Raw genomic sequence first — 125,965 nt, 5'->3', positions numbered from 1 at the left:
ATAGAAATCGACGCATGCAATTTGGAGAGATAGCGGGCATGGGGTAAGATACTCAACTATTAATAAACACTACGATTTAGCAGTAAGTGTTTATCCATCACGTTTACATAGTAAGTAATGCCAGTATGTGAATATAGTGTCATTCGAGACTCGCTCTTCAAGAAAGTGGTATCAGTAAAAATGTAACATAAGACCAGTTTGTACAAGGACGTGGGTGTCACATGTTTAATTGTATTAATTGAAAAAGTCTGTATTTTCGTTAGCATTTCACGAAATGCATCATGTTATTTTAACGGAGCTGTTTAATGTCAATTGTGACGTAGCTGTAGCATGTACAGTACAGAGGGTTATGCTGTGAGTGATACTATCCCGGTATAGTCTTTTAAAGTGTACTTTCATATAACTGAGACCCGCCTACGTCATCATTCACAAATAACAAGAGAAACTCACCAAACTACACATTTCTCCTCTGTCAAACGCACCAAAAAACGAGAACATTACGAAAAGCTAAGTACAACACACGTTTTTGCTAAAAAGACCTACCTCAGGGAGCAATTAGCATGTTTGTGAAATTATTTCTGATACATTTTTCGGCAATTGACGTTTTACTGAACAATAATTCAAGTATTCACCAGATTTGGTTATTCTGAATTAATGATCAATCTGTAAAACACTTCAACTATTGTTGATCACACTCATGCTGCTTACCATTATCATACCAACCCAATTGAGGTAGGCTCGGAAAAGTCAATCATTTCCATTCTCCTTCTCATACACGTACTGAAGCTTGCTTTATTTTAATGAGGCTCTTTCTGTATCCCATGAATATATTCTATGAACCATTAACGGTAGCCATTTAAATACAAGTCCATTATTCCGGAGGTTGAGAATTATGAGATTATGAAAACGTGCTGGAAAACATGATGCAATCATTTTATTCTAAACATAGTTGCCGCATTCATCTTACTCCAATTATTTCACAAATCACAGCCGACAGGCAGATAATTAACAGCGGTAAGTAATATTACGTTGATAATTATCATCAATCGTTCACAGCGCCATGTCGGTGAATTGGTTGCAAAATTAAAACCACTCGATGTATGGGAATCATGGCTACTTGAGCACGTACAATGGATTGTACAATGGATCGTCATTTCCACCAACCCCAATATTAACATGTGTGTGTGCACAAATGTCACGATATTGAAGCTGTATCAAACAAAGCAAACAAGTTGTAGCCTTCAAATATCTACTAATATTAATATCATTTAGTTGTACACCAATAGAGGGCGATGTAAACAATATTAGCTCCGCGCTTCACTTCACTTCCGGTGTGAAAATATGTATATTATTAGGCATTTTGGAAATTTTAAAAGTATCCGAACCGAATTGAAGATGCGTTTATGCAAATAATTTTTGAATGTTATTATAAAAAATGCGTATCTGGAATTAGCGTCTCAGAAAAAAAACATGAAAATGTTCAACATCGTGACAAGAAGACAGTTAAATTCTACGGAAGAGCGGAGATTTTCTGTTCGCTGACTTAAGATAGAACTTAAGATAGCGAAACATAAATAATGTCAAACTGAATTGTTGCATACTCAAATGTAGCGTTAGTATTTTTAATACAAAGTGACAAACACTGACAGGGTTGCAGAAAAACACGTTATCACTTGATTTGGCGTTATGCTCTGACCCCAGGTTAAAAAATATTACCGGGGTCAAAATAGATAGTTTTGTGATGAATCGAATATTGCGGAATAGATCATTACCGTCTTCTGTCAAATGAAGGAGTACGTAATATCAGTTCTTATATAATCGTATTCCATCTTAAATGGCACAGAAATGCAATGATTGTTTGATAACAACTTCCAGTTGGGAAGTCCGATGCTTGTATTATTCCGAAGATTACTAAACCAGCGCCGTTGAATTTGTATTTGGTCTAACACGTCTTTCAAATAACATAATTTAAAATGACCATATATTTGTAATGCATAACAGATTTATAGCATTTATTTCAGAATCAATTAAAATTGAAATAAAGTAATACTAGTATATAATTACTTGTTTCTCTATTTTAGGGAGATTTTTTTTCATAAGCTTACAATAAGAAACATTGACAATTTTGGACCCACCCTGTTAATCTAACGTCGCATTAAGCATTGTGCCTGTCACTTGAAGGTCATGAAAGGTAGTGAATACAAATGCATAGTTGTTAATTTGTTCGTTTTATCTTTATACAAAGAGTGGAATGATTTACTATGTGACATTAAATGATTATGAATCGCGTTTCAATGAGCATTTACGTTCTGTAATGTCGAGATTCGCGAAGAGTAACAATTTCTCTCTCAGTACTCGACAGTTTGAATGAATTCGTTAAGCGTTTAATACTACTATTGAATACGTGAATACTCCTTGGTATGATGAATGGTGGAAACATGACTTTTAGCCAAGATTTATCAGTGTTTTTCCCCCGAATATTATCAGATTATTCATGAATTTAATATCCCCATTAAAAATTGTCTCACCGATAAATTGCATTGAGCTTCACAAATAGTGTTTTTTGTTGTTGTTTTTTTAATCTTTCGCTAAAAATGGAATACTTATTAGTGTCACACGAATACTCTAGCAAATCCGATAGTGCTGCTTGATGACAAAGGAATATCGGGACTATGTGATAGAAGCCTTGAAGAAAATATACAAAAAAGTTGATTATTTGTACACAGGTACAGTATTTATTCTGTGAAAAACAAACGGATGAGAGGAACTGCTGCTCTTTAGAGCGCGATATCGAAGCGTGAATAATGAGCGAGACGCAGCCCATCCTATTATTTAAGCGAACATCCCCGTCCGAGTCCCGTTCTTTATTATAATACACCGAAATGAAGACAAATATATGCAATACAAGACAGTACGCTTGAAAAGAAATATATCGACTGTGTGGTTGGCGAGTCGGGATTCGCCGACGCGCGCAAGCAAATGGCTCATTTTTGCACAATCATGGTAATAATCATGATTTTATTAATGTAAACGGATCATTATGCGTTTGTTGTTTAATTTATCTCAAAACTTTCCAACGCATGTTGCGTGTCACTATACAAAGAGTTTATTAAACAAAAACGGCTAAATACGTAACTTGGCAATGAATAATAGTGAATATATTTCTTTGATTTCTATTAATTAGGATGTATTTCTGAGTCACTATATTGACACGGTTCAGATAATTCTTATTGTTGATTATAATTGATATTCTTGTGAAATAATGTCCATGAACCTAGGTGGGAAGCTGACCTAATTTATTTACGAGAAACTTTTTTGGGTGTTTTTAGTACGCATTTTGATGTAGAAACTGGAATACATGTGTCTTACGTACGACACGCCCATCACAATACGTTGCTTTGCTTTGACTTTCCAAATCACTTTTCGTGTAAACAAGTATCACATCATGACTGTACAGGGAAGTGATACTTCATATCACATGAAACATGAACGCTATTTTTCCAGATCAAGTCCAACTGACCTACTGGCTATTACATTGTGAATATTTGACTATTTATGTGCCACTATGTACACCATGTGTTACAGATTTGTAGTAGGGAAACGAATTCTGGGTATAATTATAGTGTACTCATTTTAGTGGAAAGATTGAATTCATAATGGCCGATGGATACCACTGCTAAACTATGAAACATGGACATTGTATTGAATAAATGGTGCGCCGTTTGGCTGTTCAGTCATCTTCCTGCAATAATTATACATACAGAGTGACTCGCAGTACGACCGATGTTAGCAACAACATATTCAAATCGCCACTGTCACAAATAATATATAGTGGATTGAGAAGATTATAATCAGCTACTTTAGCTTGTTTTATCACCATTGGTAACAAGATTGATATGAGATAAAAATAGAAGTAACTTAAATTTAAAGAAGCATTATAGGGGACATTTCACTTCGGGGCAATCATACATTTGTGACATTATCAAAACATGTTCATTTCTACTTATACTACTCGTCAACTACAATAATAGTTGGACAGTAATTCAGCGCATTCAAGAGAGGAATTAGCATGTTTTATAAATAACCGCACTTGAAACAACGTCACAAAATGCCGGGGGTATTTAATTTAATACGTATTAGCTACTTCAAGGCTGAACATCAATGTGCAACGTCAAACGTAGTGAAACCAATACTGAAGTTGAAACACTCACCGACCAACTGCTTCTGTTAGAAGATATCGTACTTGGTCATAAACTGTTATTCGCCAAATTGAATCCAATCGACCAAATACCAACTCATGTTACAGATTCGTCGAAACTAAAGAACTAACTTGTTTTTTGTTCCTTACAGTAGAACCACGTGTCTAGTTGAAGTCGGGTTTACGTGTACAATTATGACAGTCTAGAATTATGAGCCAATGACCAATTCTCATTATTTGCGTTTGGTGTACATGGATATCAATATTAGTAAAATATGAATGTGATAATAAGCTATAATATATGCACCGAGTATATCCACGAATCAAATGCAAGGAAACAAATAATACACTAATAAACAAATCGTTGCTTAAGACAATATTTCGACCATCAATACTCAAATATATGGACAATGGGTTATAAACTTAAACACCATAGTCAAAAGCAATATTAGAAATAAAACGTGGTGAATAGAAGTTAATAACAGAATGTTGATTAGTTATTATATGAAAAAAATATATATATATATATAACACACGTAATTGTCAATAATATGTTTTTCGTTGAAATAGCTATTATTGGAGCAGCATTTACTATTACACTTCACACGCGTCACTCGTGTACTGCGCATGTCAAAATGTCATTTTAGTTTGATATTGTTCTTAAAGAGACACGAACTGCGTGTGTTGTCAGTTATATATTATTTTTAATCAACGTAATTCTTAGCCAAGTCAACTTTTGGGTATGTGTTGTTTTTTAAGTCGCTTGTACATTCATCGGATCGCAATTAGTTTCATGACTACAAACGTCAGGATATTTTTGTCATTTGTAGCTTTGCTCTTCTCACTCCAGAAAAAAAACCCATCCCGGACACGCTGTATTTTGAGATGATGTTCAAACCCAAAATAAGCAATCAAACGAGGCTATGTAATATGGCATTGAATTATAGTATAACATATAACTCGGCAAATTATCGACTCAATTTGAAATAGCTCGCAGATTCAGACTGATTGTTTTATATGTACCATGTAGCGTGTGAAATAACCCTTGAATGACTTGCCGGGATGTGTTCGGTCTTAAACAATTTGATACACAAAACATATGTCATCATTGAATGAACTCGTTCATCCATATATCTGGGCTATAGCGATTAATGACATATTCAAGAAATGGGAAGGGGTTAGACACACATACTTGCCAATGGTAAGCTATATATGGCTGAAATGAAACGACGGCGTATTGCGTTTTCTGCGTTTCACTCGTGGAACCTTCACAATGATGGAATGTCGAGTGATAAAAACTCCAATGTCTAAAATATCATTTCATCAATTCTACGTTTATTATATCTTGCCATTTACACATAATGATATGAATAATAACTGTATAAATTTAGAATATTACGACCGCGAACAATGTACAATCCAAAGGAATTAAACGCATTTATTATTTAAATATTTATGTGGTCACGTGAAAACGCCTTATAAAACACCAAACTAGTAATTTATAAACATTTTTATTAATTGTGTTTCTTGGAGCAATCGGTATTTAAATACATCGGCAGTATTAGCTGTAGACAATGGTTGGACATTCACAATACGTTGCGATTACATCTGGCTGTTCACGTGACTTGTTACAATTTGCGACAATTTAAGTTTAATGCATAGGGTATACACGATCGGTGAATGAGATATGTTCCTGATAATCTATTCCAGTGATTGTAATAAAGGTCACTATACCCCTTTCTATTGAGAAATATTTATGAATACCATTTGCATCCTTATGTGCTATATACTTGTACATTTCATGGCTGTCCTTGGCATATGTTTATTCACTAACATTGATTCACGCGTGGTTTTAGTTGAGTTAAGTGAAATTGACAGGTTTATCGGCGCGTTTACTAGTGGCTTGTGTGAAGGGGTTCTCACGGTCATTGCCATAATATTGGAAGCCATTCGGGTATACAGTAAGCAGTAAAACCATGAACTTCATACATAAATGAGCGGTGTAACACGTCAGCTGGTGTCAGTTTGTAGTCATTCAGGCGTTGAGTGGGCGCGAGATACTTAAATCAGTATCTTGTAGACCCGGCTTTCATTCACGGCACAGGCGCTTACCTACTCGTGCATACCATCGTTTATGTCATTATATTTAATATAGAAGACTATTTCAGTCAACGTAATAACTCGACTAACTATGATATTGGTGTTAATGATGTAAGCGGACAAGTAACTCATTGAAACAAAATTCTAGCAATGTTTTATCTGCTTGTCGTCTCAACGCCTAGTGTATCAAAGTGATGAGTTGATGAACAATTGAATTGTTTGTCATACTTTGACCAGAGATCTCAAATATGCAAATGTCACGTGATTGCGTAAGCTAGCCAAGTGGGATGTATGTATGATGCGTGAGCAGTCGATTGTGTGAATCTCACCCACACTCACACTGCTACGGGACGAACAAACTAATCATTAGGCAATACAACAGGCATACGGGTGATTTGAACACACCCTGATCCACAGTTTTGGCAGCCTCCATATATCGAGTTACAATCGTCCAGTCTCTGTGAACATCTGACGCTGAACATCAATTTTCAATTGTGTCCCGTGTGACATATTGTTTTTTAGTCACGTTCAAATGATTTATCTCGATTGTAGTCGACATTGCATTTATAATTTATAAACACGTATATGAAGAAACGATAAATTGCGAATATCTTTATCACAGTATCATAATTTAGAATACGTCACCGTTATTAGACACATTTTGTAAATACGCATTTCAGAATATTTTCAACAAGCACTTTTAACCAAGGTATTATCAAACAAGGAAGTTATGTATGTATGTATGTATGCATGTAAAAAAGCTCATACTGAGTCGCCTTTATCCCTTATTTTTCTAGTATTACTGCACTGTCATATATATTAATAATTACTGTATGAAAAATATAATCCTCACATAATCTTTTGATTATCAATTTTTGATTAACAACATTCGGTAATCAATGGTGCATTTTGATTATTAAAACAACGGCAAATGACTGATGACTGACTGATGGGCTGGTAAGGTTTTATTTTAATTTAATCGATTATAGTTTTGTAATACACTTCAAAATTCTTGGAAGAGTATATATATATAGTGTCACATGTAATGATAACATCCAAAGCTTATTATATTCTTCGCGAATGTTGTTTTAATTTCCTCTGGAGCGAGAGTTCATATATGACATTATTGACATTAATCATTTTTCAGCTGTCTTATTCATCAAGACTATCATACACACTCTCTATTCTTTCCTTCTGTGCCTTGACAACACAATTAACTTGCAACTAGCTCGACTCTACAGTCGCAGATAGATTAAAGTGGGCTATGGGAACCTCTCCTTTATGATCCCCTGCAGGTGTTTCTAATTTACGAAAGACATACTTTTTCACTTTGAGTTGGGAGTCACCGAGGTTTATCATTAGACCAGCACATAATGGAATATATACACGTATATTGAATGAAATGAATGATAACACGCGGCAACAGGGCGCAGTTTGTATCTATACGACTCAGTGTTGGATGTCCATTCAGCATTCAATATTTTTTGTGACTGGACTATACCTACGTACTTATATTAATTGTGTAATGTTCACCAACACTAAAACACGATGACATTAAACAATGAGTGTCAGTGTGATGACATTAAATTCAGTCCAGTCAAAAAAATATTCCGGGTCTGCAAAACAACTTTTTTCATTATAAATATCTATTGTTGTTTCAGTAGACTACTGGAGTAGAGCGTCAGTCAAATCGTATTCTTCTTGCGGGGATTCAGGTAGCGTTTTAATGAACATTTTAAGTATTGTTAAACAGCGTCTTATCAATTGCAGCGATCGCTACATCAATCTGTGAGGCCTCTGGCAACAGACAATTAGGAAAAAACGTTATTTTTATACGTTTCGATTTCAAATTCGAGTAAAAGTCTGCTAATTGCGTATTCATAAAATATAGTTATTGATTTATTCAGTTTCTGTTCACTCGCGCAACTTACAGTTTAGAGCATGCAATGAGCGTTCTTTCTTCATTCACACAACCAACAAATCTGTCAACAGATAACAATTTAAACATACAAAAAAATGACGTTGAAAAATTAAAAATATGTTATGTTCACTTGCTGGCTTGCATAAATGTAATATAAATAAGATAAAATGCCATATACAAAATAAAAACTATTGTCAAACTTTATAATATTTACATTTGACCTTCAAAAGTGAGATTCGAAATAATTGGCTTGACATAAAATCAATAAGTTCATCGTGGTTATATAGTGATTGTGACCACTGCAATATAATGAAAAATAAATATTAAGAATACTAATAACTTTATTGGCATAATTCATTTGAATAGAACTTTGTCAAATTATATTCTGAAAAAATAAAAAAATATAATGATTTACAAACTTTGCATTATTGTCAAACAAACTGAACCGTGAATCTAAAGTTTGTTTTGTTCTAAATAACCTCATTGACTATTTTCTAATCTTGTATGCCGGCCTTGGTGTATCTTTGTCATCTTTTGCATATATATTGCATGCATTGTTTTATATAATTTGCTTCTATTGAATCAATTTTGTATATACGTACTAGTATCTTCTTTCTCATACCAATTAAACATCTATTTCATGCTCTATAATTATTTTTGCATTAATTTTTCTCATTGTGACTGGCTAGTAAAATTACAAGAAACAGCCTCATTTACAAGTTCGTTTTCACTTTTTCTACATTTGTCTTTCCATTATCTGACTATCATCTAATTAATAATTACTGATATTAGATGTCTTCTTAATTCTCCATGAACTGCTAAGTAAGAATACCTGGCAGAAATAGAAATAACATACTCAATCTTAGAACACTACACTACATAGTCAAATCAGTAAGAGAACTATATATGAACTCCCAGGAATAAATAAAGTTATGTCACATGTTTTGCAAAGCATATCTGAATGTTTTTTGTTTGAAATCAGACATCAGACAAGACATGTGACATTGATAACAACTGAGATCATCTTTGTAACGGTGTTACTGGATTTAACAACAACCTCATTATATCTGCAAAAACATTTTTTGAATATTGAAACTAGTCGTTCTCCACAAAACCCTTAATTTAATAGTTTGAACGAAACAGTTCACATATGTACTACAGGCCAGGCTATCGGAATGAGCTGGGGGTGGGGGGTGGGGGGGATATTGTTGTGAATATAAAATTAAAATCATCTGTTTTGTCACACAATGGCTAATGATTCGTTAAAGGTTCGTTTAAATTATGTTAAACTGCATAGACATCATACAATTTACTTAGTCCATTAAAAAGACTTAACTACATCAAAAACATTCATCTAATTTCGTGTTGTTGTGGATTTCCCAAATAAAGACTGCGCAGCTGCTGTTGACGCTAATGGATACAGTTAAGACAAGATCGGCATGTGTTATCAGTCTCTTGTATGATAGAGTAATTAAGATAATATTAATATAGCTTTGTTATTACTGATATCAGCATACATACTTGAGTAGAAAATAGGAGCTGTAAAAAGAATTTTAGATTAATACCTTACACGCTTTTTGAAGTCATTCCAAAATATTGTTTTTAATTATATTATATTATTATTATTATGCTATCAATATGAAACATTGGCAAATTCGAAATGACAGTGTATGCACGTCGTTGGCACCCTTCCACCCAGGGTTGTCGGATATGTACTGAAAAGATAAGTCCTTAAATAGTATTGAATTGAATAGTACACAAGCCAGAACGACATGCAGTAACCGATAATATTGATATTTTACATGGGGAATACAAAATCTCAAAAGTTCGATGAAACTAAATACAACTGTACTCCACACATCAAATTACATCAAATACCATATGAACAGACTTGAACGTATATGGTTCGAATACATAGTACGAAAAAATACAGTTTCAATTGTTCATTATTTTCCCGAATACAAACATTATGAAAACATTGAAAGAATACATTCCGATTGCATTCCAGTAACTTTGATCAAAATATAAACACAAAAAATAACATACTAGCAATCGGTCAATGTCGATATACACTTTTTATTTACATTTGACTGAACAATAAGATAGTAGATGGCATATCAAATAATATGTCATTCCCAGACTTAACAGCATTTTTGAAATGTTCATTCTTCAAAAGAGTCAACGAGTTCGATTACACTTCACTGAAAAGTAAGAGAGTAAAAAACATATCAATGAAATGTCATTCCCAGACTTAACAAAATCGTTGAGTTGAGACCAACATACTATGTGAAAACATGGGCTATAGCTCTCCTTGTGTCGGTCTGTTAGTCTTTGTGGTGGTATTTTGGTCATTTCTGATACATTTGGTGTCGTAAGATTTGTTGTTTTTAGATATTAGAATTGTAGCGACACAGAGTATAACTATGGTTCCCTCCATAGACTTGCACAACGTGAACAAATGCCATCGTAAGTAAACGTTGATATAAGTAGAATACGTCTCGCATCCCTCGATTGAAAATATCACCAATCGATATTATGTTTTATTAGCTTGCGTTATTATGTTAAACCGGCCGCCAAAGCGGAATTCGCGACAGAAACGATTAGTTTGATGTTCTTTTTCCCGGGGATTTAGTGCATTGGATCCCACGTAACTCCGGTGGCAGCCATTTAAGCTCGAACGAAGACAATATGACGTCGGAGTAAGTATTTCGGATGGACTTTTTAGATACACTTAAGTGAACATGTCGTCTGCAGTGCCCACATTCTTTCTAAAAAAAATGTTTAAGTAAACGTTTTTATATTCATGTAGGATGTAGGGAAATATACAACAACAGTAAATGGCAAAAGGTTCTTGGCAAATATAGTAGCAGACGACATTTCCTGGCGTTTTAGATGTTCCACTTTCAGAAGGACGTCATTTTACCAAGTAATTTTGTTTTGTTTTTTGATCTCAAGAAAAACACAACATTTTTGTCGCTGTGTTCGCGCTAGTGCGTGTTTAATAAACATACTATATTGACTGGTGATAGTTTCGATTGTGTGAGATTAGGCAATAGTGTACTTTTTCGAATTTTATTTGCGATGTCCTTTGGCGTCGCACGTTTGTGCGACGCTAGTCTGTGGCAAGAGCAGTAGCTCTTCTGTGTCGATCAAATTTCAATATCCAAAAATAACAGGTGGTGGGAAAGCGACTTTACGAGAAAAACATTTATAAAGCATGACAAGGAATAAACCTAATTTCCCCAAAAATACGAATGCCATAATTATTTAAATCACGATTGTTGAAATGAAACGTTTCGATGTTCTCAAATTGTCAAGTGTCTCAAGTGTCGTATGTATGCATACGGGATACAGGCGTATTTGCTGTGGTCGTGAGTTTGAATTGTTGTAACGTGCTTGTATTTGATATCAGTACAAACCACTACCAAATCAGAGTGATTGAGTGACTAGTGATTTTTTTATATATCTTCTTTTACGAAGGATATCCGTTATTCTTAAATTAATAAAATGTACCACCTGCACGCTGTTAGTAGTAGTTTAATTAGTCTTGAGTAGACAGTGGCTGTAGTTTGCCAGCGATATCGCTTCTTCAATAAATGAGCTTATTAATTCCAGTAATTTAACAGGCCTGATGTATTTTTATTTCCCAGTTATAAAAACAATGCATATTATTTGAAACAAGAATTGTTCGTCGTTACTTTAATTGATAGCCCGCACTCCAAAGCGTAACATGACCGTGAATCAGTTAAGCGATCAGAACATTGATACATAGTGGGGTTATCGTTGTACGTGTTCCCATGTTGTCATTTACATATTGTATTATCAAAATGATGCAATCTGCTAGTTAATTTCGAATCTTTAAAGAGAAATACCATCACTAAATAATTATTTGTTCTCACTCCATTCATTTGATAACATACTAACCCACACTTGAATATCTGTTTTAAAAAACACTTTATGTAAATTGAAATATATTTAAATGTAAATTTATTTATGTAAATTGACAAATAGGTCAATTGGTGAATACTATTTGAAATGTATTTGCTAGTTAAAGTTTAAGCAAAAGGTCATAAGTATGTATATGCAGGAAACCCGCGAGCGAATCCCGATTGGAATTATACAAATACTAGTATTATACTGTCATTTGCATTGTAAAACAATTGCAATATACGAAGGCAGACTACATGATCACGTGGTTGCTAGGTTTCTACCCAGCTTATAATCCATCTTTTTTCTGATGACATAAACATATGCTGTCTGTGATTAAGGCTATTCTCCCGTCTAGCTGATATTGGACATTTTCGTTTTGAACACATATCCAACACGTCTACAAATTTATTTTGCAATTCACGTATTAGAATACAAAGAACACGGACACCTTTGAAACATTATATAACCCATGCGTCACTCATCAATGCTGACAGTGGCGAGCAAATGTCAAGGGCTTTGCTCTTTTTGCAGTCAGGAAATCGGTAAATCATTTTCGATTGCATAATAGATTAGCGAAAATACAGAAAAAAAGAAATTTTAAATGCTACCCGGTGACATCTTCCTGTACATGCTCACATAAACACACATGCTCACAATCAACCTAAACTGAGCCCTTTTTCTATTTTTTTTAGAATAAAGCAAAACGAAAAGGTTCAGCTCTAACAATTGATGTTTTATGATAACAATTAATATTATAATCCAAGTAATATAATACCGACAATAAGCTGAGAGCAAACATTTATCAGAAAAATACTGACTACACTGATTTTTTTTAAATAATGTTTCTTTTGAAGATTTTCTTTTATATATTAACAATTCAACTATGTTATTTGCCGTGCATTATTCTTATAGTATTATGCATTTGATTTTCAAGTTCAATTTAAAATAACAAGTACAACCTAAAATCGTATTGCCACTCAAAGTGAATGCGTTATTGAGTTATTTGGGAGAAAATGTAGCTTAAATTGAGCTGGAGTGAAAATATACTAGAGATATACTTGAACACTTTCTAACGTGCATATAAATGCATCTTAATTTCGATCACAAGACAATTATTTGCTTATTGGTAGAAGTTCAAATGGATCTTTAAAGGCCATACATAGAATGCTATTCCATGAATTCATTGTGTTGCTCTATCATAGTAAGTTGCTTGTATTTTACTCGCCTCAATTCATCTTGGAATAAGATATAAGATTTCTGCTCTTTTGTTTGTCTTTCTTTTTTATTCTTCATTTATTTTCCCCAACTTCAATAAGAATTATTTTGTATCCCACTGTTAGCTAGTGAGATTTTCTACTTTATATGGTCAAATATTAGTGGAGATTTTCGCTATAAAAATATACATGATAATGATAATACCCCTTTATTATGGTAAACAGATGAATATATCTCCCTCGTGATTCGTTGTGGATCAATACCTCTACTTGTGTCTTGTATTTTTAATAGTATTTCAGTCATTTCTGATATAGCTGTCAATAAACCAGCATTTATAGAAATAATATTAATAAACAAACGTAGTAATACAATTTAAAAACATGTATACAATGTACACAATATGTTATTAATTCATTTCATTCGAAACGATTAGTTTCAGTTAGAACGAAGTTCGCAACAGGGACTTATAATTCGGTCTCTGTCTGTCCGTATTTTTGAACGTTATGGACACAATCCGTTAATTTTGTGCATGTCCCTAGTACTGTGTGTGGAACACATGTACATGCAGTGGTTTAGTTATTCGATTCATTTTGAAAGCATATTTTTATAGCTTTAGTGTCCCTCCAAACTGCAGCTCGTTTGATAACATGTTTTAAGATAATATTTTACATTTACTGTACATGACATTGCGATTGGTAACCTGGTACCTGGTAAAGCAGGTGGTTTGGGTTGCTAAACATAAAGAACACTTTATATACTGTATTACCCTTATAAGAAGGAGGTCGTAAAATCAGATATAAATAATTATCAAGGAATAACAATACTTCCTGTTATTGAGAAAAAATCGTGTATATCCTGGCTGAGCGAATTCGGCTACATATCAACTTGCGTAGTATTCTTTACTCATTACAAGCAAGATACCAACCTTCTCAAAGTAATATTACAACTTCGTTTGTTTTAGTATTACCTCAAGAATCTTAGTAAAGTAACTATACATGTGCTTGCTTTGAGGGGTTATCTCAATATATTTATTCGTTCTGTATATGGAAGATCAACAAACTTGAGCAGATGAATTTAGGGGCGCTCTATTTGAGTGTATACTGTATGCTGGATGCCCAAGTATGGCAGACGACACAACACTAATTACTACTACTGTGCGACAACTCTAGAAAATACTTGCTGTTGTCTAGAAATCATGTTTCAAATGGAGAATGAAGATATCTGCTCTAAAAGCAAGATTGTGGTTTTTGAAAAATCGAAACGTGAAAAACGTTCTTTAAATGGAAGAAGATCATTCCGTGAAAGAATTGGAAGTTGACAATTGTTTTCATTTGGGTATTTTAAATTATTAGACTCTAGTATGGATAGTTTCAATCGGACGTCAGAAGATTGCCAGGAGGGACAAAGACTGGACAATTCAAGTCTATTGGCTTTTGTCTAGTGCAACTAAATCCAAATATGAGCATGTCATAGAGAGAGTTCAACGGGAGTACCCGCAATAACCCATCGCGATGTCGCTTTTGGTTATTATTGGGCTGGATTCCATTGATGGGCCATACCAACATTCCGTAAGTTTAAATTTTGGGAGTGGACTTTTGCGTATGGATCAGTAGTATTCAGGCAATTTTCTTTCAAGTGGACTTTTGCGTATGGATCAGTAGTATTCAGGCAATTTTCTTTCAAGTAGGTTATTCCAATTCCAATCATCGTATGGTTCTCTTTCAGATTGAAATTTAACATCCATATTTAACACGTTTCTCTTCTAAACTGGTATGGAAATTTAAAAATTATAAAGTTAAAAGTTATCCGCAATTATCACGAAACCCGTTGGAAGTAGCCGCCTTCATTACACTACAGAAACATTGCAGCTATTGATACTTCACTACTTTATTTAATTTTTGTATAACCCTCTGCATGTGTGAATACAAGAAGGCCGACTGGCAGCCATTTAGTTTTTTGTAATGCCGTCTTGATTTTTGAAAATGTAGTACTGTTGAATCAGAGCAAAATTGACACCTGGCAGCCATCTTGTATGTTTTTTTTAAAATGTGGAATCTTAGACATTCTTATAAATATACATAAATTATATATGTTGAGATACATGACCGACTAGCAGGCATCTTGTTTTCTGAAAATTAATCATTTGTCTTCAAGTTAGTTTCGCAATCTGACTGGCAACCATTTCATTTTTGTTGGCCATACTACTATCTCTATGTAATACCTATATACCAGTTACATTGACAGTGGCACATGTTATAAAGAAATACATGTCCATGTCATTTCATTTTGTGATATGATTAAAGATGGCTTGTTGGGTGGTAGGTATACATGTGAATGATTTCTTTTATGATCGCGTCAAAGATGGTCCATGCATATCCTCTGAGATGTACAGTTTCGTACGTTTGTCGCATGCATCATAATACATGCCTATGTCTATTTCGAGGAATATTTTCCAAAAGTTAATAATAACAACGTACAAACATTTCTTATCTCATTTAGGGTAACATGAGTTCGTCTGGTTAGAAGTCATTTAATAAATCAGATTTGTGTTGACAGGATGCGTACTTTTTAATTCGATATGCCTGTTATGTTATAGGATGTACGTCAGTTCAATCCAAATTATATTTACTTTCACCTGATTTCCAAATTTAGCAAACCTGAACAATAAGCGAGAATATACGAATATAACTCAATATTCAAGTATTGTCGTGATTCAGCATCCTGTTCGTACGTTTACCCTGTGAAAAGCAAAAAAGAGATTATCTCACTAACGATTGAAATGAAATCCGAGAAAGTGATTTTGTAGATGTCAACAAATCCCGCGATGTTGTTGAATTAATGTCATATTCAGCGATTGGAATATCATATTCCTTCATTAAGTTTCTACAGAATATCCATATAAAAAGAAACGATTGTGAAAGAGCTTCGTCATTGCTATTCATGGCAGTAACTGTATGGCTAGGTCGAACAGCTTACAGTTGCATGGTGGAAATACGGCATTAAGCTGTTGAGAATGAACGATGGTTACTAATGACCACACTCCATGCTTAGTATTAGAACGAGTGATGAGAATTATTGTACTTGATGGTGCGGAAATGCTTCGGCGCTTCAACTTCTTTATCGTGCATCACGAACATCAGTTTAACCTTATGAACAGGGCATGTGCGCTATTTAAATGCCTAAATGAAGCTATTTATATATAATTTCATCTTTCCTAAAACTGCAGACGCAATCAAGGCTGATAAATCTAAACTGTGCCTATTCTATGAAACGGATGGTGTATTTTTATAATGGATTATGCTATACACACATCAATTTCAAATTAATTACTGGACTGAAATATCCGAATAACGTCTTCAAAATATGACTGTCATGGAACATACATGTAGTATGAACAACAACACATCAGAAACGACAGCATTTCATAGGAGTCAAATCTGCGTTGATAAAAATTATAATACAAATAGAGGTTCATTTTTTTCTATAAAAACCTGCACCCTAATAACCAACACACGACATCTGAATATGCAGAATTTCATATAAATTCCCTTTACACTTGGTACAACATACACATGCCCACGCCTGTTCATTTATTTTATGTCGTTTTTGGAGCATGATATACAACTTAGAGAGATGAGTCACTCAATTAAAGATAAGTAACCAGATAAAAAAAAATATATATTACTGGTAAGAGACGATGACATACAGATTCAACGTCTGTCTTGTTTCCCGTCTGCATGTCAGGCAAGCAACGTTGTACATAGTTGTCCAGGTTTTTTGCATCATTTGAACATCGTGACAAACACTCTAAGTGGGTGTGGAGTAAGTGTCTTTGTACATCAAGGCCAAGATACAGAGATGAGTCAATGATGGGGTACATGCGGCATACAATTTCTTTGGCTTTGAAAATCAAATTGCATGAAAAATTAATATCCAATTAAAGCTAGCACTCCAAGTTCCAGTAGTACAATTGTGACTAGATGTTTGTATTGAAGCCCAGGAATGCTGTTTATCGCATGGTGAGAGACGAGCAAATATGCTGCATGACACTTTAATAGTGTAGCCAAGAAATTCATATGCAAAAGGTAATTTGACATAATACTATGCTGTTAATACGCTGAAGAATAGAAAGAAATATATGATTAGCCAGCACTCAATCTGAACAACAAAATGACGTCCAGGTGCCATAATATCAAATGTATAATGTATATATGAAGTTGGAACATGATTAGTCAATTCAGTTACGAAAACACAATTCAATAGGTAGTATTGGTATTCAATATGTTCCACTTGTGGAAGAACTCTGAAGTAAAAATAATTTTATATAAGAAGAAAAAAAAAATTAGGGCTCCGAGTGGCCAGAAATCAGAAACTACATTTGTTATACTTGATAGTAGTATCAAGATAGTAATGTTCTCAATATATATATTCACCAAGAATATATGTATTGATCCATTATGATGTGAACAGATAGTATCTGATAGACCTGAACCAAGAAGATAACAAAACATGTTTTAATTGGTTATTTTTTTTATTCAAATCATTACACATACATGTATTGTAACTACTAATTAATCAGACCATATTAACATATGATAATTTGAGGTACATTATCGATAAGTGATAAAGCAAAAACAAAAACAAAAAGGACTTAAAATCACAATGATGAAATAAAACAGGGAAAATAAATAGAATAGATAATCTGGATAAACTTTGAAAATGAAGAGTTCAAAAAGAGCAACAAGACGATAAAAATCAGATGAAGAAATGATAAAGTTGCATTACAACTGTCCTGAAAAACCTGACACTGGTCAAAATATTGAATTATGTAACTATGTTCACACTATTTAAATAACAATTACCAACATTTCAACAATTAATTATACTGATATATATATATTTTTGATATATCTACACATATATACTATTATAATTTGACCAATCTATTGGGATCAGACATTTAAATATACATTTCTGCGTTATATTAAGTTATATAGATAAAGCATGTGCTGAATCCAGCAAAAATAGATGAATTTTTCCATACACACTATCAAGTTTTAAACACATACTGCATTTGCGGAAAAACAATAAGGTTATTAGGACACTAAAAAATATTAACCAGAGAATATGAATACCATATGAATATGTATTCAAGATTATATTACAAAATAATATAACATCAATTGTATAAAAGTACAGCAATATATCTAAGCAAAATAAAAAAAATTAACAGATTTGGCAGGTATAGTACACTGCTCTTGAATTTGGATGAGATCTCAAATGGGTTAATATAATATCCGAGTTTGAATTTGAAAAACTTTACAAGTTATTGTAAGAAAACAACAACAAAGATAACAATGAGGACAAAGATTTTCCTTTTATCTACGATAATACAGACAAGGTAAATATAAATTACAAATTAGAAATAACTGGAATATTGAGAACAGAATCACTTTCTGAGTAATCCAGCAATAGTATGTCTCACGGATTATGCAAATATTTCTCATATGATAATAATTATCATAAGCCAGGATACAACAATACATGTTGGGAGATAGGAGAACTAACACTTGTATTTGGCAGTGTCTGGCATTGGAGTACCATAATGTAGATTTTTTTTCTTGATTTCATTACAAATCAGTGTAAATTAAAATATTACTTCAGTAACATGAATATAATAATACTATGCAATTTAAAGATATGTGTTGACTTGTATTAAAATGTACAAAAAGTATAATATTAAATAATTTATGTCAAAGGGACTAAAACTGATGAACAATAGTTTGACTTTTTAAATAAAAAAAGGTCTGTTGATAAATATCGAATGAAAGAGCACTGTGTTCAATTTCATGTTGCATGTGAATTATTTTAAATGAATCTGCAACAATTTGTATTGAGTATTACAATTCAGTTTCAACTTTGAAGCAATAAAAACAATACCCACACACTGACCGATATCAAAACAATTGCCTACATAAAGATCTTGTATAAACAAAATCCAGTGCAGATTTTATAAGGTGTGTGGAATTTGAAAATGTTAAGACGAATTTATTTGTCAAGCATTTCCATATAGATTATGATACCAAACCCTGACTTCCCTATATGTCAAAATTATACCACAGAACCAGATCACTTACATTTAATGGTCGGTATTAATGTGTAAAGCTCCAAAAAAAAAAAAAAAAAAAATATTTAAATACTTGTATCACATTAAATCTACATACTAAATGTATTAAACATCTTCTATGCCAAAATTTTGCTATTGAAAAACAGGTTGTGTTGACAGCATTCTGACAAATCTAACCAATCAGAAATAGATTATTAAGGCTGTTAGAAGTACACCACTTGAAATATGAAAGAAAATGAGTTCAAATAAAAAACACATCTTCATATTTTGTGTGCACCAAACACACATTAACAATGTTGGGTAGATATCTGAGAGAAAATCTACAGAATGTATATCACGGAATTGAGCTTTAAAAACTGCTGACAAAACAATTCCATGTCACAATATTGTAGCTGAAAATAAAACTGGAAAATAAAATGCATAATCACTATGAATATATCTGGATAAAAGGCATTTATATTTAATTGCATAAAAATAAAAGCAATTTAAAAAAAAAAAAAGATTTGTTCAAAAAACATTTCTCAGAAAAATTAATACGGATAAAAAAGATGAAACTTTGTGATATGCCATTTGAGAATAAACAGAAGACTAGCTCTCTATAAAGTCAAGAAGGTGAGAGTCTGTAAAGCGAATCTCTGCTGACTTCAAAACACTTCAGGAAGAATACATTATTTTCACATACCTACATCGATATAATTGGCATGCTGGAAAGAAGATTAACACTTAACATGCATGCTACTGATTAGTACGTGTATATGAAAGGTATTCAGAATTTTTTTCCCTTGAATTTTCCCATCAATCATTCCAATCCGGCCAAATATTGATACTTCATTGACTACGAGATTAGGAGATCTAATTATATCATTTCAATACTCCAATACATGTTTTCAGTCGCAATGCAAAATGAAATATTGGAAACAATTTACCAATTAGAGGAAAATGAGATTTCATGCTAGAAGGAACTTACTCATTGTTTGGTTTGGATATGTCCAATTACATGTTACTGAATTCAAATGAAATAGTCACAAAGTAATATATGCAGTTACTTAAGGTGAGTAATTATTCCATTTGATGGACAACTTTGATGATGAAAATGATCAAATCATATTTTTTTGAAAAAAGTGTAATTCTAGAACCAATTTATTATTTAATATGATTGCAAAACAAAATGTCAATTGCTAAAACAATACATGCATTAATAACGTATCTATAAACAAAATGGCCACCAGTCAGTCATACTTCAGAAAGATTTTGAAAATAATGACCACAATCATGTATATGCTCCAAGTTGTCTGTGCAATATTTTAATCAGTCATGGATGTACATAACTGTACACTGATTGTAAAAAACCACATCACCAATCAGCCATTTTTTGTTGGATAAAAAATTATATTATATGTATATAAACTACTTTTTGATGGTTTTATAACTTCTAATCAATAAACATTTTATTTAAAAGCATTAAACCCTGATAAATAAAAAAATAAAACTATTTATTGATAACCCTATAAGCATGATTTTTGGCCAATAGATTTGTATTTTGAATTACTCACCAAACCCAGTAATACTATCACACATTTCAATTATTAACACTAAATATGCATTGTAGAAGTACCCTATAGACTTGTCAAATAGCCAAGGCTAAAAACCACTGACAATTATAATTTTGATTTTGCCGATTTTTTGTGCAAACAAACTTTTCAAAGGCAATGGGTAATTTTAGATAATAAAAGCGTAGTGATTTTATCTAAGCGAAGGTTTTATCACATAAAATCATGATGTACATCATCTTTTCTCAATATACCATTAAATAAATACTTTACTCTGTGAAGAAATAAAAACATCTTAAAGCAACACTGTCGTTAGAACTAGACAAAGAGTGAGTTCAACTGCTGTTTGGTCTTTACCCACATCAGACATGTGTGCTATAGACATTTAAAACAAACACTGCTCATGATCAGAACTATAATACTTTATCATATTACAACATCTTAAATAAGACTAATCATGACACGTAATTTTGACAATTGTTTGCACAACTGACTTTTAACAGGACATCTCTAAAACTGGTTGTTATCAATACATAAACATACATTTTCATTCGAGCCCCATATTCACATGTGCATTTTTATCGGCTGTGTTGCTTTAATTCTAAAATTTGATCTGATGTTCAAGTATCTTACATCTTGAGACCAACAGTAGTAAAATGATTATTGCACAATATAGTCCACATCATTAGTTAGTTAGACATCTTTGGTGTCCACTTTCAGGTAAGGCCAAAATCCAAGGTATGTCTGTGAGAAATAGAGAAGGGGAAAAAATGTTGTCAGACACATGCTGTTTTTTTACACAATGTCCCCATTACCAGCTCTCATTTCTACTACTGAGATTAGATATAACAGACACAAAGAGGGATATTCTTTATAAAATGAATGTATACAAGTCATGTAATATGCAATGAAGATTTTACGAGAATCACCCGGGATCACACATATTTGCGAAAAACGTGCATTTTATGAAAGCACAAATGCAAATGAGTGAGTCTGTGAAAAAACGTGTTTGTGTTCATCTCGGGGTTGTTTTGCTAGTGTTCTTGCATATATTGTGAATTACGAATGTAATATGGAGATAGTCTCTTATGCAAATTTTCAAGCGTCCACTGCAATCTGGGATCTAATTGGTTAGAAATGTGCTTGATTGACATGTATAGAGTTTAGGACATCTTTATGGCATATCCACATATGAAAGTGACATGCCCTTATAACATAAATTGCGAATATATGTAGCACTACTAAACAATACCTTCTCTCTATTCAAGCAATAGTAGCATGAATTTATTATATACAAGTTAATTATTTGTTTAATTTCAGCAGTTTTAAAAAACTAGGCGACAAAGATGAAGGAGAGATCGAGTGACAAAAGACACTGTAACTGATGTTAAAAGATAATGTAATACTACCAGAATAGATCATAAAAATAGATAATTAAAAGTAAATTTTAGGGCTTAATGTTTTTTATGGTTCAAAGGTCCACTAAACAAATTCACAGGGCTATGTTGGTATTAGCCTTACAAGTTTAGAGAATAGAGAACTATTCCCTGGGATGCTACTGAGTAGCAGAAAAATATTCATTAGGTTCCCTGGAAAGTCACAGCCATGTTATCCAAATTTTATCCCCAATAATTTGTTTTGGGTATCATTACCGTAGTATACTGTCCCATTTGCAGAAAATAAAAACAAAATTCAACACAGAGCCAATTGGTTAGAAGTTTGGTCTCCTTACTGCCTCACCAGCAGGGTAATAATAGTTGTCAATTTCAATATGAGAAGAGATGCTCACCTGGGCTGATCAAAAGATTACCACTTTCAAACACCCCAAAAATGAGGGCGCACTACATTTGAAAATTGGGCTCTTAAAACTTTAACATTTCAACCCAGTAATGCTACAAAGGAAACTTTTAAGTTAGTAATATCACTGCTTATATTGGTACACATCAAAATATACATTAGTGATTAATTCACAAAGTATGTAGGAATTACATTGGTCCCATTCTTACAAATATGGGTGATACATTGTATCAAGCTTTTTAGAAACCCACTCATAAATGAAAAATCCAGAAATTATTCATTTTCCCATAAAATATTGTAATCTTGGTTAATATAAAGATATTCAAAAAATTATGATAATAAACTGAATAGGTGACATTTTTTACCAATGGTTTCTATGGCGAACACATTATGCCTTATTTCTTATTATTCTTTAACATTATGTTCAATGGAATGGTTCTAAAAATAGAATGCTGTTTCAGGTTTCCTTGGAGCAAGAAATAAATATGCAGGATACCAAATACTAAACCATGCCATGGTATTTATGACCAACTTTCACAAAAATTATAAGTAGGCTAACTTCAACATTAAATCATGAAATTTTACGGCTGCAAAAATTTTAAGGTTTAACAGCATATCTGTAATGTCACTTATGGTCAAAGATTAAATAGTATAACTCTATATTTTCAAATCATTATTAAATAATTATAAATAATTTATTTCCATTATAACTGCACAGTTAAACTTGTGTCAACATGCCAAAGGAAAACAGCTATGAAGCTTACAATGGGGGCAAAAATTGAAGGCGAATGCATGGATACGAGCTATTCAGAAACTTATGAGAAACACTCTGACAACCCTTATAACAATCTAAAAATAAAAAAATTCTAATAATAGAACTGTATATTTAGATAAACACAGAAAGAATGTGTTGTAGACTGTTAGCAAAACCAAAGTTTAATAAGTGGAAAAAAAAGAGCCTGAGGTGATGGAAAGGAACACCATAGAACAACATGCTGATACTCAGCTTTACAAAAACCTGTGTGAGTGTACTCGGCCGACTAACTCTCAACATGATTGAAACAGTTTTAATTAATTTGTCAAAATAATCAGGAATACTTTCATAATAACTTTATTAATGTTAAATAATATTCAATTTATTAAATGCATAATAAAATAATATCTCAGAACATTACATAGAACAAGAGTGTCACATTACTGCAATACAGCTCTATAAAATCAATGTCTGGATAATTTAACTTTCACCACCAGACATTCTCGCTCAAATTTTTCTGCACCCTTTTTCTTATTATCTTCAATATTTTTAGTAACGAATCCTAAATTTGGAGCCAACAGATAAAATTTAGGTCAATCTTCAGTTTTTCCTCCAAAAATTTGGCTATTTGTGCTCCAATTTCCTGAAGGAAAGTGCAGACTATAAATGGGTCTATTTTGTGAATTTGTGCTGAAAGAGGGAACTGGTGGTGAATAGGTTAGGGGTTCAAAATTTCAAGGTAAACAGTTGAGCAAAATATTTATTCATGGAGAAAGAGAACACTACACTTTCTAATGTGCACTGAACATTTTTAACAATATATAAACAAATTATAAGCTCCCTCAACAGGCAATATTTACACACACATGTAGAAATGCGTCAAAAGGGTCAACACACTTTACTTGTGAACGACCATAAACTGAATACTAAACTTTAACTGAACATACCTGAATACTGCTTTTATATTTCAGGAAGGTACACCGAATATCAATCCTGTAGAGACAAAAGAAAATAAATTCAGCAAAACTTGTATGGTCTTAGATAAGTAAATTGTTGCCATCTTGTTTTTATATTCCATCAATGTAAGATCAACAACCATTAATGTAGAAATAATCCAACCGTAAATCAAAAAGGAAAAATCGTAGTGAGAACAAAATACTGGATAATGAACACAAAATAACTGCAACTAAAATATTATACAATATATATTATGAAATATGGTCAACTCAGCTATTGAATGAATGGTACATGCACCCTAAGGCACACAACCACAGACGATGTCAAGTGTTTAAAAAAAAAAATAAAGTATATCCTTCTCCACATGTGGCACCAGCAGTATATCATAATTGATTGGTTTTTGTAATAAACATGAGGTCTACATCAGAAAAGAGACATTTAATAAGACGTCTAATAAAATATCAGTGAATACACTGTACCTATATAAATTGTAGTCTCCATACATTTACAATAACTATTGATAAGGCCCTATTGTTTTATTCTAAATTTCTGTTGAATTTTAATCAAGATCTGAATCAAAGTATAAATTAATACTAATTAATAAATTAATTTTGTGTTGAATATTTTGGTATGAATATGTAAATTGTACATTTATAATTGTACGAGTAACCATGCTTTTTCAACTGCCACACTTAGAGTTGGCATCTTGTGAATGTCACAAGGCTGACAGTGCAAGGTGTGATTAAAGATTTATACTACCACGTTCTAACAAAAACACTAAATAAATGCATGGACTGCTTTGCCCCATTTCTGTCAGTGGGTTGATACATTTAGATAAAGACAGTGCACTGTCAAGCATATCACGTGACAACAAATGTATTCATCAAACATTTACATTTGTATAGCAAACCCAACTAAATCTTTCATAGAGTAAGGGTTATACATGTAGGTACTGACTACTAATAGGAAAGTCATGGTTCAAAACCAGCTTGGCCAACTTGTTCAATAGTTTCAATTCACTTTCATTCACGTCCAAAATTCCAAACCTGGCACACTCAAAGTTCAGAAAGGGTTGATACTAACACAATGTGTAAATTATCAATCTATATATGCACAAACTAAAACTGTGGTTATTACTGATATACATACGAAACAAACAAAAGTGATTATTAATCTGCAAAACATGTGGCTGATTAAAAATGTACATTGACCAAAAACCGAGTGAGGAGTTAGGGAAATATATAAACACATATATAAATTGGTATAAATTTATGGAAAATCCTCAAGACCCCCCCCCTCCCGAATGTGATTGTATATACCCCTCCAAATATAAGGAAGGGGAATTGGAGGGGCAGGGTTGGGCTTAAAATTATGGGGGAAGGGGACCTCCTAGGAAACTTGCCAAATTTCAGTACCTGAATCAAATAACAAAATCTGTTTTGATCCTCTAGTGCAAATACATACCAGTGACAAGAAATAAGTTTTATGAGAACTAAGACATTCCTCAGGAAGTTCACTGTTTATCACCAGTAACTTTATAGTTCAGTCGAGTTCAGGTCAAATTCACCCAAATTAAAAATCACATATTAAATTGATGTGGTTTGGTACTTAACCTCACAGGAGGTAAACCTATTTATCTTTTGACCTGATAGTATATAATGATAAGCATTAATTGCTACACAAGTGTCAGAAAAAAAAAAAACAATTTGATAGCTTTGATGCTTATTGATCTGAACAGATGGGAGAAAACACAACATTGCCTGCTGATACTGATTTTTTCCCATTCATTTAGGCTATCCTAGACTTTCAAACAATTTTAATAATAATGTAAAGGTGATAAAACATGACATGCATGGCTTGGACAGTCATAAATAAGATATGTAACCTCTTGGCTACCATAAAAAACCTATGTGTAATGGTATATATTGGGCAATAAGGAGTAATTCCTTGCAAGACCAGCTGTAGTAAACTTAAACTTTTAGAACGTTGCAGGGATATATATACGACTATGAATACCTCAGCCATGATCCCTCAGTCATGACAATAAATAGTGTAATGTTCAGAGTTTGACAAAGAAAGGACATATTGCACTTAACAGGCATCATGGTAATCATGATTAATTAACCCTGTCACATGACAATGATGCACAAAATCTCAGGTTTTATCTTGACAAACATTTAGACAGTTCCTAATGCAAAACTGATTATTGCATAGTGGATTCCTGAATGCCAGCCCTGTCTGCAAATTTGAAATGTCATTGAATAGAAATGTCATTGAAAGCGAAAAAAAAAAAAAAAAAAAAAATGTTTCTTTTTCAGTAAGTTGAATCAATTAAGGATACTAAAAATATCAAAAGAATCATTGAATGGCTGATTCAAATTTTAATTGTATTATGTTTTTTCCGACAGCGCACTAAGTACAGTATAGGTGCTAAATAGTATTTCTAAATAGATGTCTGAATACCTGTTCCTTCTTATTTCTGTTTTGACAGTCTGCATTGATTTGCTGTATCACTTCAGTCCTTGCATTCTTATGATCAAGGTAACAGTCGATAAGATCATGTATTTCATCAACTTCTTTGTAAAATGTATATAGTTTCTTTTTAACTGGCAATTCAGGTTTTTACATAGCAACAGGTTTCCATTTATTAATAGTTTCTGATTTTGAAAGTACTGTACATAATTTTGTATTTTCATAGTTTCAAATGGTGCATGTTGTTGATGGGTGGTGTGTAGCATTGAAAGTGTTATGTTTTAGCTTTGTCAGCCGTGAAACAGCGCGCATACATGTATCTGTTATTCATCATGTCTTGTAATGCACTGTGTGCCAAGCTGCCTTCTTCAAGTTCTTCAAGATGGTTGTTTTATTTAGCTGTGCAGTTAGTTTTATTTATTACTTTTTCTTGTTTCATTCGACAGGCAACTTTGCTTGATTCATTGTTTTATCCCATGTGGTTTGATTTCACTTGAATTGTGTAGAATACCTTCAGTAGTTTGGAAATAAGGTTACAAATCGTGTTAAGTGCTTTTTACATCACTGTGGTGTTCCAATTGAATATCAGCGGTGAGGAATAAAGTACATTATGAATTAATGCAGTTTACAATGCCAGTAAAAGTGACCGGAACAACTAAAAACATAGTTCCTGTTAGTATTATAGACGTAAGAGCATCCGGGCATGTATGAGATATATCTCAGTGGAACTGCATTCATTTAAACAAGATGACCGTTAGTCAGTCATTTTTAGACTTGATGGCAACAAAAATGTGCATTTGTCTGATATGATGTCCAATGTATGTGTGAAGTCTGATCAACCCAAGCATGTAAAATATATGGATCAGGAATTGCATTCTTTGAAACAAAATGGCCACCTGTCGGTCATTTTGAATCTTAACTGAAAAATAAAATGGACTGCTTTAAGGTCCATTATGTTCTACATATGTAGAAAGTTTGAACAGACTCTGTCCATGCATAACAGAGAGGTCGGTTTCTAGAATGGAGAAAAAGTGTTTTTTTGGAACATTATTGGCCTTAAAATGTCTGCAAATTGGCCATCCAATATAATGTCTGATGTATGTGTAAAATTTGAATTTTATTGGCCCAAGCATGTGTGAGATATGACTGAAACAGATGACAGACAGACAGACAGACAGACAGACAGACAGACAGACAGACAGACAGACAGACAGACAGACAGACACATGCACGTTTTAGCCAAATGGGGACTATATAAGCTAGCAGAGTACAGAAAATGTATAGTTGCAACTATAACGGGGTCTATAATAGTCACACATTATGTAGGGAGTTTGTATCAGTTGTTCATTTCAAAAATATATGCACTCCCGCACAGTTAGGATCAATTTGCACCAGTCAGTCATACTTCTCAGAGAGTTTTGTTACCTTAAAACTATCAACTCACCAACACTCTCTGCTTATATTACCACACAGATGGATATAATTTCAAATTTGCCACCCATTTATGTGTTATTCTAATAAAATTGGTTTATTTTTATCGATATTTGAGCCCACTCACATTGATAAAGTTGACATATTAGCTTCCAATCAACTATACGCAATGAATCATGGGAAAGACACAAAGAACACCCACTGATTTGTGCATTTACATCTATTGCACCAATCAGTGAGTGATCAGAGGAATTGTTTTGTCAATAAAACAGTATTCTTACTACGTTTTGCACAAACAATTGATCAACCGTCAATGAAAATAGTAACTTTTGAACATGTTACCATTGTTTTAATGCCCCCAAAACAATGTACTTGTACATGAAAAGATTCTTAGGTGTGTTTTAAAAATGTTTGCGAATACTAATAGGTACAAAAATATGAATATTTCATCTATATCAAATTAGATTGTGAAAACAATACTTTACACATAGAATCAACAATGCATGAATTATAAAGTTCCCACTTAGTTTAAGCGAAATCTGATAACATGCATGTTATATAACTTTCAGACATGAACAAGAAATGGGGAATTGGAAATAATAAATGGCCGACCATCAGTCATTTTTAGATCAATTCAGAAAACAAATAAATTAAAACATCAACTTCTGGTAATTTAGTGGTTATATTAAAACAAAAAGATGAAAATGACAGATACAAATCAAATCCTCACTTGGTGACTTCATCCAAAATGGGACTTCAAGATTAGAAAACACAGCAAGATATCCATTAAAAGTTTACACTGCCATGCCTAGGTTAATTGAGAAAGTCCCCCTATTCTTCACATCCTTGCAGCTCAGCATTTTAACAGTAGTGACCCATATCATGCAAACACTGAAAATCAAAATATTGAATGTGTCCAGCTGAGCAATTGAACTTAGACGAATACATGCTTTTCATCCTCTGAATAGTTGCCACATACATATAGACCATGAGATTTTTTTGTAATCAGAACCCAGCAGGCACTGAACATGCCGATTATTAAAAATAACAATCCAGAAATTCATTGAAGCTGATGCAGTAAGCATTGTGGATGGCAGTTTAAGTTGTAGCTGGCTGGGGTGACTGAGTCACAGATAGGCTAGACATTAATCAAACTGCCGTGGAGATTTGATTAAACCTCAAAATGTGATCATGTAGCATGCAGTCCTGTTGTGTTCATAGCTACACTGCATGATGATATACTGTAAATAACTTTAATTTCATAAGGGACAAGTTTTTGTGCATTTCACGAGTCATGAAGTGAAAATCATGAAGTTTTTTTTTTTTAGCAATACGGTAATGAAAATTTCACTGGAGTTCTACAACAGCAAATTTGTCTTCATAAATTCCATAAGATTTTCAAACTGGGAATAATTCTAGCAGTGAAAATTAACCTTTTCACCACCAGTTCCCTCTTTTCATCACAAAATAGTCCAAATAGTTTATAGTCTGCCCTTTCCCCAAGAAGTTTGGGACAAAAATAGGCAAATTTTTTTGAGAAAAAAAATAAATATTGACTCAAAAATGAAAAATTTGGTCAAAAAAGTCTGGTGGTGAAAAGGTTAAACATTTTTTACAGGATTGAATATTAGAAATAAAATTGAAAATCAAATTAATTTCTTTGTATTTACTTAAAGCTCCAGTTGACATGCATCATTGTATGTACCAAAGTATTAAAATAAGTTCAAACATTTGTAGAAAAAAAAACTTTTCAATAGATACTTAATATTGCCGAGCTATCATAGTTTATAGTCTGCCCTTTCCTTCAGAAGTTTCGGACAAAAATAGGCAAATTTTTGAGTAAAAACTAAAAAATAACAAAAATTTCATCTACTGTTTTGTATCAAAAATTAGGGTTCATTAACAGAAATATTGAAGAATTATAAGAAAAACGTACAGAAAAATTCAGTTGAGAAAGTCTGGTGGTGATTTTTACAGGGTTGAATATTGGAAATTAAATTGAAAATCAAATTAATTTCTTTATATTTACTTAAAGCTCCACGACATGCTTCATTCTGTTTGATGTGGGTGCCATATGAAGTATAATACCGCATAAAAATACATTGAGTGAAGTCATTTTAATTAAGCTCCAATAACTTAAATAAATTAAAATAAATTCAAACATTTGTAGAAAAAAAACTAGACACTTAGTATTGCTGAGCTATTATGAAAAGACGTAAAATACATGTTTTTCTTTATACATCTGTAATGTAAATTTAACTAAAGTTAGAGGGCACTGACACCTGTAGGACTAATCGACAGATTGACATGTTTCGAGCAAAGTACTTTCATGGGAGTCTTTCACGTAGTACAATCATAATTGTGTAACAAAAACCTGTGAGAGTTTGAAAAGCATTAAATAAAATTATTTCATGTGTCTTTGTCCATTTTAAACTTATTAAAAGTCTCTGAAATAGAATACTGACAGACTTTTCCTCAGATACCTCCGAGCAGCTGGAATAAACAGTAAAGAGGCATTGGGAAATTTCATATCCGCTATTCACATAATATGACACAGATGTGTACACAATACGCCTGAAGGATTAAGAACAAATGATATTTGATATTAAAAAAATGAACATCCTTGAGAAATTATGCAGCTGTTGATATTACCTAATTTAAAGTGCTTTTTATTAGCTCTTATAAATCAACCCTGCTTGGGGAGGGGAGGGGAGGGGGAGGGGGGGGGGGATTTGCAAGTACATTGTAATCATCCAAAAGTGTTTTTTATTTGCTAGCCTATTACACATCCAAAATCAAGACAGGATTAAGATAATAATTAAATCATTCTTAGCAATTTTAATAGCATAGCTGTTTTAATCACTCATGTGTGTGCGTGTTCAGGAAACTGTTTTTAGCTCACCAGCAATTTTCAAAGGACAAATCCTGTGTTGACAAGGTTATCCATATAAAGGAACACTGTGTGAGTTTTCTTTTCTTGTACAAGAAAGAAAGACCACTAATAGACAGTCATAATATCCTTCAAATCAAATCAGAAAAGGCTTCATTTCAATCAAGTCTTTGTCAATGACATAGTCCCTGTTTGTATTATAGCTGTAAGATGTATATAATTATATGATTTAATGCGTGGTATGAGATATGGCTCCCTGGAACTGTATTCATTTAAACAAGTTGATCGTCGGTCATTGAGAATGTTTTTGTCCAATATGTCTGATGCATGTGTTAAGTTTGAAGTTGATTGGTCCAGGCATGTCAAATATATGGATCTGGAACTGGAACTGCACTCTTTGAAACAAAATGTCAACCATTATGAACACAATCCGAAAAAATAAAATGAAGTGCATCAAGATGCTATTATATTCAACAGATGTACCAAGTTTCAACAGGATATGTCCAGCTTCAAAATAGTGAAAATGTGTGATTTTGGTCTTAAAATTATGAACTTGATCTGAAAAATAAAATGACTTGAATGTATAAAGTTTAAAACAAAGTCAGTCCATACATGACAAAGATCCTGTTCTGGAAAATGTGTGATTTTTATGCAGTTTTGGCATTAAAATTGCAGCCAATCGGTCATCTTGAATCAGATCATGGAAGAAATGCATGTGCACATAACCGTCTGTAAGACCATTAACAATTCAAATCAGTGTGGTCCTTCGCAATTCTAATCAGTAAGATTTTACCCAATTCAAATAAGTGTGGTCACCCATAATTGAAATCAGTGAAAAAATTACAATTCAAATAAATAAAAGCTTTCACAATTCAAATCTGTAAGACCATTAACAATACAAATTAGTACAGCCCTCTTTCAATTCAAATCATTAAGAATTTCAAAACTGTAAGACCCTTAACAATTCAAATCAGTAAAGCTCTTCCAATTCAAATCCAAATCATTAAAGTACATTAAATTCTAATCAGTGATGTGTCATGTTTGATGATGCGATTTTGTTTATTCTATCACTCAAACATATAAATATTATGTGACAAAAAGGAGAGGATTATAATGACGTTGTGGTGGATTAAACACAGTATCAACCACAGTAGCCTTGTATTAATTTTAAGACTGCATAGTACTGGTCAAATGATGGATGGTTTGGAAATTGCATGCATAATTTATGAGCAATGCAGAGTTTAACTGCGCCCTACATACATTAAAGCTATACACACTTTGGTAGGATACCCCCCCCCCCCCCCCGACAGGAGATACAGCAATAAGACATTGTCTGAATTTCACATTAACACATGTGTCTTATGTTTATCATATCACACTAGGACAAAATTAAGTATGAGAAGAAAGTATAGAACCGAATGACATTGATCAATCAAAGCAGCATGGATTATTTTGATACTCCAATTTAAGGAATCATTTTGTTTTAAATGTTAATTTTACCTACATTAAAAGGGCACTAGACTGCAAATCCTCATAAGGTTCTTTTATTGAACATTGACCAAAATGAAAGCTTTTCACTGATTTCACCCAGCCAATCATGTTAATCGTTAAATATTACTTCAATCACTTCAAAACCACTTCGGATTTTACGATTGCACTGATGAAAAGAGTCGCGAACATTCCACATTAGAGACACCGCGAATTGTCTCCCTTCGACCATACACTGATACAGGCCTCTTACAGCCGACAACAATAACCTGACAGCATGTTTACTTCCGGTGAACAAACAAGATTTGTATTCTTACCCCCCTTCCCCTAAAATTTTCTCCTCGGATTTAGATGTTTCAGAAAATAAATCCCTTGGGCTTAGAAATCCGCAGAACTCCGCGGATCCGCGGAAAATTCTCATCCCTGAACATTGTATTTGCACACAATAACTGCATTTTTTGGATTACGTGTGCTTCTACATGTATTACAGATGCACTCCTAACAGATTGAGGTTCAGGCAGCGTCAAGACACAAATACTGTTACAGTATTATAACTATTTCTTCATGACTCTGGTGTGCATGGTGCCATTTGTGCCATTTGTCAACTGCCTGTTGACAGCTCTACAGTCGTACCAAAATCAAAATGGGAAAAAAAAAGTCTCCAGACAATGTGTTAAGTGTGGTGGTTATGGTGAAACCGCATGTTTGAATTTTGTATAAATAAACAATGTAATTTCACGAGTCGTATACCTATCTAATACAACATGTTGAAAGAGCCGAATGATTCTGAAACACAAGAACTAAAGCACAAACTATCATGCCCAACAAGTCATTTATGATCAGTAAAACACCAGACGAAAACAACCTGCATAAAATACAGAATAAATTACATCAAATTGTGGACTAAACCCTATTATAGCGTTTAACCGGTATGTACAAAATAAACCAGCAACTGACATTTACAGCATGTTAATTCTAAAATAGTCTTAAAGATTGACCTAGGGGTCTGATAAACCATATGAAACAACACAATGTCATCAAGTGTCTGCGTAGGCAGGGAACTGTTTACAATAACATGTGTCAACATAAATATCATACTCCAGTTCTACATTGTGTGTAATGTATTTACGGTAGTGTGCATAATAAATTACAGAAGAAAATGATACGCCTCTTCAATATGCACAACTCAAAATGAGATCATCACTCTATTCTTAGGGGTGGAACTACGTCATGGAACGTTTTACGTTGCTAAGACGTGCACCACTGTACAATGTATCGGCTCTGTGCAAGCTGCTGTGGAACGCCTGGTCAAAGAGCTGGTGAAAACAGCTAAAGTCAAAGAAACAGCACAAACTCAACTTAGAATTAATCCTGAGCAACCAAATTTCTATATGTTGCACACGTAGGGAGAATCTTACTACACTGTTCAGGGGAGTACAATTTTTGGACTTTGTTTTCGCCGTGATGGTTGCCAGGCGGTGAAAATTCATGAATGTCCGTCCCTCCCCGAGAATACATGCATTACATGCAGTAAAAGTTCTAAAACAAATGTTTTCAATCCTTGGTATTTTACTGCCACACAAAAAAGGCAGCTTTATTATCAGGGGCACCATACACAACCTGTGTATCAACATAACGTAAAGTTTGCACATTGGGTACCAGTCCCTCTAGAGACCAGTCTGGAAACACCAATTGTTTGTTAAATCCTTAATATACTATATAGATGTATAGACATTGCATTGCTCTTCACTTCTGTGTGTAGACACATGTTCTGAATAGGAGAAAATGGCCATCATTCAACCATTTTGAATCGGATGGTCAAACCAATAAATTTCTATATCTATCACATGATGTATAATGAATATAAAATTTGAACATAATCAGTCAAAGCATTGCACTGGAACCGCATTGATTAAAACATATGGCCACCAGTCGGCCATTTTTAATACAATCTGAAAAACAAAATGACATGCATCAGGTCCCAAAGTGTATATACCAAGTTTGAACAAAATCTGTAAACCTCCTGTAATACTTGATTTCAGTACAAAAATGGCCACCATTCGGCCATCTTGAAACAAGATCATGAAACAAATTGATGTGCATATGTATAATGTATATGTATGATGTATGTGTGAAGTTTGAATATAATCGGTACTGGCATGTCTAAGATATAGATTCAGACACACAGATGCACAGACAGACGCATGGATGCACGCACAGAAGTCAATCCATAAGTCTTTGTTTTCAGACGTCTGAACGGAATGGAACTAAAATGACGACCAGTCTGACACTTTTAATCAGATTATCGAACAAATTATTGTGCCTATGTGTGATATAATAAATTCAACGAGTTTGAACATATTTGGTCAACAAATCTCAGAGATATGTTTGAAGTTTCTACAGCATTCATTCAAATACAAAAAGATAGTCAGCCATTTTAAATCTGCTCTGAAAAACAAATTAATGTGCATCAAGCTCCCATAATGTCCAATGTATGTACCAAGTCTAAATGAAATCCTTCCATACATGACTGAGATCTGGTTTCATTCAGCAACCAAACTGACGTGTACATGTCTCAAGATGTATGATATATATATGAAATCAGCCATGGCATGTCAGAGAAATACTGTAAGTGTAGAAGTACAAACACACACATGCTCAGTGTCTGTAAGTCCCCACTTTCGGTCAATGAAATTGTAGATATTGTCACAAATCTGATTGAAGTCTTCTGAAACACTTACACACCAAATATCAAAAAGCAATTTGAATGAATCAAGCAGGCGAAAATATTAATAAAATTATAATTTACGTAATAACATATGTGTCAATGTAATTAATTATAACTAAATGTTATCTAAGGGCAGACAGGTTTTGCTTCAGTATTTCTATTTTTGGCAGTAATACTTGAGTGAGAAAATAGAAAAAAGTTAGCCTAACATTTCTACACAATCCTGACGGTTCTATACAAACTGCGGAGCTCTGCACATTGTGAATGCCCATTCAACTACACCACCAGGAGGGCCCAAGGTAGAATCTGAACGTTATACAATGTTTTTAATATATTTTCAATACAAGGATCTTCCTTTAGTGAATAACATGATGAAACACAAAAGGTCTTAGCTTCAATGTACTTAAGGCTACTTTACAAGGTAAAATTTTAACACAGCGTGTACAGCATATATGACAAAGGATTACTGTTTCCAATCTTTTATTTTTCAACACATCACAACAATAAAGTAATCAACATATCAGAGGGAAGCAGGAATATTCATCTGCATTGAATAAGTCATCTTTTCAGAACTGTATTCAGTTTCCGGGTTTGAACTTCGGTATTTCAGCAGCAACAAAATATGTAGACTACTATTTCTGACTTAAGATTCTAGAAAGTGATCATGTGAATGTACTATTTAAGCCATGACATTTCTCATCCTGCCTCTCAGATTGATTCTAAACTAATAATGTACTATGTTACATTTCATTTGGGAAAACTGCTGGTGCTGGAAAACAAACATGCTGAAAATAGTTAATTAGTATACAAATTAATTATATATGCATAAACTATTATTAGACATTAATTCCAGAAAAACCCATAGACAAGCTGTACATGTACAGTTAATAATACACAAATCAGCTAATCAACATGCAGATTAATTAGGTACTACATTGTATTATGAAACATCAATCTAAGCAAACAGCAAGTAAGTGCCAAGTATCAATGTACAAACATGTAAACAAGTGGCTAATTGTTAGCTAATAACGAGCACAAATTTTCACCAAAACAATTAGGTATCTGTGAAATGCATTCCAAACCAGTCGATAATTCTCGAGATACGAGAATGGCTAAAATAACATGAAGCTATTTCGAAGTATTATCAAAGCTTTTGTTAATCCTTAAGTGATTGGCAGTCCATTTTGTCTAACATATATTACATTCTTAGCACAATTGTATGTGTCTGAAATAGACACTACTTAGCTGTGATCAGCTTTCATTGACCAAGCTACAATTTCATGGTTCTGTAAGAATATTAGAAACACGTTAAACCTAAACCGCCTTTTAAGAACATTAACTCCTCCACAATTATCTCTCATTTCCTGTTCCTGGGGACAATTTTCTCACTCAGAATATGCCTACTCTGTAAAACAATCATCAAATCCAAAATTCATTTTGTCTATAAACCCATATCAGATTCTCAGCACAACCGTGTGCATGTTGAAATAAAAACTACCTAGCAGTGATCGGCTTTCATAGACAATAAACTGAATCCACCCTTTTGGAATATTATCAACAGTACAATTATCTCTGTATTTTCTGTGCCTAGGTACAATTGTCTCACCCAAGATGTGCCAACACCGCAAAACAAAATCACTTTTTCTCTATTTTTTTATTTGTCATCACCATGCATGACATCAACAGACTGAAGTGACAGCATCTCAGATGCACAAATGAAGATTGAGAATGCAGTAAAAGACAATGACAGATTGTACCAAACATACATCAATTACTGTGAGTGTGATCATGTTGTCAAGAATCAAATAACCATTCTGTTATCATCTGAATATCCAGTAATGAGTAGTTTTGTTTTGTTTTGTTTTTTTTGTTGATAGAGGCAGACTTTTCATTTCAAAAATCTTTAAGTTTGTAACAAACTAGACTGTTAATTAAAATAGAAGCCTACTACTGTAAAATACTTTATTTTCACCTGGAATTAATTTTTCTTATTTTCACTGAAAGAATGATTCAGTGAAAATAAAATCCATTGAATATACCTTTTTTTCTATATTCCACTTGTCAAAAATCAGTGAAAATAAAAATTACTCAAAATGTCTTTTCAGCAAAAATTCCAACTAAAAGAAAGTGTTTTACCAATTTTTGAGATATTGGGTCATAAATCGCATGACAATTTTCATTGGTTTATTATGTAAAATCATGTAGCTACTGTCCCATGGTACCACGAAATAGAATTATGTTTGTTTGTTACAGTGATGTATTTTGCAGTACTTGACCTCATTTTTTTAAAAAAACATTATTTTTAGAACAATTCCATGAAACACGATGGTAAAGAAAAATTGCATTTTTTGACACTTTCTAAAACCCTGATTTATGAAATAATTGAGTACAAAAAAAAGTACCCCATCATTTATAATATATGATTTTTCAAGCCTACAATTTGAGATATGTCATAGCAAAAGTAAAAGCGTTTATACCGATAATCTAACAAAATGGCCACTATCCACTAAAACTGAACCATTACTTTCTTGAACATTAGGCAGGTGACCTCCAACCTTCTAAAGGCATTATCTTCCTATTGCCGGGGAGTACAATTTATGGCAAAATGAATAAATTCTGGGTATTTGAATTAATGAGTAAGCTTCTACCTGTAACTCCAGTAAGTGATCTATATATGATGTACCTGGATTTGGTTCCTAGTTGACATGAGATTGAAATTGAGGTGAAGTACAATTCAAAGAGATACATTACAAATTGCCATTTGACAGAGAGATGGCCACACGGCCCTGTCATGTAGTCCCAAACAGGAAATGACTTCTATGGCAAAATGCACTAGGTGTCGTCACTAACACTTGCAATTTGCACAGTCAGGAGAGACAACAGTGACACTGAATGTCCGGAACTGTCGCCTGGCACAAAAAATATTAAAAAAAAAAAAAAAAAAAAAATACATTTGTCAGTCCACAATAAGATTTGACCTAGATGTGATGTTAGAATGTTTGCCCTTTAAAACAAAATAAGCTAATTATAGCACACAGATTGATTCCAAACAATTATCAGTCATGTAATTAAAAAAAACAGTATGTATGTAATTTCAGCAAAATGTTGTAAACAGCCAAAATCAGTTAAATTGTATGCAAATTAGCTCATTAATATGCATAGAATAGTAAGAAACCATTATCAGACATCTATCTACATAAACAGCAAGAATGTATCAAGTTTCATTGTACTTGTGCAAATAGTTGTGAACATACTGTGGAATATTTTATTTTCGCTGGATTTAATTTTCGCTGAAAAGGCTTTTTGGGCGTTTTGTATGGAATTTATTTTCACTGATTTTTGATGAGTTTAATGTGAAATATAGGAAAAAAAGTATATTTGCTGGATTTTATTTTCACGGATTCATCCCTTCAGCGAAAATAGCGAAAATTAATTCCAAGCGAAAATAAAGTATTCTACAGTACACAAAAACATGCTAAAACTGGTTAATCATTATGCAAATTAGCTAAACTGATGCTACAAAAAATATGTTATTCTGATATGTTACTGCAAGATGGCAGTTCCCGATGTCGCGCAACCATAACTAGGTACATGACAGCTTAGTTTACACCAACAAGTGGGAACAGCCACATTCATTAGCGAATGAAACTCTACCTGTCCAGTGTTTTGTTCTCTCTAATAACATTCATACAAAGTATGGGTGGCTCCTAGTTTAGTATTTAATTTGTAACAGGGATTTGAATAGGTTGAAATATAAACTACACCAGTGCTTTAAGCTCCATATATAGTATCATAAGGTCTTGATAATCTTGAAAGAAAATATCAGGCTAAAGCTTTTGCCAAAATAAGGATATTAATCGATGGTTCACAGCTACTGAATAGAAATTCCCCTTATTAAAACTGGACATGCCAACTGACAAGTGCTACTGACGGTAAGACAAAATGAAACACTTGAAATGAAAATGTTTGAATATGCAAGTAATATTTTTATGAAATCAAAAAAAATACACAAAGTGAAGTGAAGACTTTACAAGGTTACTTTAGAAATGGAGTGGCATGAAATCTATAACTCCAAAATTATTGAATGTTTGATTGCAGAAAATGTAACTATATAACATAATACAGTAATTGTCTCCCAATGAATCTAGACTGATCATGAAGTTCAATCTTGTGCAACACTCACACTAACTGTACTATGTATTGTAGTGCAAACATTCAAACAAATATTCCCTGTTGGCCTCCAGAGGGAGCACTTCAGATATCAACGTGTGCTAAAATAAATGTAGAGCACTTACGAATACATCAACTGCATCATGGTCCCTAGGCCTGCTAACACATGCCACCACGCATGAATTTGAGTAATAGGCTTGAAAGGAGTTATCGCTTGATGACGCATTTTTCTGAAATAATACATTGGTATTATCAGCTCAGTCGTAATTAAATACAAGTCTATACAATCAACAAATATGATTAGAATTGCAGGAATGGAAATATTACTTCCAGGATAATGAACAATTCTAGAACATAGTGAAACTCATAAGACCTTGCACATATATCAAAAATTGTACACCTATTTTCACCGTAGACACACCTCTGTCATTTACGTAAGAGCATGCACTACTAATAAAGCAAATACAGTATTCAAGCAAAAAATTGAATGCTAACAATTGCATGATAGTACTTCAACTTATATCAAGATGCCACTAATTCAAGCATGGAGTCAGTATATTGCTAAATCTGATTAAAATTCAATGCAAGTACAAGGATCTTGTCAATTTTGAAATACAGTCGCAGGTTTCATTGCGCAACTTTTTTTGACAAACTACTATGCAAGAAGTTTACAGGAATATAAACTAATCAGTACTCTTGTTACATGCTATTGCACTCTCTAATTGGTTAACAAATCTTGTCGGAAGGGAGATGCCAAAATGCAATATGCATAGGCATTTGGTCAAATATAGCAGGAGGTGATAGTGTCTGAGACCACTGTACTGTATAAATTGTAATTTTTTATTTGCATATAAATAGACAGGTCTGTGCAAACAATTTTCTCATATTCTTCAGTGCTGTATTTAGCAGTGTTTGTTTTCTTACCTGATATGATCACAAAAATGATTATCAACATTCCAGAGTATAAATCCCAATAGATAGCAACACGTTCCAGCTACGAGTAAAGTTTTAGAACCCTCTGCATATCTACAAATACCAAGCGGTACAAAATATGAATTAGAAATGAAGAAAATAAAAATATGCCATGAATAGGAGTTTCAGTTGCGCAAACAGCTCCATAAAAAATGAAATTTGGTTTTTGTTTGTTGCTAATGGAATCCCTGTAATGTGCACCAAACACTTTATTTTTTTTTTTACCACAACACTATCCAGCTTGTAATTTTGTGAATTTGAATGTGGTATAGATGAACTATAAAGGTTTCACACCTGAAAATAAGGTGTACTCATACATGTGGATAGGCAACTCAAATATACTGCGCCCTCATTTTTAGGGTGTTTCAGATTGGGAGTGTTTATTTTTCTACAGCTGGGATAAAGTTATGTTCTGACATTGAAATTGTAAATTTTGACTACCGTTCTGTTGAGGTGATAAGGCATCGAGTCTTTGATAAATTCAGATGTATATATTTCCACATTTACTTTTAGCATTTCGCAGACATAAGTATTTATTGATTTCAACACTAGAGGGCACTATACTGTTTGATTTTACTGTGTATTGCAAAGGTACCGGTAACATTAATTTACTATGCATAAGTACTAAGAAACTCATTCCTGAGTATAAAAGAGAAATAACTGGAAAACGAGCATTATTTTGAATTTAGAGTACGCAGTTTAAAAAAGTGTTGATGTTAAGAACAACTTTTACCTGAGGCAAAATATATTTTTTAAGAAAAAATGCAAAAAAAAAGTTTTGAGAAAATATTCATAGGAAACAATTTTTCTTAAAAAAAAATTGTATTATTCAGAAATTCACAATAATGAATTTTTCACCACATATAACCTACTGAATATTGAGATATGATGAAACCATGGAAACCAATTGGTAAATGGCTGAAAACTCACTATTTTCATTTGGTGTAGTAGTGGTCGTGTCAGTCAACAACAGTTTTTAGACAGACTGACTGAAACAAAAATTGCATAAGCTTTAGCAGATACTAGCTACTTCATCAGAATCCTGTAGGGGGGAATTTCCATGGGTGTTTAACCTGGGTTTTGTGTGAAAAGTAGATCGGAGATCATATATCTAGGTTTTGTGAACAATAGCATGAAATAAAACACTACTGTAAATGAAAGCAAATCTTAGTTTCTGGTAACCAAGCAACTACCTTTAAGATATGCAATTTGTCAATTTTCCATGACTCACAAAATTTGTTCAGTATTCACCCTCTCAGTATTTGTTTACAATAAATTTGCTAAATTGGGTCATATGATTGGATCACAAAATACTCAAATATTTGGAGAGAGAGGTAATCAAGCATTTATGAAGTGTTTCAACAAGAGATAAAATGATTGTATTTTGACAAAAGTAAAATGTTAAAATCTTCCATCACGACCACCTACACACCCAGGGGGGCTACTTCCACATTAAGTGGGTAAGGGTATGCAGCCCAACTCGTGTAAACCATACTCACTTCTAAACCATTTTTTCTATTTATATACCCACTTCTAAACACAAGTGTTTTCAGCAAAAAACAAAAACACCCAGCTCAAAACTTTCACAACCAGTGAGCGCATCCGGGAACTAACAAAATACAACTACATGTATAGAGGGCGATTTTCAGAAAGTCAAGCTTCCATTTTTTTGCCTATTCGCATGAGCAAAATTATTAAGAAATAGGTCAGTGCCCGCATTTTTATTGTTAAGATTGTTTTCATTATTTTGAGTTTAAACAAGCAGCCTATCGGCTGAGATAGCTCCGCTGTTAGCAATGCACATTTCAATTAAAGAACTGAAGACATCATTAGAAAATGAACAATATGAATAGTATCAAAGCAATCGGACTTACAGTTTTTAACAAGAAGTCGAAAATATCACTTTTTACCAAAAATTACAAAAATATTCACCAAAATAAATTAATTAGAGAATTGAAGACATCATCACAAAACGAACAAATCTGAGAGAGGTCCACATGTAGTACCTATATATGTAATATCAAAGCAATCGGACTTACAGTTTTCAACAAGAAGTCGAAAATATCACTTTTTACCAAAAATGACAAAAATATTCACCAAAATTAGAGAATTGAAGATATCATCACAAAATGAACAAATCTGAGAGAGGTCCACATGTAGTACCTATATATGTAATATCAAAGCAATCGGACTTGCGGTTTTTAACAAGAAGTCAAAAATATCACTTTTTACCAAAAATGACAAAAATATTCACCAAAATTAGAGAATTGAAGATATCATCACGAAATAAACAAATCTGAGAGAGGTCCACATGTAGTACCTATATATGTAGTATCAAAGCAATTGGACTTGCGGTTTTTAACAAGAAGTCGAAAATATCACTTTTCACCAAAAAATGACAAAAATATTCACCAAAAATAGAGAATTAAAGATATCATTACAAAATGAACAAATCTGAGAGAGGTCCACATGTAGTACCTATATATGTAATATCAAAGCATTTGCACTTGCGGTTTTTTACAAGAAGTCGAAAATATCAGTTTTTACCAAAAATTACAAAAATATTCACCAAAATTAGAGAATTAAAGATATCATTACAAAATGAACAAATCTGAGAGAGGTCCACATGTAGTACCTATATATGTAATATCAAAGCAATTGCACTTGTGGTTTTTAACAAGAAGTCGAAAATATCAGTTTTTACCAAAAATGACAAAAATATTCACCAAAATTAGAGAATTAAAGATATCATTACAAAATGAACAAATCTGAGAGAGGTCCACATGTAGTACCTATATATGTAATATCAAAGCAATTGCACTTGCGGTTTTTAACAAGAAGTCGAAAATATCAGTTTTTACCAAAAATGACAAAAATATTCACCAAAATTAGAGAATTGAAGATATCATCACGAAATGAACAAATCTGAGAGAGGTCCACATGTAGTACCTATATATGTAATATCAAAGCAATTGCACTTGCGGTTTTTAACAAGAAGTCGAAAATATCAGTTTTTACCAAAAATGACAAAAATATTCACCAAAATTAGAGAATTAAAGATATCAACATGAAATAAACAAACCTAAGAGAGGTCTACCCAAGGTACATATACACCAAGTATCAAAGCATTTAGGCTTGTAGTTTTCAAGAAGAAGTCTAAAAAGTAAAACATTGACACGGACGACGGAGACGGACGACGGACGACGACGACGGACAATCACTCATATGATAAGCTCCGCTCGACAAAGTCGACAGCGGAGCTAAAAAGGGGGGCGTCAAACTTTTTCTTCATAGTCCTATTCATCAACTTAGAATTGCATACAGTCTCTTGTTTATTTTTTTGTTTGTTTTTTCAGTAAAATAAAATATTATGGGAGTGTATAAATGGCGAAAGCCGTGTTACCGCAAAATAAACAAGACATATGACTTTTGTAGACCCCCCTCTTGTAACACAGGTGATGACTGTCACGGGTCTGGATTCAGGGCGTGATGCAATGACTGAAAGTTAATTAATATTCTACCAATCAGCGTCAAAGTCAAGATTGAAGTTAAATTTTCATAAACAAACATTCATCTCAATTAGAACATGCCAAAAATGAAATATCACACACTTGCATTTTACAATATTCTTTGGGATTTTTTGTTATGATGGCGTTGCAAGACAGTAACGAAGGTGCACTAAAGATACTAGGCTATACATCGTTTTAAGAATAGAAGTCATCAGTGCATACATTTCAGGGTGCAATGTTTTGTGAGTGTCACCAACTGTACACTCAATTTCTTGACAGGCAAGGGTCTTCTGGCCAGTCTTCTACAATTAACCGATCTTTCTATATTCAACCCCCATACAATGCAAATGCATTTTTGAGTCCTTGGTGACACAACAGTTGTGATGCTTACTTTAGGTGGGAATGCTAACAATCGTTTGCCCGCCATTTACGGCCATCTTGAAATAATGTAAACTTATATCACTGTTCATACTGCTTATATGTATACATGTTCCACCCATCAAATCCTGTGATATGCCGATTCGAAATACTCATTAATATTAATAGCAAGTGTACCCTTGAAGAAGTTTATAAACTTAGTATACATAATATTTTATTTTATTAAAAAAACACCAAAAAAGACACAAAAAAGACTGTATGCAAGTCTAATGTTAACCCTGGCATTAGCATAAAGCAATCTATTCATATAATATTACAAATTTCCAAAAACTGTCTTTAACAGTAATAATCAATTAACTTGAAAAATCAAGGATTTTTCTTCTCAAAAAATGAGACATCTAGTAAGCACCATAAATACTCACATTAATAAGTAAAGGCCTCTACCAGCTAACAATACAACCAGCATTCCATAACAAGCCTGCAGAGAAAAAAATATTCTGACTAATTAGCATATTATATAATTAACATAGCACACATAATATCAGCTACAGATCAAAAAATTCAAAACACCCCAACTCCAGAGAAGGAAATACCATATGATCAATTTATACAAACGAGTGTGGCCGTTGAATATGTTGGTATTGTAGATACAATAAGCATTGAAGTAAAGTAAAAAAAAGAAAGGCAATTCATCTTATAAAAGCTGACTGTTGAGGGCACTCACCTGAAAAAAAACTGGACTTTTAACCTCTAAATAAACCAATGTAACAAGCATGCTATAGAGAACTAAAGCAGACCCTAGTTTATAATTATGACTTTTTGGTGGGCTGTAAGCTTCAATTCTAAGGAAGGAAGAAAAAACGAATGAATGAATGAATGAATGAATGAATGAATGAATGAATGAATGAAATGAAATGAAATGAAATGAAATGAATAAATAAATAAATAAATTAATTAATTAATTAATAAATAAATTAATTAATAGCAATAGTTGTTGAATATTTCTATTTTCATACATCAAACTATCACATATTATAATTCAAAATATATTTATTCATTCAATTATGACAGTGAATGAATTGTAGATGATGGACTGTGCTAGTTTTTTCACTACTGGGCTTAACGGGCACCACAACTATCAACATAATTTTTCACTACTTTTGAGTTAATTTCTGCGATGCATTGACGTTTGTGTGGTTGTGAAGTCATTCCATAGAAGTGGTCACTAGTATTTTTGCTACTGCTACACAACACATTCCTCTCACACATTCAAGACACAGAAACACATACGGAATGATATTGATTATAAAAGTGAACTTTACCTTGGGCCAAATAAAAATACCTTATTATAGACAGCTGTATAAGTGTGTAAAATAAGTTTATCCACACATAAACATAATATATTTTAAGAACAGAGGTGGTAAACAATTAAAGTAAGTCAATTACAATGGAAATTGTCCTCTTTGCAATCTGCAATTTTTTCAGAGACTCGGCAGACATATAAACTATGACTTTGTGATCCGATACTGACTTTGTGATCCGATACATACAGGCTACATTGGCTGCAAGATTGTTGACAATCCTTATCAGGTGGTGTAATTTAAAAAGGGCTTATCTCCATAAAAAGACGCACAATAAAAGCTAAATGATTTTGGTACTACTTCGGCAAACTGCGATAAGATACAGCAAAATGTTAGCAAAGTGCACTATATGTTAAGGTCACAATACAAATTTTTTTTCTAGGTTGGTGTCAGCCCATAATTGAGTAACTCAACTCAACTATGAATCAACATCATTAGTTGTCATCCCTTCTTTCAGTGGCTGATTTATTTGTTATCAGGACAACATGATACAGTTTCTAATCCTGCTTTAAAACAAACTCAACACAGACAAGCCTAGAAAGTACAAAATGGTCCATGTTCAAAATTTGCTTGGATGTAGTGGCAACAAATGGCATTTAAAATTAGAGTCTTAAACTGAACAAGTAATGGAAAGTGGCTGCTCATCGCAAATATCTTATGGGCAATGCATTACATCAATTTGATTTATTAAGTCACATTTTAATAATGCAACATATAATAATCAAATGCAATTTCTGCCTTATGTGCACTATATAGCACATACTGTACAAAATATATTATTTTAATCATATCACTATAGTCATAGCCATGGATAGTAAAACATTGTCCTAATTTTATTGATCTATTTTTAGTTGTCACACATTTTATTTCACTAAACTAAAAGAAGAATATTATATTTATAAGAGTGTAATAAATTTATTATTCAGGGTCTTGCCAACCAAACAGACTCACTTAGAAGCAAAACTGCAGAATTTATATAGCTTTTCAAATCACCTACAGAAGGACCATATATGCTCATTCAAAAGTGCATCCCTTTGAATAGAAGAGTAGACCGGTATATGAACCGAAAACTGTCTTTTGATGTATTGAGAGGTGTATATACCTAGTTGTACAAAGGCACAACCACTCAGGGAAACTGGTCATCCACATGAAAAGATAGTTGACCAATTAATCTTTTGTGACTCACCCTTTGAATGCCAAGGTTACCGTAATTTTTGTCAGCTAAAAAACTGTATTTTTTCAGCAACAATACAGATACTATGATACTACTACATTGACTATATAATACTGTGATTTCTGTATACCAACCAGTTTTCATGAAAAAACTGATCGTACTGGACAAATGCACAATTGTCAATTTGATCAATCCCTAAGTGACTGAAAAACATTCAGCATACATTTACTTTTCCACTCAAAGCTTGGGGTTCATTGACTCCCTAGGTGCTCAATAAAAAACAACCATACTCTGATAGACAAAATCACAGACAACATAATGATCACAAATTAGAAGCCCTATCAGTAAACAAATGTAAATGTGGCAGTAAAACTAACTACATGTACTAGCCATCATGATAATAATAATCTTTATGTCATATACACATACCAACTCACACACAGGGATTCCACATGACAACACATTATACTCTCAGGTTCCGTAGTTGGGATATGATGATCAGAACATACACAAGCAACCTTTCAATGTCAATACCAACTTTTCATCTTTCAAATAACTTGCATAATTTTATTTTTAATTTTCCTTAAATTGATTATCTCAGTTTGGTCCAAAAATAAATAAAAAATAAAAAAAACAATGAAAAATCTGCCAAATTGTTGATAGGGAATATCGTAGCATATAAAGAATCAAGAATTTCAAAGTAGTTTGAAGTTTTACATTTTGACACCAAAATTAAGAAACAGCAAAGCAACATGGCTTATCTTATTTTAAGTATAAAATTCAGTTTTATACTGGAAAGAAACAAACTAAGGTAAAAAAGTGTTTACTTACAGACAATATAAAAATATGCATGATCCCCAGATCATTGGAAGCTCGTCAAATAACTATAATGAGAAACAAATCAAATATCAAGAAAACACACAATAACTTTATAAACATTGCCTAACTATACATTTATAGGGAATGATAAGATACACTATCAGCTGGATACATTGCCTAACTACGCATTTACCATACTTCCCCCGAGTATAAGCCAAGGGGCCTGAAGATGTAAAATCGGGAAAATTAGGGGATGGGCTAATACTCGAGGACCACCTCAGAAAAGATAATTTTTTGGTGGGTTTAAGATTGTAACTTTCTTCCCAACCTCGAAAAATTATCCAAATTACATTTTGCGTTCACAGCGCCGGTCTTTATGAGGAAAAAATGCCAAACAAGTCGTCATTGATCATTACCTTCGTTGTGGAATGTTTCTGATCGTACGCAAACTCTTGATACAAAGCTATTTCCGCCATGGTGTATTTCATCGTGATTTGACCTGAACAACTTTCTTTGACCTAACACGTCTTTCGTTAACCAATGAAAATGCTGTGTCGTACAGACGAAGTTTCCCTATTATTGGTGAAGTTATTTTTTCAACGCAATGCAGAGTCATGTCAAGTCATGTCGAAGAATAGTTTGCTCGTTCACATCCCATTCACGATAGACTCAATGAACGCGATTATTCGAAAAAGTAAAACGGTGTTCAATGACCAGGTTTCATGACTTGACGATCACATTTTTGCCATTTGGAAAACTACTACTCAAAAGCAACATGGATTATTTCAGTATTGCAACTTTGGGGTTCATCCTGAGTAAATAACAGAATAGAAAAGGTGCAAACTATGTTCCGTACGTGCACTCGCCATGCACTCTGACATTAATGCGAGTTTTCTCGTAAAAGCTGGAACCAAACTATCGTACCAATCATGAATTTTATGCAATGAAATACTCTTTTTACATGCATATTTTAATAAAAACACCCTGGGCCTATACTCGGGGATGCCCTCAACTCGTTAAATGTCTAAAAACAGAGGGGTGGGCTTATACTCTGGGAGGGGCTTATACTCAGAGAAGTACGGTTTAGTCAACTATAAGATATCTAACTATACTTTTATAGGCAACGATATCCAAATGGCTAACTATACTTCTAAAAGGATATCAAATTGACAAGACAATATTGCCTAACTATACCTTATATACAGATAGATCAATTATCGCCTAACTATGTGTATTCCTTGATAGGATAATGCCTAACTATATGAGACACTTCATCAATGGCTTCTCTAGATGTCATCACTGTACTGAACCTAAAGATCATGAAATAACATTACTAGAACAAGCCTGATCCTCACTTACCTGCATTTCATACAGCAATGTCATATGGAAGAACCAGGACCCAATGCCCACAGCTGCAAATAAGTAAAAAGAAACATAATAGAACAAAGGAAAACATGTTTTTTTTATATTATATTGAGAAGGAAATATGTTGAACAATAACAAGTGTGAGCCCTCACAATATTTTTCCAGCAACACACATACTTTAATTTAATATTGATTTTAATTATTTATAAAACACTTTTTATATTATTTGTTTTATATATTACTGTATATTTGATCTCTATTTGCACAAGTAAATATCAGTTTTCACTTGATACTATGATGTTATCATCTGATATCTTGGCATAAGATTCAAGTTTGCAGCTGATATTCACAATCATGGTTCTCATTCTGTAAACGAATCTAATCTATATGTACCTAATTATAACACCAACCTAGGTCAACGCACTTTTCATAACAGAAGTCCCCATTTTTGAGAACTATTAAAAGTGAATATTTAAAATGAAATTGAAGAAACATTAATTATGACTGTGTTTTTGTTGCTTCTCTAAATGAAATGTTTGTTTTATTCTTTCATTTTCATTTAATGCTAATAGATGGAACATGCCTCGTACATGCACACATACATGATTACAATTATAATGAGAAAAAGTGATATGTGATATATCAAATTGGTTCTACCTTCAAGACTTACCCTTGTCTGGGATTACACATAAGCATAGTAATGAGGGTCACCCCCTCCCCAATAACAAAAGATAAAAAGAAAACTTACCAGTAGATTGTTACAGTGTTGTGAACTTTTAATCTCTAATCTTGAATAATTATCTGTATTGAAATTGCTACAACAGACTATGCTATCAGACAACAAACATATCTATTTCATACAGGGTTCAAAAATCAATCCTTTATCTGACATTACATCACATGCCTATTTCAATAAAAATAATTATGCGAAATTATTAACCACAACAATCGTCTCTCTCAAATATGATGGAAATTATGCCGGATTTGACTGAAATATTACAGTTTTTGTTCTCTCAAAAGCATGGCAGTCTTTATTAAATCAAAAATTGCATTTATTGTATTACTGGATTATTAAAATTCATTATTGATAGAGCGAATTCAGTATTATGCCATTCACAAATACCAAGCAAGAAACACTAAAAGAATGTACTGCCTGTTAAACCCAGTATTAATCCCTAAGTCAATTTTGTCGAGAATTTCAATTAAATGTTGCATGTTATTCCCCAATTGTATTTTCAATTGAACCAAATTAATATTAATTGTTTGTAGTATCATTTCTTCATGCATCCATCGATACCAAATTGTGGCATCCATGATATATGATCTAAAACCACCAATGTCTGGTTTTGTCCCAACAATTTTACATTTAAATATATAATAACGTGTCAATAATAACATAGTATTATGTAATGGTCTAGCATTGTATACATCCCCCAAAATACATGTTACTGCCCTTAACGTCAAAGTATCACCTGTAATGAAAGAAAACCATTCATTGACTGATGTCCAAAATAATAAAATACATATCTACAGTCCCAAAATAAATGAAAGTAGTCTTCCTCAACTTCTCCACAAAAAGAACACAGGGGGGAATCAATTAAGCCCCACAAGCACAACAACCTGTTTGAAGGCAATATTTTCATATTAATTTTATATTGAAAATAGCGTAATTTGGCATCGGTAGTAATAGAAAAGGGAGCAAGATAAATATTTTTCCAAGGTAAAGGGGTGTTCAAAATGTCCAGCCAATACTGCTGTATAACTGAGGGGGTTAAATCAGGAAATTCCTCATGGCAATACCAAAGGTAAATATTTTTATTAACCTTAGTTCCTGACAGCCAGATATTGTTATGCATGTTTGGCATACAGACCATAACATGTTTTGACATGTTAGATTCAACAATACTGCGCTTCCAAATAGATGGAATTGCTGATAATAACTGTCGATATTCAAATTGAGTACATATATTCCCGTAGTTTGATACCAAATCTTGAAACGTGTAAAATGTACAGTCTGCATTCAAAAGATCATTAATAAATATTATACCGTGTTGTATAAAACGTTTCCAAGCAACAGTCGTGTTGTCAATAAGAATATTAGAATTATAACATATTAGTTCTTGAGGTATATTTTCTATGTTACTTGCACTCTTGCAACCATGCTGAAATTATATCTTTTAAAAAACTTGATCGAAAAGGGTCGAACTTAAATAGGTCTGGTTTGCATCCATGTACTCTTGACTATTAGCACCAGGTGACGGCTAGGATAAAAAAAAATTTCAAAATTCAAAACCCACTTCAGTTTGAGTAGCAAAGCTGTAACAGTAAAACTATATGCATGTGTCACAGACTAGAAATCATTTGAGCATTGTCAGTGTATGAATGAATAGTAAGGAAATCTTCTCAATAAATGAATGTACTGGTATATGATCAGTCTAGGATAGTGCATTATGGGAGAAGTCAATGCAGCAATGGTGTCAGGTGGGGTTGGTAAAGAACAACATTTTCTACAAATAACAAGTTCTTGTCACAGACAATGTTTGAAATGAAATTGGCCCAGGCATGACTGTGAAAGAAAAATGGGAGACGAATATGCATACAAATTAACATGCCTATAATGTAGGTATGCCATTAAATCTTGTCTTTGTAACTATTTTCATCAACAAAAACTGTGCACAAAATGTTTAACAACATGGCCACCGGTTGATCAGTTTGAATCAAATCACAAAGCAAAGTGATGTTCATATTAGGTTCGAACAAAATCGGCACAGGCATACTTGAGAAAACCTTTTGACACGTTCAAATTTTGTGATTTAATTTATTTTGACGAAAATAATCACAAATCGGCTAAATTTCATTGAAAACAAAAAATAACCTATAACGTCAACCCATTATATTTTGCTTTTATACCAAAATTAAACCAAATAAAAACAGACAAAATGCTTGTAAAAATAGAAATCAAAGAAAGCTTAGAAAGAACTCCCATGTGCTGAGAGTATTGGAGACACATTAAATATAATTCGAAATTACTTAGCTGAAAACTAATTATGCAAATCAGAAAATTAATATGACCAGATTTGAGTGTAAAACTAATGAGGTCTGCGCAATGTAACAGAAAATCTATGTCTCCAAGTTTAATTGAAATGTGATTAGAACCAAAAAATTATGAATTATTATGCTTATTAGGGAATTAATATGAACAGATTTTTACCCCAAACTAATTAGGTTTGTACATTGTCCTAGAGCATCTTTATACTAAGTTTCATTGAAATGGAATAATTAGTACCGTGAAAACTCCAAAATTTCGACCCCTCTAAAAATTCGATCGCCTATTTATTTGCCGGGTTTCGGTGTTTTATTTACCTCCAAATTTTCGATTCCACTAAAAATTGCCGACTCATTCTTATTCGAAAATTGCGACCAGTTTTAGTTTTCCCACAAACGAAAAAAAAAAACGATGTGAGCGTTCAAACGGGACCTTCCTCGAAGGCATGAATCCGGGTTTCTGATTGACTGAGAGATTTTTATTTTATTGGTAACGAAAATATATTCTAAATAAACGAAGTTTGAAATAAAAACGAACACAAAAATCTCGGCATGCTGCGTTTCTGAATTGTTGATTATTACTGTACTCAGTAGTGATTATAATAATGTACACAAAATAAATTTGTTGAATGGTTATGAAATACAAATAAAAGTCAACTTAGTTTCATCGTAAGCGAATGATTCCGGTCTCGTATAAACGTTTGATGCTGTAGGATATCCGCCATGTTCTCTTAGGTCAAATCGCTAATTAACCAATCAAAAAGCTGGATGATGCCAACGTGTTCAAATTACCATAGCTTATTTAAATATGTTAATGTTATTGAACGCAATGCGGAAGAGATTGGTGTTGTAGTACGATGTTTTGGCTTGGATTTTGATGCGAAAACGGCATGATTTTTTTTAAATAAAAAAATTAGTTGTTTTTAAAAAATAAACTGGTCATCTGAAGAATAATTTAACATTGTTCACAGTGATAACAGCTCATTCTCGAAAGGAAGCTTACCCGCTCACGCTAGGCTAGTCACGATAAAAATCATACACGTGTACTCTTGAATAGACAAACGTCAATGACTACGGTAAAACTTAGACTCTATTTTAGCCGGCAGGATTGATTGAAATGTCCGAAAAATGACGCCAAAATACACCTTAAAAGTCCCATTTTATTTTCTTAAATCCCATTTTATTTTTTAATCCAAGGGCGAATTTACGGCAGAATTTGGTCCCTCAAATAAGGGACACGTGAGCTTTGATTCTAACCGGATACATTGCACTGGGTCGGGGAGATCGTTTGCTAAACTTCCATGTATCTTTTGTCCAATGGGTACCTGTACTTCGAACATTCGCAAGTTTTTCTAGGTAGTGCGAGACAGCTTTGTCTTTTGACCTATTAGTTTTGTGCTGACCTCTTCTCCGCGTCTTGATGTTTTGTTTTGCATGTCATAATACTCACTGATTGATGACTTTGTTTAGATTTTGAGTTACAACTCGGCCACGACCTTTGCTTTTACCGTGAAACATGAGGAAGTTTACGTCAATTGACGGACATTGCATTTTTAAAAACTAATGAAGCACACTATCATCCCCATTTTTTCATTTGCTGATTTCTATTCTGAAAAATTCGACCGTCCGAAAATGTACCTTAATTTTGACTCTAAAAACACGTCACATATCTAACACCAATTATTTAAAACCGGTCGAAATTTTGGAGTTTTTACGGTACTTTAGATATCAGTGTGAAAGCTTAAAATTGGTTAATTATGCAAATTAGGTAATTAATATGTACAGATTTTAACCCGCAATTATTCAGGTCTGTCTATTGTCCTACAGCATCCATGTACATTCATTGATATGTGATGTATAGTACCTGAGATATCAGTGTGAAAGTTGGTTAATTATGCAAATTAGGTGATTAATATGCACAAATATTTACCGGAAACTAATTGGGTCTGCATAATTCTAGATTCATGGAAATGTGATGATTAGTACTTTAGATATCAGTAGAAAAGCTGAAAATTAATTATGCAAATTAGGTAATTAATATGCACAATTATTTACCCTAAAACTAATCAGGTCTCTGCATAGTCCTAAAGGATCTATGTACCAAGTTTCATTGAAATGCGATGATTAGTACTTGAGATACCCGTGGAAAAGCTGAAAATTAACTAATTATGCAAATTAGGTGATTAATATGCACAAATATTTATCGAAAACAATCAATCTCTGCATAGTCCTTGAGTATGTAAGTACCAAGTTTCATTGAAATGTAATGCTAACTACTTATATCAAATGCTGAAAATTAATTAATTATGCAAATTAGGTAATTAATATGTACTGATATTACCATAAAAACTATCAGGTCTGTGCAGTGTCATATGACATCTATGTACCAAGTTTCATTGAAATGTGATGATTAGTACTTGAGATATCAGTGGAAAAACCGAAAATTGACTAATCATTATGCAAATTAGGTAATTAGTGTCCACGGATTATTACCAAAAACTAATCAAAACCTAGCATTAGTTCAGAGCATCTATGTACCAAGTTTCATCAAAATCCAATGAGTGGTTGTTTAGATATCAGTGGAACAGTCATGGAACCACTAAAAAATAGCTAATTATCATGCAAATTAGGTAATTAATATGCACGGATTTTTACCAAAAATTAATCAAATCTGCGCATATGTTCAGAGCATCTATGTACCAAGTTTCATCAAAATCCAATGAGTGGTTCTTTAGATATCAGTGGAACAGTCATAGAACAGCTAAAAATTAGCTAATTATCATGCAAATTAGGTAATTAACGAGCATGGATTTTTACCAAAACCTAATCAAATCTGCGCATTGGCCCAGAGCATCTATGCACCAAGTTTCATCAAAAACCGATGTATGGTTCTTGAGATAGCAGTGGAACAGTCGGACACACATACACACACACACACATACACACATACACACATACACACATACACACATACACACATACACACACACATACAGACACACTAACTGCAAAGACTCCCATTTTGTGCTTCGCACATGGGAGTCAAAAATGGCTGCCAGCTGGTCTTTTGAATCAAATCCAGTGCATCAGTAACCTATCATCAGTAACATCATAAAAGTGAAAATGTTTCCCAACATCTTTAAATTTGATCAAAATTCAAATTTAAAATGTTGAGTTTGGGTGCATTTTAAGACTAAAATGGCCACCAGTCAGTCAGATGTCAACACAACGAATAAATTAATTGATGTGCATACAATAAGGTCTCAGCAAAAGCAAACTGGCTATCAACAGACTTTGCCTTTTCATAAAAATTTCTATAAATAATTACAACTTACATTTGTATTCTTCATAGTATTTGCCTAAGTTACAAATATGAGACTATTGCACTTTGTATCCCCCATTCCTAACCCTAACTCTAACACTCACTCCCAGTTACCCAATTTATTTATATGTCCCCTCTAGATAACTATAGATGTCCTTAGGAGGGGCATGTACAATGAAATGGGGAGTGCTGGAGGGTAGGGGTAGGGGTAGGGGTAGGGTTAGGGTTAGGGATGAAGGGCACAAAAGGAACTCTTTCCGCACTCAGACCCTATTGTACGTCTCCCATTATGATTTGCTTTCATACCAACTTTGAACAACATCGGTCCAGCCATGTCAGGTGAAAAGAAGTCAGAAACACACACACAGACAGAACTGAAAACACAAGTTCCTCTTTTAACAGGAACTTAGAAATGCCCAATGTAGTTTAATACCAAACACCCATAAAAAATGTCTAAGCCATACACCATACATGTTTTCTATTGAAAGTTTCCATCAATCAATAATTATGTACATGTAAGACTCAATTATGTAAACCAAAAACAATGATAATTTGTTCGCTTTTACTTAATATGGCCTGTGAATGACCGTAATTTTTTTTCATTTTTTTTCAAATTTTTAACCATCAGTTTATTTTTCGCATTTGTTGCCTGAGACTAAAACACAGACAGCAATGAACCAAGAAAAAAGGTGCAGTTATTAATAGCTAGTTTAATGAGCCACAATATTTTTACAGACCAGAAAAGGGCTGCCCTTTTTGAACTGATGCAAAAGTATCGTAAATCAACTTGTATTGTCTGACCTACAACATGTAATAGTCTGTGTTGTGAATCCAATTGGGTCTTGAAGGCCTACTTAGATCGCAGTGAAGCGACTGCTCTGTTAAAAACAACATCACAATCCACACCCAAAAATTAACAGCTTGCAATGTGTAATAATGACTAATTACTCCCTGATATTATTTAAACAATGTATATAATTATGGCGTAATTAACCAACCTACAGTGAGTGCATTGCGTACAAATCTAACAGTAAATTAACAATGTGTGACAAGAGACAACATTTTATTTCATATTTTACCACGCAATAGCAATGACAATATTTAACGCATACATCTTCAGAGTATACATATTTAATTGGCTTAAATAGTCAGTATGCAAATCAATTTGAAAGGTATGCAAAATTTTTGCCAAAATATGTAAAAAAAATTAGAAAAAAGGCGCATCACAATTTGTGTTCACATTTATAACTGGTAATATTAAATCTCTTGTTTGGCCTACCCGGTGGGAAGATTTGTTTTTCGTTCACTGTAAATCTGTTTTTGACACGAACTCAATTATTATGCAAAGAAGATAACAGAGCAAGATTCTGAGATTTCCTTGACACGTAAAATAATAGTAAAACGCTCTGATACTGACAAAACTTACTGATTTTTTTGATTGATAATAAATAAATTTACCTATAAATTTTTTCATGAATTCATACAGTGTCGTCATATTTTTATTCAACTTTGAATCATAATCCTGAATTGCAAATTATCATACATCTGAAAACAATAGAATTCACCTTTTCATAAAACAGCATACAACCGTGTTTGAAAGTGTTACAGATGCGTTTGAATGTCTTCTTTAATTAGAAAATGTGTGTCACAAATACTTTTCACTGGCTGATATATCTCACTAAATTATTAAGACGTGCAGGAAAAGATGTATAATCACAAGGATACGGCAAAGTATGAACTTAGGCGATTTGGGAACACATAAACCTCTGCTACTAATCGGTTTATACAACCATCATAATGCCTTCATGCATACCATATTCATGATATTTAATATATAATATTCATTTGATATTATTATTCATTTGATATCCATATATTCATATGATATTCATGCAAGATTCATACGATATTCGAAAATATTCTCATAACTTCATAAAATGATATATGTAAGTAAAGAAAGTGACAATAAATAAGACAGCAAGGCAGTACATGAAAACGAATGACGGCTCACTTGACATGACAGTCTCTAACAACATTATATATTGCCACAGATATCATAGAATGTTTTATGATGCAAATAAATGAGTGCAACATGCTTCCGGACTGCTTATAGCTGTGAGGTAACACATATGGTGAATATACCGGAATATACCGTGATATGAATCACCCCCCCCCCCCCGGCAACACAGAAAACCCTTGGGTCAAATTTTTAATGAGGAGTTTACAGCATCAGTGATCGATCTGCTGCACATATCTCCTTGCAAGGATAAAATAAATGTGTTAAGCTTTGCAAACCACATGTGTAGCATGACTTTAAATATAAATAAACTGGTTGTGTTTCAATTCTTCATATAGAGTTCTATGTACTACCACCATAATTAACATCTACCCCGGTAGCAACATGTTTGTATCAGCAAACTACCGGTAGTCCATGACACCCCAATTGCTTTAATCTGCATATAATCTTGTATACAATGTATAGCAATATGCAGACATATTCACAAAGTATCAGCAATTTCTAAGAACTTTCATAAAAACTGTCTGAATCATTCTCAAATTCAAACCAGCTACAAAACCCCAAAACACATTAAGTGGATATACACATTATTGCAATCTGTTTTTATTGATAACCATGATTTTTAGTAAAATTATAGAATTCATATACTATTCAATTTTATCAACAATTGACCTACTGATAACTTCACTGTTCTACTGACAACATTTTTTGAACTACAGCAATGTCAAACGCTATTACTGATAACTTCACTGTTCTACTGACAACATTTTTTGAACTACAGCAATGTCAAACGCTATTACTGATAACTTCACTGTTCTACTGACAACATTTTTTGAACTACAGCAATGTCAAACGCTATTACTGATAACTTCACTGTTCTACTGACAACATTTTTTGAACTACAGCAATGTCAAACGCTATTACTTATAACTTCACTGTTCTACTGACAACATTTTTTGAACTACAGCAATGTCAAACGCTATTACTGATAACTTCACTGTTCTACTGACAACATTTTTTGAACTACAGCAATGTCAAACGCTATTACTGATAACTTCACTGTTCTACTGACAACATTTTTTGAACTACAGCAATGTCAAACGCTATTACTGATAACTTCACTGTTCTACTGACAACATTTTTTGAACTACAGCAATGTCAAACGCTATTACTGATAACTTCACTGTTCTACTGACAACATTTTTTGAACTACAGCAATGTCAAACGCTATTACTGATAACTTCACTGTTCTACTGACAACATTTTTTGAACTACAGCAATGTCAAACGCTATTACTGATAACTTCACTGTTCTACTGACAACATTTTTTGAACTACAGCAATGTCAAACGCTATTACTGATAACTTCACTGTTCTACTGACAACATTTTTTGAACTACAGCAATGTCAAACGCTATTACTGATAACTTCACTGTTCTACTGACAACATTTTTTGAACTACAGCAATGTCAAACGCTATTACTGATAACTTCACTGTTCTACTGACAACATTTTTTGAACTACAGCAATGTCAAACGCTATTACTGATAACTTCACTGTTCTACTGACAACATTTTTTGAACTACAGCAATGTCAAACGCTATTACTGATAACTTCACTGTTCTACTGACAACATTTTTTGAACTACAGCAATGTCAAACGCTATTACTGATAACTTCACTGTTCTACTGACAACATTTTTTGAACTACAGCAATGTCAAACGCTATTACTGATAACTTCACTGTTCTACTGACAACATTTTTTGAACTACAGCAATGTCAAACGCTATTACTGATAACTTCACTGTTCTACTGACAACATTTTTTGAACTACAGCAATGTCAAACGCTATTACTGATAACTTCACTGTTCTACTGACAACATTTTTTGAACTACAGCAATGTCAAACGCTATTACTGATAACTTCACTGTTCTACTGACAACATTTTTTGAACTACAGCAATGTCAAACGCTATTACTGATAACTTCACTGTTCTACTGACAACATTTTTTGAACTACAGCAATGTCAAACGCTATTACTGATAACTTCACTGTTCTACTGACAACATTTTTTGAACTACAGCAATGTCAAACGCTATTACTGATAACTTCACTGTTCTACTGACAACATTTTTTGAACTACAGCAATGTCAAACGCTATTACTGATAACTTCACTGTTCTACTGACAACATTTTTTGAACTACAGCAATGTCAAACGCTATTACTGATAACTTCACTGTTCTACTGACAACATTTTTTGAACTACAGCAATGTCAAACGCTATTACTGATAACTTCACTGTTCTACTGACAACATTTTTTGAACTACAGCAATGTCAAACGCTATTACTGATAACTTCACTGTTCTACTGACAACATTTTTTGAACTACAGCAATGTCAAACGCTATTACTGATAACTTCACTGTTCTACTGACAACATTTTTTGAACTACAGCAATGTCAAACGCTATTACTGATAACTTCACTGTTCTACTGACAACATTTTTTGAACTACAGCAATGTCAAACGCTATTACTGATAACTTCACTGTTCTACTGACAACATTTTTTGAACTACAGCAATGTCAAACGCTATTACTGATAACTTCACTGTTCTACTGACAACATTTTTTGAACTACAGCAATGTCAAACGCTACTACTGATAACTTCACTGTTCTACTGACAACATTTTTTGAACTACAGCAATGTCAAACGCTACTACTGATAACTTCACTGTTCTACTGACAACATTTTTTGAACTACAGCAATGTCAAACGCTATTACTGATAACTTCACTGTTCTACTGACAACATTTTTTGAACTACAGCAATGTCAAACGCTATTACTGATAACTTCACTGTTCTACTGACAACATTTTTTGAACTACAGCAATGTCAAACGCTATTACTGATAACTTCACTGTTCTACTGACAACATTTTTTGAACTACAGCAATGTCAAACGCTATTACTGTTAAGGTCAATTTGACATTTCATGGTTAACAAAATTGCCATCATTTGGATACACTGAAAATATGGCATACAACTCAATAATACTATCAAATATATCACATAACGTCATATTTTTGCTTATTTCGCTGACAACTATAAATAGAATTCACAATTAAATAAATTTAAAATCTTGTGAATATATCTGCAACATCAATCCTGCTACAATTAAACCCAGTGAATATTTGTCCGTTCCAGGGTAAACATAAAAAATAGCATCAAATTTTTGAAAATAATATATACTATATGTGAAATAAACACGTTAACAGTCAATTTGGTTCAAAAAACAATTCATCTAATACTACAAGTTTTGTTTATTTTAAATACTAATTGTCATCACCGTGACATACTATTTTCACCTCAAAAAAAGGAGGCTTCACAACTACCAACAGTGTTCATATTTAATTTTCCTTTCTAATCTTATAAGCCCCAAGGCTTAATATTTTATAAGATTTCATTAAAAAGAAAAAACACGTGGATTATGATATCATGATAAAAACAAAAGCTTCACTGTGAAATAGCCGCTATGTAACACAAATACACGTATGATGGCATTTTGCTCAATAATTCCGTACATTTTCTCTTTTCTCATAATTTCCATCCATGGGCGTGTCAAGTAGTATGTGATGACTACATGTATGCATGATGAACTCAAGCATAAGTTGTTGTTTTTTCAATGTAAAACATTGTTATATTTATCTGTGAACTGAGAGCTGACTATCGAAACAAAATTGATTCTAAAATGTAATACAAATTTAATTTACCATTACGGTAATATTTTGTCATGTGCTAATATTATAAGTTCGTTAGTACAAATTCATGAAAAGTCGTAGGTTACCCCAAATACCAAGCAATGAAATAAAGAAATCAAAATTAGTACAGCGATCACAATGTTGTATTCTAAACAACTCTTCTGTCTAGTAGAAAGAAAATATTCTCCTAATGTTAGCTATAAACATAAAAAAATAAATTCTTCAATGAAAATGTGAACACAATTTTTTGTGATCTGATAATTTGTACGAATTCATGAGGACGACAAAAAAGAGACTGTGAAAAAAAATTATCCAAATTTCCATGATTACCCTGACTCACAAAATTCCCTTCGCCAAATTGATTGAGTGCTTAATCCATGTGGTAATAAATGGTGATGCCATGACACAAGTCAATGATTTAATAGCAATGTTGACTTGGTCATTGTGTTGACTAATTACTTAACAGAATTCAATTACACTATGGTGGAGTTTTCCTCTAGCACTTTTCAGTTTGATTTTAAAATTAGATTCATTTACAAAATACGTAGGACATGTTTATTTAGTTGTGGCAGGGCTAAACTTGGCTTCTTGTTCAACCTTTAATGTATTCTTGATTGATTAGAGTTCAAAGGGCATACTAAAATACATGAATCATGGAGTCTACATGTAGTAAAATAACCTTCAACTATTTTTTTTTACATATATCTTGTTATTATTTTAAAACTCTGTTTTGCTGTACGTATCATATGTAAGTCTTTTTACACAGTTATTATTATGATTATTACTATCAACTTTCTAAACTCAAATCATACGCCAACAGATTAGTCTAATTTTATGTGACTATCATAGAATGATTTCAAAAAAATGGTTCTATTAACAATTTCCAGTACAGGTTGTGCAAATTGTTATATGACTTTTCACCCTCTTTCAGACTGTAAATATGTTGATTGATAAAACCTATACCCAGCGCAATGTGACGTCATGTGCCAACCAGCATGCAACTGTCTGATAATAAATGTCACTCAATGATCATCACTAGCTCACTAGCTGTTGCGACATCGTTGTCCACAATTCGTTAAAATTAACAGGAACACAGGCATATCTGAATATACTAGTAACAGCAGTGATCAATCATGTGTTATCTTATTTTCGGGTGCGAATGATCGGTTCACGCGAACCAGTAACTGCACATGCACCATAATGTAAACAAGTGTGACAGCCCATAATGTATAAGACATCTAACATTCACAGTAAACTTAGGTGGTCCCTACTACTGACAATTCATTTAAAACTAGGTGGCCTCCAACAAGGAAAACTGCCGAAAATAAATATATCAGTGGTAGGTTCCAGTAAAAACACACATCTAGGAGGCCTCCCTACCAGTGATGTTTCAAAAATCATTAGGAAGCCACCCAACAGTGATATATTGATATATTTCACAATTAACTACCGAGTGGGTGGGTGTTTTTTTTTTTTATTTTACCTAAAGACAAAGAGTGAAAGTGGCAGTGTTTTGATTACAACAAAATATTGATTACAAGTGCATAATGTCCCATATACACACCGGACCAATACATACCACAATTTATTCAACAATACAACGCTGACTAGAAATAGTACAGCAGTATGGTACCAACAATGACAATTAGAAATGACCAACAGATAGTACTTGTTTTCATAAACTTGATAAATTTTGACAGTTAAGCAAGTAAATAAATAAATTTACAATAATTACTAAATTTTTCAAGCTTTGGAAAATGAATGTTTTTAATGTACTATTTCCCTTTTGCGATAACTTAGTCTCACTTTCAAGTGCAGCACAGCATTACTGGTAATTAATCATATTGCAGTGTTACTTTTTGAGAATGCACAGAATGCAAAAACATTTTATTTTACTCGCACCAAGGACAGTTTTAGATGAATTTATCTGTATAGACACCCGTACTTAACTGCCATAAAGAAAAATTGATTTCACTGAACTGTCAAAAAGTCGCCACATGCATGCATAGAGTTTGTAATAAATCATGATAATTTCAAAGTGTTAATGATCAAACACGACTTCCAATGCATGATATGTTCAGGATTATTACATCATATGCATTTCTGAGATTGACAGAAAATTTAAACTTGATTCCTGTTGTAGGTGGCAATGGCATTGTAATGACATTCCCATAACTTCGTCCACTACAGATGTTAAGGTATTGCTTGGGTGTCTCAGAGTCACAATCAAAGTCAATAAAGTCAGTTATTTTCACAGCAGCAGGATTAGAATCTTACGTAGATATAAGTGGAATGTCGCATAAATTCTTGACATTAGTGGAGTGGCATACAGCGAGTAGAATGTAACAAAATTTAAGCATTAGTGAAGTGCCGTATAGCCAGTGAAACACTGCATAGATTCTAGGCATTAGTGAAGTGCCGTATAGCCAGTGAAACACTGCATAGATTCTAGGCATTAGTGAAGTGCCGTATAGCCAGTGAAACACTGCATAGATTCTAGGCATTAGTGAAGTGCAGTATAGCTTGTGAAACACTGCATAGATTCTAGGCATTAGTGAAGTGCCCTATAGCCAGTGAAATACTGCATAGATTCTAGGCATTAGTGAAGTGCCGCATAGCCAGTGAAACACTGCATAGATTCTAGGCATTAGTGAAGAGGCATATATAGAACGCTGCATAGATTCTAGACATTAGCAGAGTGGCATATATAGAACGCTGCATAGATTCTAGACATTAGCAGAGTGGCATATATAGAACGCTGCATAGATTCTAGATATTAGCAGAGTGGCATATATATAACGCTGCATAGATTCTAGATATTAGCAGAGTGGCATATATAAAACACTGCATAGATTCTAGACATTAGCAGAGTGGCATATAGAAAGTGCATAGATTCTAGACATTAGCAGAGTGGCATATATAGAACGCTGCATAGATTCTAGACATTAGCAGAGTGGCATATATAGAACACTGCATGGATTCTAGACATTAGCAGAGTGGCATATATAGAACACTGCATAGATTCTAGACATTAGCGGAGTGACATATATAGAACGCTGCATAGATTCTAGATATTAGCAGAGTGGCATATATAGAACATTGCATAGATTCTAGACCTTAGCGAAGAGGCATATATAGAACGCTGCATAGATTCTAGACATTAGCGGAGTGACATATATAGAACGCTGCATAGATTCTAGACATTAGCAGAGTGCATATATAGAATACTGCATAGATTCTAGACATTAGCAGAGTGACATATATAGAACGCTGCATAGATTCTAGACATTAGCAGAGTGGCATATATAGAACACTGCATAGATTCTAGACATTAGCGGAGTGACATATATAGAACGCTGCATAGATTCTAGATATTAGCAGAGTGGCATATATAGAACACTGCATAGATTCTAGACATTAGCGAAGAGGCATATATAGAACGCTGCATAGATTCTAGACATTAGCGGAGTGACATATATAGAACGCTGCATAGATTCTAGACATTAGCAGAGTGCATATATAGAATACTGTATAGATTCTAGACATTAGCAGAGTGACATATATAGAATGCTGCATAGATTCTAGACATTAGCAGAGTGGCATATATAGAACACTGCATAGATTCTAGACATTAGCAGAGTGGCATATATAGAACACGGCATAGATTCTAGACATTAGCAGAGTGACATATATAGAACACTGCATAGATTCTAGACATAAGCAGAGTGGCATATATAGAACACGGCATAGATTCTAGACATTAGCGGAGTGACATATATAGAACGCTGCATAGATTCTAAACATTAGCAGAGTGGCATATATACCGTAAAAAACTCCAAAATTTTGACCGGTTTTAAATAATTTGGGTTAGAAATGTAACGTGTTTTTAGAGTCAAAATTAAGGTGCATTTTCGGGCAGTCGAATTTTTCAGAATAGCAAAACATCAAGACGCGAAGAAGAGGTCAGCACAAAACTAATAGGTCAAAAAAGAAGGCTGTCTCGCACTACCTAGGAAAACTTGCGAATGTTCGAAGTACAGATACCCATTGGACAAAAGATACATGGAAGTTTAGCAAACTATCTCCCCGACCCAGTACAATGTATCCGGTTAGAATCAAAGCTCACGTATCCCTTATTTGAGGGACCAGATTCTGCCGTAAATTCGCCATTGGATTAAAAAATAAAATGGGACTTTTAAGGTGTATTTTGGAGTCATTTTTCGGACATTTCAATCATTCCTGACGGCTAAAATAGTCTAAGTTTTACCGTAGTCATTGACGTCTATTCAAGAGTATGATTTTTATCGTGTCGTTTCGACAATGAGCTGTTATCACTGTACACAATGTTAAATTATTCTTCAAATGCCCAGTTTATTTTTTAAAAACAACTAATTTTTTGATTTAAAAAAAAATCATGCCGTTTTTGCATCAAAATCCAAGCCAAAAGATCGTACTACAACATCAATCTCTTCTGCATTGCGTTCAATAACATTAACATATTTAAATAAGCTATAATTTGAACACGTTGGCATCATCCAGCTTTTTGATTGGTTAATTAGCAATTTGACCTATTTTACCTAAGAGAACATGGCAGATATCCTACAGCATCGAACGTTTATACGAGACCGGAATCATTCGCTTACGATGAAACTAAGTTGACTTTTATTTGTATTTCATAACAATTCAACAAATTTATTTTGTGTACATTATTATAATCACTACCCTAATCAACAATTCAGAAACGCAGCATGACCGGATTTTGCAACCATGATCATTTGCTTCTATGTAGAAGATGTGTGTTGTGTTCGTTTTTATTTGAAACTTCGTTTAAAATATACTTTCGTTACCAATAAAATAAAAATCTCTCAGTCAATCAGAAACCCGGATTCATGCCTTCGGGGAAAGTCCCGTTTGGACGCTCACATCATGTGTTTTTTCGTTTGGGGGAAAACCAAAGCTGGTCGCAATTTTTGAATAGGAATGAGTCGGCAATTTTTAGCGGAGACGAAAATTTGGAGGTAAATAAAATACAGAACCCCGGCAAATAATCAGGTGTTTGAATTTTTAGAGGGGTCGAAATTTTGGAGTTTTTACGGTAGAACACCGCATAGATTCTAGACATAAGCAGAGATTCTAGCTGTAGGTAGTGATGTATAGCAGGTGAAACCCCGCATAGTTTTGTGTTCTGTTCAATGTACATTTGTAAACTGATTTGATCAACACAATCACTATAGCAACATAAAACCTTTTAAAAGTGAAGCGAAGTCATTAGCCAATTCAAGGCTATATTTTTCAATTCAATCTCTTTGAACACTATTGTATCTCTATTAGAAGTACCATACCAGATCTTACTGATCCAGTGAATCACATTGCAAACAGTGACATTTAGTATCATGTTCAAATACGTAGATTAGTATCATCAGTAATTTCTTTATAAATGGCAGCACAAATTAATTAATTCTGTCAAAAAACAAAAATCGTAAAATCTGTATTAGAAGCCGCATTCCTAATAGAAGCCTCACCCATTTTTTTGAACAATTGAGACCCAAAAATTCATCATTTCTCATACGTGTAGATGCTCTAATAGAAGCCGCATCCTCTCTGTTGTATTGTACCATTTTAACAGAAGCCAAGGCTTCTAATACAGATTTTACAGTATTCTTTGAATGCCATAATGTTTTCGCCAAAATTTTGCTCAATTTCAAGTTTTTTTCTATAATATAATTATGCATGTTTATTTTGTGAATTGTGACAAAAGTTGACATTGGTGTTCAAAGGTTAAGCACACAATGTTAGTTATAGATTTCAAGTTCAAACACATTCATTAAGTGATAATAATTCATATAAAATTGAGTGTTCTGCAGGTTAAAAACATGCAATCATAGTGTATATACTAAGATTCTTACCAAGTAAGGAAAAGTAGGCAATAATAAAGCGAATTTCTAATTTATCTTGAATTGCCTGTATCATGCCAAGGAATGGTGGAATTATAAATGCCAAGTTGCTAACAGTATTCCCTACAGAAAGAAAAAAACAGAAAACAGTTAAAAATTGTATTCATGGATGTATAAATTGAGAATACAGCATTTGTTTTATCAGAGCTGCACCTAAAAATTGCATTTCCACACATCTCTGTTATTTACGGTATGTAAACAAATGTGTGATACTACCGAGGTGGGGGAGGAGGAGGGGGGGGGGGGTAATAGAGTAATTAGAGTACAAATAGGTAATTGAATTTGATACCTCCAATAACGGAATGGTTTCCGTGTCATCACCTTAGGTCACATCCCCATAGTGTTTAAATAGAAAGAATACCTTTTAAAAGGTTTTCAAATTTCTGAGAAAAGGAATCAGCACACAAATTTGCAAATTGAATGCGTTTTTCTCGAAACTCAACATTATGCTGAGCCATTTATTCATAATTTGATGTCGCATGCAGATTATGATCACAAGCTTTTCAAGTGAATTCATTTCTGAAATTACTGAATATGACGACTGAGAAAAACTGATCTCAAACCTTGCGAATATGAAAGCCCAATATTAGTAAGCGTCAAATTTGCCTAAGGGTTATTCAGAGACCGAATTTTATATTCTCTATCATTATTATTGATCGATAAATGCACACTGATAAAAAAATGATATGTTTTCAAACAAATTTGGGGATTATGGGCAATTGAAAAAAACAAAAAAACAATTTTTTCCATTAATAGAAACTGAAATTCTTGACAATTTTAGAGGTCATCCTCCAATGTCACAATTTATTTGAATGCAAAATTCACCTTCTCATGAAATGACAAAATATATTTAAATAAAAATTGAACACTTTTTGCATGCTTACTAGTGTAGTGAATGCCTGACCTCACAGGTTAACAGTGTCAGGCTAAATTCGGTAACTTGTCAGTCTTATAAAATTGCATGGTATACCTACAGACACAAAATGCATGACTAAATCAGCTGGGATTAAAAAGCATTTTTTTTTTCAGATGACCTTTTAACCACACAGTGACACTTGTTGCTTCAATAATTTAGCGACTGCTCAGCAGGTCTGCACATTTCGAGAAACATGCTGTGTTTAAATCAATGACACAGGAAAAATCCCACACATAATTGTGTGATTGTGTTGCTGCAACCTGTTTTCAGGAGGAAATTTTAACCATTTCAGTAGTCTTCCGTGAGATAATAATCTTATGAGAGAACCTCACAAAGCATACACATACATCAATCAACACGATACTGTAGTCACACTTATAAGGCCCACTCACTGAATCAACATACCTAGTAGTGGCCCACTCACTGAATCAACATACCTAGTACTGGCCCACTCACTGAATCAACATACCTAGTACTGGCCCACTCACTAAATCAACATACCTAGTACTGGCCCACTCACTAAATCAACATACCTAGTACTGGCCCACTCACTGAATCAACATACCTAGTACTGGCCCACTCACTGAATCAACATACCTAGTACTGGCCCACTCACTAAATCAACATACCTAGTACTGGCCCACTCACTAAATCAACATAAATAGTACTGGCCCACTCACTGAATCAACATACCTAGTACTGGCCCACTCACTGAATCAACATACCTAGTACTGGCCCACTCACTGAATCAACATACCTAGTACTGGCCCACTCACTGAATCAACATACCTAGTACTGGCCCACTCACTGAATCAACATACCTAGTACTGGCCCACTCACTGAATCAACATACCTAGTACTGGCCCACTCACTGAATCAACATACCTAGTACTGGCCCACTCACTAAATCAACATACCTAGTACTGGCCCACTCACTAAATCAACATACCTAGTACTGGCCCACTCACTAAATCAACATAAATAGTACTGGCCCACTCACTGAATCAACATACCTAGTACTGGCCCACTCACTGAATCAACATACCTAGTACTGGCCCACTCACTAAATCAACATTACTAGTACTGGCCCACTCACTAAATCAACATACCTAGTACTGGCCCACTCACTGAATCAACTTGATACTGGAGTCAGGCCAATGCTTGCACTACACTCACTATGTGGGGCTCTATCAAGACAATTTATTTTTCAAAATGTACTCACAATTCAGGATGAATTGGTAAAAATTATATAAATCAAAATGGTTTCACTTCCTTTTCACAATTATCAACACTCAATAAAATCCACAGACAGCTCAGACCCAGACTTGCTGAGTCATCGTGATAACACAGGTGTGGCTTACCGGTAATTTGAAAAATATTAATAGCCAAAAATTAAATGGTGTAGAAGCCATTTTAACATTCTGGCTTTCTTTTTACTGATAAAATTTTTGAAAAAAAAAAAAATTTGATTTCTGTCGGTGGAATATTGAGACTTGTATTCAAGATTTTATTCAACAAACTCGCACTTTCAAAAATGCTGTAATACCAGTGGAAATTACACCACTCACGGTTTAATTTTAGAAATGTTTTGTATATGAGCTTGAAAGAAATCCAAAATACCGGTAGTTAAACTTGTTGCTCTAAAAGATGGGTACACCCAGTGATGCCATTTTTCTGTTCAATCTAAAAGCGATTCTGATCTGCAGAACACCTTTCTCTGTAAATACTACATCACTCCATTTCTAAATACACTTGCATACAATGAGGTTTTTTTTCTGGCGTTAAAAGTGGATGACAATATTTTAAAAGCATCAGTTTTATGCTGAAATAAAATTATTGTGACAAGAATATTTAGTGTTGCAAGCACTGCATTTTTATATTATTATGAAAGTCACTGTGAATCCTAAGCCAACTGCACTCCAGTGTGATTTCCACAATTCTTGAGGTCACATTATTACCAGTAGTTGCAAAAACTTTACTCAAAAATTTCATAAAGATTTCTTTAAATAATTAAATTTTTCTTTTAATTTCACAATAATAATAATTTCAAAAATTGCAATTCTAAGAGCCTAGTAAATAGCAAATAGGTTACAAAATCTTTATTTTTATTGAAATTAAATAATATTTTTTTTTTTTAATTTACAAATGTTTTTTTTTCAATAAAATACAGTTGAACTATTTGTGCTATAAATGAATTCAATCATTATCTAAATATTTATCATAAAATTAAATGCTTGCACATTATAAAGTACAAGTATGTATTTATAGGTACAAATAGTATAATTTGTGAAATAATTGATCAACACTTCCACATTCAGAATAGTATTCATAATGAAGACAAAGTAAACAATCTTTTTGTACTTGAGGGTGAGCACTGTATAACAATCAGAATGTGTCCATGCTTAGGCACTAAGTTGAAAAACCCACAAACAATCCACAAGCTATCATGGCATGTACCTGTCACCAGGCGTTGACAATTTCGAAGAACATCCGGGTCTTTGTAAACTAGATCTAATCTGACCTTGGGTTCAGATACCAAGCGTGCAATGACCATTGCATGGATTTACAGTTATACGTGAATAAGAATAGCAACCATGAAGCATCGAACAAGATGGCCCGTTATTAATTTAGCAGACCCAGGAGTAAAACTGTTTTCAGCATGTCCTTGTTATATTACGTCTATAGGATGTGAGGTATTCGTTGTTTTGTATCACTTCAGTATATTATTGACCGCCGGCTGGTATGATAAGGTTCTGTCGTGGAAACCGACAATATCACCAAGAAGCACATGCATAATACAATTGGTGAAAGCTGTCTAACACATAAATAAACCGTTTTCATTCAACAATACCCACTTGAAGACGTGACAGTTGTGGTTGTTTTCTCATTTGTATTAATTTGGCTTGCAGTGAGCTATCACTTTCCACTGACAGCAGAACGAGCGATAACCGGCTCCGTCAAGTTACCAACGGGCTTGTTACCTCGTTTACATAAACAAAGTAATACACCCGTTGGCAACGAAGCCGACTGACACTCGTGTCATTCAATAGAAATAGAAAATGCCTCAGAGCTGACGATTGTCGAAAGATTCCGCACACGAAAGTGAAAGGGCATGCCCGTGCCATTGACGAGTTGACGCAAAATAATAAAAGCAAATAAATGTTTGGCGGTTCACTTACAGAATTCGGCGATGTAACTAGTGACGACGTAATTTTCCTCACACCAATCCAGGGTTGATGTTGGAACACCCCAGAACCCAACTGAAGTTGGCGCCATCTTGAAGAACACTGAAGTATTTAATTTATTTACATCAGTGTTTTATTTAGTCGTGTGAGGGCGCCCCTTTATTGGGCGGAGCAGCTCCGAGCATTTAGCGAAAATATTCGTACAACGACACTACAAACAATCATTAGTTGGGGCGGGGAAATTCAAATCAACCATTTTCAAATTAGCCAGAAATCGCTGAAATAGCTGTTGTTAATTGGTCAAATGTTGTGCTATATCGGCATTGGATCAGTCGTGAGTCTGATTGACAGTAGTCAATGACGTAAAATTGCCGATGATTTGCATTTCATTTGAATTAAATCAATGATTTTCAGTCGCTCCAATGATAACATTATGGTCTCGAAAAATCAAAAGCTTTTAAAATAGGTCATCATAGGTGGACCTCATGTTGGCCTGATTCGGAAATGTCTTTCCAGGAAACGTTGAGCAAAACCACACGGTGTCCCGTAATTGATGGTTATTAACATGCATTGGTGACGATATAAACACTATAGTTCCTGACTGTGTGGCAGAAAGCGTGTGTTTTAAATGTTCTCACAGGAGACCAACACAATGGTCTCCCAGCCATGTCTGTAATTATATTAACACGACGCATCCGATTTGAGAACCAAATGACACTGAATCTGCCAACATTATAATTTGAACGTAATATTATGAACGGCAGGAATTTCCTGGTCCTTACAAATGTGGAGATATGGGGATGGGTTGTAAGATCTGGATTGTTTTCTGAAAACAATCACTCTTTAGGAAAACAATATGTAATTCATTCTTGAGGTGAGTGGAATGAGTGTGTGTGGCTAGATGAGTGCGTGGGCGAGACAGGTGTGATTCTGCCATGCAGGGGCCTTGCAGAATTGAAAAAAAAAATAGCAATAAGAGGAAACAAATATTGCACACAGGGGAAATAAAACAAAATCACTGAAAAAATAGCACAAAACTAAGTGAAATATTTTGCATGGTCTATCATCTCCCAGAGTTTCTAAGGGTCCATCCCTTATAAATAATGAAGTTATATATATAAAATGAGATTGTGAATGAACCTGAATTTAGCTATAGTCAGTAATAGACAATTTCCACCCTGATGGACTATGCACATAGTAGATAATATTTGGTAATCATAGTTCAAAGTAACTATTAAAATAGCTAGACGTTTCGATCAATGGCTCTTTATCGATAGCATAGAAGAAAATGTTTGCTCGAAACGTTTAGCTATTTTTAATAGTTACTTAGGACTACGTTTACCAAATATAATCTACTATATATCAGCGTTTATTAATTTATTAATTACTGTGCACATAGTACACTTCTTTTTATTAGCAGGCTGTGTGTATCAAAACCGAGAACCACCGTAAAGCTTTGGACGTGTTACTCGCCACACCGTGGTCTTTACGACAGTGTTTCCACTGGGACATTTGTATTACCTTTGTAATAATAACAACCTTTATTGATATCGTATCCCCTCTGGGATCTAGATTAGAATACAATAAGGATATATAGAACAATAAAATACATAAGGAATAATAATAATAAAAACAATAAATAGTAAAATAAATAGTAATACTGTGAAAATATTATTATATAAATATTTGTTGGTGTTATTTTGGGGCAGCTGGTAAATTGCTTTTCATAAAGTTATTAGTGCCTTTATTGTAATTATGCATTGTTTCTGTGCAGTGTTTTTCAAACATATTTTTTAGTTTTTTTGTAGCTAATTTCTAAAAGGTTAAGTAATTTTTTGATGCCTGTGGTCCAATTACTGATGTTTTCTTTGTCCAAATTCGTGTAAAGTTTATATGCCTCAGGGATCAGAGTGTGTTCATCTATATGTTTTATTTTCACCCAGTAGTTAATCTAACGTTTGATGCTTGAGATGATAAGTGGATATCTTCCCAGTTCAAGTAAACATGCCAAGTTTGTAGCTTTACAGTTTACTTGTAGTAGGTACTTACACATTTTGTGATGTAATTTTTCCTTAGGCAAGGATTGTTTAAACAAGTCTGTTGAGTGCATGTTAATAATATCGCTTGCCCAGATTTCACTACAGTAGAGTAAAATTGGTTTAACCATATCATCAAACAATATTTTTTATTTTTTTTATTTCAGATGTGTTTTGATTGGGATATTTGGGTCTGCATAGAGTAATTGTTTTAGTTTAAAAAGTGCCTTCATTGCTCTGTGACTAAATCTTCTTGAGCTCTGTTCAGTTTACCAGTAGCACTGATTTTAACACCGAGGTAGGTGTATGATGAGACGTTTTTCAATTTTTGGCTATTAATTTGAAATCTGAACTTACTTAGTATTTCACCTCGCTTGTTAAAAATGATAATTTTTGATTTTGACACATTGATATCTAGTTTCCATTGTTTGCAGTATGTTTCCACTGTGTGTATTGCATTTTGCAGACCATTTTTAGACTGTGATAGGAGGAGGAGGTCATCCGCATACATCAAACATGACAAATGATTGTTTAAGAGTAAAGGAGGTTCATTATTGGATGATTCTATCTGGCATTTGATATCATTAATGAAAAGATTGAAAAGGAGTGGGCTTAAACCATCTCCCTGTCTGATACCCCTTTGAACTGGAAAGCTAGCAGTTAACCCACCTTTTAGTTTAACGCAACCAGTGGCATTCTGATAAATAGATTTAATTATGTTGTGAAATGTTCCTGAAATTTACGTTACAAAAAGACTTGCCCGAGCACCTACAGTAAACTCTCAATTTGGGGTTTCTGGTCAACATCATAATGACCCAAAGTTTGACTTATCCTGGAATGATGGTCTTCCTTCCCTTCATCATCCATATTGATAAAATGAAATCATTCCTAAACACTTAGCTGCACAAATGATATTGACAACTAATGAGTGCAGTAGTAATGTACCCGTATGTGGAGGGTCTGCTGCAACATGCAACACTACGGCTCAGACCCAATCAAGCAGTTAGATAGATGCATCCTTCAGAAAACCCCTGTCACAATGGTCTTCCTGGTTCAGGTTTACTAATGAGTGCATGATGCCTTGCAATGGTGGACCAACTCCAACTAACTGGTAGTTTGAAAGCCCTCCATCCTGCCTCAAATGACAGAGTCAATTGTTACATATGCATTGGAAGAGGGTTGGCAGCACATGGGTGACTATGATACAGGGAGTCTTGCAAATAATTAGTCAGAGATTAATACCTGCAGATCTAGTATAACCTGTATAACCGACTGATCTTGGTCAGATTTTTTAGCAATGTTTTTCTCTGAAAACTAATGTACCAATCTGAGTTTGACGAGAGCTTATATCATGAAGATGGAACACTTTTGGCCATGTATGGGACAGTACCCCTCATTGAACCTGCAGCAGTGAAAGCTGCAGTAGGGTAAAACCCTGACTTGGCCAGAACAGACCTATCAAGGTCATCATGGTGTTGGGTGAGAGTTACCTGTGTATTTGTACTAGTAACAGAATTGGAGAGGGGAATGCCCAATGAATCTGAGATAGTGTGGCAGGTTGTGAATTTCACCGATGTACTGGCATTTGAGAATGCTTTTGTGTTCTGCACACAAGGAGAGGATGTTAACTGCCAAGGGGATGAGGAACTGTGACCTTTCACCCTCTCTTAGGTAGGCAATAGTTGTGGTTGTATTGTGGAAGAACATTTCTGCCTGGAACTGATGGTGGAAAGGCCTCCAGAATGAGCCGAACCACTTCCAGTTTCTTCAAATTGATGCATTTGGGGATCTGCATTCTGTGCAAGATTCCCTGTATCATAGTCCACCTCTTCCAATGCATGTGTAACAATTGACTCTGTCATTTGAGGCAGGATGGGGGGCTTTCAAACCACCAGTTTGCTGATGTACAGGTAAACAAAGAAATTACAGGCATGGAGTAATACAATCACTGTCCACTTTCACTAAATGTAAAGTACCCTGTCTTTGCAAACACCAGTAGTGCAGAATGAAAACCAAAAAAGAGAAACGTGAATTAGTGTCTCACACCTAGATTGCAAACTTTAAATAAAAATACACCAAAATTGCAAACCTTAGGCAAAGATTACCTAGATTACACACCTTAGGCAAAGACACACCTAGATTGCACACCTCAAGTAAAAATACACCTAGATTTCACACTTTAGGCAAAGATACAGCTATATTGCAAACCTTAGGTAAATATTCACCTAGATTGTAAACCTTAGGCAAAGGTGACCTAGATAGCAAACGTTAGGCAAAGATATACCTAGATGTAAAACCTTAAGTAAAGACGCACCTAGATTGCAAACCTTAGGTAACATACACCTGAATTGCAAATCTCAGGTAAAGATACACCTAGATTGCACACCTTAGACAAATATACACCTAGATTGCACACATTAGATAAAGATACACCTAGATTGCCAACCTTATGTAAAGATACGCCTAAATTGCAAACGTTAGGCAAAGATGCACCTAAATTGCAAACCTAATGTAAAAATACACCTAGATTGCAAACCATATGTAAAGATACACCTAGATTGCAGACCTTAGATAAAGAGACACCTAGATTGCCCAACTTAGGTAAAGATACACCTAGATTGTAAACTTTAGGCAGAGATACACCTAGATTGCAAACCTAATGTAAAGATACACCTAGATTGCAAAGCTTAGGTAAATATGCATCTAGATTGCATACCTTAGGTAAAGATACACCTAAATTGCAAACCTTAGGTAAATATTCACCTAGATTGTAAACCATAGGCAAAGGTGACCTAGATAGCAAACTTTAGGCAAAGATATACCTAGATGTAAAACCTTAAGTAAAGACGTACCTAGATTGCAAACCTTAGGTAACGATACACCTGAATTGCACATCTCAGGTAAAGATACACCTAGATTGCACACCTTAGATAAAGATACACCTAGATTGCACACCTTAGATAAAGATACACCTAAATTGCAAACGTTAGGCAAAGATGCACCTAGATTGCAAACCTAATGTAAAAATACACCTAGATTGCAAAGCTTAGGTAAATATGCATCTAGATTGCATACCTTATGTAACGATACACCTAAATTGCAAACCTTAGGTAAAGATACACCTAGATTGCACACCTTGGGCAAAGATAAACCTAGATTGAACACCTCAAGTAAAGATACACCTAGATGTAAAACATAAGGTAACGATAAACCTGAATTGCACACCTTAGGTAGAGATACACCTGAATTGCACACCTTAGGTGAAGATACACCTAGATTGCACACCATAGATAAAGATACACCTAGATTGCACACCTTAGATAAAGATACACCTAGATTGCAAACTTTAGGCAGAGATACGCCTAGATTGCAAACCTAATGTAAAGATACACCTAAATGGCAGAGCTTAGATAAAGATACACCTAGATTGCCCAACTTAGGTAAAGATACACTTAGATTGCAAACTTTAGGCAGAGATACACCTAGATTGCAAACCTTAGGCAATGATGCACCTAGATGGCAAACCTTAGGCAAAGATGCACTTAAATTGCACACCTTAGCCAAAGATACACCTAGATTGCAAACCTAATGTAAAGATACACCTAGATTGCAAACCTTAGGCAAAGATGCACTTAGATTGCACACCTTAGGCAGAGATACACCTAGATTGCAAACCTAATGTAAAGATACACCTAGATTGCAAAGCTTAGGTAAATATGCATCTAGATTGCGTACCTTAGGTAACGATACACCTAAATTGCAAACCTTAGGTAAAGATACACCTAGATTGCACACCTTGGGCAAAGATAAACCTAGATTGAACACCTCAAGTAAAGATACACCTAGAAGTAAAACATAAGGTAACAATAAACCTGAATTGCACACCTTAGGTAGAGATACACCTGAATTGCACACCTTAGGTGAAGATACGCCTAGATTGCACACCATAGATAAAGATACACCTAGATTGCACACCTTAGATAAAGGTACACCTAGATTGCAAACTTTAGGCAGAGATACGCCTAGATTGCAAACCTAATGTAAAGATACACCTAAATGGCAGACCTTAGATAAAGATACACCTAGATTGCCCAACTTAGGTAAAGATACACTTAGATTGCAAACTTTAGGCAGAGACACACCTAGATTGCAAACCTTAGGCAATGATGCACCTAGATGGCAAACCTTAGGCAAAGATGCACTTAGATTGCACACCTTAGCCAAAGATACACCTAGATTGCAAACCTAATGTAAAGATACACCTAGATTGCACACCTTAGGCAAAGATGCACCTAGATTGCACACCTTAGGTAAAGATACACCTAGATTGCAAACCTAATGTAAAGATACACCTAGGTGGCAAACCTTAGGCAAAGATGCACTTAGCTTGCACACCTTAGCCAAAGATACACCTATATTGCAAACCTTAGGCAAAAATGCATCTAGATTGCACACCTTAGGTAAAGATACACCTAGATTGCAAACCTAATGTAAAGATACACCTAGGTGGCAAACCTTAGGTAAAGATGCACCTAGATTGCAAACCTAATGTAAAGATACACCTAGATTGCACACCTTAGGCAAAGATACACCTAAATTGCACACCTTAGGTAAAGATACACCTAGATTACACACCTTCAGTAAAAAATACACACCTAGATTGCAAACCTTAGGTAAAGATACAGCTAAATTGCAAACCTTAGGTAAAGATGCACCTAGATTGCACACCTTCAGTAAAAAATACACACCTATATTGCAAACCTTATGTAAAGATACACATAGATTACAAACCTTAGGTAAAGATACACCTAGATTGCACACCTTAGGTAAAGATACACCTAGATCGCACACCTTCAGTAAAAAATACATACCTAGATTGTAAACCATATGTAAAGATACACCTAGATTACAAACCTTAGGTAAAGATACACCTAGATTGCACACCTTAGGTAAAGATACACCTAGATTGCAAACCTTCAGTAAAAAATACATACCTAGATTGCAAACCTTATGCAAAGACACACCTAGATTACAATCCTTAAGGTAAAGATACACCTAGATTGCACACCTTAGGTAAAATTACACATAGATTGCAAACCTTATGCAAAAACACACCTAGATTGCACACCTTAGGTAAAGATACACCTAGATTGCACACCTTAGGTAAAGATACACCTAGATTGCACACCTTAGGTAAAAATACACATAGATTGCAAACCTTATGCAAAAACACACCTAGATTGCACACCTTAGGTAAAGATACACCTAGATTGCACACCTTAGGTAAAGATACACCTGGATTGCAAACCTTAGGTAAAGATACACCTAGATTGCAAATCTAACCCATTAGTTAATAATTTGGTTTTAATAAACCTTATTATGAACTGAATCATTTCGAACAAATTTAACTGAATGTAGTGGTTCAGAGGAGACATATTCAGAACTCGTTGCATGCCACCTGGAGCATTTAAGAGCAGGTGAATGTAGAAAGTAGGACTAAATCATGTGTGTTGTTGCACCCTTTTCTTAAATATCAAAACTGCATTATCTCTGAGAACCACTTTCTCTAGGTTTCTTGGTAAGAAGTGTCTTTGTTGTCAAGGGGGTGAAGCAGTGAAAAGAATTTTAAGCATTTGCTGATACAGTGAACTTTTCCAAGACTGACCTCCATTGCCCAATAACTGTAGGCAAAAAAATTGAAAAACTTGAAAGAGGAAAGAAGGGCACACAGAGAAAATCAGAAAGGATGTTGATTTCACATATGTTGCCTCTGTACAGCACCTTCTCGACGATTGATGAATCCTGGCCAAGGCAAATATTTTTTTTTTAAATGCTTCACTAAAAAACAATTTGAAAAATATACAGGTACCCTTTTTCATTATATTGATCTGATTCAACTAAATGAACATATACTTGGTGAACAAATTTGTTCGATGTCAGCTGCAAAAATTATTTCTATGAACAGGAAATAAATGAATTTGAGATAAAAAAAAAAAATTAAGTACACATAAATATTTAATACCATTTTCTAATTATAAGTCTTGCCCACTAGCAAAGGAAACACTTATGTGACTTTAAAAGGGTGTCAATGGTGCCGTTCAAGCATGCAATGTTGATCAATAGACAAATATTTTTTATTGCAAATCCTGGACGACCACAGATCCAAATATTGATGTGTTACTGGGATCACTTTCACTGATTTACATCACACAAGGGTCAGAGAAGCGTTTCGTCACTAGAAGGCGAGACTCTTCCAGTATATGGTGTTAAATATAAAGTGAACATGAAAAAGTTTTTTTTTTTAATTACCATTTCAATATTGCATTTATTAATGCAAAGAATATTATATTTGTCAAAAGCACCTTTCATCATTAACAAAAAGAAATGATGCACTCAATATCATGAAGGCAGTTTACTGAACAATGCATTTTGAGAACTTCTCACTGTATATAATGTAAATTTTATCACAATAGAAATTAAACAGTCATTTTTTCCAATGTTTTTATACAAGATGATGACTGTGGATATTTTGGACGCTCGTTTCTCAAAAAATTTCAGGTGACTTCAGTTGTTTTTCTACTTTGGTATTCTAATTTCAGCTCATATTATTAAAAGCATGAAGACGGTGACAATTTGATCCAAACCAATTTACACTTGCCATTTTCATCAAGAATATTATTCGGTAGTAGATTAATGTATTTGCTTACCAGCATTCAAATATTTGTAATTGAACATTTAATAATTCATTAATGGAATATTATCCAAATGTATCTAGGTTCAAGTCCTGGAAATTTGTAGAATTTGAGTGATGTGCTTTAAAGCGAATACTAGCAAGAAGAGACTAATATCAAACAACACAAAGCACCGTCATATTTACAAAAAGAAATGACAGATTAATGTGTGATGTAAACATAGTTTAGTGCCCAATGATGTTCCTGTATAATCCTCAAGATTGTCCTCTGTTGATTTGTTGCACTGTTCTGGTTATATTACTGATTATTCAGCGTCTACATCAACTTTTTACATTTTCAGCTTCTTGAAAACTGTGAGATTGCTTTGAAATTAAATTTATTCAGTGTTGATTATAAATTTTGGTCACTTTAGTGAAAATTCTGATTGATTTCATATTCCTTTCTCATTATGAAACTCAAGCAATATCATCAGAGGACTGCTTGTTTATTAACGCATTAATCTGTCTTAATTGCAATTTATTCCACTCGTTAATTTTTTGTGAGGTAAGTCAGGTTTCAGATTTAGTACCGACTAGCACTGAATTACAAACGAATCTTAATGTTTACTTATTGTGTTTGCATAGCTCCTCGTACATTTTCATTTCACAAATGTTATAAGCCATATTTCAAAATGCACATTTCCATAGTAACAAACGTTATAGCACAATCTAAACATTTGCAATTCCTCAGTCACCACACATCAGAAATAAACATTGCTATAAACTCCTTGAATTCTGCCATTAAAATGGAATCCTTGTCTTGTGATGGAAAATCCCATCATGATTGGTACTGAAGAATCACGGTGCTGTAACATCTCACTCTAATCTTTTTCTGTTATTAAATTGAACAATTTACTGAAACCACATAGTTGCAGAGATTGATTAACAGAATACATTTTTGTGCAATATTTTTAAATTTTTTCTACAATTAATTTTAAACCAAACAATTTTTATTGGCTGCAGGTTTTGATCAACATTTTTGAAAAAAAAAATTGAATTTGGCATTCAAAGTACAAAATTTGAAGATGAAATCATTCAAATTAATATTTTTACAATAGTAACATGGGCTACTTGTACACGGTATTTTTAAATGAATTTCATGAAATACGAGTTTTATAACACTTAATATGTATTTGATTTCACAATATATCAGAAACTTCACCACAGCTCCAAATACTGACAACTTCAACATGTCATTAATATTTTTTTAATACATATTTGAGAGAGAAAAGAAAATACAAAATTGCCAACGACGACTTTTCAATCCATATCATCTATAGCAACATCAAATTCTTGAAATATAATTACAGTGTACTCAGTATGAAAGTTGAAATATTTTCATAATTTGTAATCAACTTGAAGAGTTACTGAGAAATACTGATCTACATGCAGCTTCTATTTAGTGCACCATTAAGGTAGTTTGCCACCATTAAAAAAAATATTCTGAAATCCTCAAAAACCAGAGAGAAATAAAAATAAAGTTTTTCACATAATGACCTCAAAGATTGATCAAAAATGTGTTTTTTGGTTCCTAGGGTAGAAACATTTCATCATATCTTAAAATTTGGTTCGGTAACGTATGCTAAAAAATTATATGTATCACTATGAGGGCTACATATGATTGTCACGAAACATTGGGGAATTTTGAATGTTAGTATAATTTATCAATGGAATAATGTGTTTACATGGAATCCTATGAAAAATGTTCCAAAATGGTCGCTTTTAGATTATTTTGCATATGCTTTCTTGAAAACACTTTTTCCATAAAAATGTAAATATGAACGACGTGCATGAATATGAATTTTTGAATGATTTACTGTGATCAATTTTTTGTTTATGGTAGCTAACTACCTTAACCCCCAGTGTATTACTGCAAGTGAATAATGTACAATGCTCTTCTATGCCTTTCTGCAGGGCAACAAGTTGCACATGACATGTTAATTGCTTCTTTTTGTATTGGTTTCAAAGGAAAAATGCGGATGATGGAGAGAAAGAAAGAGATATATAATGTCAAGAAAATATGTTGTCTTCATACATTACTGCCTCATTAATTTTTATCATATTGTTTTGCTATATGATCAGAGTGGCTCATTATTACAAGCTAATAGACACTCAAGAAGAAAATAAAAATTCTTGACGGTGACCCATGTCACTATTTAGAGGAGGTGGATTACAGAGTAAGTTTCCAAAATGACGAACAAGATGCAATGTTATTTTATCTGTTTTAATATAGAAATGCTCACAATACATCACAGCATAAAGACGAATTCTACAAATGAATTCACTGAATGCAATTATGAAACATGAATCAACTAAATTGTCATGGGACACCACCAAATGGCATGCAAAACGGAAAATTTCATTCATGGGAAGCAAGATGTTAAAAAAAAAACAGCCAGGGAATTCCGCCATCTGATTACTAAGCTGATTGTTACATTTATCTACAGAGGTTGTAGTTCAGTCATGGTACATACAATTATTATGAGAAACAGAATATTTCATTTTTTGAGCTGGGGAGGGCCAAACAAATGAACCATCTAAAGAAGAATATTCCATTTTTGAAGCAGGGAAATACTTCATTCGTGAAGCAGAGAACAGGTGGGAGTGGGGAGTAGTGATGATTTTGGGAGTGCATAGCAGACAGGGTGATCATTAAAAACAATATTCCATTCTTAAAGCAGTTTAGAGATAAGCAATGTTCATTCTTGTAGATGGGGTTACAAAGCAGACATACCGGTAATAATCATAAGGGAAAATGAATATTCCATTCTGGAAGTAGGGGGTTGCAAAGACATGATGAGCAGCAGATAGAAAGAATATTCCATTATTAGAGTAGGGGTTGCAAAGCAGACAGGATGACCAGTAGAGAGAAGAATATTCCATTCTTAGAGCAGGGGTTGCAAATCAGACATGTTGACCAGCAGAGAGAGATTGTTCCATTCTGGAATCAGGGGGTTGCAAAGCACTAGAAAAAGAGTCCTCTCATTCTTCTTCCCATTCCTTGTCTGTCGTATAGTATATTGAATTTGTTGACAAACTAAAGAGAAAAAAAATAATAAGTGTTAGAAAACAATCAATATAACCATCCTGTTCATTGAGACAAGTAAAATACTAAAAGCTCAGAATGTCACAATGATTTATGTGGATTGCCAAACCATTACACCCTTGCATAAATATGGGTATTACAATACAGGACACACAAAGGCAATATTATATATGGTTCATTAGTAGTGAATGAGGTTATGACAGAGGCATGACTACAGCCAAAATATTTTAATGAGTCAGTACAAAAAATGCACTTCTTGGTTTATGTGTGATTCTAAGTAGAGTAAACATTTCCGAATACAGTAACTTCTTTTGATCATTTGGCTTGTTTAAAATGTAAGCTATGGCAGCAACAAAGTGTGGCCAAAATCTTTCTGAGGTGCGTACTAGTGTTGTGTATTCTTATCAACTCCTGGGTAAAATGGGAATGATACCAGGTTAGTTCATATCTGAATTAATTGTAAACATTAGAGTCAAATTCACACATTTAATTACTTAGATTGTGTTTTAAATGGATGAAACTGAAATACTTCATTTTGTTAATTACTCTCTGCTATGCCTCATTGTTATTCACGACAGCTTGTTTCTCTATGATTGTGATTAGATCACATTTTTGATACAACAACATATCGACTCCTGAAAATATAGTTAGTCTGTCAATAAGCTACTTGGTAAAGAGCAGAAAATGATAAATTAACGATATGGACTAATTGATACCTGGTTAATTGTATTGCATCCTTTAGTGATGGTTCCTAAATATGACATCAAGCAAACATCATTATTTTGCTGTAAAAAAAAAAAATAACAATTAATGCATTTACATCTTGTAATTGATACAGGAATGCAGATAAAATTATTTCTTTTTTACAAATTAATAAAATAACAAATTACGAACATAGTAACATGAGTCCCGGGGTAATATTTTGAAGACTATAAGTCAATTTCATGATCGAACTGCCCACTGTTACTCTTAAAGCTGCTGCAGTTAAAAAGCTCGTTGTTGGATCTTGGTCCGCGGGCGGGCAGAAGTTCTCCGTACGAGTGGGTCTTCGCTGCCCGTCCCGGACTCTCCTCCGGTCCTCTCCCGGTGCTCTTGGTTGAGTGTCGGGGGCGGCCGTAACGTTTACTTTGAAGAAATTAGAGTGTTCAAAGCAGGCCGCCACGCCTGGATAGTCCAGCATGGAATAATGGAATAGGACCTCGGTCCCATTGCGTTGGTCTTAGGAACGCGAGGTAATGATCGAGAGGGACTGACGGGGGCATTCGTATTGCGGCGTTAGAGGTGAAATTCTTGGATCGTCGCAAGACGGACGACTGCGAAAGCATTTGCCAAGAATGTTTTCATTGATCAAGAACGAAAGTCGGAGGTTCGAAGACGATCAGATACCGTCCTAGTTCCGACCGTAAACGATGCCGACTGGCGATCTGCCGGCGTTACTCTCTAGACCCGGCGGGCAGCCTCCGGGAAACCAAAGTCTTTGGGTTCCGGGGGAAGTATGGTTGCAAAGCTGAAACTTAAAGGAATTGACGGAAGGGCACCACCAGGAGTGGAGCCTGCGGCTTAATTTGACTCAACACGGGAAAACTCACCCGGCCCGGACACGGCGAGGATTGACAGATTGAGAGCTCTTTCTTAATTTCGTGGGTGGTGGTGCATGGCCGTTCTTAGTTGGTGGAGCGATTTGTCAGGTTGATTCCGATAACGAACGAGACTCTGGCTTGCTAAATAGTTGTGCGACCCTTAACGTGTCGGCGACCGACTTCTTAGAGGGACAAGCGGCGTTCAGCCGCCCGAGATTGAGCAATAACAGGTCTGTGATGCCCTTAGATGTCCGGGGCCGCACGCGCGCTACACTGAAGGGATCAGCGGGTGTCGCCTCCCTGGCCGACAGGACCCAGGCAATCCGATGAGCCCCCTTCGTGCTAGGGATAGGGAATTGTAATTATTTCCCTTGAACGAGGAATTCCCAGTAGGCGCGAGTCATAAGCTCGTGTCGATTACGTCCCTGCCCTTTGTACACACCGCCCGTCGCTACTACCGATTGAACAGTTTAGTTAGATCTTCGGATCGGCACGCGGCGGGGGACTGGTTCTGCCGGCCTCGCTCGCGCGCCAAGAAGACGATCGAACTTGATCGTTTAGAGGAACTAAAAGTCGTAACAAGGTTTCCGTAGGTGAACCTGCGGAAGGATCATTACCGTCTCGAAGAGGAGAGATGCTTCTCTCACTTTTCTCGCCACGTCACCGTCGCCTCCTCGGTCAGTCAGTCAGTGGTGGTCGGCTGGTCAGTGGTGCGCGATTGACTTCGTTCACCGCTTCCTCCTCCTCCTCCTCCTCCGCTGCTGTCGAACAGGAGGCAGGGCCGAATCAGCGTGAATCTCTCGGTTCCGCGAGCGGTCTGCGTGCTCTGCGATTGCGTCTCGTTGCGGGGAGTACCCGTGTGGTCCGGGTCTTTTCTCGAGAGGGCCTGGCGGGTCACCGTCGAGGGGACGGTGCATCTCGGTTTGATGCGGAGGTCGTGTTCGATCGATCGATCGATCGACGAGCTCCCGCTCCCCGTGTTTTATTTGTTGTTGTCTCTCTCGGGTTTTGCTACTTCATATTGAACGAAACGAAATAACACCGACAATTCTTGGCGGTGGATCACTCGGCTCGTGCGTCGATGAAGAACGCAGCCAGCTGCGTGAACTAGTGTGAATTGCAGGACACATCGATCATTGACACTTCGAACGCACATTGCGGCCCCGGGTTTCATGCTCGGGGCCACGCCTGTCTGAGGGTCGGCGACAGTTCGTAAGGGCGATCGCGCCGTTCTCGGTTGTCCGGTCTGGTCTGCTCGTGGGATTCTTCACCGACCGTGGACTGGTGCGCAATTGGCGGACGCTGAGCTATCGCGGGGCGCGGCAACGAGTTTGGACGAGGCGAGGTGGAGCAAGTAGGGAACCGTTCCTTCTTTCTTCCCTCGTTCTCTTCCTTCCTCTTGCCGGCTTGGTGTCTGCGAGCGCTATAGGAGACGAGGCCCGACGCTGGGGACACGTCGCACGTGACCGTCTCCGCGTTGCACACTGCCTCTCCTTTCCATCTCTCGGCTCCTGATATAACCAAAAAAAGGCACCGGGAATGCGTTGGGCGAGTCAAGTGCGACGCGACGACGCGGTGTGGTTTTATTTCACCCAACGCTCACCGTATTCGATTCGATTCGATTCACCCAAGCGACCTCAGATCAGACGTGACTACCCGCTGAATTTAAGCATATCACTAAGCGGAGGAAAAGAAACTAACCAGGATTCCCCCAGTAACGGCGAGTGAAGCGGGAAGAGCCCAGCGCCGAATCCCCTCGTCCTTGTAGCGGCGGGCGGGAACTGTGGCGTAAGGAAGTGCCGGTCGGTGCGTCGTCCCAGGGCGCCCAAGTCCTCCTGATCGAGGCCTTGCCCAGAGCGGGTGTCAGGCCCGTGAGGGTGCCGGGCCCGCGCCGTCGGAGGCTTCCGGGAGTCGGGTTGTTTGAGAATGCAGCCCAAAGGTCGATGGCAAACTCCATCGAAGGCTAAATACTGGCACGAGATCGATAGCGAACAAGTACTGCGAGGGAAAGTTGAAAAGAACTTTGAAGAGAGAGTTCAAGAGTACGTGAAACCGCCGAGAAGCAAACTGGTGGGCCCGCAGTGTCGGCCCGGGAGATTCAGCTCGGCTTCGTTCGATGCCTGGCCTGCCCGCGTCTGCGGATCCGTCGAGGACCGCGCGGTGCGGCCCCTGGCACCGGAGTCGGGCGCACTTCTCCCCGGGCGAAGCGCTCGCGACCGGTTTGGCCTCGGCCACGACCCGTCTCTGGTCGGAAGGTGGCCGCGGTTCGGGGCGTGCCCTTTTTCCCAAAGGGTTTTTTTCGTCTCGCCGCGGAGCTTACAGCCGGCTTTGTTCACCCACCAACAGGGAACGTGAGCTGGGTTTAGACCGTCGTGAGACAGGTTAGTTTTACCCTACTGATGAGGTTAGGTCGTCGCTACGGTAATTCTGCTCAGTACGAGAGGAACCGCAGATTCGGACACTTGGTTTACGCGCTCGGCCGATAGGCCGATGGTGCGAGGCTACCCTCCGAGGGCTTACGACTGAACGCCTCTAAGTCGGAATCCCGCCCGGTGCGCGATGACTCCACGGCGCCGCTATCGAGGGAGGCTCCCGATAGATGCGTGTTTTCCAAGCACGCACCGGCCGAGCCGCCTTCCGCCGAAACTTACTTGGCCGGGAGCAGTAGAGCGTTTCTCCCGGCCTCGCGGCGGTGATCATCCCCTCCGTGAAAGGGGCGCCGAATCACTTGCAGACGACTTGGGTGTGGATCGGGGTGTCGTACTTAGCAGAGCAGCCGCTTCGCTGCGATCTATTGAAAGTAAGCCTCAAAGACCCGTTGGATTCGCCCGCGACCAAGACGGGCGAGTCTTTTTTTAATTATAAAAATTAATTAATTAATATACACTGACAATTCACTTAGCAAAAAGCAACATCAAAAATCTCACCTTAGAAATATTTACCACAATGAGGTTGAAATAACTATTTATTCATGAAATTGTACAGTTTTGGTAGGAAATAAAATATAAAAAGTAATTTGCCAGATTTGGCAAAAGATTGTGGTGAAAAATCAACAGGAAATGAAACGGAGATGGTACACAACTGTAAAACTGGTGTCTGGTTGGTTGACATTACAGTAATTCTGACTGGTCATTATTTAAACAGACACTGTCAAAATTTAATGGTTTTAAATGATTAAAGATCCTAAACTAAAACACAGTATACCTTAGTTTGATTGTGCAATGAACAAAAATAGTGCTTTGACATGGTAACTGACTTTCATGACTTTTACTAGACGCCCACTGAATGGGGCTCTTGTGTGTTAATTAACTGCCAACTATGCAAATTAATTGAGCTGATTAATTCAAAACTAATTCAAGAGAGTTGGCAGAGCATAACATAAAGAACATAAATTATGTAGCTTGGTATACCATCTGTATTTGCTCTAGCCCAGGCAAGCTTCAATAGAAGAGCATATAAACCAAAAATTGCTTTACATTGTATACTAAATCATTGAAATATGTCTGACACATCTGTATCATTTACATAAGGGCATGTGCTCCTAATAGAGCAAATACGGTAGGGTGTACAGACGAAGTTGAGCAAAGTAAAATCATTATGTATTTCTTTGATTGATACAGAAATTAGTTTTCTTGCCCTGTAAATACATTACTGATTTTAAGAGAAAATTGCCTTCAAATTATCAAGATGCAGCTGTGATTTTAGCCAGATAGGGCATACTAATATTTGAATTAAAATGTCAAAAACCATGGTAATCACTAGAAACATAAAGTATATCTTAACCCAAATAGAAAAGTCATACTTACATTATAAAAATCTCCTTTGAACCTATCTGTGTTGAGCACAGGCAATCTGTGACAAAGGCTGTATGCTTCTCGAAGTATTTCATGATTTCGTGGCAGTTCACCGGCCTCAACTGCTTTAATGTATTCAAGTATCACTTTAACTCTGTTGTGAAGCATTTTTATGGAGCTGTACTGCGCAATGAGGTGTTCAGCAACTGTAATATAAAACGGCAAAACTATTTCAAGACTTGCCCTGGATTGTTTATAGAGAAATTCTTTCTACAATATTTGCTCTAATGGAAGTGAACATAAAACACAGGTTATGTTATATACTGGATCAATATAACCAGACTTATTTTGACCATAGATATACATGTACTTCTGTTCTTTACATAAGTACATACGCTACAAGTAGAGCATATCAATGTTTTATCAATTTCTAACATGATACAATGTAAAACTAATTGAACTACATTGGTGTTTGCATTTAGACGTGGATTAGTCACACAAACACTACAAATGCAATCACACGAAAAATATTAAGCCATAATATATTTTCAAAGTTGGTCTTTACGTAGCATAGAGTACCTTGAGCAAATGCAAGTCTTTAATTTTTAATTGAATACACATAATTCAATATAATGTGGAGTTTTGGAGCAATATTTTAAGTAAAGAAACCAATTTAATACAGCATTGGTCAAATTGATTCTACCTGTTGAATTTTCTGAGTTGTCTGACGTAGACATCCTAGCAACGTGGTCAACTCCAATTCGTTCAGCTTCTTCTGTTGCTAGGGTGTAAGAGATTTCAACAAATAACATGGTAGCTTCTCCATTCACAACGTCAATGACTGATTCACATACGCTGACAGGTAACTATTGAAGGAAAGATGTAGGTAACAATGCCACACATTAAATCACCTGAAAAAACACACTGAACCTAGAATACTGAATACCATATTTGATAAAAATGATCACTGTTTTTAGTGAAATGTAATATCAAACAACAACACTGGCTGGAAAAACTGATCATATGATGTGCTGGCAGTCATTATCCGGTACTTGATGAGTGTTGACAAAACCTTGTCGCAGATGTTAGAATTGTATACTACTCTGTCAGGCATGTATTGGGTATGTAACGGTTGGTAGAGGATGCAGGCATGTATTGGGTATGTAACTGTTGGGAGAGGATACAGGCATGTATTGGGTATGTAACTGTTGGTAGAGGATGCAGGCATGTATTGGGTATGTAACTGTTGGGAGAGGATACAGGCATGTATTGGGTATGTAACTGTTGGTAGAGGATGCAGGCATGTATTGGGTATGTAACTGTTGGGAGAGGATACAGGCATGTATTGGGTATGTAACTGTTGGTAGAGGATGCAGGCATGTATTGGGTATGTAACTGTTGGTAGAGAATGCAGGCATGTATTGGATATGTAACTGTTGGTAGAGGATGCAGGCATGTAATGGGTATGTAACGGTTGGTAGAGGATACAGGCATGTATTGGGCATGTAACTGTTGGTAGAGGATGCAGGCATGTATTGGGTATGTAACTGTTGGTAGAGGATGCAGGCATGTATTGGATATGTAACTGTTGGTAGAGGATGCAGGCATGTAATGGGTATGTAACGGTTGGTAGAGGATGCAGGCATGTATTGGGTATGTAACTGTTGGTAGAGGATGCAGGCATGTATTGGGTATGTAACTGTTGGTAGAGGATGCAGGCATGTATTGGGTATGTAACTGTTGGTAGAGGATGCAGGCATGTATTGGGTATGTAACTGTTGGTAGAGGATACAGGTATGTATTGGGTATGTAACTGTTGGTAGAGGATGCTTGCATGTATTGGGTATGTAACTGTTGGTAGAGGATGCAGGCATGTAATGGGTATGTAACTGTTGGTAGAGGATGCAGGCATGTATTGGGTATGTAACTGTTGGTAGAGGATGCAGGCATGTATTGGGTATGTAACTGTTGGTAGAGGATGCAGGCATGTATTGGCTATGTAACTGTTGGTAGAGGATACAGGTATGTATTGGGTATGTAACTGTTGGTAGAGGATGCTTGCATGTATTGGGTATGTAACTGTTGGTAGAGGATGCAGGCATGTATTGGGTATGTAACTGTTGGTAGAGGATGCAGGCATGTATTGGGTATGTAACTGTTGGTAGAGGATGCAGGCATGTATTGGATATGTAACTGTTGGTAGAGGATGCAGGCATGTATTGGGTAATGTAACTGTTGATAGAGGATGCTGGCATGTATTGGGTATGTAACGGTTTGTAGAGGATGCAGGCATGTATTGGGTATGTAACTGTTGGTAGAGGATACAGGTATGTATTGGGTATGTAACTGTTGGTAGAGGATGCTGGCATGTATTGGGTATGTAACTGTTGGGAGAGGATACAGGCATGTATTGGCTATGTAACTGTTGGTAGAGGATACAGGTATGTATTGGGTATGTAACTGTTGGTAGAGGATGCTGGCATGTATTGGGTATGTAACTGTTGGTAGAGGATGCAGGCATGTAATGGGTATGTAACTGTTGGTAGAGGATGCAGGCATGTATTGGGTATGTAACTGTTGGTAGAGGATGCAGGCATGTATTGGGTATGTAACTGTTGGTAGAGGATGCTGGCATGTATTGGGTATGTAACTGTTGGTAGAGGATGCAGGCATGTAATGGGTATGTAACTGTTGGTAGAGGATGCAGGCATGTATTGGGTATGTAACTGTTGGTAGAGGATGCAGGCATGTATTGGCTATGTAACTGTTGGTAGAGGATGCAGGCATGTATTGGGTATGTAACTGTTGGTAGAGGATGCTGGCATGTATTGGGTATGTAACGGTTGGTAGAGGATGCTGGCATGTATTGGGTATGTAACTGTTGGTAGAGGATGCAGGCATGTATTGGGTATGTAACTGTTGGTAGAGGATACAGGCATGTATTGGCTATGTAACAGTTGGTAGAGGATACAGGTACATATTACATATTGCGTATGTAACTGTTGGCATAATGAGTGGATTCTATCCTGATATGATGGACATTTCAGAATGACAATATTCTTTATGAACTGGATACGGCTTTTGCAGTCCAAGTATCGCAGTGCTGTAAACTTGACACGTTTTTGTGACCAGTTATCTTTATGATACTAATTAATCAGACTGTTTTTGGTATACTTCCCATCCACTGAATAATATCGTCAACCGTTATCGAAGCACAGACTCAAATTATTATTGCACGGCTCGTGCATTGGGATTTCCATAGCGTTACAAGGCCGGGCAATACAATGTATATGATAAAAGGCAATAACAACTTACATCTGCATTCCTAGCAAGTGGATTCATTTTCAAAAAGATAGGACTTTCATTAATTTCACAAATCTGCAAAGTAAACAAAAATATTTTTTAACAAACCTTTTTTCCATAACAAACCTTTCTCAAAACTAACTAATCAACATGATAATTATAAGTCCACTCCCATATCATTCACATCAACTCAGTGAGTCTTAACATCTGATCTTTCAAACAAAAACATTCATGTACCTGTTTGTGTAGTTTGATATCTGACTCGTCTGGTAGTCCACCAGTGGTATACCAACCAAGAAAGTCAAGATCTTTGAAAACTTGTTTAACTGAAAATAATTACAATTACCGATATAATTACCAGCTAATGAACACATCTTCATCTGGAAATCAATAACAGATGTAAATGAATGACTTGTTTTTTTCAGAAAGAGTCGTCACCTGCACATGCCTCAGATGGCCATAGCGTGTTATTGTTTACAAAGAAGCATCTGCCCATGAGCCTTTGCGTCTTTAGCATGTGTTGTTATCGTCACTTGGGACTCAATTCATGCGCGTACGCAGGTGACAATCCTCTCGCTTTAAATATACCAGTAGTGTAATGACCATGTAATGATTCATTGATACATGTATGGTATTCAACTGTAGATCAAACTGTTTTGCCATTAATCAAACAATGAACTGAGCAATGAATTGGTCCACATTTAGTATTGAGGACTAAGACTGTGATAAAACTATTGCTAGACGACAGCATTCTCCTAGCTGGTAAGGCTAGTGTTAACTGTATTCTCACGGCAGTTGACGATTGTGAGGGAATAGTGACAATTGCAAACATTGTTATTCATCATATCAAGTAAAATACTGCCAACAGAGTTATATTATTTGGATTCTAATATCAAATATTTGGAATACGAGTATCAGTACTTCAAGAGAATATTCAGGATAGGTATATGCAAAAGGTTGCAGTGAAAATACTATGGTTTTATTACTTACATTGTTCTTCTTTTGTATTATAATATTCTCTGTCTATTATTTTGTTACCATCAATTTCATCAAAGAGTAACTCAAAAGAATTGAACACCTCTATGTTCCTGCCTTTCTGATTTCCAATTAGAGCTCCAAGAACTGTTGAAGAATATCAAATAAAAAATGTATGATCTTTAGAAGTTAATAAATAGCAATACTGGAGTATAATACCTAATGTTACATGCCATGATTTTTTCAAACAATACTATTATAATTCTCTCAGACTTGAACTTTGCAGTTGAGATTGTATTTCTTTTCAAGAACAAAATTGTTGAAATTGCCTTTAAATAGCATATGTGAATAATATAGTGAATATAAAAGGGAGCTAAGACAAACACAACGGGCACTGAGTTAATTGCTTTTAATACCTCCATGAAGTACAAGCCCTACCGGTACTCACATATATAGATTAGAAGTCAATATACATGTATCAGCTGTACCACATATATTGTGACACCAGGTGTTGAAAAATTAAAAATACTGACTTACTTGTCACATCAATGCACAGAGTATTTGTTTTTTGTATTGTTTTGGGGTACAAATCTACTGTCCCTCAAGTTCAGCAACTGTGTATAAATGTCTGCAGTCATTTGCAAATCCAGGACTGGTATGAGGAAATGTTAAAATTGCCCTGTATAGTAGGGACACTATACCACTTTACACTTTTGTGCGTACGAGAACGGATACATCGTTGCTTTGTGATGACCTCTGTGCGAACCAATGACGTCATCGGTTGCCAGGTCGTATGGCAGTCGTTTTGAACATGATCAAGGAGGCTGACTCGTAGTTGATTTCCGAGAGCTTTTCTCCCTGTCAATTTTGATTAATTTTCACTTTTTATCTTTCCAAATAGAACGTTTTATATTAGAGTGATTTTGTATATTTATGGGAAAATATGATGGATGCATTTTAGCTGATATTTATACCCACTGAAAACGTACACAACTGATCAGCTCGTTATGCAAACAAAGCATACAGCGCAGGGCATTTATGTTCACTTTCTCGAAAGGCGACGTGTACTAACCAGTTAATATAGTTTAAACGGAATTAAATGAATTGTTCTTAAACATTTTAAAATGACCAATCTCGCGAAAAGACATGTATTTAGATGGATGGTAACGCTTGACATTGATCTGCTGAAAGAGGATTCGGCAAACAGGCCTGGAACCTCAGCAGAGTGGATGGAAATAGCAAAAGCTCTGTCAAATGTCTGGGAACTAACTACTATTCAGATTCCGGACGTGAAATGACATAACAAATTTTATTGGGTAGTTGTATTATGGTTACCCAATGAGGGCCGGGTTTTAATAATACATGGTTCTGTTTCAGTTACGTTCCCGTTGTGTGCACTTGTACTTAATCGTTTTCTGACACCCGAAAACGTGACACAAACGAAATTAGAACAACACGTTACGTTCCCGCTACGTACATAAATCTTAAACTCTCTATTATAACTGGAACACTTGCTTGTTTGTTGTATAATATTTCTCTTTACTTAGCAGTTTTGTGAAATTAATTAATGAAAGTCAAAGGGATCAGTTTGTCTTTCATTGATGTAACACAAGTGAAATTGGTAAAGCCAATTATATTTTCAAATGCACAGAACCACGAATTTTACTGAGAAATTTGTCAAGTTTAATAAGTTTGAAAAATTAAATAATATTGTAAATTTATTTCATCTTCTCGGACGAAAATTTTACTAATAGTTTTACAAACTGTGTCCACTTTATTGAGAAATAAGTATATCATTTCTAAATGCAATTAATTTGTTAAGACCACGCACCTGTATAACTCCTTGTCAGTACTGTGGTTGAATAAGTACGCATATATGGGGGGGGGGGGGGTATCACAACATGTTTTGATCTTACCTTGCAACGGTTTTCCTTCCTGTGCTTTAATTCTAGTCCAATGTTCTGATACATTCATAATAACCAGTGGATGTAGGGCGACTGTAACACTTGCTGTGGTTCCTGCAGAAGCCATTACCGACCCAGGGACAGATTTTCCCGACGGAGGCGACTGGTCTACTTCCATTTTGGTCGCCATTTTGATTTTACTCTTGTGAATCTGTATTGTGTTAGTTATCTCTTTCCTCCAATTATTTAGCAGCTTTAACTGTTTCTAGGGTAGACTGTCGACAGTCGGTCGTACCTAATATTAATCTGTTATTATTAATAAATATTGTGTATAAACGTTATAGGCGTGAATAAATTTCGAACGCCGGGACAGGAAGTATGGAGTCCCTCGCGTGAAATGCTTCGCATTTCCATCGGCGTTTGAATATCGAGGATACACAATGATCACATAGGGCCACATAGGCCCGAGGACTGTCGACAGTCTATTTCTAGGGTTCCCATTTTGAAAACTCGGTAGGGGATTGGGGAAGTCACGCGCGACCAGAGAAGTAACACTTTCTACGACGAAATTGTCGTCAAGCAAATATTAGCTTTTGAGCCTGATTATACTTTAATTCCCCATTTTCATGGCACATTTATACTTCTAAATACTAAAGTAATTTGAATTATAGAATTAGTGTTAATTTAATATAAAAAAAAGTCTCTCAATAGTACATAGACTAATATTTTTTTAAATGTGAAAGGGAATTTGAAAAATAATTCCGATAACTCCATAAACAGCGCCCTTAACGAGGTGTAATATCAACAAGATAATAAATAACAGAATGAATAATATCATGGTTAGTGTGAGGAATAACGACGGTTTGACGGTCAGAGACCGGCTGATTTTTTTGTAGAATCGGTAGTTTTGAAAACTAGCAGATTATTTTTACCAATACAACAAAATGATATGCACATACAGTTTATAGACACAAATAATTCTTTTGAAAAGAAGAAATTAAAAATACAATTCTAACTACTTTCACATGAAGTAAACAGGTATGCTCCGCTGTTTTTGACTGCCAATTTTAATATTTTAGCAATTTTTTTAGCGAAAAACGCAAATTGTTGAGCCAAAGCGCCCTCAACGAGCAGTTTTAACTCCCGCCCAAAAATCAGGTGAATACCTCTAGTGTTAACATTTGTATCAATCGGTAGATTATTTATTAAAGACCCAGTGCAGTCGCTACTCGGATGCAAGCTGGTCACAAGGTAACTAAGATGATGTCAGCTATTATCACGGCAATCTATTCGCACGATTCAGTAAATTCAAGTTCCCCTGTAAAGTATTGCAATGATGTTAATCATCAAACAAAACTTCGTATATCAAAGAATAACGCCTTTTCCCGAAGGGGCCCTTTTTCATGGATATTCAGTAACTGAATTTATCTTCGGATATGTTCCGATTTCCATATAGTGAAGAAGTTCTAAATATTCGTATTGTAATGTATTTGTGTACTAAAATATTGATTTTTGCTCAGATTTTTACATTTTTAAACAAGTTTATTCAATATCGTTTTTACAGAAATATAATTTGCAGTGAGTAATTTTAGTTTTCATACCATTTGCTTGTTATTTATTAATTTTCTATTCACGATCAATGCAATCATGATACATTTCAGTGATGCTTTAAAAGTCTACGATGTGCGTTGATACTCACATTACCCGTTAATCGCTAACCGTGTATCTTATGTTAGATACCATTAAAAATTATCACAGTCTTCTTCGAACATTGTTGTGATTCACACACATGCACGTCATTCATATTTAAAGTTTTCAAGAAGAACGAAGGATGCGTTTCCAAGAAAGCATATCCAAAATGTTCTAAATATCGGCCATTTTGGAACATTTGCCATAGAATTCCATGTAAACATATTATTTAATGGATAACTAATATACTAATATTCAAAATACTCCATATGTAGCTCTCACAATACTACATCATTTTTAGCATACGTCACTGTACACAATTTTGCGATATGATGGGATATTTCTGTCATAGGAATCAATTGTTAACTATTCAAAAAATGCATGTTCAGGTCGTTCTTTGGAAAACTTAGTTTGGTCACCCTATAATTTTATTTCAGAATTTTGAACAATAGCCCAACTCTTCTTGCTGGATTTCAAGGATTTCCTAGTATTTTTATTAAGTTCTTTTTTCATTAATCTTGTTATAGCTCTATTGGTATGTTCGTGAGATAATATTGAATAATATCAACAACAAGTTTTATAATGTAAAAGTATTCTTATAAATATGAACTTGTCGTTCATATTTGAATTATACTTGAATATTTTCAGAAAAGAAATCTTCGACACGCCTCCGCTTTGCAAAAGGTTCCTTATATATTCTTATTACTGTGATTCATTAGTCCTTCTGACCTATATCGTACTTAGATTAATTACCAGCATTGATCATGGTAGGACAACTAAAGACACAAGTTTCTACAACGTTTGGTGTGATTTTGACAACACTTTATCGCCGTATTAAAGTTCGGCATAACGAGTGTAATGATACAATAACTCCTTGTTAAGAATATACAGCCAATGTCGCCCGTTACTTATGACTAAAACGATGTTACGAGTATATTAAAGGAAAGGTCAATCCTGTCAATATTGTTGGCCATATAGCAGCAGTTATGTACATTTATTTAAATAATGGACAAAACAAATTAAAAAAAATAAAAAAAATAATAGAGTTATGATACCATATAATATTCCATATAGTCGCCGCCATCTTGGCTATTTTCAAGCGCCCTCTATTGGGTCAGACGAGAATGCGACCATGATTTATTTGTGCACTGTGACGTCAAAGGCTAGGTTAATTAGTATCCAACTTAGGGGGTTACACAATGTATAATGAAGAGAAAAGTAATCACTTAGAAGGTCATAATTCATCGCGCAACTTTCAAGGGAGTGATGGTTGTCTGCAAATACACTACACTACTCATTTTGCCCAACCTTCCGCTTTTACAAAATAGAATTCGCTTCTATCGACTATCAGCAATCTAACATGTTTGTATTTTCCGCTGTGACAAAGCAGGAGTATTTTTGCACCCCTGTTTTGCTACTTCCGGGAAAGTGGTATATCGACCGCTTACTGCTTAATTTCCGACCGCGCGGTTTTGTCCGACCGGAAATCGACCGCATTTTAATCGTTTTTTCAGCTCGCTGGCTCGCTCATTGAAAACAGGCCCGTAGTTTGGGGTGGGGGGTGGGTTCGGGGGGTTCGGTCGAACCCCCTAAATTTTGAAACTGAATAGATTTATGATCGTAGATTAGAACATAATAAAAGAAACAGTATTAATTAAAATAATTATCATCGTTTAAATCACTTGACTCAGTGAGGTAACTATCAGACTCAGCTGAAATTACATAGCAATGAGCATTTTGGCGGCAACGAGCTTTAAATATCAGTCGTGAAGTTACGCCGTCTCAGCTCAACAGCATACAATCAAAAAAGATTGTTATAAATGGGCAAGCTTTAATTCGGTGATTCCGCGATGGTGTAATGAAGATCGCGTTCAAGCAGCTGATGTTAAATATTAAAACAACATTGAACATAGTGGTCCTGAATAGCCCTTGTGCTAGTGTTCGCTCAGTTAGTAAAGTATGGGGATTGACACAACAACACCACACTGTACTTTCCTAGTTTGGTTCATTAGTTTTGTATTCTTCAAGTTAATGATGGCATATATACTGTTTTGTTCTAAGTGTATCAGCCAAATGTAGACAACTTATTGTATTAGTACGTGTAGCCTCTGTTATTGGACAATAGTGTACAGCTACGAGTTGAACATATCATTAAAAAAATGCCGAAGATTTATCATCACGAGTTGTATAGGTCAAAGATCTTCTTGCAGCCAACAATTTACCCCACAGTGTGTTGCTTCAGCACTGAAACTATGCGATGAATTATATTTTTCAAACATATTTGTTACACGTTTTTTTGATGTCTTTAGAAGATTTACTATATTTTTAGTGGGTTCATAAAAAAATATGTAGTCATTGAAGTCTATTGAGACCGCTGCCACTATATGCATATTATTTTACCGCTCTCTAAAAACAAATTTACAGTGAACCAAAACATTTACATACTATAAGAAACTTGGTGGTATGCCATTGGTTACTGCATTTATTTTGTTTGATGCAATCATTGTGCCAGCTATTTCTTATGGTATCTATATAGGGGTACGAAAATTCGGAAATCGAGAGGGTGCAGACAACATTTTGCAGATATCTACTTAGCGTTAATAGTTGTACAAACAATGTAGCGATGTTGGACGAATGTGGAAGGCTGCCATTTTGCTGTGGTTATTTTAAGCGTTGTATCTCATATTGGTTAAAATTACTTGAAGTAAAAAATAGCTGGAACCCCAAAACATGTTATATCATGCTTTATAAAGCTTTAGACAAGACCGGCAGACTTACTTGGGAAACCCACATAAAAATCTCCTGTTCAAATATGGTTTCGACATTGTCTGGCTTGAAAAACAAGTTGGAGATATTGCAAATTTCTTAGAGATTATTTCTCAAAAAATAAAAAAATTGTTGTCAGTAAGAATGGCATGCCTCAATTTTACAATCATCCAGGCTGTGTACTTTCGGAAAAATCAAAGTAGTATTATAACCTGGGAGATTTATTGGCAAGTAATTACAGACTAAAATATATACTCACGAGTTTTCGCTGTTTTGGCCTAAACGTAATGTTGAATTAGGCACACAACAATACAGTTAGGTCAATACATTTTCAGTTTTTGCAGTGATGCATTTGAATTTAGCATGGTAGAAAATGAAATTCACTTTGTTTTTATATGTCCATTTTATAATGATCTAAGGGCTGATATTTTGTCAATAACCCTAAGTAATTATGCAAATACTGACAGTCTGTGCTTACTTCGTCGCTACACAAACTGCCACACCATATATTAACTAGCTCTGTATCTTTTAAAAGTTTTCAAGTAACGAGATGAATATGAATCCAGCTGAACTTAGTACCATATGTTTACATGGATGTTGTATTGTTTATAAAACGTGCTATGCACTTGTCTAACCATTACATTTTCTACGATGGGCCGAGTCCCTGTACAGAAATAAAATTACATAATACAAAATTGACTAATACTAAAATGAATAATTGTAGACAGATTTCGACATGAAACTGTGTCACTTTTATGTGCGCTAACATCTCCGAAGAGCGAAAAAACTAGCATTCTACCTTAAAATGCGTAGACAATGATGCTAAGATACGTACAGTCTTGTCTTTTTTGTGTACACCATTTTGCTGTAGTGGATCTAGGGTGTGGGTGTGTTTGTCTGTGGGAATGGCTCAGGACCCCTTATCGAAAATGGTAAAATAGTTCAAAGATTGTATATTGAAATAACTTACCAACGTAACACAAAGTAAACCAATTGAATTTAAAACCGAGAATATAAAAATGTCTGTATCAGAGCTCAAAGACACTTTTTGAATAGTATAAAATTCACACGTTTCACATCAAATATATTATTGTTGTTTTCGAACCCCCTATTCAAAAGTGCTGGCTACGGGCCTGTGGGTGCTTGTTCTAAATGTAATATTTTTATTTTATTTTAATAAGACAGTTACGTGAAAAAAGATAGCTATCTCCTTTCGACAGAGCGGAGAAACGAGGAGAATATTAATGATTAATTCCAAAAATAACGATACCAAAATCACGCCGGTCCACAGGTATGGTAACATTTGACATTCAATTTTCAAAATTAAGTCACGATCAGTGTCGTAAATTATTCCAAGAATACAGATATATAGTACATGTGGTCGGCACCTCTGGGATTAATAATACAACCTTTAAGTGACTGTGATACATCTATCTATTGGTATAATTTTAAACCTTAATATTATGTATGTATGAACAAATTATACATTAATTTTGTATTATGATTTAGGTTAAATAATGCAGAAAAAAACGAAAAAAAAAATTAACAAAGAACACAATCCAAAATTAGCATGTTGTATCAAGAGAGGATTGGACTGTCTAATTCTTGGCAGGTTCCTTGCTAGATTACGTTACAAAAAGAAGAAAAAATAGTTGACCAACAATTCCGATTTCATTTGCAAATGTTGTACTGTAAACCAATAATAAAATAATTCCGTTAGTCATTCGTCATGTATTGTCATAAAAAGGTATTTCTTGGTAAATGTTTTCCGCGTCTGTTTCTGAAAAAACAAAACAAGACATGAGTATGTCAGTATATGTCTGGATAATACGTATGTCCAATTGTCTATGAACAATTAGACAAAAAATCAATCAGTGTCTGAGCATAAACATAATATTATTAGTAATAGGAAAACTGTATTTCGCACACGTTTGTCATGATATGTTTACAATAACATAATCATGTGGTAGTTTAGGTGAGTACTTTACCTTGCTCGAATGACATATATTCATCTTTGGTGGAGGTAGAGTTAGAACCTGCAGATGTAAATATAATAATACTGAGTTATAAGTCAAACAGTGAGGATTCAAAATGAATATTTAGATAAATATATGAAAAAGTGCTCGTGAGGGTGGTGATTTTTTGCTCATTCACACCGCTGTGTGCTATGTGTTATATGGTCGAATGTGAACTACGATTGTATTCATTACATCCATCAGCGATGAGAAACACATCCTTTATTTTCAAGTCTTTTAAGAACTGACCTTGTTTGAACCTAGGGGAACCGCCACCAGGTTTTGATTTTGAAGTCATGGCTACCCCTGGCGTGCTATGCGGTCTCGGTGGTGGTGGAGCAGAGGATGACTTAGAAGACGGTACTCTGCTGGCAGCAACTAAACCTGGTACGAATACGTTAGGTTCTGTGTAAGCGTCACTGTCACTGCCACTGTCATCATCATTATTTCCGATATTATCTGTAAAAAAGGAAATGAAATTAAAAAAAAAATACGTTCAGGTGTTTTGCATGGATATCTTTAGCCATATTCATGGTTTCCGACCTGATTTCTTGTATTTTGTCGTCCTATGTTTTGACCATTATCCAAATCAAAACAGCCACTAGAGCCTGCAAATGGTATGGGAGAACCGAGGGGTGTTTTCAAGCTCAAAATAGGCTATAGTTCAACAAAAGTTGTCTAAAATAGGAGATCTTAATTTCCCATTTTGACTAAAATGGGGGTCTTAACAAGCATTACCCCATTTGTATTTATCATACCACAGGGATCCTGGGAGTGGCAGGTGATGCGTCCTTACGTTGTGTTTTGGGAGAAGCATACTGTCCCAAATATAGGCTACGCATGCGCAGTTCGTTATAAATACCTTGAGATGCATTCGTGACAGACTCCACGGGACGAGGAGGCGGTACCGGACTGCCTGGACTGCTTGTATCTAGTTCTGGTTGAGGAGTATAAAACAAAGAAGTTGGAGCAGGTTCGTTGGGCTGATCATCCCAAGTCTGGTATACGCTAGAATAGGCAGGATCCGTTGTCATGTTAGGCATATTTTCCAATCCCAACTTGGCAGTTAATTGCTTAACGATCTGCTCACTTTTTTCTGGTCCTGTGATTTGAACAGCAATTTTGAAATAAGTATAAATCAAACAACTTCTGGTTATTATCCAAGCGTTAACAAACATTAACAATAAAACCTACCGTGATATACTCTAGTTTTGCTGTGTTGTGTTGGAATAATTGGAATCAGATCGGCTAATTCGCCCTGGGCCTTAAAAATCTCAACCATTTTTTCAGCTATTTCTTGACAAGAATTTGTATACATCACTGCTGCTTCTCTGATCATAGATGCCTGAAAATTGAAGATTAAATAAATGAGATGAATTCATAATGAATAAAATAAATAAGAAAACAAACAAACAAATAAATAAATAAATGTTTCTAGCAACCGAATTTATAAATGTTCGTTTTATTTATCCAACCTTCTGTTTTTCAAGTTGCATCTGCCTTCTTTCAAATACCGCACCGGCTTCTTCTTCTCTTCCGTATGCCTATATTAAACATAACATGATATCACATACATTGAACTACAGCACACGGCATGGGACGATGCTCGTCCATCAGTAGCGTACTTTCTCATATTAAAAATATTGCATTGTGCATTTCTTTAGTAACAATTCAATCACCAATGAGTCGGACTAATAATCTACGAATCCTGAAATCAAATTATTTCCATCACAGTAACAACATTAATGATAATAATAATTATATTTTTTTTAAAAGATTGTCTCATTTATTTGCAATATAATGATTATACTTCTTCAGATTGTTTTAGACGCAACCCTCTCAGTGCGATTTCTATATAGATTATGCATAACTTGAAGCTTACATATTATGGAGTCAGATTTTGACCACCCACACCAATCACACTACTATGATATGAAATGAAATGAAATGAAATACTAATGAACTAATATCACCAGTGTGTTTGTTTAAGTACGGTTTATTTAGTTAATATTATTGAAGAAAGGGGAGCTCAAGCCAAATAAATTAGTCAGTACATTATATCTTGAAGCAACTACAACTTTGTTTATGGGAAAATTTTCTGAATCCAGCTTTGTTTACTAATTGTTACCAACTAGGTTTCAATTCTGTGAGAAAAGACAAAGTAATTAGACATGTTTCAATAAAACAGGAATTTCAATTAATTTTTCTAGATTGCTATTCCCAACCTAACTTTGAATCCATTGTTACAGTAAGACTTTTTTTGTAGTTCTTTCGAGAAAGGGGTGGATATTTTCTGGCCAGTGACTATAGGGAATCAGAGGTCACCGGGTTTGAGGATGGAGGGGAATCGCTCACTCGACTTGGCTGCTTGAGTTCCGAGATCACGGCACATGTGTCACGAAATCAACACTCATATACATATACAAGCAATACTCGATAAAAGGCACGTCGTTATTTCTGGTTTCACATACGTCTATTGGAATAAAACACTGAGTTACGGTAGCACACGAGGTTGATAGGCTGATCGCTAGTTGTTGCTATCGGCGTGGAGTTGATGTTACCAAGTGGCTCATCTTGAATGAGAATGTCAACACTTTTTAAAGGGAATCACTTGGGGTGTCAATTGCTTTTTCTTTTGTTTTTGGAAAACGCATTGTCTTTAGCCAGTACATCCATAAATAAATTCGCAATGACTTGTTATGTCATGAATGTGCTAAAAGGTTTTAAAGATTTTATCATTAATTTATTTATTTGTTGAGTCGTGGGAAACCGACGACGACCAAATGACGCCTAGTATTAATTTTCAAATGATTGTCTTAGCGTCTGAAGGCAACTGGCGGTAGCAGTTTCATTTCTAATTTAAACAATGACATCTGTCTGTGGGAAACAGATTTAAAATTAAGAGTTACTACCCATAGTATTTTTTAGAGTTAATGAAATGTGTGAAAAGTCCCATAATAATTTAAAATTTAAATTTAAATTACTTACCGCGGCCAATTCTGCATCTATTGTCTTCAGTTTGGTTGAATCGCCTCTCTTCTGTTTTGAATACTTCTCTGCCTGAATGAAAAACATATTACAAAATTACTCGTAAATATTGATGACTTCTCGCCAATCTCGCGTTTCTATAGAGGAACACTTGACACACACTGAGTGTTGACCAACCTGTTTCCGTGTTTGGTCGGCTTTAGCCCGACACGTGGCGAATGATTTACGGTATTCATCCACGGCCCTTTCTTCTCCGATTAACGTCTTAAATGTTTTTCTGTAATTCGCGTTCTGAAAGACAATAATTATATATAAGAATACGCTCATTTAACGTGTTTGTTCGACCTCCCGATAAGAATCAATGGGGATCTAACTAGGAAAAAAAGCGGAAAGGGCAATTTAAAGGGCGGTGGTCGTCGCGCAGCGCGTGTTCTAATTTTATGTAAATAAGCAATGTATTTTCCACACGTTGTATACGGCGCTATGAACAGGACGCGGCGCGATGACCACCATTAAATGCTCCATCAAATATATGACAAAGAGCAAATACAAAAAAGGGCTCCCGATGACGTATTTCTCATAGCATTAAACACTTAGAGGTCATTTTAAATTGAAAAGGGTTAATATACAAATATTTGAAATTCAAGTTATTTTTAATTTGGAACAGTCATCACAATGAATAGTTCCGTAAAGTTTAAGACATGTTTCTGCCAAACGTTAGACGCGTCTACCCTCAAGTCAAGTTCAATTCGTAGATTTGGTTACTTATTAAGTTGGTCATATAATCGATAGCGCAAAAATCATAATCTATATAGTGTAACATTGCATGTGAATTGGGAAATATAATAAACTAGGACGGTTCACTCATAAGTTATACATGTCATCATTCAGATTATTGACTCGATGGCAAGACACGTCGTTGAACGTGTGCACGCGTAAGATTCGTTCCTGTGCAAATGCAATGTACAAGTTGTCGGGATCGAATCAACTACTCAATACATGACTAGATTGTCGGTATTTTGTGGACATTGTACATCGTGATTTCAGAAATCAATATTATACATGATAAAACACATCAGTCATTTTATTATGCTAATGAATTCGGATAAAAACACATATTCAAGTTATTTTGCGTTTGTGCTCCCGGAAGTGATCCCCTATAATATTACTTCAAATGCATGTTTTGCAGACAAACAGATTTATACTATGATTCAATTAGTTGTATGAATTATAACCGTTGCCCGCCAAACTAGAACGATATCCAAACATGATGCGATGTCGAACCAACTATATCAATATTGATTATTTCCAAAGCAACCATCTTCCCTTCCCTGTCAGCATAGTCAGTAGAAAACGTGTGCTCGGACCCTTATTTTATTATCATTCAACGGTAGTAAAAAAAAATTGCGCGGAATTCATTACTAGTATATGTTTTGCATGTTGCGTGCCGTCAGAGAATAGTCGACAGTGGGCATAATTTGCGTGGCATGATGAATGGTTCAATTCCCGGTGACAATACAATCTGTATGTAGTCTGTAACGTAATTCAAGCCGTGATTATAACTCTTGTATGTGATCAAAACGTGTCCCAGTGCAAAAAAAAATAAAAAAAAATAGGTCAATTAACGACAAGTTATCAGGAAAATTGAGCCAGGCCACATTTTCCCACATTTGTTTGTTTGTCGTGATATGCGTGTGTTATCAACTCGATACCTACCACCATGTCTGTCAGTATTATTACCTGTATGCAGTAGTCGTGCATTACTTTAGACCACATCCATTCCAACTCTGCCATTCTAGCGTAGACATCTTTAATCGCAAAATTCTCTTCTTTCGCCACCCATTTTAACATAGCTGACATAACTAAATTGAATACACGGAGAACATCTGGTTAAAGGGTGGTAGTCGTCGCACCACGCATGCGCGATATATATGGGTCTCATATAAACAAAGATGGCGACTTTGACTGTTGCGCAGATCAATGAGTAAAAACTGAGACGTTACCAAGCTTTAATGGGGATATTGTTAGGTGATTGGAAGGCATCGAAGGAGTCACCAGCGGTATTCAGTGCAAGTCGCGCCCAGGTCAAACCTCATACTTGTGATTTCCATTAGAAGAGCGCATTGGATTATGGGAAATCCACCGACCACCGCCCTTTAACTTTGTGATCTATCATTATGGCAGTTATCTCCAAGGCCGGCTGGCCCCACTTGGAGATTATTTAATGTTCAAGTAGATCTTTAACTAGTATCACTTCCTCGTAGCATGCTAGTTTATTTCATCCTGCTTGACTGGCGTTTTTACACAAGTCACTACATATTATACATATCGTAAGTCGTCTGGTATAAGATTTGAACATTTGAAATTGCAGAATTGAGATAAAACGGGATAAAACGAAAACCAGGATGCTCGGGAAGGGGGACTAGGGAAGCTAGCAACAACTATTCAAGTACATTTAAATAATCATTTTCGATTGATCGAGAGCTGTTCGTTACTTTGTGTATTTGTGTATAATAATCACGGCCGTTATTTAACAGTGCTTACAGTACAATATTCAACTTATTCACAATTCGACAAATATGTCATTGACAAACTATTTTAGAATGATTTATGTTTTGGGTATAACAACATTATATCGACTACTAGGCGATGTCATAATACATGTACTACGGTGTCCATGATTTCAGTGTCATAGTAGTACATACGTCCATCACGTCGCCTGGTGGACACCATAACACCAGTTTGAACACAGTGGAAATATCAGATTAAATTACGTGTAATCTATGTTTCCACAACGTATGCATGTATATCCCAACGTAACCTGTATTCACATCAAGGAAGTGACGATACGCCACACATCGTCACATGCTTGCATCATCATACACCAGTGTATGGAAGCAGCGCAACGATGTAACTGATCATCGCTAACCAATCATGTCAGTCCCCTCAACCCCACACCACTTCGGTGTGTGTTCATATCGTGTTCGTGACACTATGCAATTTAATTCGGACGCTGCACAATCTTAGCATAGAATTGTTTGTAGATGTATTTATGATGGGAATACCTTCAGACACACACGCCGTTACTCTGTATTTATACATAGGCATCTTGGGTCGAAATGTGACACATGAAATGTGAAATATTGTCACACAAAGCAACTTTTCAAACATGGGCTTGCGAAAACGTCAAATCCGTGTCGTACCAAATCCGTATGTCATTCCAACTGAAAGCTTCAGAGTAAAGCGACAGGTTGTAAATTATAGGTCGATAAAATGTACATGTACACACAACAGCGTCTTCTCAGAATATTGCAAGAGCCCGACAGGACATCTCCCCTTATGACCTGTACAATTATTGACTCACATGTAGGAACCAACGTATTCGTAACCTAGTATGAATCCGCCTCATGTGGAATTATCTTGTACTCACCGTTGGTTCTCGACGATATCATCTTCAACAAGGCATCGTGATAACACTTCTGTTCATACACCACCATACCGAGCTCGGCGTGTGGGGATGCCTTTGCCGTCAGGTTAAGCGCAGCTCGTTTAATTCCCTGCATTCCAGATCTACGCAATATACACACACGACTTTGGTGTATTCAATTTTATAAGGGGTGATTTGTTCCTGAAAGTGGTCTCCGGTATATAACTGTGAAATAAGTTTGAACGCCTGTACTTTAAGTAGTTAATTGAGGTTAGGTTAATCATGGAGGTAAATAGTTAATAGTTAACCGTGAATTCAATCTGATGTTTCTGACGTCACGTGAGGGCGTGTTTCGGTCCTACACACGCATGGGACGTTGAAGTAAACAACCACCGAGGTGTGTACGCTACTGCTGACACATGGTGCACATGGTGTTTAATAGTTAAAAATATTGTCATATTTGTAAATGCACTTACACGTTCCATACACTTCAATTACAATAAATAATTTCAACTCCATTGATGGCAAATTGAGACGCGAGACATTTTGGCGCAAACATGTTGGCTACGATATGTTAGTGACAACAATTATGACGTCAGTATTATTCATTTACATACAGTTTTGTCACAGGTTGATAATTTGAACTGGTGTTTGTTTGTTTTTTGATTATATAACAAAATACGTAAAAACATGTTTTCAGTTTTATTCGATACACACCAGATTCAAGTTGTATCATGAAGAGTTATAAATGATAGGCTATGTACACCGAATCAACTTTCTTTCATGAACGATGTCAGCCAATCTGATTAAAATACAGTAGACTCCACCAAAACTAAAATTTTATTAATATTTTCTATAAAATGTATTTGCTTAATTCTATATTTGTTATCTGACCGCAAAACAATTTAAAAAAACAAAAGCAAAAAACAACTGAAGCGTGACCCTGTTGTTTTCGCTTTATTATTCATTTTCCGTCTTTTTCTCTGCGCCATATCTCAGTCGCCAAAGTGAAACTGCAAATACTTCAAATAACATTTGTATCATGTCCGTGATGGAGACATGTACACCACAGATGCATGTGAAAATAAAACCTTCATACAACTCAGATATACGGGGTCCGTGTTTCGAGAGCCTGTTTTTTTGCTCCACGTTTATTCTTTTAATGACAGCGCCACCAAACGGTCTGTTTTGTCTGCTTTTGTTTTATACACAAAGCACAGTCAACTCGCTATTTTTCGGTATACTTGAAAATGGTTGTGTATTTTAACCCAAGCATAGACCGAACTACCAAGCCAGGTTCCACATCAACTTTAGATACAGTATTAGTATAAATTAAATCGTGAACTGACATTTTCCCATCATCCTTTGAGGGAGACAAAATGGCTGCGTCCGTGTGAATCGGGGAGGGGTGTTTGTTTACCAGCGTTTGTTGATGTTTTGGAGTAATATGCGGTTATTGAAAGTCACTTGCGTAAGTATTGGTTGTTGATAAATGCATCACAGTAACACATTCGTCGACGTTATTATTGTGAAGTGTTGCAAACACACTCCAACACTGAAATTAATCACAGCGATCAATCAATTAATAATTTTTTGTAATCACTTCCTGGGTTTCTAATGGTTTATCCGTTAATGCACGGTTACTAGATGTAAGATACAGTGACTGTAAGTACCGGTACATCTTGTAGTGAGGATAAATTCGTTACAACTTTCACTTATATGTACTGCCATAGCATTTTCAATTTTGATCACCACTTCCTTGTCTTAACTTTAAGGTAGTTCGCTACTTTAAAAACATACTCAGAAACCCTCGAAATCCAAGAAATTATTCTGAAATAAAATATATTGCCACTGAACTAAGTTCTATACAAAAATCCTCTAAAAATGCCTGTTTGAGTAGTATTGTTTTGGTAATTTTGTTTGGTGATCTATGCTAAAAAAATGACCTATGTATAGTGTTATGAGGAATATATATAGAGAGCAGGACATGTAGCTTGATTAATGGCATAACTGGAGAAAAACGTGCTGCAGTTGTTTCTGCTAAAATAAAATGTTTATAATAAAAGGTACTGATAGATGTGACTGACACAGTATACACAAAAAAATGCACAACTCCTGGTCATTGATTTCTACTTATTGGTCTTAATTCTCAAATAATTTAGTTGCCTTATGTCCTTTCCTCAACATACTTCGTATACATTCAAATTCATCCACTCATCTATGTGTCAGTAATGTAAAAGGGTATTTATGTTGGCAAATTGTAATAATTATATATAGTCTCTTTATGTCAATGTATGGTGGAATGTTTACTCACAACTATTGAAATTATATTGAAGCTTTTTACATGGAATTTCCATTTTACACTTATAAATTGTCTCTTGTATTTCTTTTTACCGGTGTACAGTTCGTACTTGTATCTATGATATTATCTGAGCCGTGTTTTTCGACTACTTAGAATGCTCATATTCAACTCTGATGGACATCATAGAAATGTTAAGGAGACCTAGTCTAAGACACTTCTGTCGATGGGGGAAAAGGCAGAAAGCGGTTGTTATTCTGATTATGATATGTGGAATATATTGCTATTACCATTTCGTTGTCAAGTATCTTGTGGCGCCACAATTATGGGATAACGATTTGAAAGATGAGAAATTCACCGGCTCTGATAAATGTCCTGCATGCTTTGGTACATCGCTCTGCGAGGAATTCATGGACGGTAATCTACGGCTGGTTTCCTACTCAAAGTTTCGATTCTTTGACTTTGTCAACATCAAGAATGTATATGAAGGAATATATAACTATGAAAATGTGGTTTTAAAACGACTTGGACACAACACTGAGTTTGAAACCTTTGATAGGGACATATGTAAGAATGCAAAGCTTCAGCCAGACTGTGACGTATCAATGGCCATCCCTGCGTCACACCTTGGTAAATTGAATGACAAAGATGGCTTGACTCCTCAAGATGTGACAGGTTTGTCAGATTTGGTACGCTGTCCTTCGCAGAGATTACTGGACCGCATATGGAATATTTATGAAGCAGAAAAGCCTGTCGATGGGATTCTATCAGCAGAAAACAAAATTATGCTGATGGTAATTTTAGCATTTAATCCTGAACCTCTGACTACCCAGGTGAGTTGTATAGGGAGGATTTGGTTTGTACCCTTGCACTTCAGTATAAACAGTAGGGGTAATAGGTTTGAAACATCTACTGTGGTTAAAAATAGAGCTTGGCAGAAAAAATTTCCATTTTCCATTCTCTGTGAAATCCCATGTTATGCGTGAAATCTAACGTCAAAACAAACAAAGGTCAAAACATTGCATGGGATTTGACAAATGGAAAGTATTTTAGGAGTATTTTGATGCTTAATAATGTGTTATACACATTCGATGATAGTCTATTTTGATTGGTAATGGTATGCTATAATTCTCTTTCAAAGACTGGCATTTCAACATTGAGCTATGAAAATAAAACGCAATATGCAAGACATGCAAGGTAACGAAAAATCACTTAGTAAATCATCCGAGTAACTTCTCTACCAATGTTACCGGTATATGTTATCAAATTTAATATTTAATTTTATTTTTACAGTGCTCAGTGTCAAATTTGCTCAGAGGAAATACTGCTCTGTAAAGGAAGAAAAATTATATGGAATGCCAGCATCTTCCCCACAGTAAACTTTCCATATTTAATTTATTTATTAATGTACTTTATATGGATCATTTTTTAGTTTCATATTTTTATCTTCATCTACTGTTATAGGTCTTTTCTCAGTCCAATGGTTGGCCATTTCCAAAATTCATTGGTTCCTGTGGAAGATTTGTCGTGCTTGAAAATGTTGGCAAGTCACTGTTTTATTACTACAGTGAACCTTGGCAGATAAGAGTAGATTTTGCCTACCAGGCATTCGCTATTGCTGAAAAATTCACTAATAATGAAGAGGATTTCGCATTGTACATGACAGACGTAACTTACGAGAACTTCGCAGTGAATGCCAAGGATGAATTGATGATGGTGGATGTTGAAAATGTCATAGTGGTTGATAAAAAACAAATTAACCAAGGTAAAGTAAAGGGTTGCAGGACAGTGAATTGTATAATACTGCTGAAGTTTTACAATACTATAAATATAACCAAGTACAAACATGTAGTGTGATCACTTCTGTCAGTGAACATGTTTGCTGGTAATGACCATATTTTCTGGGTTTCTATTCATAAAATATATGTTCTACTGTAAAATATTTTATTTTCGCTATTTTCACTGAAGGAGTGGTTCAGTGAAAACAAAATCCAGCGAATATACCGATACCTTTTTTTTTCCATATTTTACATTCAACTCGCCAAAAATCAGTGAAAATAATTTCCATATAAAAGACCCAAAAAGTGTTTTCAGAAAAAATAAGGTATTTTACAGTATTACTAATCAATTACTCAAACCAAAAATTGCATAATAATAAAATATAACTTATTTTTACCAAATACACACCTTTTCCTAATAGGCCACATGTGCAATTACCGTAATAGAGGGAAATATGTTATTTAATACCGATTTTGCTCTATTAGAAGCACATCTTTATATGTATAAATAGAATATTGAAATATGAGACATGTTGACTGTTGACATATCTCTGTTATATACATATTCATACATATGAAATATTTAATGACTTTTAAATTTTTGACATTGCTCGTTTTTGAGTATATGAGTATACATGTAGTGTCATAACTGTATTATCTCTATTTTTGCTACTAGATAAACCACCACGTTGGGATGAAAAGTTACAAAGTGTGCACGATGATTGCATTGACAAGCATAATTGTCTTTCATTTAGTCCTAATGATCTGTGCAGTCGGGTTGAAGCTGATCATAATTATTACGCCGTGTGCCATGGAATTCTCTGTATGTATTAATTAATTGAAGACTCTTTTACACAAATAAAATTATTCTTAGATGAATTCTCTTGAATACTTGGAAATTATCATGCACCATTCTTGTAGATTTTTTGAAAACAAATTCATATTATAATATAGTTGGTAAATAAGGACAAAAATGTACAATCTTACTCTGAATAGGAATATCATTCTGTTCTCTTTGGCTAAGCCTAGCAATAGATCACAATATATTATTCTATCTTTTTTAACCAGGGACAGAAGCCAGTATTCCTGGGAAACCTAATGGCTTATTGCATGATATTCCAGAATATGTTAAAGAGTCTGCTGAATTGGTGAAATTGTTGGAGGAATGTCAAAATCCAAGTTTGCAGTATGGAAGATTTTCGACAGCACCGCAACTGTTGTTTCTTTTACAAAAACTAGCCAAACGTATCTAGCAATAAATCTTATCTTGCAAGCCGTATGTACTTTTCTATTGACTTGACCAGATAAAGGTGTGTTGCTCTTTGAATGGAGATTAATAGACCCTCTTTTGAAAATAGCTATAAATACAGTGCTATAGTCAAGATTGCTTACGTAAATGACAGTGCATATTTGTTTTAAAACAATTGCCACTTGCCACTGGAGTGATAAATCAGTTTCATGGGATACCCAGTGATAAATCAGTTTTCATGAGATACCCAGTGAAAATCAGTTTTCATTGGATACCGAAGTGATAAATCAATTTCCATGGGATACCGGAGTGAAAAATCAGTTTCCATGGGATACCCGAATGATGAATCAGTTTCCATGGGATATCCAGTGATGAAATAGTTTTCATGGGATACCTGAGTGATAAATCAGTTTTCCTGTGATACATAATTGGTACATGTATATCAGTTTTCATGTGATATCTGGATGATCCCTATTGTGAAAGTCTTTTGGTGTTTTGTTATATAAGCCCTCAAGTGTTCACATATACTAGATTCATAATACATGTAATACATTGACTGCAATTACAGATAAGCTAACCATAGTAACATAATTTTTTTCTGAACGTTGTTTTTGAGTGAAGCACAAAACAGCTTAAGAGTTTAGACTTTATGTCTCATCTTTATTGTGCATGTGTTCGTATGTTGTCTGTTATTTAATTTAATTTGTTTTCAAATCTGTGCATTTTATTTCCCTGATTAGTCAATATCAATAAGATTGTTTTTGGAATATCCTCAAGGCACTAATGACACTTACTTGTAATTGGAATTCATCACAAAAGTACTACTACATGATTTAAAAACGATAACAACACACGCTAAAAATTCAAAGGCTCATGAGTAGACACTTGTTTGTAAACAATGACATGCTATGGCCATAAGGTCTTGTTAAATATACTTGTGCTGTGGTTGTACATGTACATACACCTCAATAATTATGCTTTATTTTTAGTAATGTATATCATGTTTAAGGTACATTGTACCATACATAAATTAACTTAAAATTGCAATCAGGCATACTATAAATTTGAAAAAAAATGTGTAGTTTTTACTAAAAACTATCGGTATGAAATATCCAAGTTAATATCCTGCCATTATCTTACCATCCATTTCATTGTGAGAGTACTGGATGTTTCAATCCCTCAGAAAAAACATACCTGAAATGTAACTGATTTTCTACTAGTCAGTGTTCATTGTTTAGATATCGCTAGGGTTGTCACCTGCGCACACACACACACATGCATGTGAGTTGAGTTCCAAAAGGATGATAACAATGCATGGTAAAAACACAAAGGCTCATGGGTAGACGCTTGTTTGTAAACTGACGCGCTATGGTTGCCTGCCGCATGCGCAGATGATGACTCCCCCACTTTAAGAGGGACATTTAAATGTATATTCTGCAGTTAAACTGACACTAGAAAATAGAACCTCGCAGATTTGTAAAGTATAAATGCAACTTTAACTACATTTGAATGTTTTGAAAATATGATTGATACTATGTAACTTATTTGAGATGGATGAACTAAGCAACAATTAAGTTTAAAATCAGATAATTAATAATCAGCTACATGTAATTGTCAAACATATCAAACTTCATGAAAACATAATGGACATGATCTTATTGGCATATTTGTTTGATTATAAGTTCATTTCATATCTCATGCCTGATTATTTCACTAAATGTGCCTAAACTTGATCAATTTACCTCAATTCAGAAGAATCTCAATAATGTTTATTAGTCCACATGAGTTTGTTAGAAGCTTCCCTTGATTGAACTTGCACTTAGTATTTGATAAAGGTAGCCCACGAATGTCAAACTGAATTTTGATATTATTAGATACATGTACCGGTACCTTATTTAAGTATACATTGTTTTTGGTACAGTATGTTTTGTAGTGTAAATATAACTTGCATGTGTATATTTTTAGTTTTGTAAATATACTCAGCATATGACATGTTCTTCTAACCATATATGTGTTTCGAATTCTACAACATTTACAGCGTTTCTTCTCAAAATTTGAAGAAATTATGTAAATATTTTCAACCTCATTGTGATACTATATAGTAATAGAAATACCGTTCTCCAGAAAGTTTGAGCTTCAAACAAGGATCCTGTTTATACAAAGACACATTTTACCTCAAGCCCAAGAAACAATAGTGAACAATATGAATAAATTCATGAATAATTGAAATCAAACTTTGTACCTAAATTATACATCATGCCACATATGAACACGTGTTCATTTCAAGTTCTGATTCAAAATTACTAATTTCAATGTTGTTTACTATTGCACAACAGGGACTATATCATATCTGGACATAACTTCTTTACTTTTATATACCATAACGCTAAGAGCCCCTTTTTACCAATGACAGTTTCCACAATTTCCTTCACATTTTCCACAAGCAATGAGATATTTGATGTGCAGTGTTCTCGTCTGTTATTAGAAATATTGTGCTGCCTTGATGCATATATTTTATGTCAATATTAAGTAAATTCAATGATTTGTAATTGTGTTTTTTTTGTATGGACCATGCTCCCCCTTTTTTATATATTGTTATTGGGATGCCAAAGATTCAGGAATAAAGTCAATAATAATAACGCGTTATATTGTGTAATTCACTCAATTATGTGTACAATGTGATACAGATTGTGCAATAAAGCTTAATTTGAATGTTTGATCATTTTATTTCCAAGTTGTTCACAAACTTAGCTGATCTTCAAGTCACTTTCTTTGAATTCCCTGCCGTGCTCTGTGATGAAGTGCAATTTTAAAACCTCATTCAAGTGCGTAACTTGTTCACGGTATATGGCGACTTCTTTTTCAAGTTCCAGAATCCGACTGTCTTGGTCGTCCACCAAGTCGGTACATTGATCTACAAGAAGCCGTTAACACAAGTGATTACATGCACATATGGATGGGTTAGAATATAACAACACTGTGTCTTTATAACCACGGTGTGTTACCTTCAATGTATCAACCAACAAATCAACAATTAAGTAATATGGTAGTAAAAGGTAGTGTTAATATTCCATAAAATTTACAGTACTACTTAAAGAAGAGAGAGAGAGAATTAATTAATTAATTAAAAGGCATTATTTATATTATGAGGATCGCACTAGAAAACACAACCACGTCAATAGACCTTATTCACGAATAGCCGTCAAGATTTACGAGAGCTACGCGACTTTTTCTTTGCCCCAGAAATAGTATTGTATTCTCCCCTTTCATCACGTATTGACTGCCATAATTACGAAGCTTACGTAAGAACATTATTTTTTTCTGGGAAAGCAAGTATCGTAGTAATGGGTCTAGTAAAAACTTGAAACAAGGTGATTGGTAGTGACCATTGTGGTAATAAGATTATTACCTCAATGGTAGTGACCAACTTACCAAGACATTCTTCTTCATCCTCTGATACACATTTAAAAGACGGCGCGGCTGGGTCAATGCATTCCTGTAATAAAACAATAATGTTCTCGTTGTCTGTAAACGTATGAATGTTTCAACGTATATACATATACAAGGAAGTGCCCTAACTAGTCAATCAAACAGACCTTCCGAGTGACTGAATCTCTGTAAACACGGCTGGCTTTACCCTGTGCCAACTTAATATGCGTATTTATTTATATTTAATTGATTTATTTATGTATTTATTTATAACAATCGTTTCGCTTCTCTCAGGTTTTACCGGTAGTACCTAAATTAAAGAGAGTTATCTGAATCACTTATTTTGTAAATCGCGTCAGAGTTTTTGATTTGAGTGATTACGAATATATTACTAACGAATACATAACTTACCACGGTCCCGTCATCTAAGTATTTCGACCTGATACATGCTTTGCAGCCGCCATGTTTCCTCACATTTGAAGGCCCTGTGCATCTATAGTATATAGGCACTTCACGTTAATATTCGGATAGTTACATTCATATTATGTCCAATATAAACACTGGTACATGGTGAAATATCTGATCATTGTAATGAATTAAAATGTCAAAATTCGATTCTGATTTAACCTACCCTATAGAACAAAATTCGTGACACGGACGACACAATTTTCTTGAATTGGCATATTTCATCGATGGACACTTTTCAAGACAATATTCACCATCCTTCATGTTTTTACAATCATTGCACTCATCAGCACCCTGCAATACAACTTTTTATTTAGTGTTAGTGTTTGATCTATAATAGTGACACCACGTTTGAAATTAGAAGATAAATAATGCAATTTGCATTCGATTGGCATAAAAATGCGAGTACACGGTACATAAAGTTGTATTAAATTATGGATCTGTCAGGCGAAATAGCTGGTCTCTATTGGTAGATTAGATAAAACGTTTTTTTTTTTTGCAACTTGAACATATTTTTTTTCAAAAATAGTAAACTGCTTATACATATATACATGTGTATGTGTCGCGTGAAACCGTATACTTGTATTATGTGGCCCCGAATGAGTATATGTATGTACGACATTAAAATATATGCAAGTCGGTTGGTATCGAATTTACTGTAGAACATGTTGAAATAGCTGCAGGCAATTTTAGCGGATTTGACTCTTAGCATGAATTAACAGAATCTTAATTTAGCTAAAGTGTCGAATATATCCCTGTGAGAATATACTTTCTGTTAAATTAGCGAAATTACAGATTAGAACATGCTAGCTACAAAGACATGTTTTACAGTAGTTCGTAATCTTCCGGATGTAAAAGTGTTGCCAGACCGGCCAGGAGATTCGCGTGTTCATTATACTGAAAACATTAGATTGGTTCGTGTAAATGTGAAATAGTGTTCTTACCGGTCCAGTACATCCATCAAGACATTCATTATCACACATAACGCACTCTGTTTTGGAAACTTTGAAAAACCTGAAAACAATACCAAAATAAACAAAAATTCTAGAAATTATAGTAAGAACAGATCGAAAAACTTCTACAATAAATTTGTATTCATTACAGAACTCGCTCCAATGACATATACAGAACGGCTACTCAATACCACGTGACATCCCCCTAATAAAATAATTAATAATTAAATAATTACCCATCATCATTGTCACACGACCCTACACAGACTCCTCCCATGTTGTATTTTTTGCAACTAAAGCAATTTTCTGGACCACGCCCCCAGCAACCAACATCAGTGCATTCCATGTCACACATTTTATTTTCGTCACCTGGAAAAAATAGTTAATAAAAGCAGCAGTTATAAATTATTTGTAGTATTGCATCAAATCACTGTAATCGACATATCACGAACTGACTAAATATGGCATAAACAACAACTTACGGCAATCTCCACGTGCTTTGTTGTTACCGAGATAAATAGTCTGTGTATTTTCGTCGAGTACCAGGGAGGACAATAGTTTCTTGGACACATAGCAAAGATTCGGATTTTCTTTTACGTAGATTCCACCACTATTAACATTGTGGAGTGAGCTAAAGCCTAGGGAATGTACCTGAGTCTCGAGTACCGTCAATGCGGTCACACCACTGAAAAAAATCCAATTCCGTTGGTATGAACATGACAATCATCAGTCAAGTGAAAATACGTACATATGGCAAGGCAAATTGCTGTCAATAATTGCATTTTAACACGTTGAACAAATGTTGCCAATACAACAATTTTGTTTTTACAATTCTTGTACGTCTTTACGCTTCCTTTAAAAACTTGTCTCACTTTTGTACACCTAAACATGAGTATTTACCTAAAGAATCGAACGTTTATTACTCCGAAATACCAAGACGATTGCAAGAGTTTAACTTACTTGTACAGATCTTGTCCTCGAATTATTTGGAGATTTCCAAATACTGAAAAATCTTTCATTTCAGGACTGGAATGGAGTAAAGCCAGATGTCCAGTGATTTCCTGCACACTGCTGAAAACTTCCAAAGCTTGCGATGATATTCCAACTACTCCTAAAAACGGATCTCTGAAAATATATCGCATTGGGTAACAATCAACACATGAATCAGTTAATAAACAAGCGATTAAACTACATTTTCGAATCGACAATTTGTTCATGATCATGATATTCACTTACCCGTTGAATGTACTTGGTAAGATGATGACATTTCCTTCAATTATTGTACAGTTCTGAAATGCATGTATATTGCGTTCATCCACGTATTCAAACGCACCAAACTCTGGATTGCCGATCCCCGGACAAACTGTAAGCGAATAGTATACTTTCAAATGGTTAACAATGATAGAGAACATAAGACACAAACATCTTTTTTTTATTCTGAAGAACATTTACAAAAAACTTTCAAATCTAGATTTGTTGAAAATTGATGACGATGTCATTACATACCCTTAGGACACACGCCCTCACAATCATGACATTTTCCCTTTACAGTAATCTTCCCATCTGGACAGGTTTGTACACAATGTCGATCATTTTCTACCAGGTGAGCTTCAGATAGAATACAGAGGTGACTTAATGGTGAACGAATATTTGTATGAATATCAATATATAAGTGTTTATTTTTTAGAAAACAACTACGAGATATGAACACACCAGTAATAATATATTTCACCAAGGAGTGTGTTAAACTACACACCTGGGCACGCATCAAGGCAAGAACCCTGGAACTGTGGGTCGTACACGTACGTCGGGGGACAGTATTCAACGCATTTCCCTTCGTGCTCGAATTCACGACACGCCTATAATATATGAAATATACATGGTGAAAACAATAAAATAGGATAATGAAAAGGAAAAAAGAACGATTGATGGGAAAAATCACCAGTATCTCAGGTCAGAACATTACAGTGATGACGAGTTGGATACCGATTCATTGAAGATAATATTTGGTAATCGTAGTCCTAAATAACTATTAAAATTAGCTAAAATTAGTTATTTAGGACTACGATTACCAAATATTATCTTCAATATATCATACTTATCAGTCCGAGCAGCGTTTATTTATTTATAAACTACTATTTGGATACCGATTCGATGGGTTCACCTCATTTTGTCTCTGACGTTAAGCATCAAAGTGACACCTGTACGACATCCAGGATCAAAGTGACACCCGTATAACATCCAGGATCAAAGTGACACCCATACAACATCCACTATCAAAGTGACACTCCGTACAATATCTAGGAGAAGGTGAAACCCCCATACTTAAATAATCAAAATCACATGTAACAATGTAACCGCCTGACGTGTGATACCACATGAGTAATGTTTCTTCCACATGCACGACCTCACAGGAACAGTCATGCGAAAATACCATAGTATAAATAAGTAATAATATATAATTACCATACAATCTTGGCTGCTCGGTCCTGTACATCCAGCACTACAGCTGCTATGACAACAATCACGTTTACGACTTGATTTGCAACGATATTTGCACTTTGTGTGACAAATTGTTTTGGTCACTAAACAAAATTAAGAACAACGACAGTTTACTTTAGCATGTACCTAACAAGAGCCGGGTAAAATGTGTATTTAATGTTGCAAACCATTTCATACGTGAATGTATTATATACACCATACGAGTTTCAACGCGTCTTATTCTAACGTAACGCAATATCGCTGTAAAATACTTAAATATTTTACATTAGTGGTTTCGAGATTATTTTGCCTGAGTTGATTCAAGCCTAGGATGACCTGAAATGCATATGGGAGGGAATATAGACGACAGCCATGCAACTGCAAATATCTCGAACACCCTATTGCCATGGATAATTTAGCAGTTTTTTCAGAGAATGTACTTACGCTCTTGACAGTTTTTAGAACCCCAACAATGACCGTCACAGTCCGATGCACAGTTTTTACCTGCGAGAAAGCACACACAACATGTTTGTTCTTGGTTTTTACCATGTTACTTGAATAATAATAATAAGCATAATGTTTTTTATAAGCATTATATTTTTCAAGAATAAAATATGACATAACTTTCCCCATATCGACCATTCAGTCGTGCGAGTTTTCCAAAAGATTCGTTTTCGTCAACTTGATTTTGATTTATAATTACTTACTAGAATTTTGTTACATTTGAGTTCGAATTGCCAACAGATGTAAAGGAAAAATGAAGTAAGGAGGAGTAAATGAGGGTATCTACTTACATTTACCATTTGATACACCTCTGATGACAGCCTTTTGAGTAGAAGGATCGATAATATCATCCCAGATAATAGTGTCAACGTAACAAAGATCACGATTAGAAGATATATTTACATTGTGAGTCCCACTAATTTCTATCAGGCAATAAATATTGAATAATTGACAATTAAACATTTTAACAAATTATATTGAGAATAAATCGACACCAATTAGGTAACAAAGCAATTGAGTAACCATAAACAACATTTAAATCTTAGTCCGACAGTGCAATTCATAGGAACGGGACGATCATGTCAACAATTTCTGCTTCATAGTGAACTTGAAATTCGAGGTCGAGTTTCATGCAGGGATCTTGCACCAGTTTGTTGAATTTGTTGACATTATGCTGATAACTAAACAGGTACAGTCAATGTTGTTGTTCTAGCATAGATGTAACAATTTTGTGAGGTATGGGGATAACTTGGCAATTGTCTGATGACAGCAGCTATTTTGAACTTTTGAGCTTTTTCGGGACTTCACATACTATTACGTACATTCAATAGATTGTCTTTTCCCTTGCCAGCATTTGTTTCCATTAAAAAACATTTGTTGGTTACATACGACAAAACGACAGGAAAGAACACTGAAGTTGTGAATTGAAAAATACGTAATTGAAAACAGATATAACACTTTCCGTTAGTTCATCATACAGTAAATCTTGTCTTACCGAGCAGGTTATAGAATTGAAGTTCTTTCAATCCCAATCCCTCTGTGATAGGGTCATAGTTCAACACTACTGCCAGAGCGTTGGTGTTCCAGTCACTGTTTCCCCGAATAACCCGTAGACTTTTCAAAGGCATGGTTGGTACATAATTCAGGGCAATGAGAACGTAGCCACTCACTTCTTGGATGCTTTCTAAGAAGGTCAGGTCTACATCCGGGTCTTCCAATCCCACTATTTCCAAGTTACCGTTGATATGCGTGCACTGTTTGCCATATAAGGAAGTCAATCTTCTGTAACGTTCAGCTACATCATTCATAATTGAAAGTGAGTTACTTGTTCCACTGCACACTGAAAAACAAAGGACAATGCGGAAATCAGGACATCTTTCTTATTCAAAATCTTCGAGTAATCTTTTGCTGTATGTAACAAATGTGTAATGACCACATATTTGTGAATATTGTGATTGTACAAGCTATGTGGTAACTACTGAAAAACTAATCAAATTAATTCAACGTTCCAATATTTAATTTTATTTTCCAAAAGCAAATCACTGCCGTTAATTTATTTATGTATGCCCACGAGCAGTGGTAGAATCAAATGACCGCTGTTTCTATATTGGGTCTAAACAAAAATAATTATTATGTAAATACCAGTTGCTTTGCGATGAGTAGCTATCGCGGTGGCGTAGATTTCGTAGCAAGTAGCTTTCGTAGGGAGTAGGTAACTTTCGCAGTAACTGGTCCTTTCATCGCTCTTGAGAATTAAAAAGTTTTATATTTATTTAATAACTGTTGCTATTCTGGGAATACCAACCTTAGGAGCTGTTAATTTGCCCTTGTAACTTATGCAGTCACGTTGATTTGACAGGAGTTCCTAAATAAGACCCATCCTCTGATAGTGACCCTAGTTTCTTAGTTTGGTTGTCTGAGATAGATAGGAACACTAAATACAGCTATTTAGGTCGGCAATCGAATCATCAATCATCACGAGTAATATAAATGGTATTTAACTTAATATTGAGACGTGAATCACTCCGGCAATGACAAATTTTAAGAACCAAGGGGTGAGAGACTATTTACTTCGGCGATAGCTACGATATTTGTGTCCTAATCGATATTGATAAGATTTCGGGAAATGCGGTGACCAGTGTGAACCAAAACGACAAAAACCGTTGTGAATTTTTATGGAGGACATGGATTCATTTGACAGACTCCCGGAGAGCAATTCTTCATGACGTAATTCACTCTGGCGTGGGAAAATCAAGGATAATTAAAAGCGAGGAAGGCCATTAAAAATGGCCATGAAACAACGATGATGTTTTTTTTTTATATTTCCTACGTAGCTACGTAAATTGGGACCAAAACGTTATCGGCAAGATTCCAGGGACGGCAGTGACGATCACCAAAAGGTAATTGAAGGCAAATAAACACGGCGTGAATCAGAAACAAAATCTTTCAATTCGTAGCATAAAGTGCGGGACTGACCCATTGTTTACCCTTGAGGGAATCGGAATTACTCGCTTTTAAGGGTTTCATAATAAGTGAGAAAAACTGAAGATCTTGAACGTACTTTAGTAAAAAGTCCCTTTTTGTTTGATTGCCTTTAGATTCATGTGCTGCAAGTTAGAATGCACATAGTTTACCTAAGCGGCCGTCCCTCAGCAAATGATTTAGCCCAGGCATTCTCCGTGTCACAATCGTGAAACTATCTGTTTTTACGCAATCTTGAAAACGCGAATTACTAAACGAAATACAGGACGACAAGACTGAAATATCCAAGAACCAACACATACCACAAAAATATATCTAGAGTGAATACTCATAGTATATTTTAAGTCTAATCGTATTGTATTGTCAGGTGTGTCGATAGGCGAGAGAACATTCTGCTTCTTAGTGGCACCCGCCATATATCTTTTTTTTTGTCATAATCAAATAATTTCTGTTTGAATATTTAGGTCTATATATCAGACAGGTGACATTGTATAACAAGCTTATTGTATCTGCCAAAAAAGACTTTTGAATGTTAAAGACAATATCTAGCATTGTAACACCAAGGACAAACAAACAAGTCATTCACCGTCAAGTCAGCTAGCAACAAACATGGAGCTCCATGCTGCACACATCCTCCTAAACAACTTACCGAACAAACCAACCCCGTCCTGTACGCATGTAGTAGTTTGGGACTCACGGATATTCTACATTACAAATATTCGCATTATTGCGTTCAATATATAGACATATAAAAATGAAACAGAGCGTTATGGATAATCTCTAGTTAAGTGTGCACAAACTCTAAAATGACGAGTGGCTAAACCACTTTAAAAACACTTACCATTTATAGCACACATAATGCAAAGTACATACCTTCATCCACAATTCTGGTTTAAGTATTTTAATGCAAAAACAGTTATAGTTTGGGTGTATTTGAAGACTGAATTTTAGTTTTCTATCACTATTAAAATGCGAATTTTGTTTACGTTTGAGCATAACGCCATGGCCAAGGACACGAAGGGTAACTTAGAATTTCACATTTTGCTCTGTTTTTGGAGTAACTCACCAGCTACGTATCTATGATCATACTAGTACCCTTGCTCGTGCTTGTATAAGATTTTATGTTCTTTGGTGGAAAGTCAGTTGATTGACATTTTGTGGGGTTGTGCACTGATCGAAGGTTCGGTAGTGAATGACTGACTTGTTTGTTCATGATATTATAATGCTGAACATTGCATAGCAAAATGATATCAATTGGTATTACTCGATGTAACCATGGTAGCCATGGAAGGTCCCATGATGTAATTAATTGCGATTCAGGTGTGACCACTTTTCCTGCCTTTAGATCTCCAAACATAATTTTTTTTACACAACTGACAATTACACGCAATATGTCTTCCAATTCGAACTACATTTCTTTGTATTTGAATACTTAAAGAATGACATTTTCAACTTTCGACGAAATGCCGAGCAACGTGGTGAAAACATAACATAACCACAATAAACATACTAGTAACCTGAATAATTGGATAGAAGATTGATTACGGTTGATGTAACAATACCAACAAGTCCAGTCTCTGTTTTTGTGCCTAGGTATGTTTTTTGTATTCGCAAACGTTTCGTCGTTGTTAGCAATTGTACATCCTGTAGAAATAATCACCCACCCTTAAATCAGATTGTCTATGATGACCTCGACCTTTCGGTCAGCAACCAACAACATTAGGGCAGTGTAATAGATCTAGAATACAACGAACACAGCATCCGTAATGCAAATTAAGCCCGTTTTTTAACTTTAAGTTATATCCGCGGTGATCTCAACATCAATGTCGCGATTGTCCGTCATGTACGATTGTTGAAATTGAAAAACCCACAAATCAAACATTCACGATAACCGCGTCGCTTCTTACATCATGATTGTTCTGCGACAAGGTTCAAAGTACATGACCTGAGATGTATGCCACTTACCTTTCGTATCACCACTTATTCTGTGTGCAAATAATAGAAGACAAAGTATGAAACCCGATGTCAATTTCATTCCCTCCATGGATATAATATGGTCGATCCTCTAGAAGTGAATTTGAACCAGTAGTACACATCCGATCGTTCGGGCGTCCGCTCACGATTTGAGTGGTTTGTTTTGCTTGTTGACACTAGTGTTGTTTATTCGTGTTATCAGTGTGCGTATTATTAGTTCAAGACCTTGGCCGGTTAACAAAGTTAATAATTTATAAACCGTTCATCGACCGGGCTGGAATGTCTAGGTATGCGCCTAGTCATTTCAACGTACAATAGTGTATACTTGTAATAGCTACGAGTATATCAATTCGACACCTTCGTTACCTCAACGATTATGAATATTTTGATTGATTATTTACATAACATTTATACTAATCGGCGTAGTTGGACTGAATATCCTTGGGAGTGATTGGTTAGATCACCTATCGCCCCACCCCCAACACCAGGGACGGTGGTTAGCTTTAACTTTATAATTATAGTTGTTCCTGCTTCCCCGAGTCTCGACCTAGTCTATCCGAACAATACCAAAATGTGTAGATGGTTGGCACTTGGT

General features: G+C 35.0%; 5 protein-coding genes, 1 non-coding gene and 2 pseudogenes across 6 annotated transcripts; 4 read left to right on the top strand and 4 right to left on the bottom strand.

Moving 5' to 3' along the window:
- Nucleotides 1-17,876: 17,876 nt before the first annotated feature.
- LOC144345227 (alkaline ceramidase 3-like) lies at nt 17,877-71,598 on the bottom strand. Its single transcript, XM_085500294.1, has 10 exons — nt 71,499-71,598; nt 67,356-67,466; nt 49,301-49,353; nt 47,954-48,006; nt 45,312-45,429; nt 45,010-45,065; nt 40,653-40,754; nt 39,854-39,958; nt 24,540-24,585; nt 17,877-21,785 (listed from the first exon to the last, which is right to left on the bottom strand). Exons 1-10 carry the CDS (start codon nt 71,593-71,595, stop codon nt 21,735-21,737), a joined length of 792 nt encoding a protein of 263 aa, XP_085356420.1. The 5' UTR covers nt 71,596-71,598; the 3' UTR covers nt 17,877-21,734.
- Nucleotides 71,599-82,683: 11,085 nt separating this feature from the next.
- On the bottom strand, nt 82,684-95,066 carry LOC102806328 (COP9 signalosome complex subunit 6-like). The gene is made up of 8 exons (XM_085500285.1): nt 94,885-95,066; nt 92,984-93,115; nt 92,231-92,319; nt 92,006-92,068; nt 89,394-89,556; nt 88,703-88,896; nt 84,033-84,101; nt 82,684-83,307 (listed from the first exon to the last, which is right to left on the bottom strand). Exons 1-8 carry the CDS (start codon nt 95,060-95,062, stop codon nt 83,236-83,238), a joined length of 960 nt encoding a protein of 319 aa, XP_085356411.1. The 5' UTR covers nt 95,063-95,066; the 3' UTR covers nt 82,684-83,235.
- LOC144363608 (small subunit ribosomal RNA) lies at nt 84,281-85,512 on the top strand (annotated as a pseudogene).
- On the top strand, nt 85,943-86,098 carry LOC146750822 (5.8S ribosomal RNA). Its single transcript, XR_014930678.1, has one exon. It is a non-coding gene; the product is annotated as a 5.8S ribosomal RNA (ribosomal RNA).
- On the top strand, nt 86,529-87,724 carry LOC146750821 (large subunit ribosomal RNA; annotated as a pseudogene).
- Nucleotides 95,067-101,054: 5,988 nt separating the features above from the next.
- LOC100374735 (uncharacterized) lies at nt 101,055-107,957 on the bottom strand. The gene is made up of 10 exons (XM_002737102.4): nt 107,761-107,957; nt 106,071-106,192; nt 104,508-104,621; nt 104,331-104,402; nt 102,818-102,886; nt 102,537-102,687; nt 102,205-102,444; nt 101,592-101,801; nt 101,316-101,363; nt 101,055-101,107 (listed from the first exon to the last, which is right to left on the bottom strand). The coding sequence occupies exons 1-10, from the start codon at nt 107,891-107,893 to the stop codon at nt 101,055-101,057; spliced, it is 1,212 nt and encodes a 403-aa protein (XP_002737148.3). The 5' UTR covers nt 107,894-107,957.
- Nucleotides 107,958-109,136: 1,179 nt separating this feature from the next.
- Nucleotides 109,137-113,113, top strand: LOC100374882 (divergent protein kinase domain 2A-like). Its single transcript, XM_002737103.4, has 5 exons — nt 109,137-109,228; nt 110,162-110,889; nt 111,521-111,821; nt 112,511-112,657; nt 112,903-113,113. The coding sequence occupies exons 2-5, from the start codon at nt 110,233-110,235 to the stop codon at nt 113,085-113,087; spliced, it is 1,290 nt and encodes a 429-aa protein (XP_002737149.3). The 5' UTR covers nt 109,137-109,228; nt 110,162-110,232; the 3' UTR covers nt 113,088-113,113.
- Nucleotides 113,114-115,789: 2,676 nt separating this feature from the next.
- Nucleotides 115,790-125,537, bottom strand: LOC100313534 (v-erb-like protein receptor). Its single transcript, NM_001168015.1, is given in 16 exon segments — nt 115,790-115,997; nt 116,516-116,579; nt 116,924-117,005; nt 117,144-117,271; nt 117,922-117,991; nt 118,167-118,299; nt 118,413-118,615; nt 118,891-119,055; nt 119,167-119,293; nt 119,437-119,538; nt 119,687-119,789; nt 120,397-120,515; nt 120,856-120,915; nt 121,206-121,337; nt 121,910-122,254; nt 125,362-125,537. Coding segments are annotated over 16 exon segments (2,079 nt in total). The 5' UTR covers nt 125,441-125,537; the 3' UTR covers nt 115,790-115,830.
- Between the last annotated feature and the right edge of the window lie 428 nt (nt 125,538-125,965).

Source organism: Saccoglossus kowalevskii, chromosome 1 (assembly GCF_978046115.1).
Source record: "Saccoglossus kowalevskii chromosome 1, keSacKowa6.1, whole genome shotgun sequence".
Lineage (NCBI taxonomy): Eukaryota > Metazoa > Hemichordata > Enteropneusta > Harrimaniidae > Saccoglossus > Saccoglossus kowalevskii.
The sequence above is the reverse complement of the archived record's forward strand: the minus strand, read 5'-3'. Positions and strand labels throughout refer to the sequence as shown.

What these genes read in the sequence shown, in the direction of transcription:
- LOC100374735 (XM_002737102.4), bottom strand. Translation starts at nt 107,893, where the DNA reads ATGCAGGGAATTAAACGAGCTGCGCTTAACCTGACGGCAAAGGCATCC. An exon ending in GATATCGTCGAGAACCAACG is followed by an intron (nt 106,193 to 107,760) that starts GTGAGTACAAGA and finishes TATTCAATTTAG; the next exon opens with TTATGTCAGCTATGTTAAAA. An exon ending in CAAAACTAGAGTATATCACG is followed by an intron (nt 102,445 to 102,536) that starts GTAGGTTTTATT and finishes TTCAAATCACAG; the next exon opens with GACCAGAAAAAAGTGAGCAG.
- LOC100374882 (XM_002737103.4), top strand. Translation starts at nt 110,233, where the DNA reads ATGGACATCATAGAAATGTTAAGGAGACCTAGTCTAAGACACTTCTGT. An exon ending in CTGAACCTCTGACTACCCAG is followed by an intron (nt 110,890 to 111,520) that starts GTGAGTTGTATA and finishes CTACTGTTATAG; the next exon opens with GTCTTTTCTCAGTCCAATGG. An exon ending in CGTGTGCCATGGAATTCTCT is followed by an intron (nt 112,658 to 112,902) that starts GTATGTATTAAT and finishes TTTTTTAACCAG; the next exon opens with GGACAGAAGCCAGTATTCCT.
- LOC102806328 (XM_085500285.1), bottom strand. Translation starts at nt 95,062, where the DNA reads ATGGCGACCAAAATGGAAGTAGACCAGTCGCCTCCGTCGGGAAAATCT. An exon ending in TAATACAAAAGAAGAACAAT is followed by an intron (nt 92,320 to 92,983) that starts GTAAGTAATAAA and finishes AATTATTTTCAG; the next exon opens with TTAAACAAGTTTTCAAAGAT. An exon ending in CAACTCAGAAAATTCAACAG is followed by an intron (nt 88,897 to 89,393) that starts GTAGAATCAATT and finishes TTTATATTACAG; the next exon opens with TTGCTGAACACCTCATTGCG.
- LOC144345227 (XM_085500294.1), bottom strand. Translation starts at nt 71,595, where the DNA reads ATGGCGCCAACTTCAGTTGGGTTCTGGGGTGTTCCAACATCAACCCTG. An exon ending in TGCCTACTTTTCCTTACTTG is followed by an intron (nt 49,354 to 67,355) that starts GTAAGAATCTTA and finishes ACTTATTTGCAG; the next exon opens with CTGTGGGCATTGGGTCCTGG. An exon ending in CATTGCTGTATGAAATGCAG is followed by an intron (nt 48,007 to 49,300) that starts GTAAGTGAGGAT and finishes TTCTCATTATAG; the next exon opens with TTATTTGACGAGCTTCCAAT.